General features: G+C 41.7%; 1 protein-coding gene across 1 annotated transcript; it reads left to right on the forward strand.

The window, feature by feature from the left end:
- The first annotated feature begins 539 nt into the window (after positions 1–539).
- Positions 540–71,774, forward strand: LOC136324321 (ras and EF-hand domain-containing protein-like). The gene is given in 17 exon segments (XM_066257022.1): positions 540–1,478; positions 29,113–29,203; positions 30,237–30,332; positions 33,047–33,121; positions 39,835–39,950; positions 42,324–42,392; positions 44,014–44,069; positions 44,072–44,094; positions 44,999–45,084; positions 48,619–48,853; positions 49,563–49,700; positions 49,817–49,961; positions 52,278–52,359; positions 56,079–56,193; positions 58,738–58,857; positions 61,706–61,782; positions 70,868–71,774. Coding segments are annotated over 17 exon segments (2,064 nt in total). The 5' UTR covers positions 540–1,044; the 3' UTR covers positions 70,974–71,774.
- Positions 71,775–144,179: the final 72,405 nt, after the last annotated feature.

The following is a 144,179-nucleotide window of genomic DNA, read 5'->3' on the forward strand; positions in this document are numbered from 1 at the left end:
ATGGTGATTTATAAAGTAGGGAAATAACTTTATTTTATAAAATTTATAAAGCAGAGTTACAGCAAGTTAAAGCATATAATAACAATTACTTACCAAGTACTTTATGTTGAATTTCCGCTAAGTTTAGCAGAATAGATCCTTATAAAACAACTTACTATAATTAAATCTTTCTTTTTATTTATACTTTGGTTGCTCTGCTACTGCCCACCATGAAAGCTGGAACTCCCACTAGTGGGTGGTAGGGACCAGGTTGACTACCACTGACTGAATGCTGGACGAACATGAGTTTAGGAGAACCAGTGATCTTGGAGAATGGGATCTTCTGGTCAATCATACACCTTGGTTTGTAAGAAAACTTGTATATACAGACGTTTACCAAATTTCTGCAATTAGAAGAAAATAAAACACACCTAACGTTAATCAATTTGGAAACCTACCCTTCCCTTTCCCTTTTGTCCAGTTTCCCACACTCCTGCCAGCAACGTAATTGTGGGGCGCTAAATTCTTGGTTTTACCCGAGGAAAAATTTACCCCGAATGGCCTGGCAACGCTACTGTGCACCCCCAGTTCTGGCCAGGTACCAACTCCTAGAGCCCCAAGCTGAGTGTTGTACCAGAACCCAGCAGGGAAGCACAGCGGACTCTCAGAGGCAGGGGAACCTGAGCAGCGCGCCCCTCCTGTCGGACTGGGCGGAGCCAACCCTCTGGGAAAGTGGCGAGTGCTGACGCGCGGGGCTCAGTCTCGGGCGGCCGTTCCCGCGCGCTGCGCGCAGCCAGGGGCGCAGTCGCACCTATCCCGGAGCCGGTAGGAGCCATCAGGGGTCCATGCGTGGGACCAGCATTGGAGTGCCCCGTCCTCGACCCGCCTGGTTGCCTCGCGCCTCCCTAACGGTCCCGCAAGTGGCCGAACCAGCCGGACAAGTCCAAGTTGCCACGACTCCCTAAGGCAGCACGCGGCCCTGGACTTTCCGCTGTCGCCACAGTCAGGGCGCTCGGTGCACCCCGTCGCGTCCCGGAACTTTCTCGGCCGCCCCGGTCGGGCGACATGGACGCGGACGCGGACCAGGAGGAGTTGGCCCGGCTGCGCTCTGTCTTCGCCGCCTACGACGCGAACCGCTCGGGGCGCCTGGAGCGCGAGGAGTTCAGCGCGTTGAGCGCGGAGCACCGCGTGCGGCCGGCGGACGCCGAGGCCGTGTTCCAGGAGCTGGACTCCGACCGCGACGGCGTCATCACCTTCCAGGAGTTCGCGCGCGGCTTCCGTGGGGCCCGTCGCGGGGGGCGGCGTAGGGACTGCGAGCAGCACGGGCCCGCGCTCTCAGTGTCCCGAGCCGCGTCCGACCCTGGGAAGAGCGAGGAGGATGACGGCCACGAGGACGCGGCAGCGGCGGCGCTGGCAGTCCCCTGGGGCCAGGCGGGCCCCAGCAGGGCTTGGCAGGACTTCCGAGCGCGACTCGGGGACGAGGCCAAGTTCATCCCCAGGTGCGTGTCTGCGTTTGAAGGCGGGAGGTGAAAATGGCGTTTCCTGTGCAGACCCACTGAACCCTGCTCTCCTCTGCGAGTTGCTCTTCTCCATTCACTGGCTCACTAACTTTTCCAAGACCAAGGTCGCTTAAGAATTCAGGAAATGGAATGCATTCAGAATCAGGGTTTAGGAGAGAAAGAGTCACTTGTCCGTTTCTGAGCCCTGCAAAAGGGGCTTTGTTAATTACAGGGACCGTAGTGAAATCCTGAGCGTCCTGAGATTCTTCAGGGCATGGGTTTAGGAGCGCCGGCTCATAATTGCGACCTGGTTATGACTATCACCTACTGGAGGACTTCCCTGGAGCTGTGGTGATCCCGGGCCTTTTGCCAATTTAGTATTTTCTCTATATCAGTTTTACATATATTTTCCTACTACTAAGTAGAAAAAATAGACATTGTTGGGCACTTATGTTGCTGGACACAATATATTCTTTGATGCCTACTATGTGCTAAGCATTTTAAGGAGTTATTTTGTTTAAATTTCATAATAATATTTAGAGTAAACCTTTTTTTTCTTTGATTGATGCAGAAACTTAGACCCTGAAATTTATACCTAAAATCCTTAAGGTACTTGGACAGCTAATAAAAGTGCAGGGATTTGATCCCAGATGTGAATTGAAAAACTTTATATACAACAAAATAAAATAATGAAATAATACAGTAAATATTCTACTCCTGTGACTCCAGCAGAAATAACAAAGTTACTAAATTCTTAGCGGGAAAGAGAATGCCTGCTGGTCCAGGGCAGGGAGGAAAAGCCACTCAGGTTTTTCTGTTTGAGGTGAAGGTGCACCTGTCTGTACCTGGTGTTATGGTATGTGTTTCAGGCAGCTGCTCTCATTTCTTCGTCTATAAACATGTGACTGCTGTAAAATGGTTCTTAGCTTTCTGCTTAGATTTTAATTGAAATGTTATGGAACACTGGCTGTCATTATTTAAAAATCTTGAAGACATAGTTTTGGTTGGCAGTTAGATACCTGAGACAGAAGACTCAGAGTAAGAAAGAGCCCTGGGAGGTGGCAGAGGTGTGGCTCACCCATTCACATAGTAACCTGCAGGGCAAGGAGTCCTCACTTCTGCCTCCTCCCAGTTTCTCTCTCCAGTTTGGAGAGTGCAGAGAACATTGTCAAGGAGAGTGACTCACTGCAGTGTAAGCGGGATAGTGTAGAGAAAGTGGGTGTGATACTCATCTTTTCTAGTATTTACAAATGAATTAAAATGGACCAGCTCCACTAGGGAAGTAAAAAAATTTAAACTGTGCTATAAACTCGGCTCTTTGAATAATGTTTCTGTTACTTGATTAGGGTCCAGTGTAGCCAATTAAAAAGGTAACAATTTTAGGAATAAGGAAAGGTGAGTTCACATATTATTTTTATGTATATAACATACACACACATACAGACCTAATTTCATAATTGTTCTGTCTCAGCAGCAGATATTTGACACTTAACCTTTAAATGGTTAGAATGACCTTCATAGTGTTAGTGCACAGACTCAAACTTATTCTTGTTGGTGATATTATTTTCATGATACCTTTTCAAACTCTTCAAAGGTTATTAAATTTAATGGCTACTGGTGTCACCTGGTAGACTTGTGTCCTAAGCCCCACCCCCTTCTTATGGGAGAGTAACAAGTACAATATTTGCCTTCCTGTACTTGTTCAAGTGGAAAATAACTAAACAGAGCTGCTTCTTCTGGTGGTTACCATGGCAGCCATACTATCTTGGTAAATTGGATTGCTTCTATTCCACTTCCTCATACTTCCTCATGTTTCTCCTTCCCTTCCAAATGTGATAAAAATCTTTGGTTATTGATAATACCATTGCCATTATTTCAGCCAAATTAGTTCTGCAATCATTAATGAGTATCTGTTCTGTGCCAGATACTATCTTAGGTACTGTCCTAGTTCCCTGGAGACAAAGAGAAGGAAGAGATGTAGTTCATGCCCTCAGAAAGTTCATAGTGTGGGTGAAACATTTTTAAAAAATTTCCTCAAAGACCATGTAAAGGCAAGAGAGTTATTTTCAGGAAACTCCATATATTGTGGACATAGCCCAACAGACTGCTGCAAGCAGGACCTTCTTTGAAGTGTTGAGTTTTTATCTTAAAAAGATCATATACTTGTTCATTTTACTTCATACTGTAGTGGAGGTTGTTTTAATATGAAATGTGTTATATTTCCTTCTAAGGCGAAGTTGTCTCTCCAGAAAGATGTACTATTTCATCTGGTGGCTTTGTTTCCCTCCTGGCTCTCCATCTTACCCCTGGTGGCACCCTGTCCTGTGCCAATGGGGGTGGATGTTCATGTACAGTGTGAGGAGACCAGATATCAGAGATAAGAATATTTGATCCTGTAGAGGCAAAACATGGTAGTGATTTCCATTTCAGAGTTCATTCAAGCATTTAGATCAAAATGTTAAGCAATTTTGGATTGAACTCCTCAGTCATCAGTTACTGTGATAGTAGAAAATAATGTTGCACTGTGAAAGGATGACAATGGTCTCTGCGTGTGTGTCAACACATTCTTAAGTTCTTTTCCTCTTAGAAATCTGATGGACTCCTTCTCTTAATGGTTGGGCAGGGTTTGGCCTCACAGCGTTGCATGACCTGTTAGCCTGAGCTGGGCGTGTGGACATGGAGGCCAGAGTCAGGACGGATCGTTCCCGCTTCCTAGTAAGCTGGAAGTGGGTCAGCCGGTAGGTGACATCACAGTGGGCAAGGTGATATGGTTGTGTAAGAGTATTCCACAAGGAAGATCATACCAGGCCAAGAAAAGTACTTCAAGTACAGCTAGTGCTCGACTTTCGACCACGATTGGTTCCAACAGACTGGTCATAACACAATTTGGTCATAAGTTCAGTAGGCTATATGTACAGTACTGTAAAATGATGTTATAAAAATCTTTATGTCATATTTTATCATAATTTTCTTTCATTATTGTTGTATATCATAATTTTCTTTCATTATTGTTGTATATCATAATTTTCTTTGTTCATTTTATGCATTTGTATCATCTTTACACCATTTTGTTTTTTCTTTCCTTCATGGCAGGCTGAGGCATAGACAAAGACAATTTCTTCTTGGTAGACATCTTGGGAGGGGTTTGATGAAAAATATCCAAGACACAAAACACAAATTGCTGTACTGAGTCTGGGATAACAGTTGAAATGGTGCACGTGGAGATGGTGGTGCTGCCAGAATCTGGTCCGCACTGTTGTACGCCCAGCTGGGCAACGCTTGCGCTGCCAAATGTGGAGCAGTCGTGGCTAGCGATTGTGATCGTAAAATCGAATGATCGTAAGTTGCATAGGTCGTAAGTCGATCAATAACTGTAGAGAGAAAATATCTGGGGAGAGACAGAGAGCAGACTTGTAATAACTTAGCCTAGCCGGGCTCTGGTGCCAGGGCATTCATTATCTTGGTGAAAGGGAGATTTGTAGCCAGTAGGTACTCAATAAATGAGCTAAATAAATATAAATTATATTTGCTGGGTGAGTTGAATAAGACTCTGTCTTCATTTCCTTGGTCCATATATAAATACTAAGAAAGCAGTTAGTTCATGCTGGGTGTCTTTTTATTTCCTTTTTGATTTTCTCACGTTCTTGTAGTGACCTAGTGGTGATGTTCAGAGATTGGCAAGAAGAGACAGAAATTGTGTGTGTGTGTGTGCATGTGTGTGTATGTGTGCACTCACTGAGCATTTGATGGGGAAGGTGAGGGTTGGCAGGACTCATTTCTGATCAGCACTGAAGCTTTTCAGAGTTTTCTCAACCCCCTTTGTAGCAATTTTGAGTGTCATTTGTGAGTTAAGTTTGATAAATTAGCTGAGAACCGCACATTCTCAGAAACAGAAACATGAGGATCCAGCTGGCCCCAGGACCACCAAGATTTTGTGAATGGGCACAGGTTCTGCCACAGTAGCCAGGCCAGGGATGGACCCAGGGCGGGTGCCTGGAGTGTAACAGGAATTAGTGTGGTTGGGGACCTGCCAGACAGGGCTAGGGCGGAATTTGGTCAGACACCAAAACTGGTCCTGTGTGGTTAGCTGTGTCACATAGAGTAGCTTATGATCTTTCTCTACATACAATATTGAAGTGCGGAGTCTTTCATTTAATAATTTAGAAACAAGAAATTTAATTGAGAAGAACCAAGATTACCCAAGTGTGAATTGTACATAGATTGCCAAACCAGTTTACTTCAGCCTGGTTGTATAACGAAGATTACCAAAATTGAGAGGAAAAGATCAGCAGTTGAACAGCAATTCCACTTAACAAGGACGTTTCTAAGAATGAGTGCTATGCATACGGAGAGGCAGAGTTTGAGTGCTGCTTAGGGTTTGTTACACATGTTTCCATCCTGGGTTTCACCCTACGGCTCTCAGTCGGACAGTCTTTGGCAATAGTGCTGTTGCTTCCGCAGTTCGCTCACTAACTCACATGATACGGTGTTAGAAAGATGGGAAAGGGGGAGAAGAGATGGAGGCAAAGAAAGAGACAAACATGGAGAGAGGGCTGGAGACATAGAGTCAGAGACAAGGTGAGAGCAGGCGAAAGAGTGATCAGCAGATGGAGAGACACTGATTGAAGATACAGCCTCAGTTTCCCCTCTTACCACTCAATGAGTTTATGGCCAGCTTGACATGGGTGAGACAAATTAGCTCTTCTCTGTTTGACCTCAGCTTTGAGTATTTTGAAAATGTGGACATCTGGGTGCTTCATAACGTGTTTGTAGTGTTTGAAGGTAAATATATATATTTTTTACTCATATGGTGAGTAATATTGTGTTTATCCAAGGAGATAAAGGTTTGTTCCTGCCTTGAGGCATGATGGTGGGTTGGAACCCAGTGCTGGAAGAGGCATAAGGGTGTTTTGACTCCGTATGACGTGTACTTTTGGTAATGGCTTTGGGATCCATCAGTGCACTAGTCACAGGCTTTTCAGTGATTCTATGCCTTTTCTGGATTCAGAACTGGGGTATGTATGTATGTATGTATGTATGTGTGTATCTATGTCTGTCTGTCCGTCTATCTATCTTTGTTTTTTCACTATTGCTGGTCTTTTCACTCTTAGTTGTTTTTTCTCTTTAGTCTGTCATGATGATGTGATCATTGCCCTGCTGCCAAAGCGGAAAACTCTGCTTAGGAGTCCACAGCTCTGCCTTGAACCTTTGGAGCCTTGCAGTAGTCTGTCCGCAAGACAGTTTTTAATTTGCTGCTGATCCCTTCTGGTTCTGATATTTCAATTTCATCTCAAGGTAATAATTTCCTAAATAAGTCAGAAGAAGCTAAGAACTATATGATTTCACACACAGGTGGGAGATAAACTGAGACTCATGGACATACCTAGATAAAAGTTCAGTGGTTTCCGGGGAGGGGTTAGGGGGATGGGTGTAAAGAGGGACAAATAAATAGTGATGAAAAGTGATTTGACTTTGGGTGATGGGTATACAACATAACTGTTCAAATGCTATAGAAATGTTTACCTGAAACCTGTGGACTCTTATTAGTCAATGACAGCCTCTTAAATTTAATTTCCTAAATAATAAAATTCTTTTTGGCCTTCTGGCCCCAATAGGTATCCTGGCCTCCCCAGTCTTAGAGGAATTTCTGGTCATAGATGCAGTGGCCAGCTCTTACCCTCAGATCTTGCTGATTGTTTGAGCTTTTTTCTTGGGTTTTAGTGAGAAGTTATTTATTCTGATCTGATCTATAGAAAAGGCTTAACATAAGGTGTCATTGGAGATTGAAATGCCAAGAACCACGGACTCTGGTCTAGCTTGTCTTCTAACCTGAAATGTTGATGGACTCCTCTCCCAAATTTCTGTTCAAGTTCATGGTCATATTGTGTTGTCACCTTGAGTATGTGGAATTCTTTTCCTGTTTTTTTATTTCTTCCTGGTTGCATAGTCTATTTCATTTGTGAAGTGTAAATAGCTACAACGTGTTACTCTGCCTTGAACAAGGTGTGGGAATTGACAGCAGAAAGGTGATGATGGGAGAGGTTAGAATTCCATAGTGATCAAATGTCCATTTCTTATTTTCCTCCTATGATGGTATATGCATTATACATTCTTGCCTCTTGTATCTTGCAGAGGCTGAGAACCCTTGACTGCAGTATGTAGTTGGAAGGAAGACATGGGAAATAACTATGGTTGTTCAGGTTGTTTCTGCCTGACTGTATTAGTCTCATATCAGGTTGTGAAATGCAAAGTAAACACTCATTCCAGAGGGGAGCTGTAAAGGTGGAATGTATGTATGGCACATGAATTCCTTGAAATGATTTCCCCCTGAAAACAATTTCATTGCTTTAATTTGTAAACATTTGAGATCTTCCAAATTATATTTGCCTTTATCAATTATAGAAAGAGAAAATGGAATTTTGACCCTTAATTCCTTAGCCTGTATGTTTTATAAAAACAACATAGGCTAATGCAGCAGCTCTAACTCGTTTCTTTTTTTTTTTTTTTTTTTTTCATTTTTCTGAAGCTGGAAACAGGGAGAGACAGTCAGACAGACTCCCGCATGCGCCCGACCGGGATCCACCCGGCACGCCCACCAGGGGCGACGCTCTGCCCACCAGGGGCGATGCTCTGCCCATCCTGGGCGTCGCCATGTTGCGACCAGAGCCACTCTAGCGCCTGAGGCAGAGGCCACAGAGCCATCCCCAGCGCCCGGGCCATCTTTGCTCCAATGGAGCCTTGGCTGCGGGAGGGGAAGAGAGAGACAGAGAGGAAAGCGCGGCGGAGGGGTGGAGAAGCAAATGGGCGCTTCTCCTGTGTGCCTTGGCCGGGAATCGAACCCGGGTCCTCCGCACGCTAGGCCGACGCTCTATAACTCGTTTCTTTTTTTACTCAGATTCCCTCAGTATTGATGTGCCTGACAGAGTCCTAGGCACGAGTCAGACTTCGTAGACCTGACCCCAACCTTCAAGGAGCTTATTGTCTCACCTTCTTAGTTCTATAGGTTCCTGATAGCTGAAGAACCTGGGGTGCAGACAGGGAATGGAAGAACACCTGCTGGCACGCACCTGGAGCTATGGACACGTCCTATGAAGAGTGTGTCTCAAATAGGGGGCTTCAGACCCTTTGGGGTTTTTACATGTACGCTTGGGGGTCTTAAGAGACTCAAGATTTCTGTTTTTATTTAATGAAAGGTGCAACAATTAATTTGAGCCCATTTGGAATTACCTGAATGACTCCTCCCTTACCTATTTGGCTACACAGTTTCGCCAGCTGCTCTGTGATTTAGGTTGTGCAGTGTCCCACAGCACTCCGTTCACTGTCATGGGTGGATGAGGGAGGCAGACAGTGGGCTCACTGTGTCAGTGATGTGTTCGTGCAGATTGGAAGTGACCGAGGGCACAGTGTCGGGTCGTCTGTGGTCTCAATAGAAAGTGATGGGAGGAAGGGGTTTTGTTCCTGTGTGTGTGCTATGGAGAGCCAAGTGCAAGCCGCCGCCAGTACCATCTTGACTTCGGCCGTGGTGATTTAGTTTCAGTTCAAGTGCATCCCCCGTCAGATTAGATGAATGTTACTCACTCTGATTTCAGTGATTTTGTAAATGTTTTAGAGCTGTAAGTATAAGGAGTTTATGTCTGGTTTATGTTTGTTCATAGTTGGGCAATATGATATAAACAACCTTTATGTCAGTTCTGGAATGCATAAGACATGTTTTGTTGGCTAAGATCTGCACGTTTATCAAGTGTGAGAAATACTCTTCTACAAGGCCTTGGAATCCTCCAGAACTACATAGGGTTGAAAACATCAGTTTCTCTATTTTTCACTGTGAATCGACCTTGTCTGTCATTTAAATTGGGAGCATAGCACTGTGGTGAAAAATTAATCTTAAATTGTTCCCAGTCTTGTCATTTTCCCACAGAAGAAACTTTTTTTCTTCCCTTTTCCTCCTCCCTCCCACATTTTCTTTTCTTTTCTTTTTTTTTTTTTTTTGTATTCAGACATACCCAGCTCTGCACTGGGTGCTGGCTTTCAAATAGTATCCTGTCAAAAATCAAAATTTCTTGCCCACTTGCTCTCTATCCACAGGTGACAGCATCAGTGAGGGCAAAGAGTGGGAAGGACCTTGGGGCAGATGGTCTGGATCTAGCTGTCACCTCTGGTCAGAAATCAAGGAGGCCATTTAAATTCAGGGTTTCCTCCTGTTTTCAATAGAGATGTTATCTCTTTGTCTCCACTCTGGCGGTGGCACAGTTCCAGTGAGAGACTCTAGGCTCCTGTCAGAGGATCTGTCTTCCTTTCTCTCCCCTGTGGGTGACTGACGTGATGGAGTGCGGCTCACACTCGGATCCCAGGGGACCAGGTGGGGAACATTGATTCCGTGGAGCGGAGTCTGGGTAGGAGGAGCCTCTGCTTCACCTGGTGGGGGATGGGCAGTGCTGTCATGCCGCATGTAGGCCTGGTGTTGCCAGTGATGCCAACTTATAAGGACAGTGGAAGTACAGATATTAAGTGGAAATTTCCAGTTTTGTGTATTCTGTGCTCAAAGTTCTGAGGTGAAAAAGTTATTGTGTCCAGTTTTCAACCTCTGTTTCCTCCCTGTGATCGGTAAATTCACACGTGTCAGGTGTGATCTTGCCTGAAGATCCGTGTTGATGCTAGAATGTAAACCCACGATACCTAACTCAGAACATGAACTGTGGTCCTTCTTGCCTGTCCATGTGAGATAGTGCTTTGACCCGAACATAGTCTGTTTCTACTTTCTTTTTTGCTCTTGAATGTTACTGTGTTTTCAGGGTTACTTTGTACAGGCTCAACCAAGGTCCCGGTACAATATTTTCTGTCCAGGTTACAGTGCCTGGTGAGTCCTTGGGGAAGAGGGCTGAGCTCTGAATGCACTGGGGTTTTCAGAACACCTTTGCCCCGATGTCTGTCTTTCTCTTCATCTTGAGCTGGAACAGTTTTTAAGACATGTAAAAAATCAATTGGAATGGAATGATTTCTGATGAAAAATAAGAGAATTTAGTTATGAGAGGTTATATTTTCTGTACCACAGTGGTATTTTTTTTGTTGGAATAATTTGTCCTTCAAGAAAAAAAAAAATATATATATGATGAAAAAAAAGTACAGTGAGAGACTAACTCATATCTGTTAGGATGGCTGTTATAAAACAACCCCGGAAAACAAAGAAGTGCTACTGAGGAGATGGAGAAAAGGGGATTCTGTGCAGCTCTTGGTGGGAATGTAACATGGTGCAGCCACTATGGAAAATAGAATGGAGACGACCGGAAAAAATTAAAAATGGAACCACCATGACCTGGCAGTTCCACGTCTGGGTATTTATCCAAAAGAATTGTGAATCAGGATCTCACAGAGTGATCTGCACTCCCATGATCACTGCAGCTTTATTTACAATAGCCAAGAGGTAGAAACAACCTGTTTATTTGACAGATGAGTGGATAAAGAAAACATTTCAACTTTAAAGATAAACAATGGTTTAGCTTTAAGAAAAGAAGGAATTCCTACAATATTCACGACATGAATGGACCTGGAATAATTTTACTGAATAAAATTAGCCAGTCAGAGAAGGACAGTTACTGCATGATGCCACTTAACATAGAGGTACCTAGAGTAGTCAAACTCTAAAATGCAGAATGTGGAATTTTGGTTGAAGGAATGGGGGAAGGAGAGAATGGGGAGTTGCAGTTCATGGTGGGTCGAGTTTTGTAGTCACTCCAGATGAGAAAATCTTAGAGACCTTCTTTACAATATTATACATGTAGTCAATAATACTCTAGTGTACACTTAATTTTTGTTAAGGAGATAGATTTCATGTTGTATGTTTCTTACCATGAGAAATACGTATGTAAGGGACAATGAAGTTTTTTAGAGATAAGAAATTTGAGTCACTACAGAAGCTCTGTCTTGCTTTCTGGGAGCAGTCCCAAATACAGGTCCTGTCAAGTTTGTCCCTTAAATGCACTCATACCTATCATTTTTAAGAACTAACACTGGAAATAATGACATATTTAATATCTTCCTTCCACCACACAAACCCAGGGCAACCATTCTCTTCAATTTCTATTAATTTGGTTTAGTATTAGGACATTTTATGGGAATGTTCAGCCATGATATCCCGTTGTAATCACTGATAATTATAAAATTATGGAGCATCCTGAAGTGGCCATCTCATTTTAATAATATCTTTGACCAGGAATGTTTTTTTAAATGTCAGCCAAAAATTGTGAATGAGTTACACATTCTGAAATCTGAATGCAGTTCTGAAAGTACCACCTGCCATCAGCTGCCCATGTCACCTGGTCCAGAGGTGGAGAAGGGCTCGTGGAAGGTTGTGGCAGCATTTGCTGACTTGTCCCCTATAGACTTAGGCATGGCCGCTACACTGTTTCATCCCCTCCTGTGACACAGTCACCTCATAATTCTTGTTTCTATGGAACGAGTTACAGTTCCACTCTGGGCAGATTTGGATGGCAGATTGTGGATTGCCTGCCTGCCACTGTGAGGGGCTGTTTTGCTGTTTGTTTGCCTGCTGCTGTGAAAAGCGGTTTTCCCTGCTGTTTGCTTGTCCTCTAGTGGGAGAATCTATTGAACAGGAATGGCCCACGGCTTTCTGGCTCCACGGTTCCTCTACTGTCTGCCCGAATCCAATGTGAACCTAGCTGACCTTGGTCACTGGCATTACGCAATCCTAATAAGATGCTAGCACAGTAAAAAAAGAAAAATATGTCTTAATAAACATGAAAGTACTTGTAGATATTTTAAGATTTTTTAAGACACAAAAATATAGGATTTTGCAGGGTTTTTTTTTTTAAGGTAAAAATAGCTTGATGGAAGGGGATATATGGATTGTGGCTGCTGAGTTATGGGGACAAGGACAAAATGCACAAACATCTGAGAGAATCAAGGCTAAGCACATGGACCACGTCTGTGGCAAGGGGGAGAGCCGAGGGTGAGTGGGCGTTGTGTCCCACCCTGTGTTCACCTGCAGCCTGCTGCCTTCGGCTGTGGTAACGGACTTGCATTTGGTGGCTGTTACTGGAGGTGTCAAACATTAACACAATGGGAATGCACCTGTTGACCAGGGAGTGAGGTAACTGAAGAAATGGGAACATGCGCTGTGGTAGAGCAATCCTAGTCTTCAGTACAAATTCATGAGAGGCTAAGACAAGGCACAGAGCTGGAAGTGAGTGTTGGATTGATTCTGTGTGTACGGATTTGGAGGTTTTATACTGGTCTAAAGAATAATGCATCACTTCTTTGCTAATAGATTACCATGAGTAAGCTGTGTTCAGGCTAATAGAAAATCTATTGGTCCACAGAAGTACAGAGACCTATCAGGTTGTTACAATCCTAAGGAATCTTGGTGAGAATTAAAGTATTACTGTATAGCAGATCATTTGGGTCTTAAAAACTGACCTACTCTGTTGAATGGTATTTAAAATTATAGTTCTTATTCAGCAACAAAATAAGAATTCAGTTCTTATTGAATTCAACTTATTCAACTAAATAAATTGAATAGTCTTATTCAACTAATGTAGTTATGCTCACGTATATTCACCAAGAAGCTGGTACATTGTTTATGTGCAGTTAGTCCCAGTGAAAGTGCAGTGATTTAAGCCACTGTATGAGTTAGGGTTCTCCAGAGAAACAGAGCCAATAAGAGATGTAGACATCTACATATATCTCTGTATCTAGCTACCTATCTATCTAGCTGAAGACATAGACTGAATTAGTTTCAGGAACTGGCTCACATAATAGTAGATTCTGGCCAAGTCCAAAATGCAGGGAGTACCATGCAGTAACTCGGACCTGCTGGCGGATTCTTTTCTCCTTTGTGGAGGTCAGTCTTCATTTAAAGGTCTTCAACCAATTGGATGACGAAAATCTGCTTTACTCAACTGTACTGAGTTAAGTGTTAATCTCAGGTACAAAACTGTCACAGCAGCTTCCAGACATTTATGACCAAGTGTGGGAGTGCTGTTCCCTAGCCAAGTTGACACATGAAATGAACCATTGCCGCCATTAAGGAACTTTTTAGATTCAGTTTTCAGTCTCAGTTTCTGAGATTCCCTGTGTTATGGGGATTGGTTCTGAAAAGATCAGAGAGCATTTTTTAATGCCTTCAGCTTATAAAATATGAACCGGAAAACTTTCAAATATTTATGTGAATCTGGAAAAATCCACATACATATGTTATATCCCTCCTGTACTCCTTTGAAATGCCTAATCACTGCATTAGAACATAGTAACTTTCTGGGAAATTATAAAGTTATTAACATTTTTCTGTCTGCCAAGAGAAGGTTGGCCCTACATGTGTTTATGGCTCTGAACTGCTCCCCGGAAGAAGAGGCTGTTACTCACCCTTGTTTCTACCCTCTCATTCTCACCCTTCAGTCTCATTCTTCATCAGCATAACTGTAACTCCAAGCTGAGCACCTCACAGAAGTCCTAGATTTCAGCAGCCTTAACCATCTGGCAAGCCAACCGGGTATTTACATTACTGCACTCTCCCGGGCAAACTGAGTGCTAGCTTGTTCACTTCCTTTCTTCCTTTCCGTCTTTCTCCTTCCATCCTCTCTCCCCTCCCCTCCCCTCCCCTCCCCTCCCCTCCCCTCCCCTCCCCTCCCCTCCCCTGGCCTCTCCTTTCCTCCCCTGGCCTCCCCTTTCCTCCCCTGGCCTTCCCTCCCCTCCCCTTCCCTCCCCTCCCCTCTTCTCCCATCTCTCTGAGACTCCCTTCCTAAATGCTATGGGAAAGGCATTAAGCTAAGAAATCCAAAGGCTGAAGTTTTAAAGGGAAACAGTAAGAATTTTTTTTTAGTAGAAACAAGTTCTTATTCTGCTATCTCCAACTACTAGTTTTTGTCCCTCAGTTGGTTGTTGCTAACAGAGATACAATTTGAGAGGCAAAGGAAAGCCCCAGTTCAGATCCTAAAACTCAGCCATACAAAAGCTGCTATTTCCAGGCTTATATTCCCAGGAAGAGGCATAATTCAGTTCCCAGGAGCTCAGCAGACACTGCTTTTAACTCTTTTTCTCATTGTTTGCTACTCAAGGGCTTCAGACAAGCAGCGTTGACTTGAGAGCCCTTCCAGAAGTGGGTAAATAAATTATGGTAGTTGTATATCTTTCATTCCCATTGCTGTAGAGCAGTGGTCCCCAACCCCCGGGCCACGGACCGGTACTGGTCTATGGGCCGTTTGGTACCGGTCTGCAGAGAACGAATAAATAACTTACATTATTTCCATTTTATTTATATTTAAATCTGAACGATGTTTTATTTTTTAAAAATGACCAGATTCCCTCTGTTACATCCATCTAAGACTCACTCTTGAGGCTTGTCTCTGTCACGATACCTTTATCCGTCCCCACACTAAAGGCCAGTCAGTGAAAATATTTTCAGACATTAAACCGGTCTGTGGCCCAAAAAAGGTTGGGGACCACTGTTGTAGAGTGTGAAGTACCACAGTTTATCCATTTTGCCATTAATGACCATTTGGGTAATTTTTTCCTTGTGGCTATAGTGCTGCACTGAGCATCCTGTCACGTGTCTTTTCATAAGCATATGGATACATACAATGCATTACTTTTAATAACTGTTTGTAAAATCATTTAAGCTTTCCTTGCTAACTCAGGGTCGTCATTATGAAGCCAGGTCTCATCCTGGGCAGGGGTGTAGTGATAGTCCTAGGACTGGAGGAGGTGAGGATTCAATGTGACTCTGGGTTCCTGTCCGTGTTTTCTGCTCTTGCGTTTGGGTAGGTTGTCGGGTTACACTTTGCTGTTGGCAGGAGTTCCTTTCCTCTAAGTACCTTTGTTTGCCGAAGATTCAGAAAGTAAATGATCAGAGATATCAAAATTATGTTCTGAGGCCCTGGCCAGTTGGCTCAGTGGTGGAGCGTCGGCCTGGCGTGCAGGAGTCCCAGGTTCAATTCCCGGCCAGGGCACACAGGAGAAGCGCCCATCTGCTTCTCCACCCATCCCCCTCTCCTTCCTCTCTGTCTCTCTCTTTCCCTCCCGCAGCTGAGGCTCCACTGGAGCAAAGTTTGCCCGGGCGCTGAGGATGGCTCTGTGGCCTCTGCCTCAGGTGCTAGAATGGCTCTGATTGTGGCAGAGCGATGCCCCAGATGGGCAGAGTATTGCCTCCTGGTGGGGAAGCCCGGTGGATCCCGGTCGGGTGCATGCGGGTGTCTGTCTGACTGCCTCCCCATTTTCAACTTCGGAAAAAAAAATTATGTTCTGAATCCCCGGGTTGAGTGCAGGTCATTCCTGTAGTGGGCAGGGGTGTCTCAGAGGCTGTTCTTCATTCTTTCTCAATCTCAGCCTTCCTTTGGATTCTTCATGGTGCCAAGACACCTGACTTTAGATGGCTGGAGTGCCACTTCACCATCTTGAAATTATTATTTTTTTCAGTTTTATTCCTTTTCTTTTATATTCATATTTTAACTTCATTTCTCATTTTGTTCATAGTGGAAGTTCCCCAAAGTAGATATTTTAGTTCTAAATTGTCTTCTTAAACATCATGCAGTTAAGAAGGATAAGCAACAAACAGGGATTTCTCTTATATACTTACATGTAAGAAGTAGGCATCAAGCCTAGAGTGGCAAAAGCTTATGGGCTTATGCTGAGATGAACCCATGGCAGTCTGGCAAGATATGGGCTTGCACCTGTGTCTTGGGCCCCCAGTTGGTCATTGAACTTATTTTTAATGCTCTTTGTTGAGTCAGGGAAATGCTACAAAAGCTGTACAGGAAGGAAAACAGATAATACTGCTTTGTGGGTTCTCTTATCCATTCAAGTGAATTATTGTACCAACTTTATTATAGCCTCTTCTTTAGTACTTGGATTTAATGCAAGTATTCAACATATATTTCCATTATGTTTAGTAGCTTTTGGGCCAGTTGTACCGCCCAGAGGGGATGTTATCCATGTAAGTGAGAGAGGAGGGCAGCTGATGCGATGGGGGACCAAGGAAGAGGAAAGGTTTGGGATGAAAACAGATACTGAGTTCAGTGTAAATACACAGTTCACTGACATTGCTTTTCCCTTACGTGATGCACCAGTGAGTTAATAAGATGATGACTCAATTAAGAAAAGCCTGGGTTTTTCTTGGCTCTCCTTTGGCATTGAGGACAGATTCCTTTAGTAGATAGTGTTTGCAATTCTGACAGTTATTTGCTCTTTTAATGGGCCAGGGCTCTGGGAGCTCAAAGTGAGCTGGTTTTCAGGACAACTGATCTTGGTATAATGTGAAAAAGCCAGATTTTAATAGGATTTTTTGGCTACCTTCTTTTTTTTTTAATCACAACCCAAGAAAATCACCTTTGGTTCTTCAGAAAATCCAATGGAAAGATAAGTAAGTCCCCTCAGGTTGCTGGGCAGCAGGAGGTGGACGGGAGACGAGCTCTGGCGTGGATCTGGGGAAGCTTCTGCCTGTGGAAAAGGCGCCCCGGGTGCCGTTGACGGGGACTCGGGGCCTCTCAAGGGGGCTCAACTGTTGAAAGGTGGAATTCAAGGTGTCAGAACATTTTATTTTAAAGGGGAAATGTATTCAAGAAAATTTATAAGGAAATCTGTACAACTGATTTTGCTTTTGTTGGATATTTTTGGCTCATCTCTTTGCATAAAATGTTGGAAAAGCATTATTGATTTATCTTTGTGTCTGATAGCTAAAAATCAATGATTCTTAAAATTAAAAGTAGATTTTTAAAGTTCTTTCTGTAGTATGTGTTTATTTCCCACAGTTACTAAACAAATACTACCATGTATACAAATATGTAATATATATCCCCTGTGTAGAATGGCACAGAACCATGTGTGCAGTTGGCCTTTCGTATATGTGGACTCCCAGTCATGGATCAGAAATGGTACAGATATTTATTGAAGAAAACCTGCATATAAGTTGGCATATTCCAAATCATAGTCACAGAATTTGGGAATACATTTGCACAACATTGGAGCTCTCATCATTTAATCTGGTTAGTCCATTTGCCCTCCTGTAATCAGGCTTAGTGTTCAGTTGACTCTAAACTGCTAACACCTTCGAAAGCGGAAGGAAATTAGTTTTTCTAGCTCCCATTTTGACTAATTTGATGAAAGCTTTTCAATAGATTTTGAACAAAAGATAATGAAAACTTATAGGACTAGTTTACAAAAACCAGAATGATTAGCTAAGTGGTTTTTCAAAGGTTAAACTTTTTAAAAACCCGAATGAAGATAGAGTGTAAAGAGGGAAAGTAACTGCCATAAAAATGTTTAGGTACTGTGACTGTGTATAAATATATTTGAAATTTTGACAGTTACAGCTTCTGTTTCAATGGGTAGACTAGCAGAGCCTGTTCGGATGCTGTTTTAAGCATTTATCACCAATTCTAGGTGCAATTCTACTTCACAGATTTTTTAATTTAGTAAAAATTTTTATACTGCAGTGTTTTACTCTTATTTTTGTAAATTGACAATGACATTTGTAGTAAGGTTGGATGTTTTACCTACAACACAGTTACCAAAAGCTTCACTTTGATTCCATGCAGTGGAGGGGGAAAAAATCAAACCATTGTTGAAATTGATGCTACTGATTTTCTTTTTGAAGCATCTGATCAGACTGATACAACACTAGCCTCAATGACCTCTGTGAAGTTCTTTCTTTGATGATGGAGACAACATAAACAGCTATCATTCACAATTTGCACTTATACAAGAATAGTTGGAATAAAAAAATGTACAGTATCAAATTAGAAGAATCATTTGATCTAAGGAAAAAAGCCTTCCGTCAGGTGGAGTGTAAATGAACCTTCTGTCGTTGCATGAGTGAAATTGTAGACTTTGAATGTCATTTTCTTAAAAGACATAGATACTAAGGCATTTGTGTTTTCTGGTTTTCGTGGGGCTGATATTCCCTTAGTCCAGTGGTTGGCAAACTCATTAGTCAACAGAGCTAAATATCAACAGTACAACAATTGAAATTTCTTTTGAGAGCCAAATTTTTTAAACTTAAACTATATAGGTAGGTACATTCCTTATCGAGGTAGCCCACATGTGGCATTTTGTGGATGAGCCACAGTCAAGGGGCCAAAGAGCCGCATGTGGCTCACGAGCCACAGTTTGCCAACCACTGCCCTGGTCCTCTGTGGTGAATGATAAATGTTGACAAACATTTTTTTTAGGAAACTTACTTTAGAATGTTTTTAGATTTACAGAAAAATTGTGAAGGTAGTGAGGAGAATGCCGCATAACTACCCACTCTCCCCCATTGTTAACCTCTTGCATTGGTATAGTACATTTGTTACAATCAGTAGACTGATATTGATACACTACCATTAACTAAAGTCCATACTTTGTTCAGATTTTCTCAGTTTTTCCCTAATGTCTTTTTCTGTCCCAGGACAGTATCCAGGACCCCACATGACATTTAGTTGTCATGTATCATCTAGGCTGAGACAGTTAAACATGTCAAGCAAGTTAGATTTTTATCATCCTGCTTCTTGAGGAAACGAGATTATTTGGTCCATAACTTTTTATTAAACAGGTACCTTTGTTTTTTGAGGTCTAGAAGGGCTTACTTTATTGCAAAAAACAGAAGAATTACCATCTGATAAAATAACATTATACACTTTAAACGATGCTACAAATGGTTAAATCACAGTAGGAAGAGCACTTCAGGTACTCTCTGTTGCTCTGTGGCACAACTGCCAACTTCTGCTTTCTGTACCTATTTTATATACACTGTGTCTAGAATTTCCTAGTTCCCTATTGGTTGGGTCACACAGCCACCGAGCAGCATTGCAGATCTTGTAGGTGGTTCTCAGGTGGCCAGCAAACAGCTGCCTCCATCCGGCTCTCTCCTGCGTGATCCAAGACCTGGAAGACTTACCTGTCTCCTGCTTCTCTTGTCCCAGCTTAATTTGTTTTTATCAGTGACTCTTCTGTTTCTGCCCCTGAAAGACAAGGCTTAGTTACACTAGGTCAGGAAAGGGGAGATGGGTTTGTCACTGATTGTCTCCTGATTTCGGCACACATTCATGAGAAGACTTTTCACTGCCCGGGTGTCTACACATGACCAGGTAAAAGCTGGAGGTGCACAGTGCACATCCACAACTCGCCCTGGCTTGTTTTCATGAGACTGTTAACTTTAATTCAGCATTCATACACTGTTTAGTAAGTTACTGTTAATGTCACCTTTTGATTAAAAAAGAAAATTCTGGATGAATGATAAAACAGACATGATCCAGTACCGTAAGCATAAGCTGTGATTGCTCCCAGCAAACCTGGGAAGGTGACAGATGTTATCTAAAAGGAAATTTTGCATAGAAACTGATATAGCACTTCATATTTTCTCCCTAAGCCTGATTTTTCTTGCCAAAATAGAAGGAAGTTTTCAGTGAAAAGTAATTGTGATACACCTGCTTGCATTAACCTTCCTAGATCATGCCCACATTTAGCTTGATTCAAAGTAAATTGGTAAAAGAGAAATATTGGGAGAGTGAATGTGCATTGAAAGTACTCTTAAGTTAAGGGGTTCATCTTCTCACATGTACACATAGCATTGATAATGTGATATCCATACATGAAGAAAATTTGATAGGGAACTTGGGACAGGGTGCAAACACGGTGTTTCCCGGGTATAGGAGGGTTAGGTCTGCATTACCCTACCCCACTCCTTTGAGGGAACAGCTCCAAACAGCCAGCAAAGCCCAGGACCCTGGTCTGGCTTGTTTTTCCCAGTCTGCAGGACGGTGGGACCAACTTCATGAGTCCATTGTGTGTTTTCTCTGGAAGGGAGAGCCAGGTACCCATTCTGTGACTGAGTTAATGAGGAGTGAGACTTATTGTGAGGACAGACTGAAATCATTACATGCAGCTGGTTCGAGGTGGTTAGTGGGAAGGACTTGAACTTCAGAAAGAAAACTGAAGGTGCCTGGGTCTTGCAGTCTAGTTAGATTCAATTGTTGGAATTTATTTTCCGGTTAGTTGGATTTTATTCTGGAAGTATGTGTACCATGTAATAAAAGTACATTTTGAAGTCAGTAGATTTGACTTCTATGGGGGGAAAGCTAAGCCTTTCCACTTACATCATTCAGTGTGGTTTGTTCTAGGTATTGAGCAAGATCAGCTGGTATCACCTTAGTAGGAATATACTCATCCATAGAAATAAGCTATCAGATTTTTAAAAGGCTCTTTTTTTAGATCAGTTTTAGGTTCACAGCAAATGAAAAGGAAGGTACAGAAATTTCCCACATGGCCCCTGCCCCTGTACATGCACAGCCTTCCTCACTGTCAGCAGCCCTCACCAGAGTGATGCATTTGTTACAATTGATGGACTGATATTTATACATCGCAATCACCCATATTCCTTATTTTTCATTAGGGTTCATTCTTGGTACCATAACATTCCATGGGTTTGTACAATACATAATGACATATACTCATCATTATAGTATCTTACAGAGTATTTTCATTGCCCTAAAAATCCTCCGTGCTCTGCCTATTCATCCCTACCCATCACCCCACCAACTATGTACTGATATTTTTCCTCTCTCCAAATTTTGCCTTTTTCAGAATGCCATATAGGAATCATACATACCGTATGTCACCTTTTCAGACTGGCTTCTTTTAAGATTCTTCCATGTCTTTTCATGGCTTGATAGCTCATTTCTTTTTAGTGCTGAATAATATTTCCTTGTCTGGATGTATAATTTATCCATTCACCTACTGAAGGACATTATTGGTTGCTTCCACGTTTTGGCGATTATGAATAAAGCTGCTGTAAACATCCATGTGCAGGTTTTTGTGCAGACATAAGTTTTCATCTCCTGCAGGTAAATGCCCAGGAGAGCAGTCGCTAAATGGAATTGTAAGAGTATGTTTAGTTTTCTAAGAAATCACCAAACTTCTTTCCAAAGTGGCTGTACCATTTTGCATTCCCACCAGCAATGAATGAGAGTTCCTGCTGCTCCACCTCTTCACCAGGCTTGGTGTTGTCAGTGTTTCAAATTTGGGTGATTGTAATAGGTGTAGTGATATCTCATTGTTTTAATTTGCATTTCTCTGATGACATGATACAGCATCTCTTTATGTGCTTGTTTGCCATCTTTGTCTCTTCTTAGGTGAACTTAAGGACTTTGACCCATTTTTGATATGGGTTGTTTGTTTTCTTGTTGTTGAGTTTTAAGAGTTCTTTGTATAATTTGATAACAGTCCTTTTCAGATGTGTTTTTGGAAATATTTTCTCCCCATCTGTGGCTTGTCTTCTCATTCTCTTGACACTATCTTTCACAGAGAAGTTGTTAATTTTAATCAATCCAACTAAGCAATAATATTTTTCATAGGTTACAGCTTTGGTGTTATATCTAAGAAGTCATTGCCATACTCAAGGTCATCTAAGTTTTTTATATTACCTTCTAGGAGTTTTATAGTTTATCACTTCAGGTCTATGATTAATTTTTGAAAAGGTGTAAGGTCTGTAAGGTCTGTGTCTATATTCATACTATTGCATGTAGATATCCCGTTTTCCTGCACCATTTATTGAAAAGACTATCTTGGTTTGTTGTATTGCCTCTGGTCCTGTGTTAAAGATCAGCTGACTATATTGATGTGGGTCTATTTCTGGGCTCTCTATTCTGTTCCATTGATCTATCTATACTATCAGATTTTAATTATCTATAATTTCACATTTCTCTAACAAAGAAATGTAGAAGCTAAGGGAAACTCCTAAAGTCCCACATTTCTAGATTAAATGACAGTAAATTTAAGATTTAATCTTTGCCTCTGAAAACTTTTTTCAAAATCCTTGCTTAATTCTTTGCTATTGCCCAAATTTTGTGAAGATGGGAACAACTATGAAGTGCACTTGATCCTGTCATATTTTTCTTTACACCTCCTAATGGCTTTCTGCCCTCTCAAAATAACCGCCCCAACTTTTCTTCACTGCTTTCAGGCCTCATGCAGTCATTGACTCCTGCTGACTTCTCCTTCCCCACCCACAGCTTTGACCCTCCCCACTCTGAGCTCTCCAGCCTTTGAGTTACAAAATTGCTGGATCCTTCCTTGAGTTACAAAATTGCTGGATCCTTCCTTGCCCCCCAAACCCCTCACCTATGGTTATTGGGCCTGGGAGATGAATAGACTCATATTTTAAACATCTAAAATTGATTAGCAATTCAGGGTGCATTTTTCTCAGAATGCCTTTTATTTGATCCTTTTTCTTTAGACATAAATTGGACTTTTCTAGTGTTAGTGGCTCTCTCTGCATAGAAGTAGAGACTGTTTTGTTTTCTGGGCCGACTAGCACATGTGACTTCACTTTAACCTTTTCCTGGTATTTGTCAGCTACTTGGTATTTGTGAATCCCAGTGTATTAGATGAGGCCATAGACTTCAAAGTGCTTCGATCCCTGTCAGTGGTGGGCACTGTTTTGGGAACTCAAGAGGGTTGCGCTGGGACAGGCCTGGGGAAGCAGGGCTGTGTTGTGCAGCACTGTGCAGTCCCTCCCTGCTTGTTTAACCCTCGGCCCGGGGAGGCTGGTGACTACGCTCCGGGAGTGGGACACATCATCTTGGCACCTAGTGTGCTGAGCTGAGGAACCTGCAAGTGCTCAGCTGCCTGTACCGGGCACAGCATTCAGCTCTCTCAGTAGGGACCGGGTATCATCTCTGGCTATGGTCAAGTATTGCTTCGTTTCTGTTTTGTTTTTTCTTTTCCATCAGGTGTGAAAATTGCCCTGTGCCTTCTGTAGTAGTCTGTCAGCATAATCCGATGTTTTTCTAGTTTCACAGATACAGACGAAATGAAGCTCACAGGCTGATGAGGGGTGGGGGTGGGTCTCATTGTCTGCAGTAGTGTTTTTCCTGAATAGCTTTAGGTAAACCAAGTTGTGTAAGATTAGCTCATTTTAATCTTAGTTGTGCCTTTATTCTTTAAAGGAGTCCTTTTGCTGTGTGGATAGTTTTTGTAGCAATAATGTATGTATCCTCCTCCAGATGGGCTGAGTTGGAATTCCTGGCTCTGCCACAGGATGATACTCACCTCTGTCTGCCTCAGTTTCCTCCATGGTAAATATGTAGAGTACTAGTGATAATTTCTTTATGGGGTTGTCATGAGGATTAAGTAAACAGTACATGTAAACACTGAAGTCCCCGCGGACTGCATGTGTAAGGTGCTAGAGGGCTGTCTGCGTCAGCACAGGCGGGCTTCAGAACAGCCTTTTGTTCCTTGCACAAGAGAGGGTGGTGGTGGGAAAGACTTACCCTGGCCAGAGAAGTTTTCTTACTTAGCTCACATAAAGCTATCAAGGAAGTAATTTAATCTGGAAGAGCATGATAAAAAAACGAAGTAGGGAACTATAATGCCAACTTTCTTAGCTCAAGGTGACCGTAACGAACTTCGTGGCTTTCTGAAGTGCAGACATGTTTTTCTTATGTGTCAGACAGCCCAGTGTGGCCAGGCAGTCCTCGTGAGCTGTTCCCCTCAGTGTGGGGATTCAAGCACGTGCTGTCCCGTGGCTTTCTGTAGTGTAAGTGTTCACTTCAGCTATGAGGATGAGGGAGAGAACAAGAGGGAGGCAGAGAAGGAGAGGGGTGAGAGGAAGAAAGAGAAGGATAAAGGGTGGGGAGAGACAGGGGGGCGGGGTCAGAGAAAGAGATAGACACATAGAAAATGAATGAATGAATTAGATTCCACATGAGCTGAGGGTCTTACAGAGGATTGTAAAGGCCAGGCACGGGAGTGGCCGCACACCATTTCTCCTCCCCTTCCCCTGGCCAGAACTAGTGCCATGCCTCCAGCTTGCCTGCAGGGGTCCTGGGAAGTCAGTGCTCCCCATGTGCCCTGCAATAAGAAGCAGGATGGAGGAGTATTCAGGTCATCTCTAGCGCAACAGTTACCCATGTTATATGTGAGTGGCAGATAGTTTCTGTTATTAATCTATTTGTACAATGCACTGTAAATTATTTCTGAAATTCTGTATAATACCAGGACCAACAAAGCATCCAAGGGAATTTATAGTGATTATGTTCCTTTCTTATTCTGGAAATTTGAAGGAAGTCAGGAAATCTATAACAGCTACTTCTGAACATTTTATTGCTGTCAATTGTCCAGTAAACAAGGACTTTCAGTGACAGTATAGTAATGGTTGGTTCCTATTCATGTGAAAGTTGTTATGCTGTTTATTCTGCTGGTGGTCAGAAAATGGACAGAAGGCAAAGAAGTATGTTGGAGAATTTAGGAGTAGAGATTTCTTTTTTGTATTTTTTCTGAAGTGAGAACCGGGGAGGCAGAGACAGACTCCCGCATGCACCCGACTGGGATCCACCCAGCAAGCCCACTAGGAGGCGATGCTCTACCCATCTGGGGTGTTGCTCCCTTGTAACTGGGGTCATTCTAGTGCCTGAGGCAGAAGCCATGGAGCCATCCTCAGTGCCAGGGCCAACTTTGCTTTAATGGAACCTTGGCTGTGGGAGGGGAAGAGAGAGAGAAAAAGGAGAGGGAGAAGGGTGAAGAAGCTGATGGGCGCTTCTGCTGTGTTCCCTGACTAGGAATCGAACCTGGGACATGCACACACCAGGCCGACACCTCTACCACAGTGCCAACCGGCCAGGGCCAGGAGTAAAGATTTAAAAATAAAACTTCTCTTTAATAAATATGTCTCTTTATTGCAACTAGTATTTGTACTGAGCTCTGGTGGGAGGGATGATGGCAGATTTTTGTATCTTATATCACAAAATAAAGTGATTTACTCCTGCTGGCTTATTAATATTTTCCCTGAGCGGTTCTTTTCAATCATAATTGGCCTCTGCACAGATCTAACTGTTTATTTATGAGCAAACCTGGGAGAGTTTGTAGCTATCTGGATACAGCTTGGGGCCATGTTTAACTAAGATTCCAGATCAGTATATGTGCCATGTTTGCCATATTTCCTAGTGCTGTGTACTGATTTCTAATCTCCTTTCTTCTGCCAAGGTTCAGATGTTCAATACAATTGGGAAGCAATATGATGTAATGGTTGATCATGTGATCTTCAGTGTCAGACCGAGTTTGGATCCTAGTTCCACCACCCAGACACAGAAATTTATTTTTCTCACAATTGAAGTCTGAGATCAAGGTCTTGGCTGGGTTGGTTTCTTCTGAGGCGACTCTCCTTGGCTTGTACATGGCCGTCCTCCTGTCCTCCTGTGTCTTCACGTGGTCTTTCCTCTGTATCTAAATTTCCTCCTCTTTTCAGGATAGTCATATTGGTTTAGGGCACTTTCGATTGACCTCTCCAAGTATAATCACAATCTGAGGTACTTGTGTTAGGACTTCAACAAGGAATTTGGGGTGATAAAAATCAGCTCGTAATAGGCATTTATCTCTGCCTGATCTGAAGAATAGGTTTATAAAAATACTTTATAGGGTTGTTGTGAGTATTCAAAGATATGATGCATACAAATTGCTTAGCATAATACTGGTGTATAGTGAAAACTTACTAAATAGAATTTTGGGGGGGTGAGATAGTGAGACAGACTCCTGCATGCCCCCCACACCCCGAAGGATCCACCCAGCAACCCCGTCTGAGGCCATTGCTCGAGTACTGAGCTATTTTAGTGCCTGAGGCTCATGCTAAGATGGAGCTATCCTCAGTACCTGGGGTCATGCTCGAATAAATGAAGCCAGTGAATTTGACCAGGAATTAAATCCAGGATGTCCATATGCCAGGCCAACGCTCTATCCACTGAGCCACCTGGCAGGGCCTGAAATATTTTTGTTATGATTATAAATCTTAGTATACGTAGCTGTGTGATGTTTTCCAATTGGGTGATGGTTGTATGCACAGACTTTCAATTATTGAGGCCTGGGATTACTGTAGTCTTTCGTGGGCTCCCATAGCATTGGAACAGGTTGCCTTCAAAGGAGTAACAGGGCAGAAGCCCAGATGTTGGGATTAAGAGGATGAGTATGGATTTTGTGCTAAGGATTTCTGAGTGGTCTTCTTTGCCTGTCACTCTGGTGATGTAGGCATCACACATGGCTGTGAGATGCGCTCAGATGTCCTGGTTCCTGTAATGCTGTACTTAAAAGTTTTACCAGCCTAGATAAAGGAGAGGAGAAATCTGTATATGTCAAGGGCAGGAGACATAGGACTTTTTATATTGCCAGGGTAGTAACTATAAAATTATAGCAGTCGATCCCTGAATGAAAGAATTATCCAAGCACTCGAGATGATTTTTTAAAAAGCATACCTGTGATTGTAACCATCCCAAATAGTTCTAGAGTTGACGAGAATTGGTAGAATTCTATAATGTTGGTATTATGGTAAGTTATCATCTCAGGCCCAAAATAAGGTCTTATCATCTAAATTCCTGGCAATTTTTTTCAAGTGACATAAGTATTTCCTCTTTTAAAATGGTGCTGCTACTGTCATGACACAGTCGCAGCTTGTGTTAGCCGTCAGCAGCGTGGTTCTCCACTAGGGTCAGGGAAGAAAGGTCAGGTGGCACGGGCTCTGATGGAGTACGCCGTCCCAGGAGGACAGTATGCCCGTCGGCCGGGAGCAGTGCTGGATGTGGTAGGGAGTCTCCTGGCGCATCGATGGCAGGGACGTTCTACAGACACATTATGCATGGCTCAAACCAGATCCGCTTAGCGCCTCCGCTCCTAAAATTGAGTCAAGGGCACTGCCAGCCAGATGGCCGTTCTTAACAATTTTCTCTTGAAATAACTCTGAAAACTTTGTTTTTTAACAAAAATTATTTTATTTTATTTTATTATTATTTTTTTTTCCATTTTTCTGAAGCTGGAAACAGGGAGAGACAGCCAGACAGACTCCCGCATGCGCCCGACCAGGATCCACCCGGCACGCCCACCAGGGGCGACGCTCTGCCCACCGGGGGGCGATGCTCTGCCCATCCTGGGCGTCGCCATGTTGCGACCAGAGCCACTCTAGCGCCTGAGGCAGAGGCCACAGAGCCATCCCCAGCGCCCGGGCCATCTTTGCTCCAACGGAGCCTCGGCTGCGGGAGGGGAAGAGAGAGACAGAGAGGGAAAGCGCGGCGGAGGGGTGGAGAAGCAAATGGGCGCTTCTCCTGTGTGCCCTGGCCGGAATCGAACCCGGGTCCTCCGCACGCTAGGCCGACGCTCTACCGCTGAGCCAACCGGCCAGGGCCTTAACAAAAATTATTAAGTAGTGAGTATAAGGACTGTCACATATAAATAGATACATACAGGAATTTATGAAGTAATTTTTAACTGACCATAAAATGATAGGTATATGTTTTATGTTTAAGATCATAAAATCTGAAATATATCCTTATTGGAGATTGGTAGAACATGAAATTAAACAATCAATTTAGGTATTGTTTTAGAGTTACTTAACTTTATCTCTATAATTTGATGTACCTTTCTGTTAAAGAAAACCCATCAACAACAACAGGAGCATAAAATAGTAGTATGTCACTCAAAATTTTACTTTGGATTCTTCCCCTCACCTTTCAATGCTCGTTTGGAACTTTATGTAGAAATTAAATTATGCACCAGTAAATTGTGTTGCAGGGGAGTAAGTTGCAAGCAGGGAGGATGGCGTAGCAGAAGCCACCAAACTGGAAGATGGGAGTTCTAATTAGGTCTTCCTGCTCCTTCCTCTTTGTTAGCGGCATGTCATTGACCCAAGTGTGTGACTCTGAATCTCACGGTGGCTGCTTTCAGTCACGTACAATCCAGTTGAACAGGCGAGTCATACGGGTATGAAAATGTAGGTAATTGGACATAGAGCTGAGGGAGAACCAAAATATCTATTTTAGGGCTTAATCTGAAGCCTCAACCATTCTAAAGTGACAGATGTCTTCGTACGAGGCTATTGTTAAATAAAATGGGAACTCTTCTTAACAAAATGTTCTCATTTCTGACTTTATAGCAAATCAATATGGTTTGCCTCCATAAAATGTGACTTATTGAGTATATTAGTAAAAAAAAAACCAAATATTTTCCAAAGGGTAACTGTATCTACATTTATAAATTTCAGGGACTGATTAGTAATAATTGATGAGTCTCTCCTTTTTTTCCCTTCTACCTTAGCATATAACATTGGGTGTTTCATATAATGAAATTTCAAAATTGTATCTAACCATCTCTTTGCCATGGAGTCTTTCTTTCTTTCCTTCCCTCCCTCACTCCCTCCCTCTCTCCCTCCCTCCATCCCTCGAGTCCTCCCAATCTCTCTTTCCCTCTTCCACTTCCTTCTCTCCCTCCCTTCTTTCCTTCCTTCCTTCCTTCATTTCTCTCTTTCTCTCTTATTTATTTATTTATTTATTTGCAGGGTTATACCTCAGTCATGACAGAGAAAAGAACTTTTAAAATTTGATAGCATCCCAGTAATTCATTACCTTTATCATTTTTTTGACACAATCTAGTTTGATGCCATTTTACCCAATCTATTCCATTTATTTAATATATATTTTACTGTCCTTTTACACCTAAATGGTTAAATTGCTAATCTTATTTTAATATGTAGAAAGTACAGCAATTATTGTTTTAAATATTGTGTTTCCCCTCATTTGTAAAATAAAGGGCTTGAAATAGATTAGTCGAATCTTCTGTGTTCCGAGTTCAAGAGTACATATAATGAAAAGGAGTGCATCCTCTTGAATTTCAGAGCCCAGGACAAGGCAGCCATGCAGCTGAGTGAGTTGGAAGAGGAAATGGATCAGAGGATTCAGGCTGCAGAACACAAGACGCGGAAAGACGTGAGTGTGTGGGATTGGTTCGTCAGTGAGTCCCATGACACGCCTTGTTGGACTGGGCACTGGGCATCCTCTGCTGGAGCAAGTTCAGGCTCCCACAGGGGCTCTCGACAAGGACACTTTTAGTGGTGGTGGTTTTGGGTGGTAGGTAGGGTAAAGGGAGAGACAGAGAATAAATAATGAAATAAACGAAGCAGATAATTTTCCATAGGGACAAGTGCAGTAAAGAATCAGCGTGTGTGTAGACGCACCTGGCACAGGGGGATGTTCAGGCTGAGAGGTCTGGTGGAGAGGAGGTGACATGAGAGCTGAGGGCTGAGGAGAAGACAGAGCCAGCCTCCTGCAGAGGAGGTGCTCCAGTGTCACACAGCGCCGTCTCACTGCCCATGCTTACTGCCAGCCTTGTCGCTAGATGACAGCGACATTCACATTCCCTCTGCTAACCTCCATGTTCCATAATGGAATATGAATTATATGTAAAGGTACATTTGGGATATACTTAATTCATCATTACAGGAATTCTTATAGTTGAAAGTTTTGGATGCTCCAGTGATTTCCAAGGCAGAAATAATTATCTTTTTCCTTATAAAATATATTTGGATCATTAGTATTTACTGGAAACAGAAAATAAAACTCTTTTTTTCCGAGTAACTAGTGTTGGCTTTCATTTTCTTGAAAAGTACTTTTTTTCTTTTCTTTTTTTATTCACTTGTCCTGTTAACTCTGAAAGACAGCACAATCAAGTGAGAAGGGCCTGAGTGTTGGCATCCGTAGACCGGGGTTTGTGTCCTGACTCTGTCCTGTCTGGGTTATGGATGATGTGGGAACAATAACCTGACCCTGGAGCCTTTGTTGTTTCATCCTAGGAGTGGTTTCAGTTCCAGAAGTGGCCGTGTATCTAGAATCTCGTGGTCACTTCTGCCCCCCCCCCCATGTAGGAGACTTGGGATCAGCCTTACTTCAACAAGAACATTTCTCATCTCTGGGGTTTTGAAGAACTTATTTAAATAAACACAACCTTTTTATTTTCTTTTAGGAAGAACGCAAAGCTGAGGAAGCCCTCAGTGACCTCAGACGTCAGTATAAAACAGAAGTAGGAAATTTACAGGTGACGACAATGAAACTGGAAAAGGTTGGTATGTGGCACTAGAATTTAGTAATGGCTTCAGGATATCAGTGTGTCCGAGTTATTAGTGGCTAAAAACATTTGGAATCACATTGGAGCAGCAGGTGTAGTCAGACCTCAGTGTCGAGTTAGACTTTGTGGAAAGACATTTTTAAGGGCCTTCATTTCCTTTTAAGTTTCAGTGGCATCCTGCCTTTTGCATGGATCTAATGAATATTTCTGATCCTTGAACAGTTGTCCATCAACCCCCGCTTCTCTTTCCTTAGTCTTCACCAAGGGCCTTCATTTCCCACGTGCCCAGTGGACTGTGCTCGTGGCACTGGAGGTACTGTCTCCTGGTCACAGAGCCTAGTATGTCTGTCCCAGCTCACTGCAAGGGACCTGGAAATATTGAGTGAATCTTTCTTAAATGAAATGAATATTCCCCGTCGATGTTGAAAGTTCCAGATCTTGAGGACCCCAGATCAGCAAGAGGTGGGTGAGAACGTGTTGAAGTGTGAGCAAAGGCATGAATGGGTTTTAGCCTTTGCTCTATTTGGTTCCAAATGAGTAGGGTGCGGTTCACTCCGTGGAGTTTTGCTAGATTTTTATCAACTAGCTTCAGCTCTGGTGGGGAGGAAGAGATTTGGAGCATTTGCCAGTTTCCATGGTATAAATACTCCATTACTGATTTCAAGCCACTAAATTGACATCACTGAATGCACAGCTTGGGAAGAGGAGCTTAAAACAGGCCCTCACCTGGTTGGATAGGTTGACTCCAGCACGGTGTTGGATGCATTTCTGCTATGGGATGGTCTCCATAACTTACAGGAACATCATGGCTAGCACGAAAATTAATGCTTACAAAACAATCACCTCTGAAAGTGGCATTGTGAATTTGGGGCCATCCCTTTGCTTCTGTTGTTGATGTGATAACCTTTAATACTCCTTACAGTGTTAATATGCAGTGAGCTTAAGTGATGATTAACTGTATTTTGTGGGCTATCACGATTTAAACCTCTGGAATTATTAAGAATTCTCATAGTATTCTTGGAAAATTATTATCAATGTTAACCTTTTTTTCTAATTTCCAAAGGTCATTAGACTGTACATATGATGGTTATATTGCAGAATTTGGATAAACCAATTCGTTTTTTATGTAAATCACAGATTTTCCTCGTCATCATCCTCACTTATTTCCATGTCTCCTGAAATCTTCAGACTAAGAGAATGTGTGCAAGAAGAGACAGATTTTTACCCTAATACAGCATACGATGAAGACCAAATAGGCCCTGAGAGTCAGGAGTGATGACACCTGAGTTCTTGTAGAGTCTCAATTTCTGCCCTGTAATGTCTGAAACAGTTGACTTCATCTTTCTGATCTTTAGCTTCTCATCTGTAAAATGTGATTAATAATATGGTGTCCTGCCTAACCATGATAACTGATATTTTGTTGACTTTATAGTTTATTAAGTACTTTTTCATAATTTTTACAAATCTAAATCTCAAACATTTTTTTAGAAGTAGATATAAATATCCTAACTTTTTACAGATGAGGTCTCTGAGTTCTAGAGAGGTTAAGTAACTTATTCAAAGGCACACAGCTACCAAGTAATGGAGTCATCTATACTAAACAGTTGGTGCTTTCTCACTTGTACCAGACTTCCTGCTTGCTTCGTAGGGTTGTTCTGCAAAACGATGATTCATGCGAGAGCACAGCGAAGTCTGAGAAGATCTGAAGAAGAGTTTACAAAGTTGTTATAATGGCTGTTACCGTATGTCATTGATCCTGAGAAATTAGTGATGCCACAGTTCCTCTTCTCTGAACTTGGCGTGCATCTCAAATCTCAACAGCTCATCTCAGTTACAGTCAGCATGTGCGGTCATGACACAGTTGTGTGAGAACTTCTGGCAAGATCAAGTCCAGTGTCAGAGTACTTGGATTTTGACTTAGACATAATGAAATAAAATATACATTTTGGTCAGTGTGTAAATATTTAATTAATGGATACACACAAATCCTCACATTTCCACTGGGGTGTAACCTATTTTTATTGAAGACATTTTTGTTGTTAAGTTTATAAAATCTCCTGAGCCAACATAGCTTGGAAATAATAATGAGCCACTGGGAAGCAAAGCTTGTGTATATATTTCTCTAATTTTGTTTGCATGTGTCTCTACCTTCTCATCATACTTAAGTTTTATTGATTTCAGTCATTCATAAGAATTTCCTGAAATCACTGTGGAGAAAATATAGGTGAAAATGACACTAACTTTATTCTTAAAAATATTAGACTCTGGTAAAACAGGTAGGTAGACCATTTACAAATAAGTATAATACCAGATGGAATGTGTTAAGTTTTCATAAAGTTCTAGGTGAATATAGAGGTGCAGGCTGATGCAACATAACTGAAAGACCAAGGATTGTCTTGCTTAACAGTCAGTGATTTCCCAAAAGGTCTTTCCAATTGTTTCAAAAAAATTTTATTAAACAGTAAAACTCCTTTTTCAGTGTTTAAATTATTTAGATCAAAATTTTGAATTCTTATAGATTATATGTAATTTAATGACTTAAAAAGTTCTCTAATGTTGAAAATTGAAGAATTCTAGAATTCTCATTTCTGTATGCTAGGATATTCCCAAACTGACCTGAATCAATTGGTGTATGTCTGTAAACACACATTTAACTGAATCAATTTGGTGTATGTCTGTAAACACACAACTTTTATTTGCTCTTTCAGCTAGAAGAACAGTTAAAACATGTGAGTCAGAAAGATGTGGCTGTACAGAAAAAACAGATCTATAATTTATCAATGGTAAGAATCACGTTCTCACTTACAGAGTCACATTTCCTGTTAGACTACTGTTTCCTAAATATAGTTATGCTAATCTTTCACTGTTACAGGAATAGAAGCTCGGAGACATTAATACTCTAATGAGAAAAGTCTATGAAATACCTTTCAAATCATATTTTGATTTAATCTCACAAATCAAAGATATAATTTATGCAGGCTTGTTCCCTCAGTGATACCCCACCTGCTGTGAATGCTTACATTTACTTTCTATCCCAAGCAGTAATATCATGGCCTTGAACTTTCAATAGTTAACCCTGCATTCTTATAGCATCAACTCTGATCTGTGTCCCCCGGCTTGATGAGATGAGGCGTTATGGCTTTGCCCTTCTTCTCTCTGGCTTTCCTCTTTCAGTCCCTTTTCCATCTTCTGCTGACTATATTTTTAGTCTTTCTATTGTGAATACCAATAACATTTGCACTGTTTATATGACCATGAGGAAGTTTTCTTTATTTTGTTTTTAGGTTAACTCTAAAAGTTGAAAGCCAATAATGAACATTTCTTTTATTCTCACTGAGGAGCCAAGAAATGAGACAGTATGAGCTAGAATTGCATTCCTTTCTCTCTAGCAATTAGCCCTGTGCCACCCAACCTCATGGTTAAATGAAGCCCCTTAATGCACAATCACTTCCATGTCTGGCCACATCTTAGTTGGCTTTGTATTTGGGTCATAACTTTCTTAGAGTCACGTGGTTTGTTTTGTTTTGATTTCCTCTTTTTTTGTTTCTTATTGTAAAAAACAAAACAAAAAAACAAACAAAACTGCCATCTTTATGATATCAGTGATACTTTATAACTTCCTAATTCTTCTTCCCAATGCACAGAAATTGTATTTTTCTCCTTCATATTAATTTTAGAGTCTACAAAGTTTCAGTCCTTATTTGGTTGATTGCTTTGCTGCCCATAGGTCCTCTTGGAATTTCGGATCATTTTAGCAGCTGGGGTAGGTTTCTGGGCAGCTGGGTAAAGGCATCTGTTTCCCTCAAGGCCTCTGCCCTGTCATGGGTCTTCCTAGGAGCTGTGTGTGTGAAGCTGGCTGTCGTGCTGGGGAACCCCAATTACCAGAATGGGTGTGGCCTGGGTATTCAGAGGGATGCTTTACCTTTCCTTGTAGGAGTCATATAGTTCTTTTAAATTTCAATTTCAATTTGTTGTGTTGACATGTTTTCAAGTGTCTCACTTAATATAACACCCTCTGCCCACTGCATCGTGCCCCCATGCCCCATGCAAAGTCTCTTTCCACGACTGTTTCACCCCCTGTGCCCCCTCCGCTTACCTACAAGAGCTGTTCGTGTTTTATGGTAAAGGCAAGCCCCGTCTGGTTGCCTTTGGAATCACTCTGGCTATCTGCGGTTCTTTCCGAGGGTAAGAGCAGGCATGGGCTTGAGGGGCGGGTGACTTAATATTTAAGTTGAATTTGTCTTCAGCTCTGCTCTCATTCTCTGGGCTTCTGTATGGCCAGCTGCCTCTCCTGTGTTCCAGGCAGAACCCTCCACATGCATCTTCCGGGCCTGCTTTACCCCTGCTCTCTGCCTTAGCACGTTTCTGTCCAGTTTCCATTTTCAGAAATGCTTAAGTCACTTAACTGCAGATTGTTCCCTCCCCATTCTTTATACTTTCATTAATTTATTTCTTTCGTATTTCACGTTAATGGGGTCTCAAAAGGGAAGGAAGACAAATTCGAGTAGTCAGTTCACCACTTTGAGTTGCTTAATTTTTATTTTAGAAAAATTTCTTAGATAAATTCTTAAAGTTTTAAAAATTTTTTAAGAATGGGCCCTGGCCGGTAGGCTCAGTGGTAGAGCATCGGCCTGGCATGCCGGAGTCCTGGGTTCGATTCCCGGCCAGGGCACACAGGAGACGCGCCCATCTGCTACTCCACCCCTCCCCTGCTCCTTCCTCTCGGTCTCTCTCTTCCCCTCCTGCAGCCGAGGCTCCCTTGGAGCAAAGATGGCCCGGGTGCTGAGGATGGCTCTGTGGCCTCGGCCTCAGGCGCTAGGATGGCTCTGGATGAAATAGAGCAACGCCCCCGATGGGCAGAGCATCGCCCCCTGGTGGGCAGAGCATCGCCCCCTGGTGGGCATGCCGGGGTGGATCCTGGTCGGGCGCATGCGGGAATCTGTCTGACTGCCTCCCCGTTTCCAGCTTCAGAAAAATGAAAAATTTTTTTTAAGAATGTATTTTTAAAATTTTGTTTAGAAAATTAAATTTAACATGGTGACATTGATCAATAAGAGTACATAGATTTTAGGTGAACGTTTCTATAGCATTTGAACTGTTGATTATGTTGTATACCCATCACCCAAAGTCAAATCATTTTCCATCATGGTATATTTGTCCCTCTTTAAACACTCCTCCTTTGCCCTTCTCTACATCCCTCTCCCCCACACCCACCTCTCCTAGATCTCCCCCCCCTCTACATCCCTCTCCCCCACACCCAATTCTCTGAGATCTCCCCCCCTTACATCCCTCTCCCCACACCCACCTCTCCTAGATCTCCCCTCCCCCTACTCTACATCCCCCTCCCCCACACCCACCTCTCCTAGATCTCCCCTCCCCCTCCTCTACATCCCTCTCCCCCACACCCACCTCTCCTAGATCTCCCCTCCCTCCTCCTCTACATCCCTCTCCCTCACACCAACCTCTCCTAGATCTCCCCTCCCCCCTCCTCTACATCCCTCTCCCCCACACCCACCTCTCCTAGATCTCCCCTCCCCCCTCCTCTACATCTCTCTTCCCCACACCCACCTCTCCTAGATCTCCCCTCCCTCCTCCTCTACATCCCTCTCCCCATACCCACCTCTCCTAGATCTCCCCTCCCCCTCCTCTACATTCCCCTCCCCCACTCCCACCTCTCCTAGATCTCCCCTCCCCCCTCCTCTACATCCCTCTCCCCACACCCACCTCTCCTAGATCTCCCCTCCCCCCTCCTCTACATCCCTCTCTCCACACCCACCTCTCCTAGATCTCCCCTCCCCCCTCCTCTACATCCCTCTCTCCACACCCACCTCTCCTAGATCTCCCCTCCCCCCTCCTCTACATCCCTCTCCCCAAACCCACCTCTCCTAGATCTCCCCTCCCCCTCCTCTACATCCCTTTCCCCCACACCCACCTCTCCTAGATCTCCCCTCCCCCTCCTCTACATCCCTCTCCCCCACACCCACCTCTCCTAGATCTCCCTTCCCCCTCCTCTACATCCCTCTCCCCCACACCCACCATTCCTAGATCTCCCCCCTTACATCCCTCTCCCCACACCCACCTCTCCTAGATCTCCCCTCCCCCTCCTCTACATCCCTCTCCCCCACACCCACCTCTCCTAGATCTCCCCTCCCCCTCCTCTACATCCCTCTCCCCCAAACTCACCTCTCCTAGATCTCCCCCCCTTACGTCCCTCTTCCCACACCCACCTCTCCTAGATCTCCCCTCCCTCCTCCTCTACATCCCTGTTCCCCACATCCACCTCTCCTAGATCTGCCCCCCTTACATCCCTCTCCCCCACACCCACCTCTCCTAGATCTCCCCTCCCCCCTCCTCTACAACCCCCTCCCACACTCCCACCTCTCCTAGATCTCCCCTCCCCCCTCCTCTACATCCCTCTCCCCACACCCACATCTCCTAGATCTCCCCTCCCTCCTCCTCTACATTCCTCTCCCCCACACCCACCTCTCCTAGATCTCCCCTCCCCCTCCTCTACATCCCCCTCCCCCACACCCACCTCTCCTAGCTCTCCCCTCCCTCCTCCTCTACATCCCTCTCCCCCACACCCACCTCTCCTAGATCTCCGCCCTTACATCCCTCTCCCCACACCCACCTCTCCTAGATCTCCCCTCCCCCTCCTCTACATCCCTCTCCCCCACACCCACCTCTCCTAGATCTCCCCTCCCTCCTCCTCTACATCCCTCTCCCCCACACCCACCTCTCCTAGATCTCCGCCCTTACATCCCTCTCCCCACACCCACCTCTCCTAGATCTCCCCTCCCCCTCCTCTACATCCCTCTCCCCCACACCCACCTCTCCTAGATCTCCCTTCCCCCCTCCTCTACATCCCTCTCCCCCACACCCACCTCTCCTAGATCTCCCCTCCCCCCTGCTCTACATCCCTCTCCCCCACACCCACCTCTCCTAGATCTCCCCTCTCCCCTCCTCTACATCCCTCTCCCCCACACCCACCTCTCCTAGATCTCCCCTCCCCCCTGCTCTACATCCCTCTCCCCCACACCCACCTCTCCTAGATCTCCCCTCCCCCTCCTCTACATCCCTCTCCCCCAAACTCACCTCTCCTAGATCTCCCCCCCTTACGTCCCTCTTCCCACACCCACCTCTCCTAGATCTCCCCTCCCTCCTCCTCTACATCCCTGTTCCCCACATCCACCTCTCCTAGATCTGCCCCCCTTACATCCCTCTCCCCCACACCCACCTCTCCTAGATCTCCCCTCCCCCCTCCTCTACAACCCCCTCCCACACTCCCACCTCTCCTAGTTCTCCCCTCCCCCCTCCTCTACATCCCTCTCCCCACACCCACATCTCCTAGATCTCCCCTCCCTCCTTCTCTACATTCCTCTCCCCCACACCCACCTCTCCTAGATCTCCCCTCCCCCTCTTCTACATCCCTCTCCCCCACACCCACCTCTCCTAGATCTCCCCTCCCCCTCCTCTACATCCCCCTCCCCCACACGCACCTCTCCTAGCTCTCCCCTCCCTCCTCCTCTACATCCCTCTCCCCCACACCCACCTCTCCTAGATCTCCGCCCTTACATCCCTCTCCCCACACCCACCTCTCCTAGATCTCCCTCCCCCTCCTCTACATCCCTCTCCCCCACACCCACCTCTCCTAGATCTCCCCTCCCTCCTCCTCTACATCCCTCTCCCCCACACCCACCTCTCCTAGATCTCCGCCCTTACATCCCTCTCCCCACACCCACCTCTCCTAGATCTCCCCTCCCCCTCCTCTACATCCCTCTCCCCCACACCCACCTCTCCTAGATCTCCCTTCCCCCCTCCTCTACATCCCTCTCCCCCACACCCACCTCTCCTAGATCTCCCCTCCCCCCTCCTCTACATCCCTCTCCCCCACACCCACCTCTCCTAGATCTCCCCTCTCCCCTCCTCTACATCCCTCTCCCCCACACCCACCTCTCCTAGATCTCCCCTCCCCCCTGCTCTACATCCCTCTCCCCCACACCCACCTCTCCTAGATCTCCCCTCCCCCTCCTCTACATCCCTCTCCCCCACACCCACCTCTCCTAGATCTCCCCTCCCCCCTCCTCTACATCCCTCTCCCCCACACCCACCTCTCCTAGATCTCCCCTCTCCCCTCCTCTACATCCCTCTCCCCCACACCCACCTCTCCTAGATCTTTCCTCCCCCTCCTCTACATCCCTCTCCCCCACACCCACCTCTCCTAGATCTCCCCTCCCCCCTGCTCTACATCCCTTTCCCCACACCCACCTCTCCTAGATCTCCCCTCCCCCTCCTCTACATCCCTCTCTCCCACACCCACCTCCCCTAGATCTCCCCTCCCTCCTCTTCTACGTACCTCTCCCCCACACCCACCTCTCCTAGATCTCCCCCCTTACATCCCTTTCCCACACCCACCTCTCCTAGATCTCCCCTCCCTCCTCCTCTACATCCCTGTACCCCACATCCACCTCTCCTAGATCTCTCCCCCTTACATCCCTCTCCCCCACACCCACCTCTCCTAGATCTCCCCTCCCCCCTCCTCTACATCCCCCTTCCCCACTCCCACCTCTCCTCGATCTCCCCTCCCCTCTCCTCTACATCCCTCTTCCCACACCCACCTCTCCTTGATCTCCCCTCCCTCCTCATCTACATCCCTCTCCCCCACATCCACCTCTCCTAGATCTCCCCTCCTTCTCCTCTACATCCCTCTCCCCCACATCCACCTCTCCTAGATCTCCCCTCCCCCATCCTCTACATCCCTCTCCCCCACACCCACCTCTCCTAGATCTCCCCTCCCCCTCCTCTACATCCCTCTCCCCAACACCCACCTCTCCTAGATCTCCCCCCTCGTAACCACTTCACTTTTATTTATGTCCTTGAGTCTCAGTTTTATATCTCACCTATGTTTGAAATTATACAGTTCTTAGCTTTTTCTGATTTACTTATTTCAGTCAGTATAATATTCTCAGGGTCCATCCATGTTATTGTAAATGGCAATGTCTTCTTTAGAATTTCAAAAAAATTATAAAATTTATAACCACACTGGTTTATTTTTATGTGCAAAACTTAAAAATGTTAGTTGATACGATTTACTGTGAAAAGGAGCAGGCTGCCTGGTAATAGCTCCTCTTCATTTCACAGAGTTTTTGTCAGTAGTGCATAGCTCTCATTAAGTAAACAGATGTTTAAATGTTTGGTCTCAGTTAACTTGTCAATAACATGTCACAGTTCATAATAGCAAGCTGCAGAGTGTTGGAGTTTGGCACTAAATGTCAAGTATTAATAAAAAAAGAAGAACTTTGAGGAGTTAGATTTTGGACACTTTAATAATTTATAATAATTTCAAATTACCTTGACTTGATAATTCTTTGCATACTGAGATTCGAAGACCTGTGGATGGGTGAGAGTTTCGTGCAGGGACGTTCCACTCCACTTGACTTTATTTCTCCAGGTGAAAGAGACTGAATCTAATTCCTTCAATGTTCTTTTTCTCTAGGAAAATCAGAAAATTAAGAAAGATCTTTTAGAAGCCCAGACAAACATAGCCTTTCTTCAGAGTGAATTAGATGCTTTGAAAAGAGATTATGCTGATCAGAATCTGATATCTGAAAGGTATGAAACTTCACATTTGATTGTTTTAGTTTGAGAGGAATGTTCATTTTGGTAACCATACATGGGATGACCATGCTCAGCTGTGTAACAAGAAAGGCTTATGGATGAACTTTACTGATACATTGCTTTCTAAAGAACTTATGTTAAGTATTGGGTTTTCTAGTGATTTTTTATCTTTAATTTTTTTATACAAACAGATTAGTTTAATTATTGACTGGGTAGGACAGTGCATGGCTTAATAAATACTTGAGTTAATCTGGAGCAGAAGAATATTTCTAACATGTCAAGAGTCAGTGCTAATTAAAGGGCTCCCAGTGAGGAGCAGAGCCAGGCCAGTGGTGGGGGTGTAAGGCTGGTGGGTGCTGAGTGGGCGATGAGGTGGAGCAGCGCCTTGCAAAAGAAAGCAGAGAGTGTGGGTGTGTTTGTGGAGTCCCAGAGGAGAGGGGCTGCTGACGGGGGAGGGGCCAGGTGGGAGCCCAGACGGGAATGGGTAAGGACATGCTTCTAGAAAAGGTGAAAAAGAGTTGAAGATGGCAGTTTGGGGTAAGGCAGGACTGAACTCCTGATTCTTACTCAAACATAAATGCCATTATGAATATTGGTCCTTCAACATAAGGAAAATTAGCTATCTTAGACAAGTAATTTTATTTTGCTGTGCTTTAGTTTTGCTGTATGGCATTAGTAACAGAAGGCATAACACACTCATGGAGGTGTATATTTATATATATAGATAGATAGATAGTTACAAAGACACATGACTATATATATGGAGATATGCAAAAATGCATATGTGTGCAAATATAAAATATAAGATATATTCATGCATACACATTTGCATATAAATGTATCTATACATATATGCATATGAAATGCATCTGTAGTATGTGTACACTTGGGAAAACATAACATTTTTTATTTGTTTGTTTGCAAGTTTTTGTCAGAATCAAGGTCCTGTAATGGAAAGCAGTGAAACATTTATTCAGCAGGTCCTTGAACTACATGAGGAGTGTTGAGTATGGAGTGTATAAAAAAGGACAGTTGTAGTCTCCGCTCTTTGAGAACTTCAGATTTAGTTGACTAGGATAAAAAGCTAAAAGATGACAGAGTTGACATAGAGCCGCACAGTGTCAGAAGCAATACCACCAGCAGTGCGCAGGTGGGCCTCATTGCCACGTGATGGTAGAAAAACCTGTGCTTTTAGTTCAGAAGAGGTGAAGAACTTGACTAAAGAGGAAACGCTCAAGGTGACCTTGGGAGGGGAATAGGTTTGTGTTGCTCAAGGGGAGCAGAGGCAACATCAGCAGTAACACAGGCGCCATCTGCCAGGCCCTGTCCTCAGTGCCTAGTTAGTATTCACTCCTTCAGTCCACAGGGTATCCTGTGAGACGGGACTGTCCTTATCCCCACTTCACAGACGGGAGGAGAGAGTCCAGAGATGTCCCAGGTCAGGCGGTGACCAGCGCAGAGTCCAGATGTTTGGGACAGATAAGACTCGTTTGGGGAGGACTGATCATATCACTGGGTAAAAAAAATGACATTTTGAATGGAAAAGTAAAAGTTAAAAAAAATAAAATGTTGAAAAGCTAGTTTTAAGACTAGAATGTAAGGGCTCAGAATTTTTGGTGAAGGAATTTAAATTTCTATAGATAATTGGGAAAAGTAGTCTTATCAAGAGAGTGGATAGGCAGTTTATTGTAGAAAATTTAATATCATGAGCATTCTGGAAGCTAGTGAGGGGGTTTGTTGCTTAGAAATGGCCGAGGTGGAGTATGGGCTGGAGATGAGTGACTGCTGCTCAGCATGACCTTTGAGGATGAGGCCAGGGCTTCATAGTGAAGTAACTGAGGGAGGAATCAGCCTGTGAGAACATACCGTGCATGGAGACAGCTGGGTCCTGTCCTGTGGATTCCTCTGTGGTGCAGGGAGGAGAGGGGGGAGTTGGAGGAGGGGCGAGGCAAGGAGAGAAGGAACCAGGAGAAAGATAATAACGGGGTGGGATTGTGTAAGGGTTCGAATGGGCAGAGCAGGGTTAGAAGGAGAGGAAGGTGGGGAGAGGGCACTCAGCAGAAGGGCAGCGGTTCATTCCCAGTGAGGAGCAGAGCCAGGCCAGTGGTGGGGGTGTAAGGCTGGTGGGTGCTGAGTGGGCGATGAGGTTGAGCAGCACCTTGCACAAGAAAGCAGAGAGTGTGGGCGTGTTTGTGGAGTCCCAGAGGAGAGGGGCTGCTGATGGGGGAGGGGCCAGGTGGGAGCCCAGACAGGAATGGGTAAAGACACGCGTCTTAGAAAAGGTGAAAATGAGTTGGAGATGGTAGTTTTGGGTAAGGCAGGACTGAACACCTGATTCTCACTCAAACATAAAATACCATTTTACATGGATCTGGAAGTAATGCGAGAGTGCATGGAAGTTCGAAATAGTCTTCTGAGGCAGATTGAAAAACTCCAGTAAGTTCTCATATAAACTGCTCATACCATTTACATTTTACTTCTGTTATTGTTGTTGTTAATAAAACAAGTGCCACATGTAACACAAGTCGCTGTATCCTAATAGGGGTTCCTGTGTGTATGCATGCGTCCTCTAGCTGTGCTGCATTTAGAATAACATCTTGGCTGTCTGACGCCTCTAATCCTAAATCAACTATTCACATCCAGGCCCCAGAGCATAATTCTCTAAAAGTCCTTGCAAGTCAGGTGCTCCATGCCCTGTGTCTCTATTACACTTCTGTGGAGAGTGATGGCCCTGGCGTTCACGGCTGCCTCTGCAGCTCATCTGAGAGACGGTCAGGCGTCTCTCACTGGTCTCATCGCAGCACCAGGCGTACGTGATCATTCTTTCACAACGTATTGTGCTTGGTCAGAGGTGTGCTTCTCTTAGGTTTTTGTAAAAACCCTTTTGGAAATATTATACCTGCTCTGTCAGCTTCACAGCGGAACTGCAGTAATTCCAGCCTCTGAGGCCCTCCCTCACACAATCACCCTCTCCCTCACTTTCTCTCTTTTCCTCCCATGCAGTATTTTCTGCTGCTTTTACTTCCCCCAAATGGAGTAAGATCAGGCTTGACAAATTTGTCTCACCATCTTGGAATGGCTATTAAGTCTCACCTGGGCAATTACAGAGTTGATGTATTGTCATAATCCTATTGATTGATTCATTCATTCATTTGGCAAATCTTTACTCACCACCTTTTATGGGCAAGGTGTGCTGGGAGCTGAGGGTAGAGTGGCAAGTAGGAGGAAAAAAGTCTTTCTACTAATGGGGTTAGTTTAGGGAAGAGGAGAACCTGATCAGACATCATGGAATTATAAAATGCTGAATGAGAAAGAGGGGCAAAGGGAAGGGATGTGTACCAAAGAAAACTTTGGCCTAACCAGGAAGGTCCAGGAAATGTTCCCAGTGGAAGCATCAGTATCGAGTGAGCTGAGGGCACAGGGATGAAGAAGCCTTCAGTGGGGCATGATTAGCTACTCTCCGTGCCAGAGGCTTTGTTATTGTCCTCACCTCATAGAGGAGGTTGCTGAGGCTCTGACAGGTGAAATAGCTCCTGTCCATCATGTGGGAGGACACCCCTGAGATGGAGTTGGATTTGAACCTAGAGTCAACATCAGATCCTTTAACAGGTACATGGCTGTGCCTGGTGTCCCAGCACCTGACCAGGAGGGGGATGCAGGCATCGCCAGGAAGAAGTGTGGCACACACCACACCCACAGCCAGGCTGCATGGTCAGAGAGCGACTTGTGCTGCTGGCTGGCCCTGGCATTTTGGGAGCAGAGACCTGCCTGAAACCTATTCCAAGGATGGAGCTGCAGGAGGGCAGAGCAGTCCCACAGGACAGCTAACCCTTCCTACATGCCGTGGGGTCTCACAGAGAGGTGACACACCCATGAGGTTGTGCTTCCTGTAATGCATTTAGATCTCAGTTTATGAGGTATGAATGGAAGAGGGAGAAAGTTGCAAGAGGTGGTCATTCCACGTTCTGAACTCACAGCCTGAGAAATAAGTGGTGACATTTGCCCCCACTAACACATTTTTGTATCGATTTCTCTGTTGTATTTCCTCACTCTGCAGAACAGCTAACCGGAAGCTGCAGGACAGTAATGACGGCCTGAGGAGTGCTCTCGAAAACACAGCAAGTTCAACAGATCCTCGGTGTGCAGTAGAATTTTCTAATACATGTTGCTCTAATTGTGGTAGAGTATTTCGATGAAAATCTTGTATTTTGTTCGGAGAGAACTTACGATCATGAGAAGCTATTCCATAGAATAAAATGGAGCACAACTGTCCTAAATTAAAAAAAAAAATGTGGTTCTCCTCTGAGAAGAAGAAGGCCTGCAGGTTGACCAGCTTTTGTTCGATAGTCTGGGGAACCAGAGAGAGACGTGGAAGGTGCGACCCGGGTCCTGGCAGAGTTGATGGGGTAGTGGGTAGTGAAGATGTGCACAGACAGCAGGAAGAGCAGAAGTGGGCAGCCCTGCAGATGTACACATGCAACCCTGCCCATCTGAGAGGGGGGAGGGGTGCTTCTGATAGAGGAGTGTGTTCACACACAGTGAGTGTTCTTTACGGCAGTGAGAGTCTCAGAGTGGGGGCCTCAGATTTCAGACTCTCCTATGGAAACACACTAAGCCACCACTGGGATTTTGAGGACCTTCCCCAGACTCTGTGTGCCTCAAAGTCTCTTCTCCCATTTGTGGGGGTCAGCTTCATGTCTGGGGGCCCAGTGCCATAGCTTTGGGTTTGAAAGAAGCAGTCACTGTGCCAAATTATGATTCAAGAAGAAACAAATGAGAAGTTGGTATTGCATGGTTCTGAAGATCTAGGGAACTGGGTGCCCCTTTATGACTTATGTGGTAGGTTTAGGCTTACGACACAATGAAGAGGAAGTACCATATGCAGTTGTTGCATGCTTTCCCCTTGATTTCTGTACTCATGTTTGCTCACATAGAACACCAGACTTTTACTTTAGAAGTTAATTTGTGTGCTACAGTTTCAAAAACATGTATATAAATAAAATGTTTACCCGGAGTAACAAAACATTACTTATATATTACAGCGCATAAATAAAATATCACCGGGGAATACAATTTCTAGGAGCAGTCCCAAATTTAGTGGTCATTCTCAACCTCTGGGCTATGACAGGTATGTTACTTACGTTTTGTTTGAATTCTGGATCAAAGTTGAAAGTAAATTTCCTTATAGGTAAATTAAAATAATAGAATATATTTTGGACAGTAATTTCTATTCCTACTCTTACTTTAAATGTCTGAAACATAAAATATGTAAAGATTAAAGTAAAAATGTTCCAGACAGGGCAAAGTGATTTCCTTAAGATGTTATCATGACGTGGTTTTACGTATGCTCACCTTTACCTGATTCCTAATCTTGTCCCGTTTCTTAGAAGTGGTCTCAGGAAGAGGAGTTTCAGGGAAATCAGTTGGACCACGGTATATGATGTGGTATATGTGGTTTATGATGTTGAGACTCTTGGCAAATGTTTAGTGGCATAGCATAATACTATGTAAGTTATATTCAAGGGAAAGGAAACTAAAATAAATGGTAACTACTAGCCAGTAGATGTTTATAAGCTGCTGTGTTAAAGGAGTCACAGAGACTTACCAGAACAGAAAATTTAGCTCTATTTTTAATTAAATGAAGTGAAATATTAGCCCTATTGTAACTTGAGATCTAGCAATAAAAACTGAAAGTGTATGTGTATGTACATATGTGTGAACATACAGATATGTCCAGTGTTGCCACTTAAAATACTACTTTTGATTTCTGGCCGGTTTGCTCAGTGGTACAGCATCGGCCTGGCGTGTGAAGGTCCTGGGTCTAATTCTCAGTCAGGGCACACAGGAGAGGTGCCCGTCTGTTCTCCACCCATCTCCCTCTTACTTCTCTTCCTCTCTCTTTCCCTCCTGCAGCCATGGCTCAGTTGAAGCGAATTGGCCCTGGGCATTGAGGATGGCTCTATGGCCTCTGCCTCAGGCATTAAACAGAGCTAGGTTGAGCAACAAGGCAGTGGCCCCAGATAAGGCAGAGCATCACCCCCTAGTGGGCTTCCCAGGTTAATCCCGGTTGGGGTGCAGGATCTGTCTCTGCCTCGATCCTCTCACTGAATAAAATAAGAAAACGTTACTTTTGGAGTATGTCCTGGTTTGTCTGAGGAGAATGCACAAACTACAGGTTTCCATCTCTCCATTTCTGCTCCAGTTGATTCCTTTTTCATCTGGGAACCTTTGGTCTAAAGAAAAATGTACTTAATATCCTGATGATAGCAAAATGGGCTGGCTATTGAGGATCACTTTTAAGAAAATTCTATCCACGTATCTGATGATTTTATTGTCCACTGATTTGTGAAATAAGAAATTTAATAAAATGTTTATTAATTTATAGGCAGATGGCTGCTCTGGGATTAGGAAATAGAGATTATTTTTAAGAATGTGTGGGTGTGATACCATTTTTCTAGACTGATATTTAAGATCATTGTTGAGCACATTGGGTAAAAAATATATAACTGAAAATTATTCCAGGTATTTCATCATGATTTCTTTTTTACTATAGTACACACCATGACTAAGAGCTCCTTGGCAGTATATTCTAAGGGACAAAGTTATCATACCTCAGTGACTCAGAGTGACAGGAGTCTATCACTTGTGTGCTCATATTTGAACAGTAACTGGAGGGATACTGTGGTCTGACTGATGTTCCTTTTGGGGGAGTCATTAGTTTGATATAGGAAGTTAACATTTTACTTTCTTTTTGATGCTAAAATTAAAACTTAAAAGCATATTATAAACTTAATTTTATTACTCTTGTGGCCTTTATTGGATTTTAACTTTTAAATTCTTTTAAATTTTATGTTTTTATAAGAATTTTAGCCAAAATTGAACTTGTTTTATATTTTTACATATTTAATTGTAATAAAAATACTTTTTGGGTAAGAATAGTTTACTTTTAAAATAGCATGTATATTAGTTGAGTTAGAAAAAATCTGATCTGTGCCTATATTTTTAATTTAGAGTTTAGATATTCATGGAGATTATTTCTCAGTTCAGGAGTTTACTTTTTCCTTTCTTATCAAAATCTGAATAGGTTTAAAAATGAAGTTCTAACCAATAATGACATGGATCTAAAGTAGTTTGTACTATATTATAATGGAATGGGTTTTTTTTTAGTTCCTTACAGATTAACCTAAAATTAGTTTCAGAAGCAGAGTTTTATAAATGATGAAATAGTAAAAGAATGTGTATACACGCACACACCTAGCTAGCTAAACAGGTCGAGAAAGACCTCATAACTGAGCAACACAGACAAAGTATGGTAGATAAATCACATTTCTAGTTAATACTAAACATTGGCTAAAGGCATCAAAATATTTTGATTTCTCTTATTCACATGGCTTATACTTTATATTAAGATCACCCTGTCTTTTCTAAGCATATCTATCTCTTATCATATGTCCTATCTGGAGGCCCATTTCCTTGCCATCCCCCTTTCTGGTGAGGTCTTGTGTCCTGAGTTTTGCCCAATGTGTAGCGTGATTAAATAAATTATAGCCGTTGTTTTTCTTTTAATATAAACTTAGATTCTCATGAAAATAAATAGAAAAGCAAAAGTAAATAGGGGAATATGCAGTTTCTTCAGATCCTTCTGTTTGAGTTTCATGAGAGGAAAGCTGCATAGAAGTCAGAAGTCTGAGCCTGTATCTGTGGAACCTCTCCTACAGGGTCGTTCCAGACTGTGTGTCAGCACACAGCAGCAGAGAATTCATCTCATCTGTCAAACCATTCCAGTACCACACATTTCTCACTGCCCGCCATTTTTCACCATGTTGTTTTTTTCACCAAGACCTTATTTGGTCTTGGGCCACCTGAGAACACATGTTCTTCTTGGGTCAGCCTCTTGGTTATTTGAAGAGAGAAACTAAGACTGAAGCTGAGGACACAGAACTGTTTCTCATCTCTGAGGGTTTTGAGTCTCACATCATCATGGTTGCCTTTCCCATCCAGGTTTCTGCTTTCTCTTTACATAGAGATATTATTTGAAACAGACACACTGTTCAGAATGTGGTCTGACCACATAAGAGCCAAAAAAGGTTCACATCTCTACATGTATTTTTTTAGCGCAACTTCAGATTGCATTTGGATCTCCAGCATTTTTTTATCAGGAAGTAAAGGTGATTTTTATAAATTAGCTTCATTTTTTAAATGCTCGAGTGTCTTGAGAGCTTGTTTGGAGGTTCTAGCAGGGGAGAGCAGCTACTCATATACCATTCACTGAAGAACAGCCCTCTCCTCTATCGGGGAAGGTCATCCTCTTCGACTGAGCGCACAGCTTCGGGAGGAACGCACATGGAGCAGTGAGGGAGGAAGGGGACACCTGCCTCGCCAGCCAGGTCAGCCTAATCAACCCTGGCAATCAATGGGGTGACAGATGTCACAGCCAGATCGCCCTCACATCCAATGCTCGAGTGTCTTTATCATAATGGATTGTTGCATAGAATGAACTGATATGGCTTTGAACATTTTTTCCCCTGATGCTTTATTACAGAATACATTGTGGCTCTTGTCAAAAGTGAGAACATTGGTCTTGAATCCATCCTGTCCCACTCTCGCCTGGGTGGTCTTGAGTGTGGTGAGCCCTACGGTAAAGCAGTTTTCTTTATCCCAGGTCATCTCGCTCTTTCTATGTGGATGAGGACTGTGACTCCCTGGCCCTCTGTGATCCCATGCAGAGGATGAATTGTGAAGTTGACAGCCTGCCCGAGAGCTGCTTCGACAGTGGCTTGTCCACCGTGCGCGATTCCAACGAGTACGACTCGGAGTTGGAATACAAACCCCAGAGGGCGTTTCAGAGGTCTCATGGCACGCAGGAGAGCTTTGCGGGTGATGCTTCAGACACAGATGTAAGTCCCAGAAGGCACTCCTCTCCTAGGCCTCATCTTTGATAGAAGAGATCTGTCACTCTGTTTGACCTTGATTGACATGGGAATCCTTTTTTTTTTTTTTTTTTTTTTTTTTTTGTATTTTTCTGAAGCTAGAAACGGGGAGAGACAGTCCGACAGACTCCCGCATGCACCCGACTGGGATCCACCTGGCACGCCCACCAGGGGGTGACGCTCTGCCCACCAGGGGGCGATGCTCTGCCCCTCCGGGGTGTCGCTTTGTTGCGACCAGACCCACTCCAGCGCCTGGGGCAGAGGCCAAGGAGCCATCCCCAGCGCCCGGGCCATCTTTGCTCCATTGGGAGCCTCGGCTGTGGGAGGGGAAGAGAGAGACAGAGAGGAAGGAGTGGGGGAGGGGTGGAGAAGCAGATGGGCGCTTCTCCTGTGTGCCCTGGCCGGGAATCGAACCCAGGACTTCTGCACACCAGGCTGATGCTCTACCACTGAGCCAACCGGCCAGGGCCGACATGGGAATCCTTTTTAAGGGTTATAAATATGAGACATAGGCAGAGTGTTTATTTTCTTTCTCCATCAAATTCCAGAGAAATTCTCATAGATTGCTGTTGGCCACTATTTTTTAACATCAATGACTGTAGATTTGGCTGCATTCTCCTCTTTGCTCTCTGATGTAGATGTGTAATGAGAGACATAGGTTTTGAACAGCTAACAGGTTCCTGATATAAGGGTTGAACGGGCATATGGTTCGGAAGGCCTGGCTTCCGTCCTGGACTGGAAGTCCCGGCGGCCTATTGGTGAAGGCAGCGGTGCTAGTTTTTCCTGAAAGCCCATCTTAGCACTTTCACCCCAGGTAGGTAGTTCTAAGACAGCTTTTATTCACGAAAACAAATTATTTTCTGTGCCATGTGACTTAAGAGGAAGAAAACCGGCGCGTCCTCATGACCCACTGTGGCTTTTTCCTTCTAGACAGCCATAGTGGATGATGACAAATCTTACAGATCACAAAAGGCTTACAAGATTGTGCTTGCTGGGGACGCCGGAGTGGGCAAGACCAGTTTCCTCATGAGACTTTGCGAGAATAAATTTCGAAGAATCACAGTTCCTACCGTGGGTATGATTCCTTTTCCAGAAAGTACTGGGGAAATGGCCTTCAGCTTGATTTTATTTTCTTTAGGTGTTATATACACAGATAGACAGATCAATCTCATTCTCTCTCTCCCTCCCCTGCCATATATTTAGGGATGTGTGTGTGTGTATGTGAGTGTGTGTGTGTGTGTGTGTGTGTGTGTCCTGGTCTATAGAATGGCCCCTTTCTGTTAAGGCCCAGCTTTAGGAAAGGAAGACTGACAATGGACAGGGATGTTTACTCAGAAAATCAGATGAACCAGATCAAGTTTAGAGCCTGCAATGACAGATTCACTTTTTCTTTTTTTTTTTTTTTTTAGGTGAGAGGAAGGAAGATAGTAAGGCAGATTTCTGCATGTACTCTGACTGGGACTCACGTGGCAACCCTGTCTGGGGCAGATGCTTGAGTACCAAACTATGTTTAGCACCTGAGGCTGAAGTGCTCAGACTAACTAAGCTTTCTTTAGCACCTAAGGCCAAGCTTGAACCATCTGAGCCAATGGTTGTGGGAGGAGAAGAAGGAGAGAAATGGGGGGTGAGAGGGAAGCAGATGGTTGCTTCTCCTGTGTTCCCTGACTCAGAATTGAATTTAGGACATCCATATGCTGGCCTGATGCTCTACCCATTGAGCCAATGGCCAGCACCAATGACAGATTTATTTATTTAGGAAACATTTTTTGAGTCCTCCTGTAACCAGTTGTTGTTATAGGTGCTAAGGATGCACAGTGAAGAGAGTGAATTATATCTCAGCTCACGAGGAATTTATATCCCAAAGGAGGGAAATGGATGAAAAAAAATTTTAAAGAAATATCTGAAGTGGCCCTGGCCGGTTGGCTCAGTGGTGGAGCGTCGGCCTGGCGTGCAGAAGTTTCAGGTTCGATTCCCGGCGAGGGCACACAGGAGAAGCGCCCATCTGCTTCTCCACCCCTCCCCCTCTCCTTCCTCTCTGTCTCTCTCTTCCCCTCCCGCAGCCAAGGCTCCATTGGAGCAAAGATGGCCCGGGCGCAGGGGATGGCTCCTTGGCCTCTGCCCCAGGCGCTAGAGTGGGTCTGGTCCCAACAGAGCGACGCCCAGAGGGGCAGAGCATCGCCCCCTGGTGGGCATAGCGTCGCCCCCTGGTGGGCGTGCCAGGTGGATCCCAGTCGGGCGCATGCGGGAGTCTGTCTGTCTCTCCCTGTTTCTAGCTTCAGAAAAATACAAAAAAAAAAAAAAAGAAATATCTGAAGTTTAAGGAGAAGTACACATTTACCTAGGGCAGCCAGGGAGAGCTTTTCTTTTCTTTTCTTTTCTTTTCTTTTCTTTTCTTTTCTTTTCTTTTCTTTTCTTTTCTTTTCTTTAGAGAGGAGAGGGAGAGAGAGGAGAGACAGAGAGAGAGAAGGGGGGGAGGAGCTGGAAGCATCAACTCCCATATGTGCCTTGACCAGGCAAGCCCAGGGTTTCGAACCGGCGACCTCAGCATTTCCAGGTCGACGCTTTATCCACTGCACCACCACAGGTCAGGCGAGAGCTTTTCTTAATAAGTTGCCATTTGATGCTGATAGAGTGACTCTGTTGATGGCTGGTTTGTCACTGTGGTCAGAATCATTGCTACAGGTCTGCTTCCTTTATGGGGGATCAGGAGCATTGCCTTCCAGAACAAGGAAGGAGGAGTATCTTGATTTCTCAAGTTTGCATAATAATCACTAAAAGAGTCAAATATATGCATATTATCATTTTTTTTTCTTTATCTGAAGTATTCATATTTTGATAACCAGAAATTTAAGAAAGATCAGTTATCTTCTTTACAGAGGGCATCTTTGTAAATTTCTGGTTCTTTGTTAGACCACTCAAGATAACAAAATAGAAAGTTCACTTTAATTTGATTCATAAAAAGACTACAGTATCTTGTTTGGTTGCTAGAGAGCGTGGCATATATACATATCATATCCATATATACTTGCACACATACAAACATGAATATATACCCATACACATACACACATGTATGTACATGCAGCACACACAAGTATAACTGAGTTCATCTAACTACACGGACAAATAGAACACAGCTTTTCCCTTTGTCCATAGACTAAATCTTTCCCGAGTCCGCCAACCTGCAGATGGTGCGTTTGTGTGCCCACGTGGGGTTTGACTTACAATTAGCATGTGAAGATCACTCTCTGTGGAGGCCATGCTGATTTTTCTTTACTTCACTGGGCTCTTAGGCTTACTGGCTTCTATCTCATCTAAAGAGTGCTTGAGAGTAAAAACCAGTGGAATTATTTACAACATGTTCTTCATGTTCTATTATATTCCTTTCCAGGGGTTGATTTCCAAAGGAAAACTCTTCTTGTCGATGGAGAGCGGACGGTTCTGCGGCTGTGGGATACGGCCGGTGAGGAGAGGCAAGTGCTGTCCACGATGCTTGGGGCTCTGCGCAGGCTGGCACAGGCCAGCTTTGTAGCACGCACTGTGGTTTTTACACTTATAATTATATATTTACACAGTATAGTTATATGATACATTAGAATTTCAGGAGTACAGTGGTACCTTGAGATACGAGTTTAATTCGTTCTGTAACTGAGCTCGTAAGTCAGTCAACTCATATATCAAACAAATTTCTCCCATTTAAAATAAGTGAAATAGATTTATTTTGTTCCATGCCTGTGAAACATCCCCAAACCATCCTAAATTATGAAAAAAGATGTTTTTAATTAAGAAACACACATGTATAGTTTACCAGTGTATAAAAAAATATATGAAATAAAAGAAAAGTGTATTATTTAGTACTGTATTCTTACCTTGGAGACAGACGAGTGCAGCTAATGGAGGTGAATGGTGGGGTCGGGGGAGGAAGGGATGCAGGCACTGTAGACACGTAAACTAAAACTGCACTTTGTTAACACTAAATGTAAACTAAAACTGCATTTTCTTTACTTTAAACAAAACTAAAACTGTACTTCCTTTACTTAAAATGAAACCACCGAAACTTAATTGTAAAAAAATGCACTTTCTTAACTTTAAACTTAACCGAAGCTTAATATTACATATTTTTCATTTATTCATCACCTGTTTTTGCCTTTTTGGCTGTACTTTTGACACTTCCACTTGCGGGACTTTTGAATAAAAATCTATCAAAAGAGGTGTGCTTTTGCCTGCCTTTTAAAATGTTACGGAAATGTGACAAACAAGTGTCATTAAAAAGTGCTGAAGCACGACCAGTTGAAACTTTTTCTGGGTGTTTCTTTTTAGTGAAACCTGAAAGCTTCTCCCACATTGCCAGCACGTCTTTAATTTCACTTGTACAAATCACTTCCTCCGACTCTACCTCCTCCTCACTACTAATCTCTTGCAGAAGCTCCATATGTTGCATCATCTGTAGCTCCTTCAACTCCTCAGTTGAGAGTTCTTCTTCATGTTTCTCGACGAGCTCGTTTACATCACCCTCATCTACCTCCAGACTCATCAACTTTCTGAGGGACACAATCTCCTCCAACCCTTCTACTTCGGTCTCGGCCTCTGGTTTGAATCCTTCGAAGTCCCTGTCTGCAACATCAGGCCATAACTTTTTCTGTAACGAGTTCAAAGTTCTTCTTGTAACCTCTTTCCATGCCAAGTCAATAATGTGTAAACATATCACAATGTTGTAGTGATCTTTCCAAAACTCTCAAAGTGTTAGAATTGTATTCTCAGTCACCGCAAAGCAGCCGCAAAACAAGTGCTTTGTGTAAAGCTTTTTAAAGTTGGAAATGACCTTCTGATCCATAGGTTGCAAGATTGAAGTCGTGTTGGGTGGGAAGTAGAGGACTTTCACGAATTTGAACTCATCAAGAGTGTCATCTTCCAGACCAGGTGGTTTGGCTGGAGCATTATCAAGGATTAGTAATGCTTTCATCAGGAATTTATTTTCTTGAAGATATTTCTTCACTGCAGGACCAAAGACGAGATTTACGCATTCAATAAAAAACTGTTGCGAAACCCATACCCTAGCATTGGTGTGCCACATAACCTGCAGTTTTTCTTTAAGAATCTTGTGAGTCTTAAAGGCCTGTGGATTTTCAGAATGATACACTAGCAGTGGCTTTACTTTAGTCACCGCTAGCATTTGCACACAATGCAAGGGTCAGACGGTCCTTCATGGGTTTATGGCCTGGCAGCTTCTTTTCCTTTGTGGTGATGAAAGTCCTTCGGGGCATTATTTTCCAAAACAATCCTGTTTCATCACAGTTGAACACTTGTTGGGAGATGTAGCCTACCATTTCGATAAGCTCAGCAAAACGTGTGATGTACTCCTCAGCTGCCTTAACATCAGCACTTGCAGCTTCACCATGCCTCACCACCGAGTGGATGCCTGATCTCTTCTTGAAATTTTTAAACCAGCCATGACTTGCCTTAAACGTATCTTCTGCTGCCTCTTTTGAGGTTGATGGTTTTTTCTTCTTCAAGTCGCTGTAAATAATACATGCCTTTTCACATATTACAGTCTCCATCACTGAATCTCCTGCCAGCTCTTTCTCTTTCACTCACACCAGCAGAAGCTTCTTCATTTCTTCACGGATATTTGTCCTTAATTGGGACAGAATTGTAGTTTCTTTCACTGGATTTGCACTTTTGATGGCATCCCTTTGTTTAAAGATGGAACAAATTGTAGATGTACTGTATTGCAGTTGTATAGCCTTGCCAGTTTAATCATTCATACACCAACCAAACTCATGTTTTTCTATTATTTCTTGCTTTACTTCTATCAACATCATTCTCTTCTTCAAACCACTATCCTTAACACTCACTTTCTTCGGCCCCATCATAGCACACAAAAAAAGCTAGTAACAAATGCAAAAATGATGGAAAACGAGTACAGTGCACGAGATTCAACTTGATTCTGCAGGTAACGTGAGAAAGAACGAGATGCTGGTGTTGTGCTGCCGATACTGGATCCGTGCGCCAACACACCAACTAGCAGCAGCTTCTTGAATCATGACTCATATCTCGGAATTTCGCTCGGATCTCAAACAAAAATATGGACCAAGTCACAACTTGTATCTTTAAAAATTGTATGTTGGTCTGCTCGTATCTCAAGGTACCACTGTACTCAGTTTTTTCCACTTCCCTACCTCCTTTTCTTATATATCAGTTGTGTGAGAAAAGGATCCTAAACTTTCCTTGAGCTCCTGTTCAGTTGGGAAAAAGAGAGTGCCCTTTCCTAGGAAGAGAATTTAGGGGAGACCACACCTGTGAATGCACTGACAGTGTGAGGGGCTCCTAATTAGGGCACAATAAAAAATAGCTGTCAGTTGCCCTTGATTTAAGGGCAGAGGCACAAACTAAATAGCAGATGTGCATCTGGTAACAGTTCCTTATCTTGCATTTATTGCCAATGACAAGAAGCTTTACATATAGGTTTTAGTGTTGTTCTGCTCTTTGGGAGCAGAATCCAGTTGTTAAACAAGTACGTATGGGCTGCCTACCAAGCTCTGTACCAAGTGCCATTTAGGCTGGTACAAATACCTGCCCAGGTGGAACTCATATCTCTAGCAGGGTGACAGTTTCAACATTTCAAAAATAACTTGTGTCTGACATGGCCCGATTTAAGACAATATAAAATATTGCACATGGTTTAGATTAAGAGAGTTTTGTAGTATGCTCTTCCCCTGCGAGCCCCTCACCTCTGTGTAAGCAAAGCTTCTGTGTGGTGTGGAGCTCCACATTGTTCTTCCTCTGCCCTGCTCACTCCCGGAAGCTCGTGCCTCTCTCATGCGCACTTTCTTCCACTCTTGTGCCCCACTCGTGGGTTCTGGTAGGTTTTTTCTGAGCTTGGTATTTTTAGAAATGGCACAGTCAGCCTTGTCCTGGTTATGTTTTGGGATTTGTAAACACTCTTGGGATTGTTTGGTGTGAAAATGATGGGCTTTTTAAAATCGGCATCCCAGATTCTCATCCCGTTACCTTTCACTGGGTCATTCTGGGCCTTAGCAGGAGCTGTTTCCCAGTGATCTGTTATAATCATATTTTTCTCAATTGGGGCTTATTTGAGATGAGAAAATAGTGAGCATAAAAGAGACAAAGAATGAAGCAGAACCCACCAGACTGATTAGAATCATGACTTCAGTGCTTTTCTCTTTTCCAGATTTCGAAGTATTGCCAAGCCCTACTTCCGACGAGCAGATGGTGTTTTGCTGCTGTATGACGTTACGTGTGAGAAAAGCTTTCAGAATGTTCAAGAATGGGTAGATATGATAGAGGTAAGAAATCAAAATAGAGAAACAAAGTTACACAAGCCATCCCGGATAATGCTGGTTCTCTTCTTCGTCGAAGGGAACATAATGAGAACCCATGGAATCATGTTGTCACAAAGAATTGGATGTGAGAGGCAGGGTTCCTAGTGGCACTCAGTGGTATCAGTCTCCCTCAGTAGTTGGGCAGGTTCCCACAAGGCTAAGGACACCACTAAAGGGAGTTTCTGGGGATAAAACTTCTGGGTTTCCTTACAGATGAAATCAGAACCCCATTGGTAGCAAGTGGAAATGCAGAGAACCTGAGAAGCAGCAGCTCCGAGAAATGAGGCTGGTGGGCGGGGTGTATAGCATGGCTGGATGTGGACAGGGCTTCCACATGCACTAGAAGTACAGGTAAAACACCGCCTTGTGTGAACACCTGTGAGCCTCAGATTCTATTCAGCTGTGTTCTCAAACAACCATGGTGTTGAAATATCTCTTAGTGACCGGCTGCCACGTGTTCAGGAGCCCACAGCCGTCAAGTGCTGAGCAGCAGGGAAGCGACCTTGGCAGCTATTGGTTGCACCTTTCCCAGGTTCTGAAGAGTAAGAACACTGTATTCAAGATGAATTATCAGGTCTGGTATAGAGAAAAAAAATAGAAAACACTTGGCATTTATCTTTTGTCTTAGAAAAACAATGGGCGTGATAAACCTTTGCATGGCTTGCCCTTTCCAATTTGAGGGAATTCTATGGGGACAGTTTCTATGGCCACCATATATGGGTAGAAACTCATCGTGTAATCATCAGGATAGGCCTAACGATTGAGAAGAAGTAGAATGTCAGTGGTGAATAGACCCTCCAAATTATTAATTAATACACTTAGATCAGAAATTACTAGGTTATAAAATCTTGTAATAAAATCATGGGCAAAGAAAATTATAGCCATTCACTTATCTGGCATGAATAATTTATGGACTGAATATTTGGGGAAAACTTGAATGGAGACATGTGAGACGTGAGCTCTCATCCTGACTTTTACACATTGAAAGTATCTTGAGCACCCCCTCTGTGCAGTACTGTTCTGCTGTTCCAGTGCTTGGCCTCTGTCTGTTAGTGAAGCAAAGAGCCCTATCCTTATGGAGCTTGTATTTTAGTGAGGGAGACGTAGCAGAAAACAGAAACAAATAAAATGACTAGAATGACGGAAAGTGATACATGTTATGGTAACTGAAAGAAGGCAGGGGAAGGGCCCATGGTGAGGTGGTGGCCTTAGCTTTCCTTTGTGTGGTCAGGGTGGCCTCACAAGGAGGTGATATTTGAGTCAGGGCTCAGAGGAGGTATTACCTGTGTGACTGTGTGAGGTCAATTAGATGCTGGGATTCTTGGCTTACTTAAATGAGTATTTGGTTAATGGCTTCCAAATGAAGTCCCTTGGATCCTGAGCAGATTGCCAAAGAACACAATTACACATGAATGAGCAGGTGGGGTAGGTTTGAAGGGAGCCTTTTTCTCCCCTTCCCCTCTGCTCTTACTACTCTCTGGTGCCTGCAGTTGGAAGAAAGTAGTGTGAAGAGAAGGAGAGTCAAATAGAACTTCAATACTTTTAAGGCTTATCTCTTGATCCCATGTTGGGTACGGACCACACTGAAGGGGCACCTGGGTGTCTCCGGGCACTGCCAAGAGTCGTTTCTGCATGTCTTAACCAGGGCTGCTACCTCTCTTGTTTAGGAACCAGAACCCCATTTTCCTGAGCTAGGCAGCTGTAGTCTCTTATTCTCCTCATAGCCTATCAGATGGGAGATGCCTTTTACTACCCCCTTCATTGTACACATAGATATATTGAAGCAAAAACATGAAGAGACTTGCCTGATTTTATGCAGCCAGTGAGTGGGCAGGAGGCAGGAGAGGAGGGGTGGGGCTCAAACTCATGCGTGCCTCTCACAGGTTACTTTTCACCCCAGCTTCCCCAGGTGTGGGACAGAGCGACAATTTACATATGCTGTTTTGGAAACATTATCCAGAGAAGCTGTTATTTTGAATAAAGTGGTAACTGACTCTTCATAAGAAAAAATGCTCACCTTTAGGACATTCTCACTTTGCTTTTGTTATAAACCAGATAGCAGCTAATGTGGAACTTTTAAACTCTATTCTGGTCTCATTATAGCTGAGTTCATTAGTTGTATGTTTTGTGTGTGGAATAATGAAGTAGACTTGTAATTACTGTTTTTTAGAATGAAAGTAGTAGTAAATGATGTGGGCACCACAATAAAATATAATTTTGAGGTCATGCTTCTCTAGTGTATATTGGTTTGTTTAGTGGGAAGGGGGATGCAGTCAATTTAAACCTGGGCCTGGGCCCTTACAAGTTTCTATTTAAAATCTTATAATTTTAGTGTTCTCACCTGTCAATGGGAAAATGATTGTCTTATTTTAGAGATTTTGAAGTTTAAAGACAGTATTGCTACATCATGTGGCACACGGGCATTTGGACCTGGTAGCTGCTGTCATCATTGTTGTAACTTGTCCAGTGTTTGATGTATGCACACTGTTTTTCTTTTCTTTGTGGTAGGATGCAACCACTGAGAATATTCCTATCATGTTGGTAGGAAACAAGGCTGATCTTCGTGATGCTGCTGCTGCAGAGGGACAGAAGTGTGTCCCGAGGTACTGTGGAGAGAAACTGGCCATGGTAAGAGGGAAAGTGAGTCCAGGTTGGAAGAGGTCTTTTGCTCTCGTCTGCCTTTCCGTAAGAGGTTTTATGACAAAACCCCACCCTGTGTGATGGTGCTTCTGTCCTTACACAGAACTCCTGGTGTTACCCACGTAATGAATCTAGTTCCTAGCACCAAGGATGAAATCCCTCACAGAGGGAGATTGATTACTCTCCCTTTCCTCCCACTGAGTTCCATTGACCTAGAGGAGCCAGAGTTACCACGTCTTCCTCCTCACTCTCATCAGTTCCTGGAACCCTTCTCTACTGGAGTCCAGGTGAAGGATGGTTGGATTCCAGAGGATTCCTATGCCAAGGGCCAGATGGTACAGTGTGTTGGAAGACCTTTTTTTTTTCTGTAAGATTTGTGTTTAGTTGGAGGAGTCCAGAATTACTTTTGGTTTTGCATTTGTGTAGAGGATGGAGCTCACTCCTATCCAGGTGATTACCTTGGGTAATGTTAATATACCCATTGTTATCATTCTGTCAGAAAGCCGTGTGGCCCTCTAATGATTTGGCCTGACTTACAAGCGCACCCTGAGTCAGATAAGAAGTTTGTACCATCACCATCTGACGTGAGATTGCTATGGTTGTTGCCTGTCATTGGCACCATGAAAGGATCTTATTCTCTGTAGCATATCCATGTGAACTTCTAAAAGAAATCTGAGTTTCACTGTTCTGAATTGGGAGATTTTTCTTGTTCTACACTTTAGAACTGTGAACAAGATATGGTCAACATCAAAATGAGGTGATGAATGCAGAAGAGATTCACTCAACATGTATTTAGTTGTCTCCACCATGTGATAAGCAGTTAGTTATGTGCCGAGCAAAGAACTGAGAACAAAACCGGCAGTCCTTGTCCTCCTGTAGTTTATTGTCTGGGGAGAGAGACATTGAACACATATGAGCCACATGTCAGACTCGGTCCCTCTACCACGTTAGAGATCTCACAATCCCTGTCTGCGTGCCAGTTTTATTTCTTCCCCTTAATTTCTCAGTTTCCAAGGTTAGTTATGGAATTCATCACCTATACCCTCAAGAGCACTGTCTGTTTCAACCCGGAACATCATGGCTGCAGGACTCAGCTGCAGCATTATCTTCTAGATCTACTGGGAATTCATTCATTTTGTGATTTTTTTTAAAATGGATTTTTCTATGGTTACGAGGGCTTTGTGGGTCAAGGTCCCACAGTGCAGTGTCCCCCACTGTTCGGTTTGTCTCCCTCTCCCTGCTCCAGAGCAGCCCCTACGACTCCCCTGGTCCCGCACTGGACGGTGTGGCCCACACCCAGGCCCGTGGCACACTGCTCTCCTTTCCGGAGAGATGGTCTCCAGCTTGTCAGACAAAGGCACACAAATATTACTTCAGCAGTTACAGTTGTGGCAAGTGCTGTGCAGGAAAAATACAGACAGCTAGGAGGTTTTACAATAGGAAGACCAAATAGGAACTTTTCAGGGTTAGGAAATGCTTGATCTTAACTTCAAGGGTAGATTACCTAAGATCCAAAAGGTAGGTAGGAGTCATTCTGGAGAAGGGTTGATAGAGACAAGGTATCACCTAGTTCAGGGGTCAGGAACCTTTTTGAGTGAGAGAGCCATGAATGCCACATATTTTAAAATGTAATTCCATGAGAGCCATACAATGACCTGTGTACGTTACGCATTATCCAATAAAAATTTGTTGTTGTCCGGAGGACAACTGTTATTGGCCTCAGCCACCCACAACCATGAACACGAGAGGTAGGAAATGAATGGATTATAATACATGGGAATGTTTTATATTTTTAACGTTATTTTTTTTATTAAAGATTTGTCTGTGAGCCAAATGCAGCCATCAAAAGAGCCACATCTGGCTCGCGAGCCATAGGTTCCCAACCCCTGACCTAGGTAATGGGATCAACAGGTGCAAAGGTCCTGAGATGGTAGGGAATTGGGAGCACTGTGGAAACGGAGGGAAGGGCAGGGTCCCTGGAGCACTGTGGGAGAGAACAGTGGCAGGTAAACCTGGGAGGTTGGCTGGGGCCACATGTGGGCTAGGTCTTGTCTGCCGTTGTGAAGCATCGGAACATTACTTGAAGTAGAACAGGAAGCTATAAAAGGTTTGAAGCAGGAGAGGGAGATGATCAGTGATCACACGCATGACTGCTGTGGGTTGAATAATAGAAGACTAAAAAATGTCCACTGCTTTTAGCATCCTGCAGGTTGCTGAGTCTTGACAGGAAATGACAGTGTGACAGGGGATGTGTGTAGGTGGTGGCCAAAAGGAGACAGACTTTGATGGACTTGTTCCTGAGTGGTTACCTTAAACAATCGTTCTTATTTCTCTCAAACTATTTGATGGCAAACATTGGGTAGCATGTATGTGACTAATGGGAATAAGACTCTCAAAACATGAAATTTTGTACTGTGGTTTTAAAAAATTTTATATAGAAAATTAAATTTAATGGGGTGACATTGATCAATTAGAGTACATAGGTTTCAGGTAAACATTTCTATGGCATTTAAACTGTTGATCGTGTTGTGTGCCCATCACCCAAAGTCAAATCATTTTCTGTCACCATATATGTGTCCGTCTTGACTCCCCTTCCCCTACCTTCCTTCCCCAACCACCATTGTAAACTGAAAACTGCCTCAACTAGGAACTTTCTGGAATAACGAGGCTAAAATTGGTCATTTCTTTTTAATTATTGAAACTGTGAATCCAGTTTCTCAGCTACTAGTCACTCTTAGTGTACTCAACAGGAGAATGTTTTTATTTATTAACTTCTAAGCTAAAACTTTAGGAAACTTAATGACTTTGTTTAATACTGTATTTGTTTGCCTTACAGACCTATGGGGCATTATTCTGTGAAACAAGTGTTAAAGATGGTTCATAAATCATGGAAGCTGTTCTCCGTCTTGCCAGGTAAACTTTTGTCTCTTATTTGAAAATCTGGACGTAGGATTGAATTTTCATTTTGTTGGTGCACATGTCAAACTTCTCAATCACAACATGATTGTACATTGGAAAACACTGTCTTATCTTTCTGTAGTGGTTAGAGAAACAATTAAACATAGATTTTTTATAAGAATTGGTATAGCTCCATGTTCACTGTGAACATTGGCAAAATACCTTACTGCCAAACAAAACAGGTGCATCTGAGGTGCTGTTGACATTTCTGCAAAATTTCATAACAAAGCTAATAATTGACTTGTATGAGTCATTTCCAGGGACCAGATTTTAAACACAAGAAACTATTATAAATATAACTATTATGAGATTTTCCAGGGTAAAGGAAAGAAAACCTCAATAAGGCAAATTTCATATTATGCCAGGTAGAAACACTTTGTTAAATTTATTACACAGGTAATTATTAAGCTAAGGCATCGGTGTTTTTTGTTTTTGTTTTTGTTTTTTTTGTATTTTTCTGAAGCTGGAAACGGGGAGAGAAAGTTAGACAGACTCCCGCATGCGCCCGACCGGGATCCACCCGGCACGCCCACCAGGGGCGTCGCTCTGCCGCCAACCAGAGCCACTCTAGCGCCTGGGGCAGAGACCAAGGAGCCATCCCCAGCACCCGGGCCATCTTTGCTCCAATGGAACCTTGGCTGCGGGAGGGGAAGAGAGAGACAGAGAGGAAGGAGGGGGAGGTGGAGTAGCAAATGGGCGCTTCTCCTATATGCCCTGGCCGGGAATCGAACCTGGGTACCCCACACGCCAGGCCGATGCTCTACCGCTGAGCCAACTGGCCTGGGCCAGCATCAGTGTTAATAATAAGTAACATTTTGGTTTGTAGAGTAGAATAAAATACTGCATTATTGAGGAACTTGGGTATGAATATGTTTTAATCCTTAGAGTATTGTTAGGAGATAACAACATTGTCTGTTATATTTATGTCTTGCGCCTAGTTTTCTGCCACAAATGAAAAGATAATTCTCTATTGGCCTAAAGGTATTAGTAAAAGGTAGCTAGGGAGGTAGGTAGGGAGGTAGGAAGGTAGAAAGGAAGGAAGGAAGGAAGGGAGGGAGGGAGGGGTGAAGGGGGAAGGCGGGAAGGAAGGAAGGAGGGGGGAAAGAACGGGGGGAAGTAGAAGGAAAGAGAAAAAAAAAAGATATCAAAATGTGTGGTAAGAATATCCAGGCTGATGATCTTTAATTGCTGACAAAGTAGAAATGTAATTTTAGGTATATAGTGCTTTTGCTGATCACTTGTGAGGTTTTACAAGAATTTTAACTTTAGTATGATAATTGGTCTCTCCTGCTAATATACATCAACAGTTAAAATACTTCACAGGGTTTTTTGCTTTTTTATTAATGACTTACTGTTATAGTGCTTACAAGAACGGAATTCTGTTAATAGAAGGCTTGGACTGGGGCCCTGGAGAGACTGTGGCCAGAGAGAACCAGGAAACAGGCTTACAACCTATGACAGGGCTTGGAAGATGCCTTGGGCTTGAACTCAGACAGATACTTTGACAAGTATCCCCTTTGACATCAACCCAAGAGAGAGCCACCTGTCCCCACCACACTGGAAATCTGGAAATGATTTTTGATTAAAGCTAAAGCAGTGCTAACTTTGAGTGTGACCTAGAATGGGTAGAGAAAAGGCTAACATATATTTCAATGTATAAATTCAAGTGAATTACATGTTGTTGTAGGAGAATCATGGGCTCATATCACTTTTGTCAAGAATCAGAATAAAACCTTCATAAATCAGGGTGAAGTAATGGACCCCATGCACCTTTGGGTGCACAGCCATTTTGGTTGAACAGGATACATTCAGTAAACAGAGTGGGGCGAGTCAGTGAAGTGAAGGTGGAGTAAGTGCTGAGTCCGTAGCTGTTTTCCTTTTTTGAGAAGGTTGTATCGGTGCTTCATTGAAAGGAAGGGACGGAGAGGATGTGCCCTCTGAAGCAGATAGGTGCAGGGAGGACCTGCAGGTCTTTAGAGCTTGGTTGGGCGCCAGGCTGGACAGGGGCTCAGTGCTACCTTAGCCTCAGGCATTGAGGTGCTGAATGGCTGCTCTGGGTGATCCGACAAGGATGCTGCAGAGCAAGCCCTCTGCATGGCTGCTGGCTGCTGCCCAGAGTGCTGGAGGATTGTGGTGTCAGGAGGCTCAAAGCCCAGCCTTAGACTTACCCTGATAGCCATGAAGCCTTAAACAAGATCCTGTCTTCTTGTGGGCATCTCTCATCTGTCAAATGAGGGAGGATGGCTGAGGACAAAGATCTCTCAGACCCTCTCTGTTTCGACATTCTGTATTCTATATACAACAGCCTATAGTCCACTGAATAATGCAATTGCTTGTAAATGCTGAGTTGTCTTGTAGGGTCCTATTGGTCAAATAAGTTTGTAAAATATGATTTTTATGTTTGCTCACTTATAGTTTGCATTGGGGGCTGGGCAGTGCCAGGTATATGTGGTCTGTGAAATTGCAAATTACCTTCTTGCTTGGGAAGGGCCATTGTTTTGCTAATGTTTGCTGGAGGACAGCTTTTCAAGCCAGAAAGTTTTGAAAAGAGAGAGCAGAAGAAAGAGAAAAGAAGCCATGTTTGCAGAGTGAGAGCAGAGAGAATGCAGGATGAGAGAGAAGCCATGTTTGCAGAGTGAGTGAGAGCAGAGAATGCAGTGATGAGAGAGAAGCCGTGTTGGCAGAGTGAGTGAGAGCAGAGAATGCAGTGATGAGAGAGAAGCCATGTTGGCAGAGTGAGTGAGAGCAGAGAATGCAGTGATGAGAGAGAAGCCATGTTGGCAGAGTGAGTGAGAGGAGAGAATGCAGGGTGCTGAGGAAGAAACCAGTTTGTGCAGAGAGGAGAAGGTGTGCAGATGGGCAGCCAGAGGTGAGGGGCTTTGTGAGCTCTGCTGAGACTGGTGAGACCTTTGATTCTAGGGAAAAAAGAGAGAATATTCTCCTGTTTGTGGAACCAAACTGGAGAATGTATCAGGGCTTTGGGAGCTCTGAATGAGTGAAGGGGAAGTGTTTTCCCTGTGTGTTGCTCATCAGCTGGCACGAGACTTGAATAAAGGAAAGGCCCACCATTGTTTGGCTCCATTATTTCTTTACCGTCTGCCTGAATCCAGTGAGAACCTGAACCTGCATGGCCATGACGGCCGTGACTGCTGGCCACACAGGTCATGTTAAAGTTAAATGGCTCCAAATAGCCGCAGTCACACCCAGAGTGCAGAATCTATTTTCTTTATTATAAGATCATAAAGATGGAGAGGCTGTGAGCTGTCTGTCCGTACTTGCTCCTGCAGCTCTGTTTATGCTGTGACCTCCACACAGGCTCTGGTTTACTTGAAACGCTTGCACACACAGGCATTTTCAATAACAAGGGCACCTCCTGTGACTTTCTTATCAAGGAGGTTTTTTCTTTTATTGTTGTCACTGTATTATGGCCTGGTTTGAGGTCTCTTGTTTAGTTATTAGCCATGTGTAAAATATGAAAAGTAGAAAGAAAGCAAATATGTAAAGACTTTAATTTGCTTTATACTCTGCTTTCAGGTTTGCTTGTCAAAGTACTGAAGTCTGAAATGGAAATGGTATAGTTTCCACAAGTTAAATGAAAATTTAAAAAGTTTCACACATTTAGAATGTTATGGAGAAGGCAGGACATGTAAGTTCTCTATTTAGATCTCAAAAGACAATTCCCAGCACAGTCCATTTCTCACCATGTCACGTCAAAAACTTAACCTAGCTGGGCTTTAGGATTTACACTGTCTGAAGGACTCATTTTTGAAGGGAGACCATGAATGTTTGGTTAACAACGTGAACTACTCCGCTTTTTCTAAGAAAACCTCTCAATCCTAGGAAAAGTTTCTCTTAGAAATGCAGTTTTGTTGTTTCCGTATAGTGCTGATAGGACAACCATACAATCATTGTCCTTGGGAAGTAAATGAAGTAAATTTGCTATTAATAGAACTACAAGGGTTTATACATTTTCAATTTATTCTAATGCTACAGCACCAATTGGTCAATGGCCTGAAATTTGAGAAGAACACGAGAAGCTCAGGCTGACAGATCAGCTCAGCGCAACTGCTGAGCCCTTTGGGTGTAAATCTGTTTCCAAGACTGAGTCGTTTAAAATGCGGTTGTTAAGCATATGGAGATTTGGGGTGAAGTAATTTAATTTTCCCAGCCTTAAACCTGTGTTAGACGTCTGAAATAATATCTTTCTAATTTCTTTGAAGTGGGATGTTCATTTATTTTTAATGCATGAAAGACTGAAGGTCAGAGGAGCGATGTGGGTGCCTATGACTCCCCGTTACTGTTTGCTTTCAGGTTCAGTAATGTCTGCATTATCATGAGCACACATCATGTGAAAGCCCATACGTGGCTCAGTAGAGATTTTAAGGAAAAAAAGACAGGCTGTGCAATTTAACATTAGGAAAAAAACATAAAACATGATCAGGCAGCCATATGATATTGGGTTGGCAAGAAAGTATTTTTGGTTGTCACAGATAACGTTGCAATTGTTTTTGAAGGACTTCTGTCCATGTTATGGATTTTTCCTTTTGACATTTGATATCAGTCACATTTAGGTTACCTGAGAAGCAAGTTGTGCATAATTTTTGTTTGTAGCTGTTAGTTTTGGGTCAATTTTAACACGGAGCACAGAAATGAACATTTTCAGTATATTTTACTTTTTTATTTCCATTAAGGAAAGAAAGTTTTTGAGGCTTACAAAAAGATATGTGAAGTTTATTGTATTGATTGCATAACAGTACGCATGTGTCAAAATTGGTTTAAAAAATTCTGTTCTGGAGATTTTTCACTCAAAGTTGACCAGTGTTCTGATAGACCTACTGAAATTGATGATGACCAAATCCAAGCCAAAATTGAAGAGAATTGACATATAACTGTTTAAGAGATTGCAGAGAGGTTAATTTATTGCACACAACAATTGAAAATCACTTAAAATGTCATAGACTCGCTCCAGAGCTCGATATTTGGGTTCCGCATGAGTCGAAAGAGATTCACTTAACACAACGAATCAATATTTGCGACACGCATCTCAAGCGCAATGAAACAGACCTTTTTTGAAAAGAATCATCACTAGTGATGAAAAATGGGTCATCTACAGTAACATCATTCAAAAACGATTATGGTCTAAGCGTGATGAACCAGCACAAACTACATCTAAAGCTGAATTGCATCAATGAAAGGTCATGCTGTCAATTTGGTGGGAGTACAAAGGTGTTGTGTATTTTGAGCTGCTTCCAAGAAACCAGACGATCAATTCTGATGTTTACTGTCAACAACTAATGAAACTGGATGAAGCAAACAAAGAAAAAATGGTCACAATTGTCAAATCGCCAAGGAATTGTGTTCCACCATGATAATGCAAAGCCTCACACATCTTTAGTAACTCGTGGAAAATTATTGGAGCTTCATTGAGAAGTAATGTCACATCCCCCATACAGCCCTGACCTGGCACCATCTGATTACCACTTATTTCAAAGTTTGCAACACTCTTTGAATGGTAAAACTTTCATAAATGATGATGACCTTAAATCGCACTTGGTTCAGTTTTTTGCTGATAAGGACCAAAATTTCTATGAGCGCACAATCGTGAAGCTGCAAGAAAGATGGCAAAAAGTCATTGAACAAAATGGAAAATATATAATTGATTAAAGTTTATTCTTTGTATTAAAAATGAGTTTTATTTCATACTATAAAACCGAAATTACTTTCTTGCCAACCCAATATATAGCTCATAGAGGCCATTGGCCCTCCCAGAAAGAAGACCTGTGAGCTGTCTTATGAGGATACTGTGATTATTGTACCCATTGTACAGATAAGAAAATTGAGAATTACAATGCTTAATCTTACAGTGACATAGCTACTAAATGTCAAAAATAGGACTTTTAATGGCTGATTTGAATCACTGGCTTGCGATTTGAATGCTGGTAATTTTAGGCTTCCATTATTAATTCTCTTCCTCTTTACTCTTCTCTGTGTAATTCCTTTCATCCCTATGGTTTCTAGAACTCTCTTTAGCTGGTGACTTCCAGTTTCTGTATTTTTAATTTCTACTTCTTTTTATATTCCATAATTCTACTCCAACCCATTCATAACTGGAAATTCCATAGGATGACTGACCCAAGGTATACAAATCCTAATGTGTTCATTTCTCCTTTTTTAAAAAAAAATTTTCCATTTATTTGAGAGAGAGAGAGAAAGAGAGAAGCATCAACTCATTGTTCCAGTTAGTTGCTCCATTTAGTTGTGCGCTCATTGTTTCTAGTACGAGCCCTGACCAGGGATTGAACTGCAACTTCAGCATACAGGATGATGCCTTATCCACTGAGCCACCTCACTAGGGCATAGTTTTTCTTTAAAATTGTTCCTCAATCTTTTATTTACTTTCTCAGGAAACTACCAAAATTATGATTAAAAAGTAGTAACCTGGAATCAGTCTTTACTCCTTTTTCTGTTCCATTATCACCTGCCTCCAGTGGATGCCCAGCTGATTCAGTGACCTCTCTGTACTCTTTCTTTAACTCATTTATATTGTCATTTATTCATATTTATTCATTCCCTATCTATCTATCATGTATCTGCTTCAGGCCTAAGAATTGTCTGCCTGGGAATTTCTCACCTGGGTTCAGTGCAGGAGGCACCAAAGATTCTGCCTCAGCATTTCTTCTCATCAGTGTATCCTCCACCCTGCAATCATGCTAGTATTTATAAATAAAATATTCAATTAACACTTTCTTGCTTGTAGCCCCACATAGATGTCCTATGTATAGCACAGAGTCCAAGTTTCTTAGCAAGTGGCTTAGTATCTCACAGTCTAACCTCCCTGCCTCTCTGAATATATGACTTATTTTGCTTTCCAAACAAACAATAATCTATAGACACAGCAAACTTTGTTTCCAGTCGTGGTCAAGCTCTTTTATGCCTCTTTGCCTCTGTGCATGCTGTTCCCTGCCTCCGGAATCGCCTTTCCTCGTTACTGAAGGAAGTCCCATTCAGTCAAGGGGTTGCCCTGCTGTCAGAGTGCACTCCCTTCCCGGCACCGAGCTCCCTGGGGTGCTCCCTTTGTGTCCCCGAAGAACATTGTGCATGTGTGTAGCAGCTTTCTCTGGATCCGGTAATTATTGATTTAGACAGTGACGGGATTCAAATAATTTAACGACTGGTTCTCTATATTGACCGTTTTAGGTCTAACAGATGATATACCAAACGGTAGTTTATTATTTCATGCATTTAATACTTAAATAAGAACAATAAAAGAGGTCCACAAAACTAGATTATTATAAGAAAGAATTTTAATATATTAATGAAAAATATTAAATAATACCTGACAAGAAACAGTAAAACTATTATTTAAGATATTCCATATTGCTTCTTGAGTGGCATCCTCACTTGCAGTTTTTTTCACTGTGGATGGAATGAACATTGCTAAGGGCACTTAGAATACGCTGTTGCACAGATGAACATCTGGATTTAGATCTCTGGCTCTCCCTCATAGCTCACTAATTGAGGATCCCAGAGTTGGCATAAATTGGACTTTTATCAAATGACATGTGAGCACACAGGGAATTGGGAAATTGTATTGGTTTTGTATTGTCGCTGTAACAAATTCCTACTAACTTAATAGTTTAAGCAGTGAAAACTTATTATCTTACAGCCTAGAGGTCAGAAGTCTGAAATTAGTCTAAAGGGTGTCAGGGGTTGAAATGTGAATCCTTTCCTTTCCCTGAGTCTTTGCTACCTCATCTTTGAACAGAGGATAATAATGTTCACCTGTCACCTGTCAGGGTGTGTGTGTGTGTGAAAAGAAAAATGGGAAAGCCTGTAGCACAGCATTTATTAGTTGGCCTTCAGCAAGATCGCTCTTTTTTTCCTCTTCTCACAGTGCAGTAGTTATCAAAAGTACCTCCTAGACCTGTGCTGACCAATTTTGCAGCCACTAGCCACCTGCAGTGTGGCTAATCCAAATTTAGATATGCTGCATGTATTGAATAAATACTAATTTGGAAGACATTATAAAGATTATAAAGTACCTCAGTATTTTTATAGATAGCATGCTGAATTGATAATATTTGTGTTCCACTGAGTTAAATAGAGTACATTATAACATCAATGTAACCTGTTTCTATTTACATTTTTTGGTGTGGCTACCAAATATTTAAAATGACGTGTGTGGATTACATTATATTTTATTAAGCAGCATTGTTCTGCCAGGCATTAATTCCCAGTATCTGCTACTCTGGAACAAACAGTTTTAGTTCTCTACCACTCTGTAATAAAACTTGGTCACCTAAAACCACAACTACCTCTATTTTTAGAGATTACTAGAATTGGCAGGTCTCAGAAGTTTCCTCAACTTCTCTCACTTAGGGGGTCTTCTGTTTGCAGTCAGATGGATACCAGGCGTCTCAGGCTTGAGACCACCAGAGTTCCTTCTGGGCATCCTCTCCTCCCCCAGAACTCCTCTGCTGGCCTCTCTCTACTGAGGAACCCTGGACTCCTTAAATGGCAGCTCAGGGCACCTGGTCCTTACTAACACCTGGCTTAGAAGTCGCAGTACACCATTCCCTTGGCATTCTGTGCATGCAGCAGACTATGAAGCATGTGAAACCATAGGAGAGAGCAGGAGGAGTCTGTGTGTGCACGGGTATATACACATGTGTGTGTGCCTGTGCATGAGGGGCTGTGCCTGCGTGTGTGAGTCTGTGGCTTGGCGCTCAGGATGCAGGCGCTAGAGCCAGCCTGCGTGGCGTGGGTCCCAGCTCTGCCACTCCTCCAGCTGTGTGACCTAAGGGAACTCCTCATGTGTAAGATGTACAGTGGGGCACGATGAATTCACATGGTTCATGTGAACATTAAGTAAGTTAACATCGATCAAGCGTTTACACAGCATATGGACGGCACACGGCAGGTACGCGGCTGTGTATTTTATTTCTGCAGAGCCATTTGTGGTTTAGCTTTGTACCTCAGTAATCCCGTCTCTCTCTCCCTCTGCTCTTACCTCTGCCTCTACCTCTCTGTCTCTCTCCAGGGAAGTGAAAAAAAGAACGAAGAAGGATGACAGCAAATCCATTATTAATCTGACTGGAGACAGTTCCAAACAGTCAACCCGTAAGAAGAGTTGCTGCAAGCGTTAAACCCAAAACCATGGCCTTGGCTTGTGAAGTGTTCATTTCCGGAGGACAGAAGCTATGGGACTTGTTTCTTATGTAGCCTGGTGCAGCCAGCGGACACTGCCCCCTGGAGAGTGACCAGCCAGAAGTCTGAACTGTGTTCTTAGGTCTCTCCAGAGCCTCGGCTCCTCTTTGCTACGTTCCCATGAACAGGTTGGGTCCCCTGGTTAAAAATGCCTGTTGTGTCCTTACAGAGGCTTGAACAATAATGTGTGTAAATGCTTTTAAGTGCTAAGGAAATCACATGCTCAGATCAAAGCTGTAGAAGAAACTCATGGACATCATTAGGTTCATGTGGCCACTGACATAATCCATGACAACATTTCTTTCAAATATTCGGTTAGCATCCTACTGCACTTTGCTGTTAACTAGGCCTGTGGTCTCAGATGTCTGTTCCCTCATCTGTAAACCAAGGTAGCGTGGCCTTGCCGGCCTCACCTCTCCCCATTATTATTATTCTTTTTAATCAGTAGGAAGCAGCGTGAGATGGTCCACACTTAAGAACCCTGGTTATTTGTACTCTTAAAATATCAAATTATTGACTTTTCAATACCTGACCTTGTTGTGGGTCAGCAAACCCTGGTTTTTGTTTTATTTTGTTTTCAGTGGTGTGAACCAATTAAGTTATTCCCAGCCAGAGATCTGAACTTACCTTGGTCCACATAGATCCAGGCCTCAAGTAGTTCACTGAAAAAACTTACATCATCGCTGTTATATGTAAGTTAAAAATATTCCTTTTTGTTTAATTAATATAATTCATTGTAACCTTTTCTCTCCTTTTTATAATTTTTATAATCAAACCTTAAATTTTCCAAGCTTCATTTATATTTAATGAAAATTGACCAAGTACATTACACGCATGGATTATGAGTAGCCACGGCATCCTTTAGTTTTCTTTTGGGGTTTTTATCTGTATTTTTCTGAAGTGTGAAGCATGGAGGCAGACAGACAGACTCCCACATTTGATTTCATGAAGGTATTCTCAAATTTAAAGTTTATTTTTATTAAGAACAAAAAATTCAGTCATGTCCTGTTTAAGGAGTGGGATGTGCTCTGAGAAATGCTTTGTTAGGTGATTTCGTCGCTGTGCAGACATCGTGGAATGCACCTCACTCACCCAGATGGACTAACCTACCACCCACTCAGTATGGAATTGCCTATTGCTCTGGGACTACAAGCCTGTACTGCAGGTTGCATGTTACTGTGCTGAACACGCTAGGCAGCTGTAACACATTGGTAAGTATTTGTGTATCTAAACACATCTAAAGCGAGAAGGTACAATAAGTATAAAAGATACAGTATAAAAAATAAGGTGTGTGTGCCCCTGTGCCTGCCCGTGCGCCTGCCTTGGGAAACCAGACCGGGTAGGGGAGGGTTATTCAGGGAGGGGCTGTCTGAGGAAGAAGACCCATCAGGAAGAGAGGGAGGGAGGAAGGCAGAGAGGGAGGACAGGGAAGGGGAGAGGAAGAGAGGGGAGAGATCTAAAGAGACCCAGAGAGATAAAGCTTGAGAAGAGAAATAATAAAAGGGAGAGGAGAAAAAGAGAGAGGCTGGGGGTGGGGGCTGGACTGCTAGATTGGGAGGGAGGAGAGCAGAAAAGGGAGGGAAGTTCGGTTTTTGCACGCAGTGTGCCTGTGTGCACGGGCGGGTGGCAGCGTGCTGAACCTCCCCCTCTCATTACTAAATTCAGCGTTCAAGTAGGTCCAGTATTTCTTTCAACCTTGCAAACAAACTTTTTGGTCTGTTCTTATGTTTGACACAACACTATATTTCATGTTTTTAATTTACACTTAATTTGATACATTTGCATAATTCTATGCAAGTAAGTCATCTTATCTGAATTTTGCCTTTGAGAGCTTTTAAAATCACAATTATACTATGCTCCTTTTTATGTATCCTGACATTGGATAATGTTTTAATTTCATCATAGAAAAGAATGTTGGATAAAGAAACATTTTTTACTGTTAACTTTTAGTCTCATGCATTTTCATAATTATTCCCACTTGCTGCTCTGTATGACATGTGCGACATTTGATTACTTAATACAAAATGTGATTTGCATAAATGTAAGGCACACAGCCCTCTTGCTGAAGGTAAAATTGAGGTTAAATATAAAGATTTATTTTCATATTTGTACAGTGATCAGCTTCTGAGTGATTGTGTTTTTGCAGGCTTTTATTGTATATGTGTATAAGAAATTTTAGATGTATATATTAAGTAGTCCTCTGAATATTGAATAATTGTTTTATGATTTTGATTTATATGGCTTCCATTTTTATAGTATCAGCCATATTTTGTTTATACTGTTTATTTCTCTTCAAACCATTAATAATTGTATCATAAAGTATAATTTTTATAGTCATTCAAATGTCTAAGGAACTACAAATATTTTCTGCATTGTAAGTTAAATAAAGCAGGCTTCCTTTAGCCTTTGGGGTGTTTCCTTCAATGGTGCTGCAGGAATCCCGGAAGTAATTCTAATTCTAGGAGGTGCCTACCTGAAACTGTGCTCTAAAACTCTTGTCTTGTTGGCCTGCGCAGCTGGTCGGAGGGAGAAGGGAATGACCACAGGGTGGGGGCTAGGGCACACCCAGGCCATCCTGGTCAGTGGGCAGCAGGTCAACCAGTTTGGGGAGTGATGGCCAGGAATCGCAGGCTTTAGTAGAAAAATTTCAGGATGTGCTCTGGTCTTCCTCATGACCCCAGGGGTTTGTCTCTTTCTCTGACATCCATCTTTATCCGTCTGTACCCCCATACTGCCTAGCTAGCTCCTGCTCATTTAGCTGAACATCTCTTCCTTCAGAGATTTTCACCCTCTGAACCCCCAAACGAGGACGAGGCTGCCTGCTCTCAGTTGGATAGCAGCTTTGATAAGTGGTCGGCCTCCTATTGCCCTTATGCTTATTTAACTAGACACAGTGCCCCAAACCCATAGCCCTGCTGTCTGCAGCTCCTCCCTTCTGCTGTACATAGTGCTAGAACGGGCAATCAGAGAATTAACTGTTTGAATATGGCAGGCTTTTTAAGAGTCTCTGTGTGCAGGCGTGCACACACACACACACACACACACACACACACACACACACACCTGGGCAGTATCAATAAGAGGCAGCCATATTTGGGTGGCCATGGTTCTGAGATCTGCAGCCAAGCTGCCTGAGGTAGAAATGAGATTTTTGAACCTGCCAGTGGGGTAACTATTAAAAGGGGCTTAACCTCCTGCCTACCCAAGGTTCCTGGTTGGTAAAATAGGGATGACAGCAGTGTCTTTCTCATGGGATGGTTTTGAGTTAAATTAAATGAATTAACGTCCACAAAGCTTTTGGAATAATACTTGGCACTTTGATGATCATCCGTTAAACAAAAGGCCTGAAGCACTGTTGCTGCACGGGCCTTGTTCAGGACCCTGGAAACTGCTGTCAGTCAATAACAGAATTCTGAAATCTAACAGATAATTAGGGACAGGGAGCATTGTAGAGCAGTGGTCCCCAACCCCTGGGCTGCGGACTGGTACCAGTCCATGGGCCATTTAGTACCAGTCCGCAGAGAAAGAATAAATAACTTACGTAATTTCCATTTTATTTATATTTAAGTCTGAACTATGTTTTATTTTTAAAAAATGACCAGATACCCTCTGTTACATCCGCCTAGGACTCACTCTTGACGCTGGTCTCGATCACAAGAGACATTTATCCATCCCACCCTAAAGGCCAGTCCATGAAAATATTTTCTGACATTAAACCGGTCCGTGGCCCAAAAAAGGTTGGGGACCACTGTTGTAGAGAACTCACTTTGACAGAAGTTCATTGACTACGACCCACATATCTTGATATTTTGATGGACACAAATTTGGGGTATCATGGGAGATAGAATGTTGTGTAGGATGCATTAAAAGAGAAGGAAATCATTGAGAGGAAAATTAGGGCCTGAAAGTTAGAATGGACAGTTATGAATGGAATCCTTGTAGATGTAGGATCTCCATTTATAAAGGGCAGATTGGATCAAGAGTTTGACTAGGTAAAGAAATGGAATGTTGAGTCTAAAGTGACAGCAGAGGTGGTGGGGTCACAGGGTTCTCCAATTAAACGGAAGCTTGCTTTATGTTTATACTATGGCAAGTAGGCTGTTGAGAAGGATCCCCAGGGGATATGTCCAAAAGTCCACAAGTAGGGAATGAATCCCCAGGAAAGCATATTGTTTTGTAAGCTTTAAAATAAGAATAACATCTTTTCTTTCCTGATCTAGACATGTTTTTAGAGCTAAAAATGTAAAAGAGATGAAAGTGCTTCAACTTGAAATTACAAAGTAAGGTTAGTTTTCAAATGCAAAATTCTGGCAATAATTACCCAGTTTACTTTCTCTGTATCAGTGTATCACATTCACTTGTGAATTTGTAGTTCTTAACTGTCCATAGAATGGGAATTTGGTGGTCAGGCCCTCGAACTGGTGTGCTCTCAGGCTGGCAGTTTATAGCTGCATTTGACATAAGCTCTTGTAGAAGTCCTCACTGTTCTCCTCAGGGTCTTGGCTTCCTGAGAGATTTTCCCTCCAGGTTTTCTGGCACATATTTCCAAACTCTGAGTGGGTAGCACTCGAGAGCTGTGAAGGATCCCTTCAAGGGAGCATCTTGTGAGTAGGTCCAGTGTGAATTTAGGGGTGAAATGAATGTTCTCTAATTTACCACAGATCTTCTCTTGATCAGTCATTTCAGTACAGATATTATATATTTTAGATTAAATCTTACAACTTCTTAACATGATCTCTAAGGTCCTCTGTGATCTGGCTCCTAACTGTTAGCTCACTAATTCAGTCACATTTCTCAAGCCTGACTGTGTCTTGGGTGTGGATCTAGACACTGGGGATACAGAGTGGATAAGACAGACTCACAGCAGGTTACCTTCTGGTGGGGGGTTGACAACAACCTGCACACAAATCCCTTGCCTGTGTTTTTCATAACTACAGACAAATGTGTCTTTACAACAACAGCTGAAATTTCTTGACTGAATGCTATGCTGAGTGATTCAGATGATCAAAGCCTGTGGTAGACATTTATCACTTTCTCTTCTACCGGCATTTGAACAGTTCTGTTCTTCAGGGGAATCCATACCATGTGGATGTTAGGGGAAAACAGAATAGCACAAGTCCTGAGAGATACTGACTGGAACAGATAGCATCTCTATCCCTGACCCTGGGGTACCGTATAGAACTTGAGAACTTGACTTATTTCATCATGGGCTTCGGCCTAGCCCTTAGCCCTAAAGAGTGATGCAGACCCGAGGTTACCGGATCCCTCACACCATAGTGATGACTAAGGGGCTGCAGCAGTGACAACATCTTGGTTGGACCCAGACCCTCTAAGACCTTGGTTGGCAAACTGTGGCTCGCAAGCCACATGTGGCTCTTTGGCTCCTTGAGTGCGGCTCTTCCACAAAATACCACGTGCAGGCGCTACCTCGATAAGGAATGTGCCTACCTATATAGTTTAAGTTTAAAAAATTTGTCTCTCAGAAGAAATTTCAGTCGTTGTACTGTTGATATTGGCTCTGTTGAGTAATGAGTTTGCTGACCACTGCTCTAGGACGTGGCCTTGGCTGTACTCCTCAGGGTCTCTCTTCCCTTGGTCACTGTTTATCATCTATAATCTGCAGTGTTCTTGAGCTTTCACACTGATCTGTGACTCACCCAGGGCCTTTGAATAAGACCATTTGCTGCTAAAGTTCAAAATTAAAAAAAAAAAGAAGAATGTAAGATGCAATGAAGCCATTGTTCTTTCTATTTGTTTACATGTGGCAGCTCTTAATTTTTTATAACAAAACCCAAAATAATTAGTCTATGTGATATGTCTTGTTTCTCTACTTGATCTATATTAATTTCTTAGTGCCTAGCTAACAAATTACAGCATCCTTTATGACTTAGAAGAACACACCAGTTTGTTATTTTATGGTTCTGGAAGCCAGACATAAAATAGTGGGTCTGTGGTCTAAAATCAAGGTGTTGACAAGATGGTGTTTCTTCTCGAGGTTGAGGGGAGAATCTGTTCCTAGTGTTTTCCAGGCCCTGGAGTCCGCCTGCATTCCTTGGCTCACAGGCCCCCTGTCAGCAATGACATTGCATCTTCTGTTCCTGCCCTCATACCTCCTTCTCTGGCTCTGGCTCTCCTCTCTCCCTCTCTTCCTTGAAAAGACCTTTGTGGAGTGACGTCACGGAAATGGCGCTGTGAGCAGCGCGTCCGACAGCTCTCCCCTAAATCACAACAAATTTATCAACTAGAAACAGAAAAATTTATCCTCGGAGCATTCCGGAGTTCCACACAAACTGATAGCAAAAGGACTGTTATCACTTGAATCTGAGAGACGAGGGTGTGGAGGAATCTACCGCAGCGACGTTCATTCAAGCCGCGAGGGAGTGCGCCTGTGGTGAGTCAGCCCACATTTGGGAGCCGCGAGCCGCGAGCCGCCGCGCGCGCGCGCCCGGTCTGATTGGGCACCGCTAACGTTCCCAGCGGCCCGCACACAGCGAGTGAGAGTCTCCAGCCACTGGTGCCCGGAGCACCCCATTCACGCGCGTGCCCTGGGCATTCCACGCACCCAGAGCGCCCTACTGGCCCGCACACCCAGGTGCTCCATTATCCTGCGCCTGGTGCGATCCAGCCGCCAGCGGCAGGGCGAGCGGGAGAGGCTTGGGAGATTCTCTCCGTGGGCGGGGCACCTCACCCAGCCATTCAAGCTAACAATAAAGCGTTGGGGGAGGGGCGCGCGCAGGCAGCCTAAAATACCTTCGGAAGCACAGCTGTGACCCAATCACTGAAATTAGCTTAACCCATGAAACCCGCGCACCCTCGGTTCTAATTGATAAGATCTCTCTCAGTTCAGCGATCCAAGACAAGAGGCGTGATATTTTTTAGTGCCTCTCGCTAAAGGGGCGGGGGCAACTTCTGATTGATAGAGCCTCCATATTCAGGGATAAACGCTAACAAGAAGGACTTGGCAGATAATAAGATCTATACTACACTAGTCGCAAGCAGAGACTAGTGCCTCTTCTTCCCTGCAAAAACAGGCTACAAAGTGTGGAAAGCCTGGGTTGAGAGGTCCAACTAAATGATAGGCGCTGAACAGTCACCTTGACAACAATGGACTCCCACCCCCGCCTGATTAAACTGGAGGCCCTGACTGTCAGAGCCTTTCCCAAAGCCTTGCACTGAGTGGGGATAGAGTGGGGATTTCCCAGCTCTTTGAGCCTCTTACTCCCCAGGCAGAAGCAGTTGCAGCCTTATAGCTGGATCACCAGGCTGCTAATTCAGAAAGGGGGAACTAGGAGAGAGAATCCAGGAAAGCAAACTCTCTCATCTTTGGACCCTGCAAACGCCAACAAGCCGTGACTACCAGCAAGACTAAAGCCAATTATATGACATTGCCATAGAATCCCATCAACTACAATCCCTACCTAAGTGTGACACAGGGGCAGAGCCTGGGGTACAGAGTCACCGACCAGGAAGAGGGAGAGAAAAGAAAAAGGAAGAAGTTAACCTCTCAAAATCAAGAAAAATCCACAGACTTCACAACTTGTTCCACTAATTTTTTTGTTGTTGTTGTTTGTTTCTTCTGTCTTATTGCCTTTATTTCCTCCACATCGGTCCTTCTATTCTCTGCCCATCTTATGCTTCCCCTTTCTTGAACTACACTACCCATGAGTGTTGCATTTTATTTCTCTTCTTCATCCTCACCCTCCTTTAAGGTTATACTCCAAAACACTTAACTCTCACTCTCTCCTCTTTTGTTTTTTGTTTTTTTTTGTCTTGCTTTATTTTGTTTTTTTTCTCTTCCTATTTTATTTCTTCCTTCGTTTTTCTCTTTTTCTTATTTTTTCCTTTCTATTCGTTTTTTCTTTTCTCATTTTACTTTCCTCCCATATAATCCTCAATCACGAACAAATTAGTTAATTTGGGACTCAAGGCTTTTTTTTGGCTTTATTTCTCTTTTTTGCTTTTGTTTTTATTTTTTTTCTTGTTTGTTTATTTTTGTGGCATTTTGGGTCCTCCCAACCCAAGGTCTCCATTGTATTTAATCTTCGCTCCACTTAATACAACAGATTTTTACTTATTATTTTTATTTTTTTCTTCTTTATTATTCTTTTTTGTTCCTTTTTTCTGGTTCCCTCTTATCCCTCTCATTATTTCTCTTAGTTGACCATCACTTACAAGCAAATCATCTTATGCTTGTCTAAGATTTTTCTTCCTTTTTTTTTTTCTTTTTCTTTTGCATTTAGTAGGTCTCTACTCCCTTTTTTTGCCCCTTGAACTCTTCACCCCAAATCAGGCCCTCCATTATAGGCACGATATTTCCCTGAGGAGGGAAGAGGAGGGAAAGAGAAGAAAGAAAAAAGGGGGAAATAATAAATTATTACTGTTTTTTTGGGGGGGTGTTTTACCTTTTTTTTTTTCTTTTATTTTTTTATTTTTATTTTATTTTTATTTTTTTTTACTTTTTACTCATTATTAATTCTAATTATTGCTACCAACAAGACCACCCTCAGATGCCGATAAGAAAGAGGAAATCGAATATTATGGATACAAAAGAAAGAGAGGTAACACAAATAGATGTGGAAAAATCTATGGAGAAAAGACTTAACATATTGGAAGCCTTGGAGCTAAATGACAGAGAATTTAAACTAGAAATCTTAAAAATACTCAGAGATATACAAGAAAACACAGAAAGGCAATATAGGGAGATCAGAAAACAACTCAATGAACACAAAGAATATATTCCCAAGGAAATTGAAACTATAAAAACAAATCAAACAGAAATGAAAAACTCAATTCACGAGCTGAAAAACGAGGTAACAAGCTTAGCTAACAGAACAGCCCAGATTGAAGATAGGATTAGTGAAATAGAAGACAAACAACTTGAGGCACAACAGAGAGAAGAAGAAAGAGACTCAAAAATAATAAAAAATGAGAAAGCCCTACAGGAATTGTCTGACTCCATCAGAAAGAATAACATAAGAATAATAGGTATATCAGAGGGAGAAGAGAAAGAAAATGGAATGGAGAATATACTCAAACAAATAATAGACGAGAACTTCCCAAGCCTGTGGAAAGAACTAAAGCCTCAAATTCAAGAAGCAAACAGAACACCGAGTTTTCTTAACCCCAACAAACCCACTCCAAGGCACATCATAATAAAGATGACACAAACCAATGACAAAGAAAAAATTCTCAAGGCAGCCAGGGAAAAGAAGAGTACAACATATAAAGGAAGGCCGATTAGATTATCATCAGATTTCTCAGCAGAAACTCTACAAGCTAGAAGAGAGTGGACCCCAATATTTAAAGCCCTGAAAGAGAGGAACTTTCAGCCAAGAATACTATACCCATCAAAACTATCCTTCAAGTATGAAGGAGATATAAAAACATTCACAAATACAGAAAAGATGAGAGAATTTATCAACAGAAAGCCCCCACTCCAGGAAATACTAAAGGGGGTTTTCCAACCAGATTCAAAGAACAAAAGAAAACAACACCACAAGTAACAGCTCCACCAAGAACACAATAAAACCAAACTTAAACTGTGACAACAAAGGAAAAAAAGGGGGGAGAGGATGGAGATTAACAGTAGCAAAGGACGATGAAGTGCAGAAATACTTATAAGATAGGGTACTACAATGAATATGGTAGGTACCCTTTTCATTACTTAATGGTAACCACCCTTAATAAAACCACCACAAAAACACTTGACTTAAAAAAGGTAGCAACAGAGGAAAGAAGTATGGAACACAAACAAACAAAAACAAATGATAGAAAAACAAAAGAGAAGAATCAAACTAGATACAAAACTAACAGAAAGCAATTTATAAAATGGCAGTAGGGAACCCACAAGTGTCAATAATTACACTAAATGTAAATGGATTAAACTTACCAATAAAAAGACACAGAGTAGCAGAATGGATTAAAAAAGAAAATTCAACTATATGCTGCCTACAAGAAACACATCTAAGCAACAAGGATAAAAAAAATTCAAAGTGGAAGGCTGGAAAACAATACTCCAAGCAAACAACACCCAAAAAAAGGCAGGTGTAGCAATTCTCATATCTAATAATGCTGACTACAAGACAGAAAAAGTACTCAGAGACAAAAATGGTCATTTCATAATGATTAAGGGGAAGTTGAATCAAGAAGACATAACAATCCTTAATATATATGCACCAAACCAAGGAGCACCAAAATATATAAGACAGCTACTTATTGACCTTAAAACAAAAACTAACAAAAATACAATCATACTTGGAGACCTCAATACACCACTGACGGCTCTAGATCGGTCATCCAAACAGAGAATCAACAAAGACATAGTGGCCTTAAACAAAATACTAGAACACCTGGATATGATAGACATCTACAGGACACTTCATCCCAAAGCGACAGAGTATACATTTTTCTCTAGTGTACATGGAACATTCTCAAGAATTGACCATATGTTGGGCCACAAAGACAATATCAGCAAATTTAGAAAAATTGAAATTGTACCAAGCATATTTTGTGATCATAAAGCCTTGAAACTAGAATTCAACTGCAAAAAAGAGGGAGAAAACCCCACAAAAATGTGGAAACTAAACAACATACTTCTAAAAAATGAATGGGTCAAAGAAGAAATAAGCGCAGAGATCAAAAGATATATACAGACAAATGAAAATGAAAATACGACATATCAGAATCTCTGGGATGCAGCAAAAGCAGTAATAAGAGGAAAGCTCATATCACTTCAGGCCTATATGAACAAACAAGAGAGAGCCGAAGTAAACCACTTAACTTCACACCTTAAGGAACTAGAAAAAGAAGAACAAAGACAACCCAAAACCAGCCGAAGAAAGGAGATAATAAAAATCAGAGCAGAAATAAATGAAATAGAGAACAGAAAAACTATAGAAAAAATCAATAAAACAAGGAGCTGGTTCTTTGAAAAGATCAACAAAATTGACAAACCCTTGGCAAGACTCACCAAGGAAAAAAGGCACAGGACTCAAATAAATAAAATCCAAAATGAAAGAGGAGAGATCACCACAGACATCATAGATATACAAAGAATTATTGTAGAATACTATGAAAAATTATATGCCACCAAATACAATAATCTAGAAGAAATGGATAAATTCCTAGAACAATACAACCTTCCTAGACTGAGTCATGAAGAGGCAGAAAGCCTAAACAGACCAATCAGCAGGGAGGAAATAGAAAAAACTATTAAAAACCTCCCCAAAAATAAAAGTCCAGGCCCAGACGGTTATACTAATGAATTCTATCAAACATTCAAAGAAGACTTGGTTTCTATTCTCCTCAAAGTCTTCCAAAAAATTGAAGAAGAAGCAATACTTCCAAACACATTCTATGAGGCCAACATAACCCTCATATCAAAACCTGGCAAGGATGGCACAAAGAAAGAAAACTACAGACCAATATCTCTAATGAATACAGATGCTAAAATACTAAACAAAATACTGGCAAACCGAATACAACAACATATTAAAAAAATAATACATCATGATCAAGTGGGATTCATCCCAGAATCTCAAGGATGGTTCAACATACGCAAAACGGTTAACGTAATACACCATATCAACAAAACAAAGAACAAAAACCACATGATCTTATCAATAGATGCAGAAAAGGCTTTTGATAAAATACAACACAATTTTATGTTTAAGACTCTCAACAAAATGGGTATAGAAGGAAAATATCTCAACATGATAAAGGCCATATATGATAAACCATCAGCCAACATCCTATTAAACGGCATAAAACTGAGGACTTTCTACCTTAAATCAGGAACAAGACAGGGTTGTCCACTCTCTCCACTCTTATTTAACGTGGTGCTAGAAGTTCTGGCCAGAGCAATCAGACAAGACAAAGAAATAAAAGGCATCCATATCGGAAAAGAAGAAGTAAAGGTATCACTTTTTGCTGATGATATGATCCTATACATCGAAAACCCGAAGGACTCCACAAAAAGATTATTAGAAACAATAAACCAATACAGTAAGGTCGCAGGATACAAAATTAACATACAAAAGTCCATAGCCTTTCTATATGCCAACAATGAAATATTAGAAAACGAACTCAAAAAAATAATCCCCTTCACGATTGCAACAACAAAAATAAAATACCTAGGAATAAACATAACAAAGAACGTAAAGGACCTATATAATGAAAATTACAAAGCATTGTTAAGGGAAATCAAAAAAGATACAATGAGATGGAAAAATATTCCTTGTTCTTGGATAGGAAGAATAAATATAATCAAAATGGCCATATTACCCAAAGCAATATACAAATTTAATGCAATTCCCATCAAAATCCCTATGAGATTTTTTAAAGAAATGGAACAAAAAATCATCAGATTTATATGGAACTATAAAAAACCCCGAATAGCCAAAACAATCCTAAGGAAAAAGAATGAAGCTCGGGGCATTACAATACCTGACTTTAAACTATATTATAGGGCCACGATAATCAAAACAGTATGGTATTGGCAGAATAATAGACACTCAGACCAATGGAACAGAATAGAAAGCCCAGAAATAAAACCACATATATATGGTCAAATAATCTTTGATAAAGGGGCCAACAACACACAATGGAGAAAAGAAAGCCTCTTCAACAAATGGTGTTGGGAAAACTGGAAAGCCACATGCAAAAGAATGAAACTCGACTACAGCCTGTCCCCTTGTACTAAAATTAATTCAAAATGGATCAAAGACCTAAATATAAGACCTGAAACAATAAAGTACATAGAAGAAGACATAGGTACTAAAATCATGGACCTGGGTTTTAAAGAACATTTTATGAACTTGACTCCAATGGCAAGAGAAGTGAAGGCAAAGATAAATGAATGGGACTACATCAGAATAAAAAGTTTTTGCTCAGCAAGAGAAACTGATATAAAAATAAACAGACAGCCAACTAAATGGGAAATGATATTTTCAAACAACAGCTCTGATAAGGGCCTAATATCCAAAATTTACAAAGAACTCATAAAACTCAACAACAAACAAACAAACAATCCCATAAAAAAATGGGAAGAGGACATGAACAGACACTTCTCCCAGGAAGAGATACAAATGGCCAACAGATATATGAAAAGATGCTCAGCTTCATTAGTTATTAGAGAAATACAAATCAAAACTACAATGAGATACCACCTCACTCCTGTTAGATTAGCTATTATCAACAAGACGGGTAATAGCAAATGTTGGAGAGGCTGTGGAGAAAAAGGAACCCTCATTCACTGTTGGTGGGACTGTAAAGTAGTACAACCATTATGGAGGAAAGTATGGTGGTTCCTCAAAAAACTGCAAATAGAACTACCTTATGACCCAGCAATCCCTCTACTGGGTATATACCCCAAAACCTCAGAAACATTGATACGTGAAGACACATGTAGCCCCATGTTCATTGCAGCACTGTTCACAGTGGCCAAGACATGGAAACAACCAAAAAGCCCTTCAATAGAAGACTGGATAAAGAAGATGTGGCACATATACACTATGGAATACTACTCAGCCATAAGAAATGATGACATCAGATCATTTACAGCAAAATGGTGGGATCTTGATAACATTATAAGGAGTGAAATAAGTAAATCAGAAAAAAACAAGAACTACATGATTCCATACATTGGTGGAACATAAAAATGAGACTAAGAGACATGGACAAGAGTGTAGTGGTTATCAAGGGTGGGGGGAGGGAGGACATGGGAGGGAGGGAGGGAGAGAGTTAGGGAGAGGGGGAGGGGCACAGAGAACTAGATAGAGGGTGGCGGAGGACAATCTGACTTTGGGCGAGGGGTTTGCAACATAATTTAATGACAAAATAACCTAGACATGTTTTCTTTGAATATATGTACCCTGATTTATTAATGTCATCCCATTACCATTAATAAAAATTTATTATAAAAAAAAAAAAAAAGAAAAGACCTTTGTGAATGCACGGGCATGACCTATGTAATCCAAGATACCATCTCAATATCATTAATAATACCTGCAAACTCCCTTTGCCAATAAGGGAGCACAGTCACAGATTCTTTGGATTAGGACTATGGCAGGCCATTACTATGAAATGCGACATCTGCAATAATTTTGTACCATCAACATTTTCTTTTCTCAATTTCCAAATTATTAAGTGATCTAATTTAAAAGGGGAATAATGCTTTACTTTTCACTTGCTTGCTTTATAATCTTTCGATCTGAAAAGCCTAAATAAGTACACAATCAAATTTTTTGCATTTTTTTCTATATAAAGTGTGCTGATAATTTTTTAAATTTCCTAAATGCTCTCTGAGAACAGGAAATAAGCATTTATCATTTCAAACATTGGGTTTAACCAAATGACCACAACCTGACATAGAGTTGAACAGCTAGCCATCTATATAGCACTAATTAGGTGGAGTGCTCTCTGAAAGGATGGGCAGAAAGAATAAACATATGATTTCTAATCCTGAAGAATTTACCATTTATGTGACAACATCACAAAAGAGGTAATCTCCTTAGCACCCGGAGAAAATGGAACCACCGGTGAATCCCAGCTGTGTGGTGACTGGGAGAATGTGTGTCCTCACGGGTTCCTCCGCCAGCCGTTGGGTAAATGTGTGTTCTCTTATCTTTTAGAGGCTATTCTAATGGCTGTAAACAGATGTGGTCCTTTGAGGAGTTTATAACTCCTGAGATTATAGACTCAATGAAATTTCAGTGGGATCACGGAGCAAGTACTCAGATGAATTACTGAAAATATACATCACAGCATGTACAACTGGCCTTGTGCAGGTGGTTTATCATCAAGGGCACTAGATACCTACCAGAGAACCAGACTTGTGGCTGGTGAAGATGCAGGCAAGGACAGGGAGGCTATACCTTTCTATTTGTGGACAGGAAAACAAGTGCTTCCTAAGTGTTTACTGTGTCCTTCAAACGTTTACATATTCATGTTATTCTTGCAATACCATTTCTGTTTTTACAGATGAATAAACAGGCTTACCCCTAAACTGACCCAGGTCCTACATGGCAGAGCTGGGTGGGATTCAAACTCAGTCTCTGAGTCTTGCCACTAACACACCCTGCTTCAAACAATGTATGGAAAGATCACCCAGATTTATTGAGTCCAAGTTTATTGTATTTTTTTTCTATTGTCTTGACTCACTGACCTGCCTTGCCTGGAAGAGGGGATAACATGGTAATGTGGCTAATGTTCTGATTCCAATTGAAGGCAGCCATCTGAATGGCTTTTTCCCTGGGGGAGCCTGGACTCTCACAGCTCTCGTTTAGAAGGACTACAGTTTCTGTAGGGTGTTCCCTTCTCAGTCTTGAATGTTGGAAGCTCTCAAGTTCTCTCAAGAACTGATTCTTGATTTCCCAACTGATTGGTGAGGAGAGGAAATCATTTTGTCTCCATGAACCTACTCCATTGAGTGGACACCCGGGATAGAATTCATGTCATTGTTAAGAGGGATTTGAGAGATTACCTGTACGAAGCACTTTTTAAAAAAAATTAGTGAGGTACCTGGTATTTGGGAATAGTCTGTGATTGTCTGTGTGGTTAGATCAAGAGCTCAGGTTTCTTGTCCTCAGGCTAAGAGTTCAAGACACCATTCCTTTCACTCTGTAGGACTGGGAACTGAGTGTAGGCTGGCTCCCTGCACCCCCTTCCCTTCCTTCCTTGGCTGCAAAGGTGACGGCGTGAACAACAGGGGTCTCTGTTTCCAGGCACGGAAGGAGAGAAGGACAACTAGAAGCATATGGCCTGGTCTCTAGAGACTTCCAAGTTACGAGCAGAAGTGAAATTATTTCCCTCAAAAACAGACAAATAAACAAGACCTGAACTGAAGCTGTTCTACGTATTTAATGCAAAGCACTTGCTGTCAGGTAATTCTTTTTTAATGAGCAACCTAATAGGCAAACCATTTAGGAAATTAACCATCGATCTTAGGGGAAAAGAACTGTTTGTTTGAGTCAGTCATATGAGGGAATGCAAATCACATAATGACTCCTCAGAACATAAATTCAGAAAATCTCCTTAAGATTATTTTTTTCTCTTGCTGTGATGAAAACAAACAAAAAACAGGTGTTTCCCCTCCCTCCCTCCCTCCCTCCCTCCCTCCCTCCCTCCCTCCCTCCCTCCCTTCCTTCCTTCCTTCCTTCCTTCCTTCCTTCCTTCCTTCCTTCCTTCCTCTTTTGTTTTTTTCCTCCTTTCCATCTTTCTATGAAGTATGCACTTAATCATTAACTCATTTTTCCCCATTAAGTTACTATTATGAATTGAATTATATTCCACAAAAGATATGTTGAAATCCTAAACTCTGGTACCAGTGAACATGAACTTACTTGAAAATGGGGTCTTTGCAGATGCACTCAAATTAAGATGAGGTCATTCTTGGCTACGGTGGGTTCTAATCTAGTGTGACTTGTGTCCTTATAAGTAGAAGGAGAAGACAGAGAGACACACAGGGAGATGACACACATGTGATGATGACAGAGGCTGGAATTAAAGTGATGTGTCTACAAGCAGAGGATCAACACTGATTGCCAGCACACGGAAGCTAAGAGCAAGGAGTCTCCTTCAGAACTTTCAGGGAGAGCATGGCCCTTCCTACACATTTGGAATATTTGGTCCCCAAAGCTGTGAGAAAATAAATTTATGCTGTTTTAAGCCTCCTTGTTTGTGGAAATTTGTTATAGTTGCCTAGAAAATTATTATAGTCACCAAACATTTCCAGCATTCTTGCTACAGCCTGGAGCTTTGAGTAGCTTGGCTGGTGAGGGGATGGAAGGACCAAATAGATGAATACAATACTTCTTTTTTTTACCCTCTAGGAAATCATAGTCTACAGTTATAGTAGGAACTGCAGGGAGTCCTCCACAGCCCCCACACACAGGTATATCTATTTTCCAGAACAGCATCCAAGGACAGGTGGCATCTATGCAACATCTGTGCATTTCAGTTTCAGTGCAGGAATTGATCACAGGAAACACTGTGCGGAGAGGAAATAGTAATAAGTCTTTTGAGTCAGGCAATAATTGGAATTGGCTCAGAGAACTGAAGCCCAAATTTTTGAATTACTAAAAGAATGATGTTAATATTGAGTGTTCTATTTTGAGGACTTTTCTTTTTTTTTTTTTTTGGAAGAGGTCTTTACTTAAGATGAAGAGTCCTGAAGAAATCAGACACAGAGGGTAAGAAAATACTGTCTGAGAATCTTCTAGCCGGGATCCAAGGGGAACCTGTGGTGTGGCAATCAGGAACTCCTGAAGATCTTCCTCACATGACTTTCCCTGGGCATCACCCTACCTAGCTCATCTCTCATGCAGCAGTTCCTACTGGGTTGGCTTGAATGAAGTTGTGATTATTTCCCCAGCTCTTAATTTACATAAAGAGGTGACTGGTACTCATAGTGGCTCTAAATTTTATGCCAGTGAATTTATCTAATCTAGCCTTGTCCCTGATGCCAGGTTCAGACCATTTCCTGCGAGGACTTTGGAGAAGATGGAGAGAGTGGAATATGGAGAAAAAGAGGGCAGAGTCAGAGGAAGGGTAGAGCAGAAGGAGCAGTAAGAGTGAGATGAGGATATGGTTTGTCCCAAACAGTGTTGGCCAAGCCTGGCGCAGCCCAGTGGACCCTTGGACACAGCTTGCTTGTATGATAGAGCCTGACTTGAATGCTTCTCAACCTAAACTTTGTAAAATAACAATGGGCTGCTCTAATTTTAAAACAAACTGCCCACTAATTGGTAATTTCAAGTTTAGCAACCCTAATTTTGACGAGGCTTATATGTCTAATAGAAACAGCCAAATAAGAGCAGCATGATTTAGTAGAAAGCACCAAAGGATAGGTCTAGATAAGTGCTTCTTAACCTTTAAAAAAGTTATCACACTGAGTTCTTTTAGACCTAGTTTCATAATGGTCTCAAGCATTAAATTTTAACGCCATAGGTACCTTACGTGATCTGTTTATATACTTATATGCATGTCTATGCCTAAAGTAAGATCTCACCTTCCCCCTCAGGAAGGAATTTCTCCCACCTTGGGATGATATCACCACCTTCAGATTCCTGGTCTAGATGAGAACTCATTCTAGGACCTCAGGATCCCCGACCTAGGACAGAGATCATTGGGTACAGTTTTGTCTAGAGAGCATGCGCTAGGAAATCAGACAGACCTTTTGTTGAATTTCACTTCCTAACTGTGAGCCTAAGCACCCTTCATAACTCATTCTGAGTTTAATTTCCTCATAGAAAAGATCTATATATTAAGGGTGATTTGGATGAAAGGTGAAGAAAGTTAAGTACTTGGCACATTGGCAGACACCTAATCTGGGATCAAAGTGGGTGTTCTTTCCAGCTCTTTGTTCAGCTGTGGAAGAGCATATCTATTTGTTGTGAGGAGCAAGTATCTGCACACAGTAGGTGCTCCATCAATGGCAGGTTGTCTCAAACTCCAAACCTGTGTTTCTTGGGTCCCAGAGTACCAGCCCCTTTGACCGTATGCCTGGGAAGTGGGTCTAACCTGCTGTAACACACAAGATGCCAAGAAGTCCTAAGGTTCAAGTTAATCTTGATCATACAAAGTTTGTTTAGCATCACTAATAAGAAAAATGCATATTAAAATAATAATACCATTTCTTTTTTCTGACTGATTAGCTTGGAAAGTTAAAAAAGTTTAATAATAAATTGTGTTGGCAAGTGTTGGGGGGAAACAGGTGCACTTCTAGTTTGGAATATTAATTGATATCCCCTCTTTGTAAACTAATTCAGCAATACCTATCACAATTTAAAAGATACCCTTTAATCCAGAAATTTCACTTTTACAGATGTGTATCCAAAGTGTGTATCAATGCATCATTATCTGCTGTAGCTAAGTTTTCACAGGAACTAAATATCCATTTAAAAACTGGGCTAAATAAATGATGGTGTCTGTACCATGGAATATTATGTAGCCATTGAGAAGAATGAACTAGCTCTACATATACTGCTAGGGAACCATTTCTAAGATGTATTGTTAAGTGAAAGAGATACAGACTGATCATTATAATGTGGTATGGTTTGTGATATAAAGGTTGTAAATACATATATGTTTATATATATATGTTTATATGTGTGTGTATGTACACACACACACACACACACACAGGCTACCTGTGGAAGGACCCAGAAGAAATTCAGGGGAGTAAGATTGTAGAACTGGGAGACAAGGGTGAGAATAAGATACCACTCAGCATACCTTTTGGAACTTTTTGAGATTTCTTCCATGGACATGTACTCTTGACCCTTGAACAACACAAGTTTGAACTGCATGGATCCACTTATATGCAGATTTTTTTCAAAAAATACCTGGACTGTTTTTGATTTGTGCCTGGGAGTCCTCAGATGCAGAAACCTGACCGTGTGCATTGATCTGTGCCGTTTTTCATAGGAAGCTCAAGCATTCGTGAAGCTCCATAGCTTCAGGAGTCCTGCAACTGATTCCCATGGATATGGTGGGATGGCCTCAGTTTTGGGGGAGTCTAAATTTATAAGCAAATTTTTGACTGTACAGGTGATTGACACCCCTAACCCTTAGGTTGTTTTAAAGGTCAACTGTATTACCTGTTTTGAAAAATAAACACAAAGCAAAAAGAAAGCCCAGCCAAGCCAAACGACCCTCCCACTCTTCGACTCTTATCTTCTTGGCTCATTTTCTTGGGTTCACTCCTCACCTTGGCTGTCTCTTGACTCCTGATACCCACCAGCAGCCTCCTTTATCCTGACAACTCATTTTGGACAGGCTTTTCTGGCTTCTATCACAGATGCTCTATCTTGGGAATGTTGCCATGAATAATTTCTTGCTCCATGGAGCTCAGTTTGCTGGAGCCCCCAACCCTGGCCCGGCCATCCAGGTCACTAGGCAGCATGCACTACCTGGCTGCACACTCTGCCTAAGTATAAGAAAGGAATGGGCCTGACCTGTGGTGGCACAGTGGATAAAGCATCGACCTGGAAAGGCTGAGGTCACCGGTTCGAAGCCCTGGGCTTGCCTGGTCAGGGCACATATGGGAATTGATGCTTCCTGATGCTTCCTGCTCCTCCCCCCTTCTCTCTCTCCTCCCCCCCCTCTCTCCCCCCCCCTCCTCTCTAAAATGAATAAATAAAAAAATTTTTAAAAAAAATTAAAAAAAAAGAGGAATGGTCCACATGGTTGTTCACTCTATAGCTGTAGTAACGGAACTGCCTCTGGTGACACTATACCTTTGTCCCCAGACGATCTTAGTTTCTTTATGAATTTGTTTCTTCATTGGTTGATTGTTGATTCTTTTGTTTGTTCATTCACTACTTCTGAACCACAGAAACAGAGGCTAAAGTACAATGGGATTAATATTAGGGGTGTGCCTGGGGATTTCATCTCTCTCTATTCTCTTTTTCCCCAACCCATGGATAATTTAGGCTTTATTATATCCCAATAACACCAGGTTTAATAATTAAACCACTGAACATGATGCATGAACAGTGGCAGCTTCTGAGAGTTACTTTTAAATGACCTCCCTTTCACCCTCACCAGGAAAGATCTATAAGATATAACAGAGACGTTTAGTTTAATGACATTTGCAGATGAGCCTTATTTCTCTTGGCAGATTTTTTTGTTTGTTTGTTTGAAGCAGTAAAATCCTTATTATTGAGGCTTTTCGGTGTTTTAGTTTTTCCAGAGCGCATCTTGGGTAGAACAAGGAATGCTTGTAAGGGATTGACCACTTTCTATCTTTAGACACCAGGGATCCTGGATGAGGTTAGAAGTGCTGCTAGGAACCCCATCAATATTGAAAACGCCTCTGGCTTGATTAAGCTTTGGAAGTACCTTCCATTGATCCTATTCAAATATTTATTGACCACCTGTTTCAGACATGCTATACTAATTAACCTCAGGGAAGTCACCTTCACCGAGGCCTGGGAGGGGAAGGCATATGAGGACACCTGGAAAAAGGAATTTCCTCAAGGGTGATTGAAGAATAGGCTGGCCCAGCTCCAACAGGAGAAGGATCCAGGAATAAAAGCCCTCACGTCCCTCCCAAAACACTGATAGAATTTATGGTTTCTGTTATCGGGAGGTGATCTGACCTGAATGGGCATCAAACAGAAATGGAAGTCAACAGAGAGGCTGCAGGAGTGGTTGTTAAGAAGGCAGTGACTTTCATAAAATTGAAGCACCATCTTGAACAAGCCACAGGAAAAGGCAGTACTGTTTCTTGAGTTGTCCTATGGAAAGTGTTCTTTAAGAAAACATTTCTTTAATGTGATCATTTAATGGCTCAATACAAGCATACCCTGGAGATATTGAGGGTTTAGTTCCAGACCACAGCAATAAAGCGAGGTGTAATCTTTTGGCTGGTAGAGGGCCTTGCCTTCCATTTGTAAAAAGTACAACACAAAACAAAGTGTGGTATGCCTGTATTTAGGAGTGCAGACTACTGTCTGAGTTTAGATATAGGCTCTACCTCTAAGTTGTCATAACTTCTCTGGACCTCACTGTGCTCATTTGTAAAATAGGGATATGATAATACACACCACATAGGGTTATTGGAGAATGAAATGAATAAAGCACTAAGATAGCACCAGAAGCATTGTAAGTACTAAAAAATGGAAACAGTCATTTCAACTGTGTTATTTCGCCCTTCTGAAAATGACCATGTCTTTCAATCAGTGGAATTGTTAATTTTTCTACTTTTGAATTCTGTACTTGTATGGTAATAGCTTTTTGTGTTGCAAATACATTTTTTTTCCTTTTTGTGGCTTTGCTCTGTTGTCCTTGCCACATCATTTTTTTTTTATCTCAGAGAAATGATGCAAAGAAAGTAGCTACATGATCAGTCATGCCCTGGTGTGTTGCTAATGTAAATGTGCTCCTTAAATTCAAAGAGGAGCCCACTGTTGTTTAACTTCAAAAGTCATAAAGAGCTTGCAGCTGAAAATCCCCTAGATCTTGAATATTTTGCCACAGATTTTTGTCCATCTCTTATCACAAGTATCATTAATATTGTTGACTAATTCCTTATCTTTCCAAAAGCCTGCCAAAATTATCTTTCTCCCTGAACTTGTGTTTATGGTATTAATCATTTGAAAATAACGTCCTCATGAAATACATGCTTTTTGTGCTAACTTAAAACAGTTTGCATTTGTGTAAAAGTTGATATTGCCTGAGGAGAAAGTCAAAGACCTTGTCAATAACAACAGACTCTTGCGTTTGCTCTCAAAATGGTGAAAATTAGGAATATACTTGACCACTGGTCATTCGCAGAACTTAAGTATGCAGGAAATTGTCATGGGCCTTCTTCTTTACTTCCTGGCCCAAATAACTTTCAAAAGAAAGTTAATTTTTGCAGTTTGATTGTGGTTCTGACCACATGGACCCATTTAGACTTTTGTAACAATCCATTGCCAAGTGATTTTCTGTCAGTTAAGTTCAAGCTGCAAATTGAATCTCTTGTAATGAAAAGAATCGTGCAGAGAAATGCATTTCCAAGCAGAACTATTCCTTAAAGGACTTCCTTACATAGGGCCAAGAATAATTTTTCATTGAACACACCCATGGTCATGATTTTTTTCATAATATATTTTGTTTAAGTGAAACCGAGGGAATCGTTTCATTTTCTTTTATGCAGTCCATTGCGGTGGGAGAAGGATTGGTTTTTTAACTCAACAACAGCCATCCTCTCGGAATAGCAAAACGTCAGTTCTTCAGTGGTACCTCTAGATGGCAGTGCAGCCCAAGACAACATTCTCCGTCCTCTGCTTCCTTCCCTCCCCCTCTGTCTGGGTTGGTAGCACAGGTTGGATTGGCATACAGGGAAAATAATCATTAAAAATAAATGCAATCAAAAGAAGTAGGTTATTATAGTGGCACATTGGAACTGCTTTCGTTAGAAGTCTGTCAGCCTCCCATTAGAAATGTTGTTTGGGAGGAGTGTGCCACTCGGCTGTGAAAATCAACTAGAGGTTAAACGTGACACTCTCTAGGTCTCAACCTGAAAGCCTATTTATATCTAAGAAATTTGATTTTAGATGGTTGGATTGCTTGGTAGTAGGATGCAAAGACACACAGATGGATTTGTTTTGCTTAAGGCAATTCGTAACTGTTTCTATAACTCTGAAAAGCAGGATGACCCAATGACATATTGTGGTTTCATTGGCCACATGAGAGTGTGTATCCTTAGTAAGATTTCAAGATTAAATTCTGAAAAATACTATTGCATAAGCAGGGAAAATGTGAATAGAAAGTGCTGCACAGTAAAGCACTTAGATAAAATGAACAACAACCCCCACACCCACCTGATCTGCGACCAGTTCCTTCTGACACCAGATTTCTTCCACTATAAAATGAGAAGTCACTCTCTGTGACTGTTATCACCCTGTGTGAAATAGGGGTTCTGAGTTATGCTGTGGTAATCAGTAACATCAAATCTGAGTGATTTACCACCACCAAAATGTATTATTCTCACGCAGACAGCACATCTCACTTGGGTTCAGGGGACCGGTTCAGTGCCATTAGGGAAGCTCGGCCATCTTGGAACTACACCAACTAGAACACGTGTTCTTGGCCTTCTCTTCTAGGCTTTGTTCTGGAATGATGCACATCACTTCTGCCCCAGTTCACTGATTACAGCTAGTTACATGGCCCCACTGACTGGTAAGGGAGTGGGGAGATAATGGCTGAGCATCACAGTATCTGTCATAAATCACCTTTCTTTCTCCCTTCTTCCCTTCCTCCCTTCCTCTCTTCTCTTTTCTTTCCTTCTTTCCTTCTTTCCTTCTTTCCTTCTTTCCTTCTTTCCTTCTTTCCTTCTTTCCTTCTTTCCTTCTTTCCTTCCTTCCTTCCTTCCTTCCTTCCTTCCTTCCTTCCTTCCTTCCTTCCTTCCTTCCTTCCTTCCTTTCTTCCCTCCCTCCCTCCCTCCTTCCCTCTTTCTTTCTTTCCTTTCTTTCCTCTTTATTGGTGAGTTTGGTCCATTTACATTTAGGGGGATTATTGACTCGAGGATTTCTTATAGCCATTTTATGTTCTGTTTTCTCATAGCTCTGTATCTCCTTTGGTTCTTCTCTTTTATGTTTCTGTCAGTTGTTTTTGTTTGGTATTATACCATACTTCTTTCCCCTGTTTCTTCTTTTTTAAAGTTATGTGTTTCAGTAATGGCTTGTTCGTGGTGGTTACTATTAGGTTATTAAAAGAAAAATTTTTACATATATAAGAGTCCTTTGTCTTATAAGTGATTCTGCACTCCATCCTCCTTTGCTACTGCAGTTCTTTATCCTCTTCCCTTTTATGTTATCATTGTTGCAGATTATCTTTGTTTTTATTATGACCTTGTTGGAGCTTTTACTTGTAGTTTTGTTTTGTCTTGTTCTTTGTATCTGGTAAAATAGCCCTTTAAGTATTTTCTGCAGTGGGGGTTTTATGGTGATAAATTCTCTCAGCTTCTGTATGTCTGGAAAAGTTTTTATTTCTCCTTCATATTTAAGGATAACTTTGATGGATATAGTATTCTTGGCTGGTAATTCCTCTCTTTTAGTACTTTGAATGTTTGGAGCCACTCTTTTCTGGCTTGTAGAGTTTCTGCCGAGAAGACTAATGATAACCTAATGGGCCTACCTTTATATAGGGGTCCCCAAACTTTTTACACAGGGGGCCAGTTCACTGTCCCTCAGACCGTTGGAGGGCCAGACTATAAAAAAAAACTATGAACAAATCCCTATGCACACTGCACATATCTTATTTTAAAGTAAAAAAACAAAATGGGAACAAATACAGTATTGAAAATAAAGAATGAGTAAATTTAAATCAACAAACTGACCAGTATTTCAATGGGAACTATGCTCCTCTCACTGACCACCAATGAAAGAGGTGCCCCTTCCAGAAGTGCAGCGGGGGCCAGATAAATGGCCTCAGGGGGCCACATGTGGCCAGTGGGCCGTAGTTTGGGGACCCCTGCTTTATATGTTATGTTTTTCTTTTCCCTAGCTGCCTTGAGGATTCTTTCTTTGTCATTGATTTTTGACAATTTTATTATAATGTGTTTTGGAGAAGGTCTGTTTGGGTTGTGGTAATAAGGCATTCTGTTTATGTCTTGGAATTGTGAATCTAACTCTTTCCATTGGCTTGGGAAGTTTTCATCAATTATTTGTTTGAATAGATTCTCCATTCCCTTATTCCTCTCTTCTTCTGATATACCCATTATTTTTATACTGCTATTTCTGATGGAGTCAGCCAATTCTTGTAGAATTCTATCTTTTTTTTTTTTAATTCATGAGTCTCTTTCTTCTCTCTGTAGCATCTCTAGTTGCCCATCTTTTTATTTTATTTTATTTTATTTGTATTTTTCTGAAGCTGGAAACGGGGAGAGACAGTCAGACAGACTCCCACATGCGCCCGACCGGGATCCACCCGGCACACCCACCAGGGGCGACGCTCTGCCCACCAGGGGGCAATGCTCTGCCCCTCTGGGGCGTCGCTCTGCCAGCGCCTGGGGCAGAGGCCAAGGAGCCATCCCCAGCACCCGGGCCATCTTTGCTCCAATGGAGCCTTGTCTGCGGGAGGGGAAGAGAGAGACAGAGAGGAAGGGGGGGGTGGAGAAGCAAATGGGCGCTTCTCCTATGTGCCCTGGCCAGGAATCTAACCTGGGTCCCCCGCAAGCCAGGCCGACGCTCTAACGCTGAGCCAACTGGCCAGGGCCTCTCTAGTTGCCTATCTTTGATGTCACTGATTCTTTCCCTTATCTGGTCTGTTCTATTAGCTAAACTTGCTACCTCATTTTTCAATGCACATATTGAATTCTTTGTCTCTGTTTTTAAAGTTTCCTTATCCTTGATGAAGTACTCATTTTGTTCATTAATTGTTTTTTTGAGCTGGTTAAATTGCCCATCAGTGTTTGCTTGCATCTTATTGAGTATTTTCAGAACTTCAATTTTTAATTCTCAATTCTTTAACTCCAAGATTTCTATGTATTGAGATTGCTTTCTGGATATTTTTTTTTCTGAGCTAAGTCTCTTTCTTGTGTAGCCATGATATTTGTTTTCTTCTTTCTTGATGGCATTTGAGAATGGTATTGTTAATAAATCTAACAAAAAAAAACTAAAATTTTTAAAAATAAAAATAAGGATAGAAAAAAATTGAAAATAATAAAAAAATGAAAGAGAAAAACACCAAAAACCCAAAACTAAAAAAATGTTAATCAAAAACAAGCAAAATACCCACAAAAGATTAAAATGAAAAAAATAAAGAAAAATTAAAGAAAATAAAATTCAAAACAAAAAGAGAAGAAATTTTAGTTTTGAAAGGTTTTTCTGTGTTCTTTCAGTAGGTAGTGCTGTATTACAAGTTTTAGCTCTGCAAAAATTCCTGGGCTGGCCTGACCAGGCAGTGGCGTAGTGCATAGAGCATCAGACTGGGATGCGGAGGACCCAGGTTTGAGACCCTGAGGTCACCAGCTTGAGTGTGGGCTTGGACCCAAGGTCACTGGCTCAAACAAGGGGTTACTTGGTCTGCTGTATGTAGCCCCACGATCAAGGCACATATGAGAAAGCAATCAATGAACAACTAAGGTGTTGCAACAAAAAACTAATGATTGATGCTTCTCGTCTCTCCTCTTTCCTGTCTGTCTGTCCCTATATATCCCTCTCTCTGACTCTCTCTCTGTGTCTGTAAAAAAAGAAAAAAAAAGAAAAAAGAAAAATTCCTGGGCTGACCTCCATTGAGATGTTGCTGTAGGCAGGGCTCTAGTTGTGATGATGGGGTGGGGTGTGTAGTGATGGATTTATGGATTTAGCAATGGTGACCCCAGGCTTCCAGGCACTCCTTCCCATGTCTCAACAGACCAGGAGACCAGACACAGAGCACCTTGTTCTTCAGGGTAGAGAGAGGTTCTGGAGAACTAGCTGTGAGGTAAATCTCTGCCACTCTGTATGTTCAAGGGGAGGGAGGTGGGATATGGGAAGCTGGGGGGGGCAGTTGCACTTTGTTTTTCTCCATCTCTGTACCATGTGCAGGTTGCTGGAGGACCATTAGAACACTAGCCATGACACCTTGTTTCACTGCTGCTTTGGTTTACTGTCTACCCCACTGCTCCTCAATCTCTCTGCTCCTCCTGACAGAAGACCCAGTCACTCTGCCTTGTCCCCTCTCCTGAGTCCCAGTGGACAAACACCCAGACAGCCCAAGTGTCTCTCCTCTCTAGAGGTGACAGTGAGTGCATCTTATCTTCCACCCCACCCCCCTCAACCAATCCTACCTTTTGTCCATTCCATGTGTGGCTCTTTCAGGCAAGGCTGCAAGCCCAGTTGGGGTTCCTTTGCTGTATTATAACTATTCAATTTGTTGAAATTTCAAGGAGAGAGATTAAGGGTATTCTTATGCTACCATTACTCTGATGTCATCATAAGTCACTTTTAGCTCTGCATTTTATGATTCTGTGATTCTATCTAATATTTTAATGCTTTCAACTGTCAACACCAAAATCATGTTATTTTTTCAAAAATTAAATTAAATTAAATTGAATACCTTGATGAACTCCCAAGCCCCTATTGAAGTGCAGGCTGTGTAATCTTGTTTTTGAGGAGATTGTCCTCCATTTCTAGACAAAATTAATGGCTTCCCTGTGCTTTGGTGACACTTTGTTCATGTAGATGGATTTGCATTTGTCACCCCTAAGTTTGTTGCTACTCTATCTTCTCTGACAGAATATAGTCTGCCGATCGCAGGTACTCATATTTATCTATCTTTTTTTTTCATATTTATTTATCTTTAATTGCTAAAGCCTGAAAAGATATTGTTGAGAAAAAAAATGAATGGATGGAAAAAGTTATTCTATGAAAAATCATGATAAAAAGAATATTTTTAAGTTGTATGTGCTTAAAATACTAATTAAAATTTTAATCAATATAATACTATATATAAATGCCTTGTCTCTTTTAATTCCTGGAATAATTCTGTGAGGTAGGTAGAAGAGGAAAGTGCATTTAAAAGCAGTCAAGTAATTTTCACAAATTCATAAAGTAAGAAAAGCTAGAGCTGAAATGAAAATCCAGACCTCTCAGATCGCAGAGTTGCACTCTAAACTATCATGTTATAGTGACTTATATCTGATTTGTACATTTTAATAACAGAAACATAATTAAAAACATAATTATGATTGACTGACAAATTTACCCTGCAAAGTGGTACCAATGTGGAGAGAAGCTTCCTATGAATGACGGGAGATCTGATTCTATTTCCTGTTCCATTTCTACCCCTGATTGGTTGTATGGCTCAGCAAAGCTCTTCATTCGCCTCATTGCAGGTTCCATATCTGAAACAGAGTTCAGTTTGGATCATTAATTTTTAACTACTGTATGTACAGGAGGTCTTGTTAAAATGCAGAATCTGATGCAGTGGACCCACGGGGCCTGAGATTCTGCAATGCTCACAAGTTTCCTGGTGAAATTATTGTTGCTGATCCATGAAGCATGTATGGAACAACTAGATACTAAAAGATGGCTTCATACTATCTGATTTTGTGAGTGGTTAGAAACTCTCAATTAACTGCTTAATTTATATAATTGGCACAAAAATATGAAGCAATTGATCCAGTTATCTTAACTTATAGGCACTTAATCATTCGCCCCAACATTTATTCTCTCTGCTTCCAGCAATAAATCTAGAATTTCCCTGGAGAGTCTGTCCAATCATCAATCACTGTGCTTCAGGAGAATTTCGGATGCATCCATGTTTAAAATGTTTTGGCCACAACAGTTGGTTCAGGGAATGTCTTGAGAAAGATTGAAAGCCAGTAAAATATAATCAAATATGTTCCCAAGAACTCAGAAATGGGGCAGAGACATTTTTCTACTAGACTTGAACTTGAAGAACTAGAGCTTCTATAGCCATTTTACCTTACTACCAAGAGCATAGTAAGGTACCCACCTTGAGAAAATGGACCTGAGATATGGAGGGAGAGAAGCTATGTCCTAGGGAAGTATTTTGAGCTTTATTTGTAAAAGTAACTGGACAGGTACGACCACACATGGTTAGATACATTGGCTTGTGTATCTGTGTGCACTTTTATATGTGTGCCATGTGTGATTGATCAATTAAAGGATTATTAGCTCCGCAGATCCAATCTCCTCCCAGATAAGCACCGTGGGCCCTAGATCTGGTCTCAGCATTGGACAACAGGCCTGAGGAATTCATTCACAAGAATTTGAGATTGAAGCCACTACTAAAAGTCAAGCCGACTGTACAAGAGAGACCCAGATGAAACAAATAGGTAGGAAATGGGAAGGAAGCCACAAGACTGCAGTAGAGATTCAAGACCACAGCCCAAGGGGTAAGAATGCAGCCTGCAGAGAGACCCAGAGCTGCTGGCATCTGGCTGTGGTCTCTTCCAGGGAAACTGTGGCCTCAGCAGTAAGAGAGGAAGGAATCTTGAGGTGTGAGAAGCCAAGGAGGATTCAGAAGGAGGTTGTGCTGCTCTCTCGGGCCTTAGTGAGGCAAAGACACAGACTAAATTTTGTTTAGTCTAAAGACATGGACTGAAATTTGTTTTGGTTAGAAAACTGCTCCTTGCAATGTTTCTCTCTGTTTCTCTCTCTCTCTCTCTCTCTCTCTCTTTCTGTCTATGATCATTTATTTTCTTACAGAGGCAGTAATCTCAGTCTCTTGAGACAGGGCAGCAATTATGGATGTCACAGATGAACTCCTCATAGGCAGGCCAACTTCATTTTGACCGTAGGCAAGAGCTATTTAAATTTTATTAGGGAAGTAAGCCATGTGCCCTATTAGACCTTTGGGTGATTAAAAGAAAATCATCCTACACAATCTTTCATTATGTATGCCTGTTCACTGACCACAGTCCCTTAATGAATTGAAAGTATCTGATAGCATAACAGTAACAGCATATCTGGATCTGACTAAACACTCGATTTTATGGAATATCATGAGCTCTGCATTTTTCCGATTGATGGACAATCCCCTTCCTTTCCCCCACCCCCCTAACATGGTTGCTTCAACATATTCTGCAATCCATGTCCACGTGATTGTTTTTGCCTTGCTTCGGTGACTTGGGAGCATTTATCCATGTAATAGCATGGTCTTCTGCTCCACTGCTTATAGAGCCCTCATGCCTCAATGGATTTGCTTGATGGGATGAAGACAAAATGCTGCTTAGTATATTTTATGTCTCTAAATGAATATTTATAGCAAACAAAGAAAGCAGACTTTTTTTTTTTTTAAAAAAAGATACCCTTTTGAAGCAAATGGCTAATTAAGTTTTTTATCATACATAATAACTTACAATTCTGTATAACCCTCATTTGCCTTACGGGACAGTGTGCTGGGCCATATTTGACTAAAGGGTGGGTACTAACATTTTGGTTTATTAATAAACCAAAATACAGCCTAAATATGATTGTAAGTTCCCATCTTGGGTTAATTATTCTGCAGTAGACATTTGAATGTACCATGATATTATGTGTGTGAGGATATTCTGAAAAGAAAATTTTGACTGGGGAAAATTAGAATAAAAATTATCAAAAGAATGTCCATATTATGGTATAGATTCGTGAAGGAATCTAAAACAGTTGCTGAGAAAGAGTAAGATAGATTTATGCTTGCTGACCAGGAAGAATGTCTAAGAACATAGACAAGTTTGTAAAATGTATATATAGTGCCAACATGATTTTATAAAAAATATTAATAGTAAAAATACTATGTTTGTATTTTCATTCAACTGTGGAGGAAACTATCAACTTGTTTTCACAAGGGAGGTAAGATAATGGGTTATTATCTCTTTCTAAATACATTTTCATATACTTTTATGTGAGATTTATTTGTTTATTTATTTATTTATTTAATTTTTTGTATTTTTCTGAAGCTGGAAATGGGGAGAAACAGTCAGACAGACTCCCGCATGTGCCCGACCGGGACCCACCCAGCACACCTACCAGGGGCGACGCTCTGCCCACCAGGGGGCGATGCTCTGCCCCTCCGGGGCGTCGCTCTGCCGCGACCAGAGCCACCCCAGCGCCTGGGGCAGAGGCCAAGGAGCCATCCCCAGCGCCCGGGCCATCTTTGCTCCAATGGAGCCTTGGCTGCGGGAGGGGAAGAGAGAGACAGAGAGGAAGGAAGGGGTGGGGGTGGAGAAGCAAATGGGCGCTTCTTCTATGTGCCCTGGCCGGGAATCAAACCCGGGTCCCCCGCACGCCAGGGCGACGCTCTACCGCTGAGCCAACCGGCCAGGGCGATATCAATTTTTGAACTTTGCAACAGGAAATCCAATGCATCATCTTTGAAGATGGGAAGAGGAAAGACTGGTGGGTTAGTGTCTTTCCTGAGCTCAGGCAGTCGGAACATGATGAGATGGCCATACACGAGAGGTCCTGAGACTACTTAGAGACCCGCCCAATGCTTTCTCCATGAGAATCTTCTTCCCAGTTTAAGGGTTAATAATACCCAGTTTTAAAATATGTCTGCCATTGTATTTGAAAGCTAAGTAATATTTTAGTTCATTAACCTAAGAATCCTAAACACCTGTGCCTTCAATTGCTTATATTTTATTACTGTGCTGTGCAATTCTGGTTTTGAGTGTGGGAAATGAATTATTTATGACGCTTCCTCGAAGCAGTGAGCCCTTATTATGGTACCTTCATTTGCCAGCTGAAGGAACACGGCACCGGGTGGGTAAGTGATGTGCCCTTGGTCACACGCTAGGTCAGTCAGTGGCCAAGTTGTTAACAGTCAAGCTTGGATTGGTGGATTTTATCTCATTTTCCTCTATCCTTCTGCTTTAACGCAACTTCTGAAAATCCAGGACACTTATCAGTGATTTACAGATTCTGGTATTTTGGGATTCCAAGGATTAAATTTTTGTAGTAGGGGGAAAAAAAGGAACAACCAAATTATGAAGTTAGAAAAGTATATAACTGGGATATTAACAGGATCATTAACCCCTCACCATTAGGCCTAGATTTGTTGGCGTATCTGTGAAGAATGTAGTACTTATAAAATGCTTGTGTAAAAGCCCTGTTTCTATTCTGTGAGAAAGATACAGAAATAATCTTTTTTCTACTTTGTTTTTATTTATCAAAAAGTGTGCATATGGCCTACAGAAAGATTTAGATTCGTCTGCTCCAGACTTGTGCGATGTAGCAATAAATTTGTTTTTATTGGAACATTCTGTGAGTAAGATTATTTCAATTATGTTTTTTGAAATCTAAATTAAACCCTCCATTAATTTGATGGGAAAAAGTCAGATAAGGTGAATCACATTCCCCAGATTCTCCTGAGACACTCCTGCCCTCGTTGAACCTATTGGGACTCTCAATTTACCAAGTTGTGAGAATCTAACTGGTGTTTTTTCCACTTTAGGTCTTTGGGGTTTTTGTTTATACATATGAGTAATTTTAGTCATGTACTTCCTATAATTATAAGGAAGTACATTATAAAAGTAGGAAGCTCCCACCCCCCATTACAAGAGTAAGAACCTGGTGATCGGAGTGCAGGAGTAAACTTTGTATAGTCAGCATCTGACTTGTGTCCAGGAGTTAATAGGAGTTTCTGTCAAGTAGAAACTGACCCAGGAAAGCAAGAAGTTTCAGGAGTTATATTCTGGAGTTGGGTTGGAATTGGGCTTATAAAAGCAGTTCTGTGAGTTGTTTTCTGGGTTGGATATAGGTTGGGAGGGCAGTCTTCAGATAAACTGGCCCAGGTGACCTGCAGGACATGGTGACTTATAATAGAGACCAGCTGTGTTTTTCTCAGAGTTCCTTACCTTCACCCAGTAATGCTGATAGAGGGAAGTGAGTAGCATATCCCCCCCCCAAAAAAAAACCCAACAACTCCACTCTTCCTTCCAGACTGAGCCTGCAGAAGCCTCCACTGGTACCAGCTGAAGACAAAGTTGGCCATGTGGAGAACACATGGAATGGGTGAGAGATTTATCAGGATGATCACTTAGTAAGTTATGGAATGTCTCATCACTGGGGTGTATACCTGAAACTAATACAGTAATGTATGTCAGCTATAATTTGAAAGTATGAATGATTTCAAAATAAAAAAGAAAAGAAAACATGGCATGGGCTGGCCCGCAGGTACCTCTGTCACTCTGTGGAAGGGTGTGGCAAGGCGAGGGAGGGTTACTTTGCTGTGTCCTGAAGGAGTGCTGCTAACACTGTAAGGAAGGCTGGAAAAGGACGCTGTGGGAGGAACTGGGAAAGAATTTGGGGAGAACGGGGAAGTCAGACATAAGGAAGCACATTTAGGGAGTGTGGGTGAGGAGGGGACGGGGTGTTCCTTCTTAAGGCTTTTGGTGGTGACTTTCGTCAGACTTTTGTAAGGCAGAGGGGTTCTAGGTAAAGAGACTAGCGAGAACTGAAACCGAAAGTGAATGGTTAAGGCATGACAGGTATGACGACGGCCTGTTGTGACTAGAAAGATGGTGGACAATGTTGGATAATAACTCTAAAATGGTGGATTGGACAATTGTAAAACTCGTTTGATGTTTGCTCCTGAAAAATCAGTTCTAGTAAAAGTTAGTATACTCATTTAGAGTGATTCATTTGCCTTTTGGCTACATTACCTAACACATTATTTATAAAACTATATGATTCAATAACTCCAAGTACAGAATTGAACACTTTTTGGTAAACATCACTTAGCTAGAATAATACCGTTTGCATAGCATTGTCTACAAATGTTTTTGTGCTACTTTTCTACACTCGGTGGGAGGTAGTTTAGGGCTTCTCCATTTTACAGGTGATCAATGGAGGCTCACAGGAGCTCAGGTATATCCAAAGCTACAGGGAAAATTGGTGGTGAAGCTAGGACAGAAACCAAGATTCCTCAACCCCAGGCTGATAATCCTTTTTCATTGGACTATACTATCTAATATTACTTTAGCCAGAATCTTTTCCCTGGAAAATGTTTTCCTCTTCCCCACTCCTTTCACAAACACGAGAAGAAAATATAGGTCAGTTGAGTGACAGGGCTGTCTGGTATAATGAGAAAAGATTGGGTGATTTCATTCTGCTCATCATCCTCAGTAGGATGCATTCCCTCCCTCTCCTTTTTACTCCTACTTTCTTCCCATCCTCTAACCCCATGGGTCAACCCTTTCCCATTTATAGAGCGGTCCTGAGCCCAACTTAATAGTGTATCTTGTCAATTGTGTAGATTAGATATATGTTATCCTTCAGAGAAGAAATAAGCAAGAATACAAGAGTGTTTCTTTCCTTTCCTTTAGGCCATAGTTTGTCACTTCTAGCCTAAGAAGCAGTAGCTGAAATTATTTATTATATCTTATAGTGACCCTGCAAAAAAAAATTAGACATTGTTTTGAAACATCATTGAATTTGATCTTTTCTGGGTGGAGAGTTGTCATTAATTTATGCATTTGTGGGGACTAGTGGTTAGACAGGTGATAAAATGGAGACTCTATAATGGAGTTCTACAGAGTGAACCCTAGGGTATCACAAGAATGCAGAATTTACAAAAATTTGAACAGCAGAGATGATGTTTCTCTTCTATTTATTTTCTCTCTTTTGGGAGAATTTACTTATTTTAAAAAGGAAGACTGCAGTCTTGTCTATTTCATTTCACTTTGATGGTAACCTTTCCGTGTATACACATCCGTTTTGAATGATACAAATTCCCTTCCCCCCCATAATGCATAAGCCTTTTCAAGCTCAGAGATTCTAGGAGATGACTGACAAAGCTTTAACTTCGCTGAACATGAAGCTATAATTAAGGAAATGTGGACTTTGGAGGTAATCATTAGTCTTCCGTGTGAACATCTAGCCTAGGATTTTGCCGCCTCCTATGTTTCCTTCCTAATGACAATGTTGGGAGGCTTCCAGGTAATTGAAATGCCCCCCTTTTGAAGAATTGATGTGTTAAGTGATCATGTAATCTCATGATGAGTGAGTAATGGAGAGATGAAGAGAATTTATAAACTGGCACAAAGTGGAAATAAATAGACAATCATATGGTAAATTTCTATACCACTCTACAAGTTTGTGCTGTAGAATTAAAGTAGTTAGATGCTGCTCACTGCTGCATAAATTTATAAATATGCTTCTAGACTATTTTAGGTATATCATAAATCAGTTCCAAACATACTCCATGGATTTAGCCATTCGGTATGTAGGACTATATGTATGTATATATGTCTTATGTAGGAGTCAGAGTGAGGAGAGTATTGCTCAGCTATTTCCGCAACAGTGTTTCATTTCAAGCATCTGCCAAACTTGCACAGGTCTGTTGGTCTGGTGTGCTTGAACTGGGTGAGGCTGGACCCTGGGTTCCATGCTCTGAGCTGTGGCTCAGATGGGTTTTGATTATTCCACAGGTTTCTTATATCAGCAGCTATCCATATGCTTTTCCTATGGCAAATGTTAGGAATTCAAAAGAGCCATTGGAAACAAATGATGCCACTGGAGTTCTTTATGTGTGTGTGAGAGAGAGAGGAGGGGAGATAGTGAGGCAGACTCCTGCATGCTCCCCAACTGGGATCCACCCAGCAACCCCATCTGGGGCTGATGCTCGAGTACCAAGCTATTTTAGTGCCTGAGGCTGATGCGCTCCAATCGAGCTATCCTCAGCACCCCAAGCCACACTCAAACCAATCAAGCCAATGGCTTCAGAAGGAGAAGATAGAGATGAGGGAGAGAAGAAAGGGAGAAGCAGATGGTTGCTTCTCCTGTGTGCCCTGACTGGGAATTGAACCTGGGACATCCATATGTCTGGCTGATGCTCTATCAGTTGAGCAACCAGCCAAGGCCTTGGTCATGAACTCTCACACTGTCTCTTACATACACCATTCATTGGCAAGTTGCAAGTCCAAGGTCAACATGAATGCAGAAGGGCAGGGATTTCCAAGTCACATGGCAAAAACAATGGATGCATAGAATTATATTATATATATTACCAGTAACTGTAAATAGTGATTAAAACTACAGCAAGGCCAATCATCTCTATTCCTATAAACTCCCCAGGTGATTCTTTCTCATCCCTGAGAAGTATTAGATATATTTTATTTTTGTAGTCTTCTACTCACAGGTTCTCAAATCAATAATAATGTCAAACGTTTAAAAATGAGTTTGCTTCAAATGAAGTTTGCAAAATGTACTAGAAGGGAAGCATTTGCTCTCGGGAGGGTTTATTTTTGGGGGGGGATTTGTTTATGGATACATATAATTAGGGCAGATGTTTTGAATTTTGTCTCTTTGAGTCATTAAATACCTTTGAGAAAATATGTAGGCTTTGGTTGTAGAAGAGTTCGTATTATCAGGAAGCCCTCTCTATCTGAAGGAGAGAGGGCTGCCACCTCCTCCACTTCGCGCCCTCCACGCCTCACCCCTGGACGTCTGGCCAGCCAGCACGGGCGGGGGGGGGGAGGGGGAGGCTACACCTGGCTAGCCCCGGTGAGATGTGAGCTGCTTTCACCTTTAATTCTGTTTGGGTATGGAGCTGTGTTCAGTTCTCTAGGGAAGGATTTAACTATGGGATGCATTTAATATTAAATTCAAGTATCAGAATGTACAATACTTTTGACTGAAGGAGCACTTAAAAGTTCACATTTTCAAGCCATTTTTTATGCATATTCTAAAGGAAAGGAAAAAAACCCTCCAGGTCATTTTGTTCCATTTGCATGTGACTCTAATGAGCCTTATTGTGCTCCCTGTTAGACAATATTCCACTCACTTTACTTTCACATTGTCTGAAGTGGAGTATTTTCACAGGGAAGACTACTTGAAACAGGAACTTTCCGTTAAGCCTTGAGAACACAGCCAGAGAGTCTATCTAGGTAAAAGTCATTACATTTACTTTATTAAAAGCAAAATAGTTCATGCCTGACCAGGCGGTGGTGCAGTGGATAGAGTGTAGGCCTGGGACACTGAGGACCCAGGTTTGAAACCCTAAAGTCACCAGCTTGAGCGTGGGATCATGGGCATGATTCCAGGGTTGCTGGCTTGAGTGCAAAGGCTGCTGGCTTGAAGCCCAAGGTCACTAGCGTGAGCCCATGGCCACTGGCTTGAGTAAGGGGTCACTGGATCGACTGGAGTCACTCAGTCAAGGCACATATGAAAAAGCAATCAATGAACAACTAAAATGCTGCAACTAGAAGTTGATGCTTCTCATCTCTGTCCCTTTCTGTCTGCCTCTTTGCCTCTTTCTCCCTCTCACTTGCTTAAAATAAAAAAGCAAAATAATTAAAAAATATATACTGACTCAAAGTGGAAATAGACCATCATAGGGATCTCCTCTCAAAATTTAAGCTTTTAGAAGAGACCTTTAATTTGCTTTATTAATATCAAGCCTCAAATTACATGTAAGCATTTTCCAAATGGTTTTAGATTTTGTAATGATTATGATTCAAATACCTGTATGCAGAGATGGAGAAATAGAGGCAAGAATGATCAATTCCTCAGCTCAGACGTTGCACTAGGTTTGTGTCCTAAGGAAAGAGAGGGTCTCTGCATTTCTGCATGGAGCGTGGTGGGAGCACAGGACTGTCCTGCCATCCTTGGGGTAGGAACCACTCTCCCAGGTTCCCTGGAGGATAAGCACTAGAAAAGGTTGCTCTCTGTAGGGCACACACACAGCAGCGCCAGTGTGGCAAAGCCATCCTCAGATACCTTAGCTGACACCTGACATTCCAGGGGCTGCCAAAGAGGAAGACATAGCTGAGGATGCCCAACCTACTAGAGGGGACTCAGTATGTGTACACACAGGGAGGCTAAAGTGCTGCTCTAAATCAGCAAAGTTTTGCTTCCTACCACTTCTAGAACTTTTTGTTATGTTCACAAATAGGTGAAACCCAAGGCAATTCAGGTCACTCATAAATTGACAGATACAGTTGGCCAAGTAGATATGTTAATTACCGACCTGAATTTCTTGACCTCATTCAAATAGTTCTCTGATGAGTGTATGGTCACAGAAAGACCATTGGTCCCAGGAAAGCCACTGCCTGCCATCCTTCTCTGTCTCACCTCCTTTGCAGTTCCTTGTTCTGATAACTCCCCAGGTCTCTGACATCCCACGGGCCTGCTTTCCTCACCCAGCACAGGCATTTTGGAGATGATGTATCTGTTCCTGGCTCATTCCTTGGCATTTCACGAAGATACCTGTCGTCAGACCTCAGGAACAAGGAGATTTATTTATTTATTTATTTATTTATTTATTTATTTATTTATCTGGTCAGACCTGAGCATCTGGTGTGGGTCATTTTTTTTAAATTTTTTTTATTTATTCATTTTAGACAGGAGAGGGAGAGACAGAGAGAGAGAGGAGAGACAGAGAGAGAGAAGAGGGGAGGAGCTGGAAGCATCAACTCCCATATGTGCCTTGACCAGGCAAGCCCAGGGTTTTGAACCAGCAACCTCAGCATTTCCAGGTTGACGCTTTATCCACTGCACCACCACAGGTCAGGCTGGTGTGGGTCATTTTTATCTTTAGTGTGCAATGTTCTGGACCCAATGCGTTCAGTTCTTGGGAGGGATCCAAGGCATCACCTTAGATTGCAGGCCAGCTCCCTGGTTCAGAAGACTTAAGTCATCTACAATCCTTAAAAAAGCCCTTTAAGAAAACAGTAGTCACACTTCTGTATTAGGAAAATGTCGTAGCATTTTTGGAAGGAGGTATTTTGGAGTATTTTTACTCCATAGACATCATAGATGCCATATTTCAATTGCATGTCAATTACTGACTCATACTTTTACCATATTCGTTGTGTAACTTCTTGCCCACAAATTTGAATGAGTTTTAAATACTCTTTAAATCATGCAGAGGATGAGCTTGCTGCCTACATAAATTTTTAGAAAAAGCCATAGGAAATGAACTTTTTAAGTAGCATCAAGACAAAAAGAATTATCTTGGGAGCATAAAACATTTTCAAGGTTTTTCTAAGTGCTCTGTGATTGAGACCTGAACTTCTGTGATCTGCTTAATACGGAAAAGGTTATTCTAAGGGATTTGTGCTCTCAAACATGAGCAGCACTTCATTCCCTCAGAATTCAACAGAACTTCTGAAGTGCTAAGAATTTGCCTGCTGTTCCCAAGCTCGGTGAAATATAGCCTGGTCGGGCAGGTTAGAGGACCTGACCTTTGGATGTGGCCCACTGTGATTGTAAATGGCTAAGTTTTAACAGCCAGAGCATTTGAAAAGCCCTTTCAGTGTTTAATTAGTGAATGCTTTCTCTACCACTGGCTACCTGGGATGGATGGGGGGGGGCAGTGGCTAGGAGGGCCATTATCAATCACAGTGTGTTAGAAATTAAAGATTGAGGAAAAGATGATTAAAACCCCAGCGGCTGCCTTCACAAATGAACTTCAGGAGAAAAAGCAGTTGAGTGTAAACGTGGCGAGTCTTCATATTGGAGCTTGATGAAATTAAAGGCAATACCAAGTAATATAAACCATTGTTGAATCTTTCTTTTATTAAAACTGGGCTACAACAAGGAGTAGGAATTTGTCAGATGCAGTAATTACTTTGGTCCTTTACCGATGAAAGCTCTCTGGGGGCAAAGCCCTCTGCTCATCTATTTTCCATTTCCTCCTACTTTTACCTTCAGCTGCTAGAGAAAAATACGCATCGAAGAGAGGGCAACCTCACAGCCTATCTACTCATGGATTAAATATTCCTAAGGGTAACAAGGAGGGTGTTTTTCTCATTTTTTTTTTCTGTTGGCCTGAATTCTGAATTATTACCTAGAGAGAACTTCTGGGTTATTTAGTAAAATACATCCTTAGGGGAGCATAGAAATATACATGTCAGTAGCCACAGAAACCAGGAAAAAGAAAGGGAAAACTTGATGCGACAACATTTGTTGCATGTGAAAGTACTATAACCCAGACACTGCACTGGGGAAGTGCAGGCCGGGGGCAGAGGCGGAGGGAGGATGCGGGGCATGGCTAGCGGGACAAGAGCGACCGGGAAGGGAGCAAGGACAAGTCTGTCAGGTCCTTGCTACTTACAGTGCGGTCTTTCAAGCAGCATAAGCATCACCCTGAAGCATGTTAGAGATGCAGAATCTCAGACCTTACCCCGATACAGAGTCTGAATTTGCATTTTAATGAGATCTGCAGGTGATTCATGTGAACTCTGCTGTGGTCTAGAGACAGCCCTGGAACTGGGTGGGTGCTGCCAACGCCAGGCAAGTTTCTAAATCCCAGAGGATTCGCAGGCTCTCCAAAGGCACTTAGAGAGGCCCTGCCAGGTGAAGGAATGACACGTTCAGTGCTGGTGAAGATAGAAACAAATAGCTAGAGCCATAGAAGTTCACATGACATTTTTTATAGTGAAGGTAATAAGGCTCTGCCCTTTAAAGGCTGAAATGTATCCAGTAGTAAAAAGAAGGTAAAACCCTTTGCAATAGATTCGTTCATGAAAAAAGGCACTGCGTGGTCCAAACAAGGGTGGCAGAGATGAGCGTCAGAGGGGAGCTCCCGGAAGCAGAAGGAACATGTCAGCCAGGTAGGAGGACGGCAGTGTGGCTCAGCATAAAGATCTGCTTCGAATCACATTTTGCTACTGGCTTTAATAAAAGCTATTGGTAGGGTAGATTTAACAATGAACCCAGACCATGGTAATCCATGTTAACTCTATAATTTACTGCATATCCTCATCTATTGCCGTGTGTACTGAAATTAACTCTAATAAATTCTAAATGGTTTAATGGATTTTTGTTTGTTTGTTTTTATAGGCATGGGCTCATTTCTTAGCCCTGCATTTATGTACTGTGTGACTTTGACAATCTGAATCTTAGTCTCACTTGCCTTAGTTTCTTCAGCTGCAAAATAGGGATAACAGTACTACTCACCTCATAGGTTCATTTAAGAATTAAATAAGCTGGTACATGTTATTTGCTTAAAAGAGTGTCTGACCCATCATTAGGGTTTAGTATTTATAAAATCCCGAAGTAAAAGTATCTAATTATGTATTATAAGGAGAGGTAGCTGAGCCAGGAGGACTTAACCAGCATTGGCAGTCACTCTGCTAGTACCCAAAAAGGAGTGATCACCTCAGTCACACCTATTATTTTTAGGTTGTCCACACCTCCAATATGAAATTTAGATAGAATTTTAAGTAGTCATAAGTGAACTTAAATGTATTTTTATACAGTATAGCCAAGAAATGAACTCTTTGAAAATAGAAAATTCATTTCTTAGCTTTGCTTGTAGACATCTCATCTATTTTCTTGGGTCCTATTTATTCTCAGTAACTTTGAAGACCAGCAGTTCTTGGATAAATAATAATCGTAAAAGTAGTGTGGCTGAATTTCATTTTTTCCCCCTTATTTTTGTGTGAGAGAGAGAGACATACAGACAGACAGGCAGAAAGGGAGAGAGGTGAGAAGTATCAATTCAGAGTTGCAGCCCCTTTAGTTGCTCATTGATTGCTTCTCATACATGCCTTGACCAGGGGGCTCCAGCCAAGCCAGTGACCCCTTGCTCAAGCCAGCAAACTTTGAGTCCAAGCCAGCGACCATTGGATCATGTCTATGAGCCCACTCTCAAGCCGTTGACCCTGTGCTCAAGTGGTGACCCTGAGCTCAAGCTGGTGACCTTGGGGTTTTGAACCTGAGTCCTTAGCATCCCAGGCCAATGCTCTATCCACTGTGCCACTGACTGGTCAGGCTGAATTTCATTCTTTAGAAATTGAAATTAATTTGCAACTGTATTACACATCTTGTTCCATATGACAAAAATACTAGAATATAATTAGGACATAGTAAAATTGTAAAACATTTACTGTAACTAATTAAGAATAAGCATGTTTAGTCTTAAATATAGCTTTAATGAAAGGGCTTCCCCCCAACTACCTTGTAGTAGTTTTTCATGGCATTTTGAAGGTTTTCCTGCTCCTCCCCTAATCTCTCTCCCTCCTCCTTTTCTTCCTCCTCCTCTTCCTTTTCCTGTTATTTCTCTTTTCCTGAAGGCCATTTCTGTAAGGAACTGTCACTAAAACCACAATTTGTCACAGGTAATGACAGTGCTATACAAAAGCAATGCATTTGAACAACTCTCCTTGAAAGACATAACAAATGTATAAAATAAATGAATTTGATTCATGTTATAAACTGAATATCTGAAAACGTTCTTGCTTGTGATTCTGCTCTGACATTGCTGTCATTTCCCTCCTCTAGGCTTCAGTGTCCTGTCCGTGAAACCTGCACTAAAATATGAATCATATATTCAACTTAACTTATCGTTGTAGGCCTCTATGATTAGGACCCTGCACAAAAGAATTATGAAAAGCATTTCTAACCATTTCAACTTCATCTGGTTTAGGAGAATTGGGGATAGGAACCAATATGAGAGGGCCCCGGGGAGAAGTACAATTCTTTCCCTGAATAGAATACTTACCCTGGGTAAATGTAATTTCTGAGGCTAATTCTTTCCCCTGATCTTCCTTCCATCTGGGGCCATGTTGGTCAGCCTTCTTTGTGATATGGATTTTTATTTTCAAAAGTGTTTTTTTTTACATTTGCTTTCTCTGTATCATTGAAGATGTTGTTGACAACCTACTATATATAAAATCAGAAGAAAGAAGTCTTTGTCATGCTCATGCATTGCACACATAGTCACTTCGCCCATGTGGCCCAGGATTGGCAAGAAGGACATGGCAAAGATGCAGGAGGTCTGGAGCCAGCAGGGATGACTGTCATTGAATTCCAGGGCAGCCCCTCATTGCCTTGTTTCTGTTTTCATTCTGGCTTCCATAAACAATCTGCAAAGTAGACAATTGGCAGCCAGAAAATCAATTGGTTTTTATATCTTTCTTAATTAATTTCTCATTGTCAAACATTCAAAAGGAATATCTAGGGAATAAACTAACTGCTACCTCTTATAGAGATTTTTTTTAATTTAAAAATTTTTAAAAATTACAGTTGATATACAATACTATATTAGTGTCAGGTGTACAACATGGTGATTAGACATTTATATACCTAACGAAGTGATTATCCCGGTAAGTCTTGTACTCAATCTGACACCATACGTAGTCATTACAATATTATTGACTATATTCCTTATGCTGTACTTTACATCCTCAGTTCTGGTGCTTTTTACAAATGATAAAACAGAGACTCTGGGTGGGACAAATAGGCAATATTCTATAACTGAGTGCACTCTCTCTCTCCTTCCTTTTTCTTTTTGACTTGTGTATTTGGAGAAGGCAATGTTTTCCTAAATAAAAAATTATTACTATAAATAATAATTATTTAGCATTAAGCATATTATCTTATTTGACCTCTATATTTTAATTGCATTTTAGTGCAATAACAAACTTTGGCCATTATAACTAAATAGAAAATAGAGACAATAAAATGAAAAGTAAAATCATGAACATTCCTAAGGCTTTAAAACATGGAAACAAGGGGCAGAAAAGACATATTAGGTGCTCAAGAAATATTTAATATATGAATGGAACTTTTTAAAACAGTTCTTTTTGTAATGCATAAAAGTTTTTAAAAATTTTTATTGCATTTATTGGGCAACTCTGGTTAATAAAATTATATAAGTTTCAGGTGTAAAATTTGATAACACATCATTTATATATTGTATTGTGTTCACCACCCCAGTCTCCTTCCATCACCATTTATTCCTCCCTTCACCTCTTCTACCTCCCCCCACTCAAAACAGTTCTTCTTTATGTCTCTACTTACCAGAAGCTTGGGAGATAGCCTATTTGCCTTATACTTTCCAATCCTGTTACATTGTTTTCCATTTTTAAGATTTTATTTATTCGTTTTAGAGAGGTGGGGGAGAGAGAGAGAAGAAGAGAGGAGCAGGAAACGTCAACTCCCATATGTGCCTTGACCAGGCAAGCCCCGGGTTTCGAACTGGAGACCTCAGTGTTCCAGATCGACACTTTATCCACTGTGCCACCACAGGTCAGGATGTTTTTTATTTATAAAATTCAAAAATAATATATTCTTACTACAGTGTGTCTATAAAGTCATGGTGCATTTTTGACCGGTCACAGGAAAGCAACAAAAGATGATAGAAATGTAAAATCTGCACCAAATAAAAGGAAAACTCTCCCAGTTCCATACCTATTCAGTGCAGTTCCATATGGGCTCCATTTGTTGCCCTACACACATTCAAACGATAGTGAAGTTCTTGCCACACATGGGTAAGGACGTCTGGTGTAACAGAGTGAATAACATCTGTGATTATCTGTTTTAAGTGATTACTCTCATTGATACGTTCAATGTACACATGTTGCTTCACATAACCCCAAAAGTAAAAGTCTAAGGGCGTCAGATTCAGGGATTGTGGTGGCCATGGCTTGAACAGAATCCCTGCCTATCCACCACAGGGGGAATGTTCTATCCAGAAACTCATGAACAATGGTGGCGTTCTGTGGAGGAGCGCCGTCCTGTTAAAAGATGACACCTTCTGGAAATTGTAGCACTGCATACAATTCCAACATGTCAAGATAGGACTTTGCCGTCACAGACTGCTCCGCCAAAAGAAATGGGCCTATCACCTTATCATGCATCAGGCCATACCACATGTTCACTTTAGGGGTGTTATGTTCATACTCAACGTAGGCATGAGGATGTTCAGCAGCCCATATTTGGATGTTATGGTGAAGAACATGTCTACAGATATGGAAGGTCACCTCATCACTAAACACACTCTTCTGCAAAAAACCTTGCATCATTGTTGATCTCATGAAGCATATCTGTAGCAAAGGCGCATCATGTGGGTCTATCCACCGGTTTGATAGCGTGCAACAGCCTCAATTTGTAACACTGTAAAACAGAGTCGTTTCTTTAACACCTTATGAACTGTAGTCTTGCTTAGGTGTAATTTTTGAGCACACGCACACACAGATTTTTTTAGGGCTCAGATTCGAATTTAGCAAGCCACTGAACACACTGAACTTTTCTCTGTACCATCTACATCTCCACTGGCATGGCCGTGGGCTGCTCTGCTGTATACATGGTGTTACATCATCATCTGTGCATGCGCACATGCTGCCACATCATCCTACAGAAACTGGGAGGGTTTTCCTTTTATTTGGTGCAGACTTCACATTTCTATCATCTTTTGTTGCTTTCCTGTGACCGGTCAAAAATGTACCATGACTTTACAGACACACTGTATATACCTATGAGAATAGCTAAAATAAAAAATATTGAAAATACCAGATGCTGGTGGGAAAGTGGACCAATGGGAACTCTCATACAAAGCTGGTGGAAATTCAAAATTGTGCAGCAACTATGGAAAACAGTTTGGCAGTTTCATGTAAAGTTAAATATAGACATCATAAAACTCAGCGCACTTCTTGGTATTTGAGAAATAAAAAGTTGTGTTCCTACAGAAACCTGTCCACAGTGTTTATAGTAGCTCTATTCATAATCAACCCCAAATAGAAACAATCTAAATGTGCTTCAGTGGGCAAATGGATTAGCAAACTGCTACATCCATATGATGGAACACTGCTCGGTAATATAAAAGAACAGATTGTTGATGGACACAACTATTTGGATAAATCTCAAAGGCATTATGCTGAGTGAAACAGGCCACTCTTTGTAGACTACTGCACGACACTCCCAAGAAGTAAAAACTGTAGTGATGGAGAGTAGATCAGTGGTTGCCAAGGATAAGGGGTAGGGAGAGTGTGTGCTTTAAAGTGAGGAATTTTGGAGACGCAATGGAACTGTTCTGTATCTTGATTGTGCCAGTGGTTATGTGGGTACATACATGTGTATTCATAACACTGTACATAAAAAAGCCAATTTTACCATAAAATAATTTTAAAAACAAAATTTACATACAAAAGTAATGCATTCTTATTAAAGATTATTAATAGGGAAACACAAAAGTAACATGGGAGTCTTCACCCTCCACCTCCCTAACTCCTGTTGTCCAGAGCTCTGACAGGATGAGCTGCTGGTTAGGACATTGTCTCAGGAGACACACAGCTTGATTTGTGTCCCAGCCCCTCCCTCCACTTACTCATTGTAGCTCTGTGATCTTGGGCAAGTTACTTAACTTCTCTGTATCTCAGTTTTTCAATGTAAAAATGGTGCTTGTAGCAGGGTTGTAGGCATTTACATAATTTGCAATTTTTACTGTGCAGACATCATACATGCATATATAAAATATATTTATATTATTTACATAGTTTTGAAGTTTATTTGTTCATTTGTTCATTTGATAGTACATTAGTTAACATATTTCCATGTCAGTCTATGAAGTTCTTCCCTACTTCTATGAATTTTAAAGGCTGTATAGTAGTGCTCTATCATATATATGAATTATAATATATAATATTACATATTATATATAGATAATATATGTTCAATACATTTAATAGTAAAATTAAGTATTATATATCTTATATAAACATAATATATATATAATATTAAAGGTTGGGCAAAAGTAGGTTTACACAAGCTGAGTTTGTGAAACACAGTTTCTTAGTTCTTATTTAGTAGTTATTATATTATTTTCCACACAAACAACTGGAAACGTACCTTTGCTTATCCCTGTATTTAATCAAGTGTTATTGATGAACTATTTTTAACTTAAACTGGTTTTTTATTTTTGAAAAAGTTTCTTCACCAATCCAATCTCAATGTGCTTGCAATCTTCCAAAATTTGTTTATACCTTACTAGTTCAATACTGGTGCCTCCCCCCTCTTCTTATTCACTTCTTTTTATTTTTTAAAAATAAGATATGGGTGTTTTATTTATTTGTTTACTTTTCAATTACAATTGATGTTCAATATTATTTTGTATTAGTTTCAGGTGTACAGCATAGTGGTTAGACAGTGTTCTTCCCTAACTTCTCCCTTCTGTCTCAATACTTCCTCTAACTCATGGGAGGGGTTGAAGAAAGGATCTTAAGAGAGAGTAAGAGCTCGAGTTCAGGATGGTGGACTGATGACACGCATCATTTTCACTGCCTTCCAAAAGTCCCTAGGATGCATGGAAAAGATTTTGAAAAGAAGGAGAAGATGGGAGAGGGTTCAAGGCTAAGTGAAAGAGGTGAAGGGATTAAGAAGTACATACAAATGGGTAGCTACAAAATAGTCAGGGAACAGTGAGTGGGGAAGGAACTTGGACTCGAGCTAGGAAATCTGAGTGGGAATTCTGCTTACCCATCAGTTAGGTGAAGTTGAGAATTCACTTTATATTTTCTGATTTTCAATTTCTTCAGCTGTGAAATGATACAGTTAGAAAAGATGAACTCTAAAGGTCTATATTCCCTCTATTTACAAATGAGGAAAGTGAGACACATTTGAATGTAATGATGTGCCTATGTGGTCATCTAGGAAGTAAGAAGTAGAATCGAATCTTGAACACATGTCTTCAGATTTCAAATCTTGGCTATAGCAAGCCAACCTGGACAATGCCTCCTCAGGAGCTGAGGGTGAAGGGGACGCATCCTCACTGAGCATAATTTCCCATCATGGCAAGTATAGATGTGGATGTGGTCATATACACCCCCTACATAAAAGGCTGTCCTGAGGTCTTTGTCTCCTGGGCCTGACACGTCTGCACACCGGCCAGCACAGCCATGCTCTAGAGCATTACCTGCTCTGGTCTTGCTGGAGCAGGGTTGTGTGGGGGCACAGCTCTGGTTTGGCCCAGCCCCGAATAGCAGCTCTGTACAGATGGTGGTGCGGCTGGTTGCACAGTGGTCGGGCCTCCCAGCGCTGAAGAGCACGGCTGTGCTCGTTCTGAAGTCGCTCTGACAACATTCCTCTCCTGGCAGCCATGTATTCGCTCCTCCAGTCTTGTGCAAGCAAATGGCTTTGTAGCAGTTTCCCCAGTCTCCGTCGGCTAGGACACAAGCTTTAAGCCTGTGCACATGCACCCATGCCACTTCATTGCAATCTTTCCACAGGCCCTCTCCAGACTTAATTTCCTCCTTTCTTTTCATAGATTTCTCTTTGAGTTTTATCAATACAGTTATTTTTTTTCCAGTCAATATTAGAATTATTTTTTAAAAATCTTAAACCCAAGACCTCAACTTCTATAAACAAAGGAACAAACAGAAAATCAAACCAACAGACACATTCATCCTCCAAACCCATTAAAGTGCTTCTTTAGTATAATTCTATCAGCTTCAGTAGGAGACTACTTGCTTGTTTCATACATGGTTTAAGAATCAAGTGTTACAAATTAAAACGCTCAGACTGTTTGCTACAGCATAGAGATTCTGAGAGTGCTTTTGTGGTTTAATTGGGCCACTGTTACCTCAGCAGTTCATTCAGGAGCTCTCTCTCACCTAGAACTATTTAGGCCTCCTGAAGAGAAATTGGGGAGGACAGGACAAAGAAATGAAGGGATCCAAGTCTTTCTTGCTGGTGTCTGACCTGCCCAAAACTTCCTCTTGAGATTTTACCAATAAAATTTTTTCTGCTGAAAAAAAAAAAAAAGAATCAAGTGTTACTTCGTAAAGTGTGTATGATTGTCTAACCATGAGGCTGTATACCTGAAACTAATACAAAATAATAATATAAACTGTAATTGAAGAAGTTTTTAATCAAAAGGAAAGAATCAAGTGTGCATCTATTAATACACACCTCTAACTTCTTTTGGATACAGCCTTCCAGAACTTTGATTTGAAACTTCATTCTTCTGGGCCCAGTTTGTCACCTACATTACAACCTGGTTCTGTTCATTCCTAAAATCTTGATGAATCTCTTTGTTACCTCTGAATAGTCATTCTCAACTCTGGGTGAACACTAAATTCACTCGGGGATATAATTTGTCTTTTTTGGATCCCAGGTCTGAATATATTTAAAGGTACCTCTAGTGACTCGTGGGTAAAAGCGAAGAAGAAATAGAAGTCTTTGCAAAGGGAATCAACTGCTTATTTCTCTATTTAGCTAACCTATTCTTTTCTTCTACCAGTGTTTCTCAGGCAAGAAATGGGAGTTTCTAAGTGGGTGGTTGTAGCTTTTAAATCTTTGATCTGGTAGTTCATTTCTCATTCTGTCTGGGGTTTGGTGGCACACTCTCTGGACCTACAGGCACTTTTAGGGGTCATAGGATGAAAATGAGGTACAACAAGGTTTTTTTAACTTGCTGTTTAATTTAATCTAAATCACTCTTTCACTCATTGGTATCACTATCATATTTGTGAGTCTGGTTCTTTTAAAAATACTTAGAGACATTCTGGCTATAAAGACCCAAGGCATTTTGCATAGGTTGTATGTTTAAACTCATGAGAAGGGGGTCAGAAAGCCTATCTCCCATGCCTACCTTCTGTTGGGTATTGAGAAAACTCCTTTCTCTTTGCCTAAGCACCTGTGTTGAATTTGGTAGCTGTGGTGTTTGGACTGATTTAGTAGTAATTAATCTCCAGGCTAATTATGAGCCCTGTTGTCATTTTGCTAGATGTAATTAAATTGCATAGCTGGAGAAAGTTTGGAAACTACAGCTTCCAAGAAAACTCTTCCCTGTAACTTGGCAAGGAACTCGAGAATGACAACATAATCAGCCAATTAAATATAAGCTGGAAGCCTGATGTCCTTCAGGATGAGTTTATAGGAAGAAGACAAATGTATGTTCACAAGAGGCACATGCTGTTTTACTGCTGCCTTTTTGGAAAGAGCTTGGAGTGTTCTAGAGGTTTTCTCTCATTAATCCTTTTGATAGCTTTATTAAACAGAAAGTGGGACAAACATTTTAGTCCCATTCAAACCAATGAGATGATTAACATTGGTGAAGGTCAAGCGTCTTGTCAGAGGGCATAGTGACCATGAATCAGAAGTGATTTTAATAATCTGTTTCCTTACAGAACAATGATTTTCTACATAGATTCCTATAACAACTCCCAAATAAATAAGAAAATTATAAGAGCATAAATTTAAAAATATCCCCTTTGCTGAATAAATTTGTTAAGTCTTTTGGGGCCAGAATCATGTTTCATTTTTTTAGTTGAGGGTAAAGAGATACAGACCATCTGCCAACCGTAAGCTAATGGTGGTTGGGAGGGGTACGGAATTACACTGGCCTTGGCTTTGCCTGGCAAGAGGCACTTTGAAGAGAAGAGTATGAAGGTGCATCTGGTCCATAAGTCCATAAAAACAAGTTTTGGTAATCTCTTTGACAAATAAGCAGTAGGCTGCCAATCTTTGCTATAGGCAGAAAGACATATTATACTTTGCAATTTTGAATAGGTTTTAAAATTTTACTTAATTAGCATTCTTAAATGGACTGTTTGCCCTGAGTATATAGAGAATAGCTGGTCAAAGAGAAATCATTTAAAGCATGGATTGCAGTGCTTCCAAAAGTGCATGTGGCTGTGTACCTATACCCCACATCTGATACTCAAGAACTCAGGTGGCACACTGACTCATATCAGTAGACTTTTTGAATTGTTGGATAGATTTCATAGTTCTACCATGGCAAAGGCTTTCCATTAAAAATAGTTCCTTTTGAAAATAAACTTTTTAGAACTGTGAACTATATAATATAACTAGTTAAACAAATAGTGATATGGGTGATATGTAGAAGATGGAACTAGAATAATTAAAGTTTGGGACACAAGGGCCTCTACCCATTGTCTTCAACTTCTATTATGAGATCTGTCTCTTGATTCCTTTGCCTCAACAGTAATTCTATTTTACAAAAGGTAGATCAGCTAAGAAAACTAATGTGGTATACCCTTAAGTTACAAATGTGTATGCCATGACTCCTGTAATAATGAAAAAATAATAAAACCCACCCCCCAGCCCTACCTGTGTCTCTTAATTAGTTTTAGTTCCCTTTCATTTGACTAACCAAGCTTTGGATGATACAAATACATGAAATCTAGTACCCATAACAACAAAAGATTATAATTGTCCTCTGAGAGTGTTTATCCTCTCCCTGGTACATGGAGCCATACTTATATCTTTTCTTTCTTGACCACGGGCAAAGCTGTAAATGGTGAGATTTTTCAGGCTTTGAATATTGACTCTGGCTTTAGAAAATGAAAAAGACTCTAAAGAAAAATATCTCCATCCAGTTTCTGTATGACTGACACACAAGAACATGGATGAATTGCAAATGCCTTATGCTAGATTTAAGAGTCAAACTCATAATGTTACATACGCTTTTATTACATTTATATGACTTTCTGGACAAAATATGAAGACAGAAAACTTTTTAGTGGTTGCCTGGGGCTAAAAGTTGGCTTCCAAGAAGCAGGAAAAAAGTTTAGGGAGATGGAATCATTCTTTTCTTTATTGGTGATATCACTAACGATGATATGGTGATATCACTAATTCCATTTGTCAAAACCTTAGAAAGGGCAACTTACTGTCTGTAAACTATACCTCAATAAACCTGATTGAGAAACAAGTGTTTTTACTGTTCCATAAGAACAATTACAAATAAAATGTGAAATAATAGTCAAACCAAAGCAAAAGGCCACAAACACCTGTAAATCATTTCTTGAGGGAGGAGAAAGTCAGATTCAACCTTTGAATTGATTTACATTGATAGACAACCTCTTAATCTGTATGTCTGGAGGAGAAATGTCAAGTGTATGCTTTTATACAAACTGTTTCCATTCAATCTTCTTGTTTTTGCTCCTGACTAGATTCATTTCAGTCCTACTGCTCCTCAGAGTGAGAAAATGTTCAGGTGCTAGAAATATTATAATTGAAAAGAGTGGTTTTTCTGGTTGCTATCAGATACAGTAAGTCGCTTTTAATGATTGGTCTGTAGATTTTTTTTTCTTTTTTTTTAAATTGAATTTTGTTGGGGTGACAGTGGTTAACATAATTATACAGGTTTCAAGTGCCCAATTCTGTAACGCATCTCTGTATACCATACTGTGTGATCACCCCTCACCCTTCAAGTCAGGTCTGCGTCCATCACCATTTATTCCCTCACACCCTCCCCCACCTCCCCGACCCTGGCGATCTCCACACTGTTGTCCATGTCCGTAGAAGTTTTTCCCCATGAAACACCATCTTCTTTGCTTTGGGTACAATTAGGGAATACCTAAATGTGGAAATGACAGAGGAATTAGGAATGTATAAACTTTTGGAGATCACATGTTAGGAATTACTTGAGAATGATTAACTTATTTAATAGTGTGATCAGGTGCAAATAGGAGTGTGTAGCCCCCTCTTCCTCTGCCTATTCCTCTGTTCCTGGGCTCATCTTACTGTATGGAGATTATTTTTGCTTACTTGGGTGTCTTCTTTAGCTTGTAAATTCCCCAGGAGCAGGGAATATTTTATTCATTTTGTAGAAACTAAAAATTGTTTCTGGATAAGTACATGGAAAATATAGCTTTATAGTTATTTTAAATGAATTGTGTTAATGTAAAAATATACTTTTTCAAGGAGTTGGGCAAGGGCACGACGTGCAAGATGACCAGGTAGATATGTGAGGACATTTGTCTGTGAGGCTGTAGGTGAAGCTTTCCTGGAGGCATGTCCCTGGACACGAAGGCTTCCTGAACCTTATTCCAGACTCTAGTTGGGTGGAGTAAGAACTACTCAATGCTTTTATTGTATTAATTTAAAATTATTTAAGTTAACATAATAATGTAAATTAAATCATTTTTATAAATAAAATAAAATATAGCAATGTTTAAAGGTTTCTGTACCATGCGAATATAATGCATTATCAAATTTTAACCATATTTTTGTAGACATCGTTTTTACTAGACTAATCTGTCTTCTTTAGAAGCATTGGTATATTCTTGTCAATTCAGATCATCCTAGGGAAGTTTTCTTTTTATGTAGTACATCAAAGTCTGATTGATACCTAATCTAGCTTTCATAATTCTATGGTTGTGATCTAAAAACCATTTTAAGTTTTCTTTTTCAACTTATTTATTTCTCCTTCTCTTGTTCTATGGCAACTGCAGCCAGCCATTTTCACCTCTGACACCAGTGAGGCCATTTCCTATGGCAGAAGGCAGAACTTCCCTTAGCAAGCTCTCCAGATTGTTTACTGATTACAGACTCAGTTCTTTCTTCTCAGTCAAGATCAGCTTCTCTTTGTAGATTTATTTCCAAGAGGCCTGCTCACCTCTGCGCTTTCTCTTCACAATTTATCTTGGCTATGTTACCCTTCACACATTATATTTATCATCATCTCACTTATCCCAGGCTCCCTAATTAGTACATCAATTAATAAATAGTTGCTGGGTACTTTTCACAGTGGGCTCATGTTGTTTCTCTTGCCTGAGCTTCACTTGGCCTTCCCATGGTTACTAGACTTGGGTTTTCTTCTCTGCAGCTCGCAATCATGTGCTTAGATCCACAATGTGCTCCTGGGTGAGCATGTGACTTAGACTGGCCAATCAATGCATTCCTTTCCTCTGCCCCCACAATGACTTGTATGGTGATGGACACAATACCTAAAACAGTCCATTGGGAATAAATTCCATGACTTTTTGCCAAAATTGTAGGGGAGAAAAGTTTTCTTTTTGCTAGGGTTACTAACCAGGTACAATATTTCTGGGTCTATCTTTAATCCCATAATAAGAAGTTCTATGGAAAATGAAGCCAATATAGAGAAGGCCAGAGCCAAGGAACAGGGAGAGAAATTCTTATTTCCTCTTTAGAAAGCCCGATCCAACAGTGCCTCAAGCTGATATCAGGTGACACCTGCACTTTAGAATATATAAGCCAAAAAATTTAAATTTGAGTTGGGTTTATTTTCTTTACTAAAAAGACTACTGATTAAAAAACACACATGTGCAAAGATTCTAGAACATGCAGATTTCTGGCTTTCAAAGGTTTACAATAAATCAGAAAGTATAAAACAATCACATCAAGTTAGCATTACTCTTTAAAACATGTTATTTTTCTTTATTCTTAAAATTACTAGTTAATCTGAGGATTGTTTCTATCCCTTTCTTCTATAATACATTGCAGAGAAGAGAGCCTGTGCTTCAATTTACTTCCTTGTCATTACTGTCTAGCATGGTGCTTTGCACATGGAAAATTTTCAGTATGTTTTTATTGCATTTACCTGAAAAGACAACCAATGTTCCTCAGGGATTTATAATAAATACCAAATGAGTGATTTAGATTATGACATACTAATGCTTCTTGTTAAATGGCATTTTTTGTCCTCTAGGCCAGATCTTCATTCAAATTGCCACCACTGTAGACTTGCATTTTGTTTTGTTTTATTGAGCTAAAGCAGGGCTCGATACTAGACAGAGATACTTTTGTGGAGATAGAAGAAGGGGAATTGGGAGACGAAGGCTCCAGGGGTTTATGTTCTTAAAAAGAATATGCTTCATTATTAAAGTCATGTTGAATTAGCTTGTTCACTTACCAAGTTACATAGGTAAAACATAAAATTCTCAGTTTAATGAGGAAAAGAAAATAAAGAAAAACTCACTTCCAAGAGTGAAAAATATGTGTAATAATAATCATATCTGCATTGTAATCATTGTCTTTGACCTTCTGTGGCTCAAATTACCCTTAACTACTTTTACATAATTGCATTGTGGAGCCATTTTGTCACTAGTTAATTAGAACCTAATGTCCTGACAGGTCTGATTCTCTTTTTTTTATTCCCAGAGCTGTGAATCTTTGTTCTTTCTAGAACAAACTGATGTGATCTTTCTTTCTGTCTGATATTTCTCTATCTTCCAAAGTCGAAACACCCAAAGCTACTTTGTCTAAGGTATACAACTAGATATCCACACTGAATATTTCTTTCTTTTGAATTTTAAGCAACACAGTCATTAATGGTCTTCTTTAATATGAATATGTATTTGGAGACAAGCACAATGTTTTAATTGCAATTGCTAAGACTCAGAGAAGGAACTGAAAATATAGTGGTGATATTCAAAACTTGTATCCATTTCATCTTAGATAATGTCATTCCCTGGGATGGCTAACTTTACCAATTCCTTTCTATGATTTCATTTAGTAAATAACATCTTATGTTTTTCATAAGAGAGTGAGTGCAGAATCAGATAGACCCAGTTTGAATCCTGGTACCATCCTTTGCTAGAGCTCTTAATTGTAGAGAAGTCACTTACACTTTTCAGTCTGTTTCTTATCTGTTCCCCCTGTGTTTCCAAAGAGGACCACATATTCAAATGTGTATGAAGCAAAAGCACAATGCTGGTAGTGGCAGTGGTTATAAATGAGCTAGAGTGGTTATTCTAGACTATTCCCTGTATCCTTTCTAGGGAACGTGATATAAAGGCGGTTTTATTTTTTTCCTTAGGGTTGGTTGGGCTGTAGGGCTGGCTAGACCCATTCTTTCTCACATTCTACGTTTAACCCTCCAAGGATGTAGGTAGGGTTGAACTGGGTATACTTCCAAGATGGAAGAGAACTATTCTTCCATTCAGGATATATTTCTAAAAAAACATAAGAATAAAACATGGTAGGAAAAAAACAGCCCAAATGCTGTCAAATTGTGAGACTAAAGCTAATGTTGATATTCATGTAGCTGACTTTTTTTTGTTGTTGTTGTTGTTTAAAAAATTAAATTCTAACAAAACCAGATTTTTTCAAAAAAGCTGACCCAATTTCTTATAAGCAATAATGATGTTACTGGTAATTGAACAGATTACTACTAGAAAAATGAAGTTCATAACAGAAAAAAATTTTGCTCTCTTGTTTTCTGTTGAATCCCAACTCCTAAAGTCGTGCCTGAAATATGGTGTTCCATAAACAATTAGTGAATGAATGAATGAATACTGCTAAATTAAAAATAGGCAGAATTGAGTTGAATTTTAGGCATGAGAAATATAGCCATACAAAATACACTAGATAGAAGCAACATGGTTAATCCAGGAAACTGAAGTTCCTCTTCTCTGAAAAATCTCTAATAGGCTCAACTCTCATTTCTGCAAAATCATGTTAATGTAACTTTTGAAGAGAACAAGCCAGATATATTCTGAATTGGAAGGTTCTGTAACTCTCAAGGAAAGCTCCTTATCTGCAAACAAGGGCTTTGCTCTTCTTGGAATTTGGCAAGCTGGGCCGAGCAAAACAAATATTTATCCACAGTTAATCTTCTACCCTCAATCATGACTTAAGACAGATACTCCTGGTATAGATCCATTGTGCTTTTTACATTTTTTTTTGTTGCAAGCCACCTGTTACTTGTGTGTGCAGGTGATAATGACCTCAGTGATATTTATTAATAGTTCAACTTCCCTTCACAGAAGGCAGGACACAGTTCCTCATTAGTGTCTGGGCCAGAAGTCAATAGCTGAATGATGACATTGTTGCTTTTTGTCTTCAGACAAAGGAGTTGTGTGTTTTGCCCAAGATTTCAGAGATAATAGTGATTTTTTGAGTCCTGGCCCATCTTCAGTCCAGGATATCGGAATACATTATGGTTCTACTTTCTTGTCAGATACTGTGTATAGATCAAAGCACTTTTTTCCTTTTTGTGAATAATGCTTTATTCATTCAAACTCCTATTATAAAAACAAGACTATTTATTCAAAGATTTCCTGGGTAGACAGACAACAGTGCTCATTTTATAATCGGTTTGAAATTATTTTGTGAAAACATAAAACCTTTCTTATTACCATGCTGAGGCACTGATAATTTTTTTAGGACAGGTAATTTAATAATCAAGTGACTATATTTCTGTTGTCAAAACATCTGAAAATGGTCAGGTTTTATGATAAAAATATATGTGTATATACTTATAGGTATATAAAATCAAAGAACAGTTTTTCTTGTTCTGCTACTTAATTGGCACAATGCCAGAGATAAAGCACAACTGGGAAAATACCCATTGTAGCCACAATTAATCCAGGAAGGTGCAACTGTAAGAGAAGTTTGAACCAGTAAAATCCACACATCAGAGAGATGCTTATTACAGTTTTAAAGAGCCTACCTCATCAAAAAGTACCTTACAATGATATTGATAAAACCAAAGGACCCAGCTCGCTAAAACTGATTTAATTACATGCATATGTAAATAAAAGACAGTGTGTCTGATGAAACTAAGATGACTAAAATAGCAAAAGACTCCAGTGCTCTTTAGTTTGCTTTGCAGGTATAATTTATGAAGATGCTTTAAGGTCATATGTAATACAAATGACAATATTTCTAGAAATATATTTGTGCTCTGTAGGATTCATGAGTAATAATGCCTTGAGTCCTCCAACAAATGTAGTCACATGAATTAAAGGAGCACATCTGGGCTTCAGTCCAATAAAAATGTTGGCTGAATGCTTCCTGAGGTGGGAGGGGGGTGGAGACATGGAAAACTGGATAGCTATAAGCAGTTGATGCTGTTGAAACAGAACATCTTCCTTACTCTTTCACACTCATTTCTCAACTAGGTCAGCCGTGTACCTTTGAGAGAGAAGGAAGAAGGCTTCAAGGGGCAAGTTTACTTTAACGCAGTCAGTTTTCAATTTACTTTTTTTTGGATGGACTGACGTTGCATATGAATACTCAGGCTTACTTGCCAGCCCTTGATAATTAATGTCTCCACATTTAATGCTGATATCTCAGCTTTACATTGCACACTTTCTATAAGATCAAAGTACAGCACTTAATTCTCAATTTCTATGCAACCATGTATATGAATGATATGTATTTACTTTTTGTTGGAAACAGTGGGAAGAAATGGAATGACATTAACCAGGTCTTGTAGGAAGAGTTCCCTTCTTTTCTGATTTGAAATAGATTATAATGTTTTCCATGGGGATATAAGAAGATAAAAAATCTAGGCTCATAAGAACCTCTATGTCTCATTTGCCGATCATAAAGAGAAAGCAACTGGAAATCTTCAAGTGATTGGTAATGTGCATAGAGGAAAAGGCAATGTGGTGTGAATTAGCTGCGCTAGGTGGACTGTCACTTGCTCTTTAGAATAGGCGCGAAGGTCAATCTTTCCACCCATGGTCATGAAATAGATGGAGAACAAATTCAGGGTCAGACTGTTTTGATTCCATCCCTATCACTTTCTAGCCATTTATTCAGGGCAAGTCACTTCTCTGAGGACCACTTTTTTCATCTACATAATTGGAAAAATAAAAACTCTTCTTCATGTCTCACAACCACTTTCTCAGCCTCCATTGAATAGTACGTGCGAAGCGTTTTCTGATTGTGGAGAACTGTGTCTTTGTGAAGTAGGGATGTTATTATCCTCTCTAATGGAAAGCTCCCTGAGGGTTTATACCTTTCATAAACCTCCTCCAGCTGCCTACTTTATTTCCCGAGCACTCCTCCTTTGGCTCTTCCTTCTTTTTGTTCTAATTACATCCAGGAGGAGGCCTCCATTAGGAATTAATGAGCTTTAGTACCTTCATTTACCATCTGCTTCCCCTCCCCTTTTTAACAACCGAAGGTGTTTCTCAGTCTCCAGACCTTATGTTGGCTGTAGCCAGGCAGATGGAAGTGATTCAGATGAGAAACATTCTTTTTCTATGGTACCAAGGTCACATTTGGATTTGGTGTTGCTTTGGGGAGCCAGATGGCGATTAGAAGGTGAGAAGTCCCTCTTTTTAGAGCCCTGCTATGGAGCACATTGGCCCCATGGCATTTATTCATTCAATTAACATTTATTGTGAGTCTGCTGTGTGGCAGGTACTATGCTAGGTGGTAGGTATATCAAGTTGAATAAAACAGACCCTTTTCTTTGAATTGCTCACATCCTAGCGGAGGAGATGAAGACATGTACTCAGGTAATTATAGTGCAATGTTTGACATACCAAAACAGTGCTGTAGCACCAAGTCTAGTTTAGGATGTGGGGAAGATTAGAAGAACTAAGTCTCAAGATTTGTTATTTTCAGAGAAAGGACTGTTCTCTCAGTTCTTCCATTTCTAGCAAAGGAAACTGGTCTGTGGACTAGTATGTATCTAGTTGATAACCTCAATTCCACATCTCTGTTTTTCTTTGTGCTTATATATGCTGTGTCCAGTTTGAGATTCACCTAGGACATAACTGAAGCATTGGAAGCATCTGTACATGTATAGAGAAGATAATAATCTCCTCTCTCTATTTACAATAACAATGTGCCTATTGTTTGATGAAGAGAGTGGTAATTAGGGTCCCAAAAGAAAACAGATGGCACACAACACTATTAGAAATGGGTGAGTGCGCCTGACCAGGCGGTGGCGCAGTGGATAGAGCATCGGACTGGGATGCGGAAGGACCCAGGTTCGAGACCCTGGGGTTGCCAGCGTGAGCGTGGGCTCATCTGGCTTAAGCAAAAAGCTCACTAGCATGGACCCAAGGTCACTGGCTCGAGCAGGGGGTTACTCAGTCTGCTGAAGGCCCGCAGTCATGGCACATATGAGAAAGCAATCAATGAACAACTACGGTGTCGCAACAAAAAACTGATGATTGATGCTTCTCATCTCTCTCTGTTCCTGTCTGTCTGTCCCTGTCTATCCCTCTATCTGACTCTCTCTCTGTCCCTGTAAAAAAAAAAAAAAAAAAAAAAAAAAAAAAAGAAATGGGTGAGTACAACTCCACCCAAGGATTGTGCAGGAATTTGGGGATAGTAGTAGCTGAACTGGTAGGACCTTTATATGCAAAGTGAAAAAGAGAGCAATCAGTTTTGAGAACCTAGCAGAAGAAGGTCCTGTAGAATTGGGCTCCTTGAGAGGTATAGTGACCTCCAGTGGGAGGTCAATCAGCCCGTCCAAGGCAGGGAGAGAGCGCCCAACAACAAGGCCCCTGATCTCACTTTCTGCCCTCCTCCCTCAGATCTCTCGGGTGCTCTCCATTGTCTAGATACAATCCAAAGCCAAGATCCTGTAAACCTCACCCATGCAAGTCACCAGAGGAGGGTGAAGAGTGGAGGGGCAAACAACGATAGTCATACACAGATGGTCAGGTCCTCAACTGTAACATGAAGCTGTGAGGGTGTGTGTTTTGAAAACAATAGCACATTAATTTTGTATAACTTTTATTTTCTTACTTGAGATGCTTAGAGAGACAACTGAGCCAAACACTGTTTTCCTTTCCTTTTTATTTATTTTTTAACTTTCTTTATTTTGAAAATTTTCAAAGATATACTACAGTGGAGCGAATAGTATCTTGCTTCAACACTTGTCAATTCATGACCAATTTAGTTTCATTCATAGTGCCATCCAATCTCCACAATCCTATGATTTTCAAATACATTCCAAACACTGTATCATCTCCTGTTTGGCTTTTGTTAGGCTAACGACATGTTAAAACGCTTCTCAACCACAAATTAAGGCCATAAATTAAAGAATCATAAGCCGGACTGGATATATTTTTTAGAAGGTCAGTCAGCCCCACTTAACCCTAACTTATTTTAAAATAAGAGAAGGATTGCAAAATACAATGAAGTTGTGTGATTTTATAACTATTTACTGTGGTATAGTTTAAAAATACTGATTTATAGTTTTATTTACTAAGTGTTCTGTTTTTTCTTTGTTTGGTTGGGTTTTTTTTGTTTGTTTGTTTTTTGCCTTGCTGTTAAGCAAAATAAAACTAAAGAAAGCTCCAGTTAGGAATTTTGTGATCGTCTGATCTCGGAAGCTAAGCAGGGTCGGGCCTGGTTAGTACTTGGATGGGAGGAATTTTGTGATCCTTGGGATCCCCACCCTCATATTGGGAGCCTATGGCGGGGTACCATGTATTACATAAAACATTGTTTTCCTCTGATTTGTAATGTCATTTTTTCTGTAAATCAGGTTGGTTTTTTTGTATTTTTCTGAAGCTGGAAACGGGGAGGCAGTCAGACAGACTCCCGCATGTGCCCGACCGGGATCCACCTGGCACACCCACCAGGGGGCAATGCTCTGCCCCTCCGGGGCGTCGCTCTGTCGCAACCAGAGCCACTCTAGCGCCTGGGGCAGAGGCCAAGGAGCCATCCCCAGCGCCCGGGCCATCTTTTGCTCCAATGGAGCCTTGGCTGTGGGAGGGGAAGAGAGAGATAGAGAGGAAGGAGAGGGGGAGGGGTGGAGAGGCAGATGGGTGCCTCTCCTGTGTACCCTGGCTGGGAATCGAACCCAGGACTTCCGCATGCCAGGCCGATGCTCTACCACTGAGCCAGCTGGCCAGGGCCTGTAAATCAGGTTTAAAACATGAATTAGACTGTATTTCTTTTTATGTTTTGATTTGTAATTTTCTAAATCAGTGGTTGAAAACCACAGACCCATGCTGGTCCGCCAGAAACTTCGTGCTGGTCCGCAAGAGAGTCAACCACCTTGATGTTGTATGAAAGTTTCCGACACCAATCTATACACCGGCAGTTGATAAACACTGTTTTGAATCACTATCTTAATCAGTATCACTTTATAATAATTCCTCATTTCTGATGTTCGGAGTCTTCAAACATTTCCTAGCCTTTCTTGGACAGCTTATTAAGCTCCATGGGGGAAAAGTCCTGTTGGTATATGGCAGCTGATTCCTAAAATGATTTGAATTGCAAAACATATTTTTTGAGAACTTTGAAAGTTAGCTGGGAGTTTATGAACTGAGGACTACATGAGCCTGACTTCTATGACAAACAAGAAATAAGAGTTCCTCTTTATTTGTGTGTGTATTTTTTTAGCAGTCTGTGGAAAGCTTGATTGAAAGAGTAAAACTATATCTTTGTAATATTTGTGTGTCAAACATAGAACCTTGACTAATGTAGTTTTCCACTCACTTTAAGACCATGCTTTGCAATCTAGGCTGTCTCTGTGAAAAAGAAGGCAAGGTTGAGAAGAAATAATTGACAGAAAATCTCAACCAGTTGTCTCAAAAAAGCATGCAGCATGGACCCCAGGGACATTCGTTGAAGGAACATATGAACTGGCTGCTGATAGAAGCGTATATGAACAATGGGGGCCACGAATGCAATAGAAATGAATCACCAGTAAGTTTCAAAAGGAGGGTCTGAATGCCCAGGGATTGTATTAGTTATCTGTTGCTAATGACAAATGAGCAGAGTGGCTTAGACAATGCAGGGCCACCTCACCAGCTGCATGGGCCAGGAGTCCGGGCAGTCTTCTGCTTAAGGTCTCATCAGGCTCCAACAAGTGTCTTGGCCAGACCATGTTTTCATCTGGTTGACAAACTGGAAGGGAATTCAAACCATGCTGATTCAGTTTGTTGGCAGAATTGGTTGTTTGGTTGCTCTATGACTGAGGGCCCCAGCTTTGTGCTGGCTGTCAGTTGGAGGCCGCTCCAGACCCTAAAGGCCATTGGCATACAGTTCTTGATATGTGGATTTCTTCAACATGGAGATGTAGGTTTGTGGCTCTCACAGGCTGGCAAAATCTCCTTGTAGTCAGCAGCCCAGGAGAGAGGTAAGCCTTGATTTTTGTTCCCGGCTGGATTTTTTGATTAGATGCTTAATTGCTATTGGAAGCTTGTGTTTAGGGTATATGCTTAGTGACTTGAGACATTCAAAGATGGCATTTAGTTCTTGCTCTTAAGCCTGCTCCCCAGGACGAGAATAAAAGGCCTTGTGGGTGCATTGTTGGCACAAATGCTGGGCAAACAATCGTCTCCCTGGCCTTGCGACAATTCCCACCCCCCACCCCTACAGGTGATTCTGTGCGTGGCATTTGTGCTGTGCATCTCCTTTCACCTCTCTGGCCCCGGCTTGCAGAAACATTTCCCAGCCCAGCGGGGATGAGTGCCTAATGGCAAAAGAAAAAGCCATTAGCATTTCCTAACAGCTACCCAAATACAAAAGCTTCCCCCAGCCTTGGATGGAACACCTTTGACCATTCACCGGTCCTCCGCGGCAGAGCCGCACACCTTACAATTTGTGCTTAATTATGCAGGCAAAGAGAAATCTCTTTCTCCAGGAGAGCCTCTGAGAACCTGTTGGGGAGAGCTTTCAATTTTAATTACGGAAGAAATACTGGCTGAGGCGACGGTGAAAGGGAATTACCTCTCCTTTTCTTCTGATTTTGCAAAAACAGCTGGCCAAACAGAGCACTGAGGCTCTGTTTAGGCAACCTGTGCAGGGCGGCTGCAGGCCGGGCTGGCGTTCATTTTGCAGATCAGCTGGAAAGATTTCTTTGGGGCTTAAGGAAGCTAATTTAAACACTGCCTGTGTACAGAAACTTTAATCCCTCTTAATATGTCAGCTGCACCGTCAGAAAAGCATAGCCGCGCCGGCGTCGTCGAGAAGAAAACCCATACCGTCTTCATTATTCAAACCATCAGCCCATAGACAAAGGGGAGAAACAAGAAACAAATCATCCCGGTGACACCCGGGTCTTTACTATTTCATCTTGACAGGGGCTGTTTCCATGCAGCGCCCGTGCCCCCACCCTTCCCGCCGCGATCACCTCCTGTTTCTCTTTATGGTAATTGAAGCTGGGCCCCAAAGCCCTCGAGGCTTGTATCTTCTTCTCACATGAGTGACGCTTCAGTGATAAACTTGAACTTAAAGTCACTGAGGCGGAACTGAGGGTTCATTTGATAGCTAGTGGTTTTCAGCGGCTCCGCGGGGCTCCGCGGGGCTCCGCGGCCTCAGCGTGAGGTAGATTGTTAATGTCCTGTGAGGGGAAACAATAACACATTTCATTAATGCGCTCATGTGTGAAGCATCCATTAGTGCACTAGAGGTATTAATGACGTTATGCGTCAAACTGACATGCGGGGCCTGACAGGAATGGCGAGGTCGGATGGGAACAGATGACACGATGAACAAATATTTGAATGGCTTCATTTGCCTTGGGGCTAAATGGTGGGTGCAAGGAAGGGAGGGACTGGGGGCTGGGAAGGAGTCTTTGCGATTTATCATTGACCAGTGCCAGCCAAGCCAAGTGAAAGAAAACACACACACATGTGTGCATGTGTGTTCCCTTCATCCCAGAGAATACTCCAGTCCGACCGCAGTTATAGCATGAGAACAGTTTCACTCAGGAATGAGTGCAGTTGGGGTCAGTTTCAAGCTGGGCTCCATTCCAAGAACCGTGTGGACAAGGTGGGATTTATGCTGAGGAGCAGGGTGGGGGGCTGTGGTTGGAAAACTACTAAGAGAAAACATCAGGAGTAAGGGGGCATTGTGACTAAATGGACTTGATGGGATTCTTGCTGAAGACAGGCCAGGATAGTCAGATACCAAGGATAGGGGGTGAGGAATTGGATCAGGTACTGGGGGTCCTCAAGTAGGAAGGGTAAGGAGTCCTTCTAAACCAACTTACCAAGATTCTTGCTAAAACTGGACAATGTATGCCATGCCCGACAAAGATGGACACAGAAAGTCGAGGCCTAGAGGGCTTAGAAGAATTTGACTAGAGTCAAGGAAAGAATCTCTATCCCCCCACCCCTAAGCCACCCCACATTACCAGGATGGTGGGGAAGCATACACAGAAGCTAGCTGAAAGCCACAGGTCAACTGGGCAAGGGCCAGGCCGACACTCAGCTACCAGCAGACTTTCCTTTAAGCAAAACCTTTTGCAAAGAATCTCATCATCAGGCCAAGATGGAGAAAAAGTAGTGCGTCCTCTGCCCAGCCTGATAATGATGGATGGGTGAGTATTTGTGAAAACACTGAGTATTACTGGGAGAAAGACTTGAAGAATCAATCAGACTTTGACACTGACCTCTAGTAGCAGGGAGTTCATTGAGTATTTAGCAAATATGCAGAATGTGACAAGTGTTAGAACAGGGGTCAGTGCAAAGCACTTTAGAAAACAGACTAAATATGACAAATATTTATAATAACATACATCTTAGTTTGCCTCAGAGAGTCCTGGTTTATGCCTGTTTACCCAGGGTAATACTGGGGTTCTTAAAAATATCCCAGTTTGGGCTCAAATAAATAATTAAAAAATTCTTTTCTTGTTTGTCTCCCAGCTGGGAAAATCCACTTCCTCACCAAAATAAGGCCTTTAGCTAGAAGGAGTGCATAGGCATCTTAGCTCATAGTACATACTTTAGCTCAGTTTATCTGACAAGATAGAACTGACTACTCCATCAGTTTCAAAGATGGAAAAGGCTGCAAAAGAAACCATGTGAGAAAAAAAGGAGAAGTAGAAATCCTCATCATGACCACTCAGACTCAGAGCCTGGGCTCCAACTGCAAAGGTCTGGATTCTGGCCAAGAAACCTCTACTATTGTTATCTCAGTCCCAGAGATGCTAACATTTGAAATTAAAAATAAAAATTATGGCAATGTAATTCATTGAATTTCTTATATAAGCTGAATCGGGCAGTTACTGTTCTGTTTGCACTTTGATAATGAGACATACAAAAGGATTTGTTTTTCTCCCTGGTTGAATTTCATGTAGATTCTGAGCAGCGAGGGTCTGAGGGCTGCAGATCAGGCAGGAGATGCCAGCAACACACGTCTCTGGGTGACAAGCGTAATTCAACATGAAAGGTCTGAGCGCCTCACAGCTTCTTTGAGTAGGGCGGCCTTTGGCTTCTTTATCTGGATTCCAGTGGAAAGACTAGCCAGAGAAGACAGTTCCCTTAATGCTGGTCTAGAACAGATTGAGGGCTGACCTGCAGCTAAATTAGCAAGACAGTGGGCTCCATATGTTGGAAGATTTAAATGCCAACTTGGGCAATCTCATATGGCAACCCCCATACAAGAAGTTATGGCAGGAGTGGGACCTCACACCGTGTGTGTGTGTGTGTGTGTGTGTGTGTGTGTGTGTGTGTGTATATATATTTTGAAAGGCAGAATGTAAATAGAACTGGAAGGAATTAAAATGTTAATAGCAAGATCGAGTTCTCCAAGTATTTATCTAGTCACTTAATATGACACTGGTCCCCAGATTAAACAGAAACACTTATGAAGTTTCAAGACGTTTTTTCTCCCCAGTTAGAAGCTGAGTATGATGAATCTTCCCTGATGGTACTTTAATATTGCTATTTAGCTATTGCAGTCAATGGATCTAGTTAATGCTGGAAAAGACAGGGTTATAATGAATCAGAGTAGAAAGAACAAGCCAGAGATGCTGTGAATGGAAAATTTTTATGCCAAACGTTTTTGGAACCAGGACTACCTAGAAGTTGACCGGGTCCTCACCAACCCCCTTCTCTCCCTTCACTGATTCTTGGACTTGGGTTTGGCTTCCTGTACAAATGCTTGGAGACTCAGCCCAAATGCTGTCTCCTCCCAGAGTCTTCCTGGACCCCTCTAGTCAAAGTTAGGTGGGCCTCTGATATATTCCTTATGAATCCTGGCTTCCCTCTTACAAAGCCATCACACGTCTGCCTCCTCCACTAGAACATGGGTCCCATTGGACACTCATGGCAGAACTTGACATGGGTATTTAATAAGTGGATGCCAAAAGACAATACAAGAAATGTATGACATAGAAGTATGTTTCCTTTCATAAGGAAATTGTCACTTTGGCTCAGCGGTAAAGCATCAGCCTGGTGTGTGGAAGTCCCGGGTTCGATTACTAGTCAGGCCACACAAGAGAAGCAACCATCTGCTTCTCCACTCCTCCCTCTTTTCTCTCTCTCTTTCTTTCTCTCTTCTCTTCCTGCAGCCATGGCTCAAATGGTTTGAGCAAGTTGGCCCCAGGCACTGAGGATGGCCAATAGCCTCACCTCAGGTGCTAAAATAGCTTGGTTGCCAAGCAATAAAGCAGCGACCACAGATAGACCCCCAGTAGGGGTCTTGCTGGGTGGACCCTGGGTGGGGTGCATGTGGGAATCTGTCTCTGCTTCCTTGCCTCTTGGTTAATTTTTTTTTTTTAAAAAAAGGACATTTTCACAGTCTGAAATGTTTTTGAAATAAGATATTCAGTTATCTTGTTACACGTCTCAGGTGACAAACACATTGTTCAAGTTCTAGTTAATTACGTGCCAATACTGGTGTAGACAATTGTTTATACTCTTAGTTTGAACCATAAGGAATTGTTGGAAATTGACTGTTGGAAATTGCCCAGAAGAACAACCGTTTCACATGGTTCAACCTATTATTTTGCTTTCTGCAGTAACAGATATAATTCCAATTGGAAAGAAATGTGCCTGCCTTACTTTGTACGGCTGTAACTAAGTTTTGCCAAATAGGTACAAGCATCTGGACACTTTTCTTTTTAAGGCAAGCTCAGGAGGTATGGAACTTTTGCCACCACTAATTGATGATATGTGCCGATCTGACACTGACAGCAGTAGGTGATGCTGCTGGCGGGTTGGTGCAGGGGAGGGGAATGGCAGTGAGGGGGGAGGCCTGGATCCTATCTGTCCCCTGGAGCCTGCGCCACACTCAGAATGGTGACCTTTCTTCCTGGGAGATGACTCCTGGCAGATGGCAGTGAGCTAAAGGGCAGGGCTGGCATTAATTACGTCCAAAAAAATTAGGTCTGAATAATTTGAAAAGAGATCGTTATGTTGTTCCTTTTGGTGGTAAAGGAGGTGTCTTTTGGCACAGAAGATTTTTTGTTTTTGCAGAATTTCTGTTATCCCATAGTTTATACACAGCATAAAATTTTTTATATGTTGGAGAAAAACTTGGTGAAGGAAAGAGGTTAATGTGTCCTTAAAAGTGGGGTGAGGAGCAAGACAAGATCTGATGGAGTGATGATGGGGTGTCAGAGGTGTAGGGAGAATTGAGCTCAGGAGCTCTCCTACACTCTGCTTTCTGAGTACAGTGATCTGACTTTCCTATCAATAGCGTGTGAAATGACCTCTTCTAAATGAACTGGCACCACAGCAGAGTGATAGGGAAGGTATTCCCACAGCTACACTTTCCATTGGAGGGAAAGCAAAGATAGGACACAGGAGAGCCACGGCCTCTCCTAGTCAGACATCACTAATCAATGGCAGGCACTCCTTCTTGCAGAGCCAGAGTGTAGGCATGACTTCAGAATCCTTCCTAACACTGAGCTTAGGCAGCCTCCCTGAGGAAATCCATTTACCGTTCCTGCCAACATACTGAACAGACAAACTCTGAGAAAAATGTGTGGCAAACTGATAAATTAGCTGGCTCAATTTTCTGAATAGCTTTTCAATAAAAATCAAATTCAAATGAATTTCTCATAGCCTTTCTCCTTATTGATGGTCTCCTCTCAAGTTCTACCACACTGATGTCCTCTGCAATACATCTCTAGTGTTTGCTATTTATTTTTATCTGCTTTTTAAGAGAACTTAAAAATTTGAGAAAGTGTTATAAAGTAGCGTACCTTAATTCCATGGGTTACGTAGAGACACCAAGGCAGGATACAGAAGAAGTTTTAGGAGGGATTTATTAATAAGCCGGATACATATGACTTACACGGGGTATAGCTAACCCAAATCGTGCAGCCTCGAATACAGCTCTGAGGCTAGTTATATAGACATGATCACATACAAGTTGGGGGAGCATGACACAATAGTCAATTACTAACAAGTTTTCAACATTCATCCATAGGATCAACTGAAAGGAAAAAAACATTCTTACATATTAAAACTTAAAAGGTAACAAAATAGCAAAAAATGTCATTTTACATATCAAAAGACATTTCTAAATCTTCTAGGGTGGTTGCCACACAGTGAAAAGTTTTAGCTTAGGATAAGGAAATAGTTCCAGAATGCAGGTTTTTCAAGCAAGGGGGAGTGGGCTCGTGATCCCTTTGTCTAGAGCAGTGGTCCCCAACCTTTTTTGGGCCATGGACTGGTTTAATGTCAGAAAATATTTTAATGTACTGGCCTTTAGGGTGGGATGGATAAATGTATCACGTGACCAAGACAAGCGTCAAGAGTGAGTCTTAGATGGATGTAACAGAGAGAATCTGGTTCATTTTTTAAAAATAAAACATCGTTTAGACTTAAATATAAATAAAACGGAAATAATGTAAGTTATTTATTCTTTCTCTGCGGACTGGTACCAAATGGCCCACAAACCGGTACCAGTCTGCGGCCCGGGGGTTGGGGACCACTGGTCTAGAAGTATACCTCACTCTCAGGACTCCAGAAGGGGAGGAAGAGTTATACTTAGTGTAGGATATGTAAACATTGTCTCCTAAAGGATTTTATTGAAGAGGAAGAGGAAGTTTTCAGATTACCTTTGTCTACTTTGTTGTCTAGCAAGTAGTGGCCTCAGTCCTTCCAGAGAACTATAGTTAAATTATGACTAGATGACCCAATTGTCCCTGTAAGCCAAGAAGCTCCTGCATTCTTCTCCCTCCACTCTCCACAGAAAGGAGGGACAAGAAGCCTGACTTTTCCTCTGTAAACTGGCGTTGCCAATACTAAGTTTCACAGTTCTTTGGTACCTTATCACAAAAGAACATTGAAAGAACTCCATTTGGATTTTCTTTAAAAGGTATTTATAAAACTTTTATCTTCAGTGTTTCAAGGACCAGATCTATTTCTTTATAACTACTTTTTTTTTTTGGAATTCTAGATACTTGGAGGTATAATTAATTCTAGTCAAATTTTCTTGTCTGCTTCCTTATAAGAAAGGGAGATGTTGCCTTGATAAATTTTTAAAATTTGGCTGTGGAGACAACATTTAAAACACACATATTTCTGAATTTATATTTGTAATTTCTCTGTGCACTATTTTATTTTTTTTTCTTCTGTTTAAAATGGGTCTATGCTGGACTAAAACATGATATTTCTTCACATTTAATTGTTATATTCTTTTCTTCTACCCACCAATATTTGGAAATCAACATTCATTACTAGTTCTGGATGCCTTTGTTGCTTTTATGAGCCCAACAGAACACTCAATACTATAGAATGAATTCATATTGTAATGAAACATTTTCTCTTTTCCTCTTTCATGTGTCATGCAGTTGGCCTCAAGTGCATCCATTGCAATTAGCCAAACCCCCTACAGCCCATTTCTTTGTCATGCTTTGAACTCAGGTGGCTGGCACAAGACACCACCAACTCTACCCAAACCAGGGAAGTGACTGGCTATTTGTCCAGTTTTTGTTGGCTAAAGCCAAACGATTTTTATGCTCTGTTTACTGACATCCAAAACCCCAGAAATGTTGGCCCAGCGAGGTAGGAAAAGCCCTTATCTGCTACTGTCTCATCCTCCCAAAGTGCTCTTTTAGAACTGAGCACATGACCTGCATTATTCTCATTCTGTTCAATGGAGTTGACATCTCTTAGACCCTCTTAGATGTCTTTGATAGACTCTGTCTGTCAAAGGTGTCACAGGGGCTTGGGATTTCTGTAGCCTCTGACTGTCTGGATCCTGTGTTCTCCTCTGTTCAAACATGCTTTGGGGCAGTTGAAGCAAATGCTGGACTCCCCTGGGGGCTCTGCTGTCTTACATAGGCTCACTGCAAGCACTTACCTGGAACCACAAGCACACCTTAGGACTTCAGGTGTGATTTCTTTCACAGCGACTCTCTTTGTGTAAGAAAGGTCATATAATTTAATGATTCTGTTTGGCCTGCCAGAGTTTTTACATACATTAATGGAATTATTTAATGCTGAGGCAACTTGTAACAATGGGAAGATAAGGTATAAAAACATAACTGCAAGGAACCTATATATTGTTTTTCTCACTCAGATGCCTTCAGGGGCTCCATTTGCTGAGAACATGTTTCTAAGTCCTTCTTAAAAATGGGCCCATTAAAGCCTGCCAGGCTTACATGCCTCTGCTGTGAGGAAACAGGGACACTGGAAGGTAGGCTTCCCCCTTGCTCCTCTAAGGGAGGGTTCAGTCTCTTCTAGCCCTGCTCCAGCCACCTATGACCTAACCTTGCCCAGAATCCTGGAGTTTGCCACTGAAGGCTGAAGGTGCCCAGGGCCATCAGCTCCATCTACGACACTGTGGATGAGCCTAGGGTATTTCTGCCAAGAAGCAGGTAAACTGATCTCATTTGCACAAGGGCCACTTAACTATGTTTTGCCTGAATAGTCAGGTTTTTTTATTCTTCCCTCAAAGATCTCTGTTGTGGGTGTTGATAGTCCTATTTTCTGTTGCTTTGCTTAATATATAGTGTTTCCTTTATCCCTCCTACCTCAATGCCCCACTTATATTTAAGGCTGGGACCTACTCCTAATTTAGAGCTCTCTTTCTCCCTTTTGCCAACTCCTATTATGAATCTACCTTTGCCACCCAGCTTAGTGTATCCCAAGGTTCTCTTTACCATGCCACAGTCGCAGAGCTCCAGGGAAAAGCAACCTGGTCTCATCTCTCCAGGTAGAGGAGAACAGAAGCTCCATATCCACGCATGCTGCAAATGGCTTTTCCAGTCTACCTGAATCATTACCAGCTAGAAGCAGCGGTCATTGGGACTTGGACATGAGCTGCAAAGTATAGAATGGTGACAACAATTTCAGTGCCATGCGGATGCCATTCCTGGATGTGGACTTTTCCTGGACTCCTGCTCCCTGTGACAGCTCCTAACAGACTGAACTGTGGTTGGGTTGCATTTTTCAGGAATTTGACATGGTGTTGGTGCCAACTTGGACTTGGTGAACATGTTAAGGACACTACTCTTTTATGGACTCTTGCTGTATTGGCCAAGAGTTTGCTTAAAGGCTTTTAATCACTGTAAAAAAAATAGAGGACTGGATAAAGAAGATGGGGCACATATACAGCATGGTATACTATTCAGCTAGAAGAAATGATGAAATGGGATCACTTACAGCAGAATGGTGGAATCTTGATAACATTATGCGGAATGAAATAAGTGAATCAGAAAAAAACAAGAACTGCAGGATTCCATACATTGGTGGGACATAAAAACGAGACTAAGAGACATGGGCAGGTGTGTGGTAGTTACGGGGCATGGGGGGAGGGGAGGAGGGAGAGGGGGAGGGGGAGGGGTACAAAGAAAACTGGATAGAGGGTGACGGAGGATGATCTCTCTTTGGGTGATGGGTATGCAACAGAACTAAATGACAAGATAACCTGGAAATGTTTTCTTTGAATATATGTACCCTGATTTATTGATGTCACCCCATTAAAATAAAAATGTATTTATAAAAAAAAAATGGACCCATTATGTTCTAAGGCAGCACTGCCCAACAGTAATTTAATGAGCCCTACATATAATTAAAATTTTTCTATTAGCTACATTAAAAAAGTAAGAAGTTGGCCCTGGCCAGTTGGCTCAGTGGTAGAGCGTCGGCCTGGCGTGCAGAAGTCCCGGGTTCGATTCCCGGCCAGGGCACACAGGAGAAGCGCCCATCTGCTTCTCCACCTCTCCCCCTCTCCTTCCTCTTTCTCTCTCTTCCCCTCCCGCAGCCGAGGCTCCATTGGAGCAAAGATGGCCCCGGGCGCTGGGGATGGCTCCTTGGCCTCTGCCCCAGGCGCTAGAGTGGCTCTGGTCATAACAGAGCGGTGCCCCAAAGGGGCAGAGCATCTGCCCCTGGTGGGCAGAGCGTCGCCCCCTGGTGGGCGTGCCAGGTGAATCCCGGTGGGGGCATGCGGGAGTCTGTCTGACTGCCTCTCCCCGTTTCCAGCTTCAGAAAAATACAAAAATACAAAAAAAAATAATAATAAATAAAAAAGTAAGAAGTTAATATTAATATATTTGATATAACTAAATATATCCAACATCAAATAACATGTAGTCAACATAAAAGAATCAACATGTAGTCTCTATAAAACTTATTAATGAGATACTTTGTATTCTTTCTTTCATATTGTCTTCAAAATCTGGTATGTGTCTTATATGAACAGCTCATCTCAATTTTGACCAACCATATTTCAAATGCTCAATGGCTGCATGTGCCTAGTGGCTACCGTACTGGACAGTGCTGGTCTAAGACACTGAAGCACAGCGTATACGGAAATGTTATGTATATATAAATCTTGTAGTTATCAATAGCACTAATGGCCTAGGAAAGCATGGAGTATGAAATCCAGAGATAATTTAGACTATACCTTTTGTAAGAGTTCTTCCCAAGAAGTAAGATGGACCAATTTGAGTATTATCTTCATACTTTAATTATTGGTCTATTTAACATTATTTGCATTATATAGTGCTCTTTACTTTTTCAAAGCATTTTTACATATGTTTTTATATCTTCTGCTCTTGACAACCTTGTGAAATCAGTGGACAAGTAACAATAGTCGTTTTACTCTTTTGAGATAAGGAAACTAAGTCACAGTTTCCTGGGCAAAGGTGCTAAAGTCATGGAATTTCTTAAATTAGGTAAGAAGAGAAGAATGTGGGAAGTTCCTAATTTGAGTGACATATTCCTAAGTAAATGAAAACTGTCATTTATTAATCAGGAGTCCTTGATTCAGTTATTCTCATGAAGATCATAGTAGCAGTGACTTAGTGTTAGCCACTCTTCCAAGAACTTTATTACATATGTTGACTTATTTCAACCTCATGACAAACCTGAGTAGACACCATTATTAGCCTCATCT

Source organism: Saccopteryx bilineata, chromosome 2 (genome assembly GCF_036850765.1).
Source record: "Saccopteryx bilineata isolate mSacBil1 chromosome 2, mSacBil1_pri_phased_curated, whole genome shotgun sequence".
NCBI lineage: Eukaryota > Metazoa > Chordata > Mammalia > Chiroptera > Emballonuridae > Saccopteryx > Saccopteryx bilineata.